This window comes from Aedes albopictus, chromosome 2, assembly GCF_035046485.1.
Source record: "Aedes albopictus strain Foshan chromosome 2, AalbF5, whole genome shotgun sequence".
Lineage (NCBI taxonomy): Eukaryota > Metazoa > Arthropoda > Insecta > Diptera > Culicidae > Aedes > Aedes albopictus.
Window position 1 is genome coordinate 4,120,777 of NC_085137.1, and position 122,557 is coordinate 4,243,333.

Consider the following 122,557-nt stretch of genomic DNA (forward strand, 5'->3'; position numbering starts at 1 on the left):
CGCGCCAAACTACAGAAAGCAGCGCGCGGTAAATGTAACAATTAAATTAATTTGAATTGTCTTTCCGTACTGATGCGCCTATAAAAGGCGCATGCAAAACCATGTAGATTAGAATAGTAAGTGAAGATCACTCCCGAGCAGGCGTGTGCCTCTCGGGGGCAAATAAAATCCAAAGTTTTAAAATCCAAAAAAAAAAAAAGAAGGAGAGGTCAGGGTTGCATCCTAGGGTGGTCGATTTTAGTCTCGAACAGCCAACAATTAGCGGAAGGCCTTTTGCGATGACTTGTTTGAAAGCATCCGTAGGGGATGGTTCATCATGCGGTAAATACACAGAACAATAGACGTATTTCCTGTTGAGGTTTCCAACAGATACATCAATTGTGATAGCACATACATCTCTGGTGGTTAGTTCAGAGATGAGTGTAGCTACTATTGCGTTGTTGACAAGCACACAGGCTCGAGGCATGACACGCGAGTTTGCCATTTCATGTTTACTGAAAGTGGCAAACACCGGGTTCACAAGGTTTCCTAGATAGAAATTTCCCTTACGAAAGTAAGGTTCTTGTACCAAGGCCACTTGGGCTGTACCATTTTGCATAATTCTGCAAAGATTGATCGTTGCTGTTCTTTTATGCTGAAGATTGATCTGAGCTATCCTAACCGTAGCCACTACCCAAACTAGGTAAGATTAAACTCTTCGCAACAACAGCACAACAAAGAACAGCAACAATAAAACCAAATCGGTAACGATTGGAAAACGCCAAAGGCGAGGATACACAGAATACACTGTGTAAATCGCATAATGCGAAACCATATAGGTGAAAATTTAAACTAATTAACAACATCTTCATAATCCCGCCCTTATTTAGCCTCAAGTGAGACTAAAGAAGGGCAGCTGATTGTCTCGGAGAAACACAAGGTCCACTGCACCATTGCTCCGGTTAGCGCAGTAAGGGCTACATACTGTAGAGGGCGCCCTGGTACTCCACAGGCTCCGTTAGCGATTAGGTTTTTATTAGACCCCCCTAGCCGTTCATTCCTAGGCACGGTAAGCATAAAGCCGCATCACACCATGAATTAGGGGTCACCTGTTGGTGGATTTTTACCACCGGAACAGGCGGTCCGTAGTGTTATTATTAGCCAATTGAGACAATCGCTGCCGACACTACACAGCTATCTAGGCTGATCGAGAAAAGAAGTTAATATTGATGATCAACTTCATACGGACTGGAACAGCCGATAAGAAAAAAGGATCAAGTCTCCCCAGTCTCCCCTATTGACCAACCCCCTCACGACATTGTATACTGTCGTCAACGTAGTCACCAGATAGCCAGTTCTCCAGCGGCAAGCGCTCGCTGAACTCCAGAGAATCGTCGGATGCAGTAAGAAGGAGAAGTCGTACCGGTACGTGAATAGTGTTTTCTATAATAACCCACACCCACCCACAACCAATAGCTTGCAATACACAAAATACAACCCCTAATATTCGCCATAGATTAGTTTGACTCAATAGTCCAGTTTTCAAATAAATTCATAGTGTTAGTCAGGTGACCGTACGCAGCACACCTTGTTCGTGTAGCCCCTCAGCTTACCCGGTAGCAAGCCGTCCATGAGACCCAGCTCGAGGGGTCTCTTGTTACTGAGAGATTGCCTGGTTTTAGAATAGTTACAGATTTCATCATTAGCATTAGCATTAGCATTGACATTCAGCAAGTCGCACAAATTCGTAGGTGGTACAGCCCTGGATCGCTGTTATGAGGGTTGCATCTTTCCTGTCCGTTATCAAAGCACAAAGATTTGGGACTAATCTCTGACTCTTAGACAAGATTGACGCAATCCTACAACGGTCGAGTGCTGTCCTGGCCACGTCCTTGCGACAGCTGAGGGATGGGAAAGGAAGATTAGTTGGACACCTATGAAAGTACATAGAGACCTCTACATTCTTTCAGGCCTAGGCATCACGGGAATTCGGATGTTAGTGGAAGAGTAAAGTTCAAAGGAAACGTTTGGTCAACGTTCAGGTGCACGCAATATTTTTGGTTGATGCCTGGTTCCTTTCCTAATTCCTTGTTGGGTGTTCGATTCCAAATCTGAAATAAAAAGTAAAATTATAGATTTTTAAATGGTGATAGGCTCACAACAGTTACATAATTACAAATTACCTGAATCCTCCTGAAAGAAATGGTTTATCAACAATGAAAAACATAACATGTAAAAGAAAAAAAAAGTAGAGCAAATCGTGATCTTGGAATTTTTCTGCATTTAAATTAACAAAGCTAAAAAAATACAAGATCAAAATTTGTTATGGTAGATCTTATAATAATATATCTTATTATCTTATTATAATCGTTTCGGTGTCTTCTGCGCACTTATTCAGCACATTGTAATGCATAAGTGCGCAGAAGACACCGACACGATTCGATGCAAAATCGCAGTTTTATTCACGATCCCGCACTTATACCAACTGCGAAAGGGGTCTAGTGGGGTGGGAAATGCGCAATATAAGAACTTGATGATGTTATGTCAATGCTTACTTACTGAGTCACACACTATTACTAAGATTATGGCTGGCCAAAGGCATATGCTTTCAAATTTAAATATTCAAACATAGAACCAATTACTAGCCTTTACGGTAGTTCCCAAAGGTGCAACAAAGCTAAGGTTTATCCGGTTTATCAAGCATTTATAAACTGAAGCTTTGTTAGGAAACCTCCATTTGTCAAATCAAATAAGGGAACGTCCATAAATTACGTCACGCTTTGAGGGGGGAGGGGGGCTTCAGCAAAGTGTGACGGCTCATACAAAAATTTCAGAGGTCCCATACGAAAAGTGTGACATAGGGGGGAGGGGGGGTTGAAAATGGTCGATTTTAGCGTGACGTAATTTATGGACGTTCCCTAAGATCCACATAATTTCACAAGGTTCCGGCCAACCTTTAGCGCAGGAGTAAGTTTTGCTGGAGCACGGGAATCATCCAACACGGCGGTGCGTGTGACTCAGTTGATTTAAAGTAAAAGAAATAATAAAGTCAGTTCTGATTTAGGGGCTGTCCATAAACCACGTGGTCATTTTTTTGGGACTTCTCAACCCCCCCCCCCCGCGTGGTCATTTGTCCATACAAATTTTTTTATTCGTCCATACAAAATGCTCATAGATGAAACCCCCCCCCCCCCCCCTCATGACCACGTGGTTTATGGACAGACCCTTACCTATGAACGTACATAGAATAGTTACAGATTTCATCATGATCAAATAAAACTCAATTATTGTACCAACTTTTCGAACCCTCCAAGCAAAATACCCTTTTCGAATGAGTGTAATTAGTTTTGATTTTTTTAGTTCCATCCTATTTGCTTATCCTTTGACAGATACGCGTATTTCGACTACGACTTGTAATCTTCCTTAGTGTCAGTTATCAACTGTGGATAACTGACACTGAGGAAGATTACAAGTGGTAGTCAAAATACGCGTACACTGTGGTGCATAATTGATCGGACAAACGCCGATTTTCATACAAAATGGCCAAGTTTAAGATGCTGTAACTATGGTTTGCGTTGATGGATTGAGCTCAATTTTTGACACGGAACTACAAATATGCTGAATTTTGTGTATACAAAGTATAAAATGTTTTCGTTCACAGGTCTGGGCGTGGCAAGGCGTTGAAAATATTGCAAAAGTGATCGGACAGCGGTACCCCTTTGATTTACACGCGTGCCACTGTCCGATCACTTTTGCAATTTTTCAACGCCTTGCCACGCCCAGACCTGTGAACGAAAACATTTTATACTTTGTATACACAAAATTCAGCATATTTGTAGTTCCGTGTCAAAAATTGAGCTCAATCCATCAACGCAAACCATAGTTACAGCATCTCAAACTTGGCCATTTTGTATGAAAATCGGCGTTTGTCCGATCAATTATGCACCACAGTGTATCTGTCAAAGGATAAGCAAAATAGGACGGAATAAACGATAGAAAACTTATTACACTCATTCGAAAAAAAAAAACTCAATTGTTGTTTTGGTGAATAAAAGAGATCTTGCCGTAAGGCTTTTGCAAGCGCTTCCTTGAAGATACAGTATTGAATAGCATTCAATACCCCGTCAGCATCCAATTTAAAATAGGGTGTGGATTGTGGAAGTTGTGAAGCTTATGGAATATTATAACGCATATGTTCACAACTCTGCGTTATTTTTAGCAAAACAAACAAAAATAATGCGATAGCGTTCTGTCCGGTTCTTCTTTTTTTTTTGGTTGATAGGAAATCCCTAAGCAATACGTAGCGCAACCTTCTTTCAAAATTGTTTATAAACAAATCGGAAAAGCCCGCCATAGGAAAACATGTGTTGCTCTTTTTCCCCTCCAAAACTCAGCGCATGCTTGCGAGATAACGTTCCAGCTGATTTCGTGCCTCTCTAGTGGATGCTGCGTGAGAGAAGAGAGCCTGTTGTCCACGTGTGAGCACTGACTGTTGGCGGGAAATGCACTCCATTCGTAATTAATAAAACAAATAGAAATGTGATGGTACAAGGCCGGTTTGAGGATGGGATTGTTTGGATTTCCCGCTTGTTTTTTCCGATTTGTCCCACGTTCGTTGATGGGAGAGCGTTGAGAGTGGGAAAATCCTCGATGGGAGAGGTTTTTGGGATGGAATTTCTTGTCCGTTCGTCTTGGAGATTCTCCAACTTAGTTGCATTAGGGACTCGGAGTTATTCGGTTGACACAAAACCGCGCTCGTGGTGATTTACTAGGGCCAGGGGAAGTGGAAGGGTTGCAATAGAAGGCCTTTCACCCAGTGAAGTGGACAAGTTGTTCTACTTTAAAGCTTCAATTTAATGGCTATTTGAGTTGGAGAAGTGAATCTCAAGCACACTCGTGGGGGTTGGAGCCAATTTGAACGGTGGTGGTCTACGTTGTGCCCGAAGATAAAGCAGACTGATGCAAAGGATGAAAATTTAAGTGTCTTTACCAGCACTTTTCGGATATTTCGAAATATTCTGTCCCACCGGAGGGAATTGTTTGTACAGATGTACTGCTGTGTTTGTGGATTTGCGAGCGGAATATCTACGGGGAAGCCGAATGTGTTGTGCATGGGGAGTGACAGATCAAGATAGAAGCATTAAAGGCTATAAATAAATCAAATCGTCCTTTGGTCGTGGTACGAGCTTTCATGGAAAATCAGGAATATGCAGTGGGAAAGTGGAGCAGTGCAATTGCCGGAGGCTGTTCGAGAGAATATCTGTTCCATCTAACGACCGATGATATGTTATTGCATTGGATTGGCTGTATATAGGGATAGCAGCAGGAAAAGCGGAAAAGTAGGACAGATTCTAATTCAAGTGCTTTGGCTTGTGCCACGATGGATGCGATGGGTGCAAGTGGATAGAGTTTAACGAGCTGCATTGGAGAGCCCTTGTGGGGGTAAATGCAATAAATTAAAATTCAATTGCAATGACACTGACTGACTGGAGGGCGCCCAGCGTTGTCTAGCATCATCTGTGTTCCGTCGTTTCGGATGGGAGGTGAATTGATGAACGTTTGAGAAATGAAGTTTGATCAAAATTTCGCTTATTTACGGTAGATCATGTGACTACAGTAATCTGTTAACGGACAAGGCTAACCATGGAGATGGAGACAACCCAAGTAACACACATGTTATATAAAAGTTACGACAGCGCAAGTTTTGGTTGTATAGAAGTTTATTTTACGTTATTTCAACACAATGTTAGAATTACGTAAAATAAACTTCTTTACAACCAAAACTTGCGCTGTCGTAACTCTATTATAACATGTGTGTTGCTTGGGAAGTGATATCAATTGTAGCGACAAATGTGATATGGATTGTGGCAGCCAACAGGAAACCTCTTCGTGAAATTACTGATGACCATGCGACTCCACCTAGGATTATGCCCCGACTAAGCAATAGTGGTCGCACATTTCAAGTTAAGATGATTTCATGAGTGTTTGTTCTGCCTGCTATGGGATGATGTATCAGAAGGCCGGCTCCAAAAGCACGTTACCCTCCATGTTGGACATTTGTACCGTAAAAATAAGCCTCTACCATCATCTACTTTCAGGAGAAGGAAGGAAATCAGGATTAGTGGACACCATACCAAATATACCCATATTGAATGGTTTTAGACCCTGAAACTCCATTAACCCTCTACAGGAAACCTTAAATTAAATAATGGTCCATTTCGGAAAGCTGGGGTCCATTTGGACCCCAAATTTGATCTTCTGTATCTTATGATCCTGACTTATTAGAAGATCGGTGTCTTCAGCAAAGTTATTAGGTTGGTCAATGACTTACAGATGCTGGGCTGTTTAATTCGGAATTTCATAAATCGGCACCAACATTTCAAAAGGGCGTAACTGCTTTTGCAACCAATGCCTTCTCATAGAGCTGTGAGTCGTATTTCATTCATCTCACGCAATTCACATCCATTAATCGAAAGAGGAGGATTTTATCTTTCTATTTGTGCTAGTGGATTGCTCGAGAGGGATGGGATACGCTCCACAGCTTTGTGAGAAGGCATTGGTTGTAAATGCAGTTACGCCCTTTTGAAATGTTGGTGCCGATATAGGTGGCGCTAGTGAGCATGTAAGTTTTAAGTATTTGAGCACATATATATCAAGATTCTGATCACATAGAAATTTGGTGTCTTGAAGTAAAGTATGTGGTAAAGTGTTAACTAATGATGAATCATTTGTTTGAAAATTTCACACATAGATGGCGCTACTGAGCGTTCAATTTTTATATCAATATATCTCAAGATCCCGATCACCTAGAATGATGGTATCTTCGGCAAAGTTGTTGAGTTACTCAAGGAGTGACAGATGCTGACCCGTTTGATCCGGAACTTGACACATAGGTGGCGCTAGTGAGCATGTAAGTATTAAGTATATGATCACATTTATATCAAGATCCTGATCACATAGAAATTTGGTATCTTTGGCAAAGTTGTTTATTGGGCCAAGTGTTTACTAATGATGAACCGTTTGTTTGGAAATTCCACATAGATGGCGCAACTAATCGTGCAAATTTAATATTTCATGTATGTCTGGATCCTAGAGAGCACCTAGAAAGATGATTACTCCGACAAAGTTGTTGAGTAGGTCAAGACTTACACAAGATGTGCCGTATGATTTGGAACTCCACGTATAGGTGGCGTTACTGAGCACGCATATTTCATATATCTTATATATCGCAGGAGTATGTAACCTGATCATAATCCTGCGATATATTGCACAGTTCGCACCAAATTGGACTGCACAGTATGAAAGTGTGATGGTTGAAAAGTGTGACGATAAGTGCAATCGGGCTGTCTGACAGCAGTTTGACGTCGAGCAATGTCAAAGATTAGCACGTGGTGTGTGATTCGCCTGATTCTTCCCCGCTTTTGTTTTGATTCTCATCCATCTGACAACTCTCCGATTAGACTTTCTCTCTTTTTTCTCACCCAGAGTCGGAGCCGAGCAGCCAGTTTTGCAGATTTGTGCGTTTCTTCTCATGGAAGAAGTTTGTGAAATGTGAAATTCAAGATGTTGATGTCGGCAACCGTGACCGAGCACAAAAATAGTGTGATAGCTGAAGTGCATCAAAAATCCATCTTTGAAAGCAACCAGCAATATAAGATATATGGAATATGCGTGCTCAGTAACGCCACCTATACGTGGAGCTCCAAATCATACTGCGCTTGAGTGAAAACAAATTTTAAATTTTACATATCTCAGGATCCTGATTATTTATAAATATGGTGTCTTCGGCAAAGTTGTAAACAAGCTGTAACTTCTTATTAAGTGCCCAAAAAATGTCAAACTTTGCCTGCAAGTTTCCCAGCTAGTTAGCTATAACTGGTACAAATTTGGGCTTGATTGATTAACTCTACATGAAGTTGAAGTGTTTCTAGTAAAATACTCCTTATTTCACTGCAGTTCATTAAACTACTACATCTTACGGTTAAGTTAACCAAATTTAATGAAATTTTGAAAATGTATGACTTATACATTGATCTTTGATTATCATTAGACTTGACTCAAATATATCTGAAGGAAAAAAAGTTACAGTTTGTTGAATACATTTTAAGATATTATAATCATTTGCAACCTATTGCAAGTTTGTAACTAGCGCCGCCTAGAGATGACTGTTAGTCCTTGACCAGTGTAACAGTATTGCCGAACACACCAATACTCAGAGTATTCAAAACCCTGAGATATATGGGTGAGAAATTGTGTCAGTGTTATGTCTGTTTGTCTCTGACATTTTAAGATGTGATGTCTTCAAGCTTTTTTTCGGGATCCACTGGTATGCGTTTGGTTCGTCAAAATATTTGAACAGTCCCCTGTGAACACTCTGCGTGTTCACTGAGTGGTGTTTTTTTTTTGAGTGCGTGCAGAAATTGTGCACTGGGATTATGACTTGCTGGCTCTCACTGCTCTCACGCAGGAGTCTAGTCACCCGCACACAAACTCTGCATTAGAGCAATTTTATGTTTTTAATTGTGCGTTCTCCTCTCCTTCTAAGAATCTTATGCGATATGAGATATACAAATTGCATGCTCACTGACGCCACCTATGAGCAAAATTCAGAGTAAAACGACTCAACATTTATAAGTTCTTGCAACTTATTGGCAGAATATTTTTTTTTCTAAATAATCTGAATCCTCATGTATAAATGATTCAAAATGTGTATGCTCACTAGCGTCATCTAGTAACAGAGGTTTGATTCAAGCGATCCAGTATCTGCAAATTCTTGACCTACCAAACATCTTTGCTAAAGATAGTAGAGACGATAAGAGAGTTAGTAGGATCCTGGGATATTTGAAGTATATAATTGGCATACTCAGTGGCGCCACCTATGTGTGGATTTCCGAAACAAATTTTGCATAATCTGTAAGTTCTTGATCTATTAAACAACTTTGCCGAACACGCCATACGCCATCTTTTTATGTGATCAGGATCCTGAGATATAAGAGATGTACATTTAGAATGCTCACTAGCGCCACCTGTGTGTGGAGTTTCAAATCAAACGGCCCATCATCTGGAAGTACTTGACCAACATAACAACTTTCTCGAAGACGTCATCTTTCTAAGTGATAAGGATCCAGTGATATATATGACATATTATGAGATACAAAATTTAGATGCACACTAGCACCACCTAGTGGTGAAATTTCAAATCAATCGATCCATTATCTGTAAGCGCTTCATTTGTCACAACAGATCTATCAACTGGTCGCAGTGACGTAGAAACCCAACAAGGAATAAAAAAAAAGCGCTTCACTTACTGAGCAACTTTCCCGAAGACGTGACGCTTCTACAAGCTATAGATCTTCCGATAATTTTGTTTTAAAACATTATATTACTAAGTTGTTAATTCCAAATAGAGCCATCTAGTGGGGAAATTTCGAATTAACCAATTCACCACCAGATGGTGCTTGGCCTACCGAATAAATTTGACGAAGACATGAATATTATAAAACAACAGAATTAAAAGATATAGATAATTCAATTTGGGGCCCAAATGGACCCAGCTATACAAAATCGCCCGGTTTGACATGGAATAAAAATCAAAGTATGCCATGAAATCAACTTTCTTCTTGCTTAAATAATAGAACTAGGTCTAGTTTGAAGGTATTGCAAAAATAAAGTCAATATGTTTCACCAAACTTGTTTGCCATTACTCCAAAGTTGCCAGGTATCCATTAGAAGGTTAAACAGCCGCCACCTTGGATTTTCGATCGCCATCCTGGATATTCTGGTCGCCATTTTCGAACTCCGGACATCTTCCTCATACCAAATATACCCATATTGCTTGGTTTGAGCACCTAAAACTCCATTAAACAGCCACCATCTTGAATATGGAGCCGTCATCTTGGATTCTAGACCGCCATTTATAAGAATTCTGGTCGCCATTTCAGGAGTCCAGACATCTTTCCCATACCAAATATACCCATAGTGCATTATAGAGTCTAAAAACCATTGAATAGCCGCCATATTGAATCTGGAGGTTTAACACTGCCATCATGCATTTTCTGATCACCATGTTTGGACTCCGGACATCTGAATCTTATACCCATACAATATATATTTATATAGCATGGAGAGCCTAAAACTTCATTAAACAGTCACCATCTTGAATTTTGAGCCATCACATTGGATTTAAGACCGCCATCTTGGATATTCTGGTCACCATTTTTGGAGTCTAGACTTCTTCCCTTGCTTCTTCCCTATACCAAAGACGAACCAACCAGCCAAGAGCTGAAAGTCTCTCTAATATAGCTAAATCAATCAATCAATATGCCCATATTGCATCTTGAATTTCGAGACGCCATCTTGGATATTTTAATCGTCATTTTTGGACTCCAGACATCTCCCCATAACAAGTATACCCATATGGCATGGTTGAAGAGCATAAAAGTCCATTAAACAACCGCGATCTTGAATTTGGAGCCGCCATCTTGGATTTTAGACCGTCATCGTGGATATTGTGGTCGCCATTTTTGGACTCCGGGAATCTTCCTCATACCAAATATACCCATATTGCACGGTTTTATAGCCTAAAGCTCTACTAAACAGCCGCCATCTTGAATTTGGAACCGCCATCTTGAATATTCGGCTGCCATCTTGAACTTTGGTCCAACATTGTGGAATTTCAGGTCAGCAGTGTTGATTCCTACACAAAATTCGTCAACCATTCGAGCTATATAATCCGAAAAATTGGCCAATGGAAAGTGCCTTAAAAGTGAGTGAACTTTTTTTGCGCACAGACATACATACATACACACATACAGACATCGTCTCAATTCGTCGAACTGAGTTGCTTGGTATATGTGACTTGACCCTCCGAGTCTTCTATCGAAAATTCGTTTTTTGAGTGAACATATAGCCTTCCAGTACACTTCGGTGTACGAGAAAGGCAAAAACGTATAAGGTGTACAGAAAACAAAGGCTTTTGCTCCTTAGTACAGCAGGTTAAGAACTTCAGAAGTCAGTTTCACAAAACTGCGCTGCGTGACTCTTCTGTGACATGTGGTCTTGAAATGCCCCTGAGATCTCTTGATACCGCGTTCGGACCCTCTGAAACATCTCTGGCACTTCTCTTTGGGGTACCACGATGGCGTCAAAGTTCTTTAAGGTGAAACTGGGACGAAGTCACAGCTCGCATTTTTCAAAGTACAAGTCTGAAGAACCAAATACTGGTTTACGCTGAAAAGTTGATCGAGTGGTTATCCGTACTATCGACCAACTTTTGTATTTGTATTTGTTCGAGGTGTGGCTTCATCAAACTTCCTTGTTAACCTTCCGGCAGTCGCGCGGTTTGCCACTACCGCGTCAATGCGGAGTACAAAAAGCGAGATTTTTTCAACGTGTTGTACAAAATACAACACCGCGATCGCTCGAGTGTTAAGGGGATTCAGGTTCCTCTCAGGAGGCTTCAACGGATTCCAAAAGGCCACAGGGGCGTTTCAGGGAGTCTCCGGAAGGTGCTTCAAAGTATAGATAGTAGAGTAAACATAGATCCGCGGGCATCACTGAGTGGTATGTTTCAAGCGTGTGACTAATAATTTTTAAAAGTGCGATGAGGGAATATGACGTCATGGGCTCCATTGATGTTGTCGGAGTCGTGACGTCATGCTCGTTTGGATACAGATTTTGACAGTTCGTTTGAATACAATGGATTCATCTTAGCACATCTATGTTTACTCTTCCATCTATACTTCAAAGGATCTCAGGGAGTTCCAGGGGTGTTCCTGTAGATTTTGGGATCATTTCAGAGAATTTCATGGGGTTCTGGAGGGCTCCAGGGGGTTCTGGTGCATTTAAGTATGTTTCAAGGGCATTATGGGGGTTTCGGAGGGTCTCAAGTGCGTTACATGGGTCTGATGAGAGTCTTAGGGGGATAACAGAGGCATTTCAGAGGCAGTAACAGGGGGTCACGTTGCATGGGATTCGAGGGAGTTTTAACCCTCTAATACCCAATCCCGCCTTTAGACGGGGTACAGTTTGAGCATTTTTGTAATTTTTGTTTCGTGGAAAATCTTTTTTTATATTTTTGGCTGATATTTAGGACTGTTCTGTATATCTCAAAATGGTTTTTGGTGTATTTTAAAGCGAATTTACATTTTTTTTAAATCATTGAAAAATTGATATTTTAGTTACCTTTTAGAAGTCATTGTTTATTTTGTATTGAATCGCTACAATTAACATATTTTAAATTTTTCCTTAATCACTCTATCCTTGTTTAATAGTTTAAGGGAATCGAATACACTCTTAAATTATTTTCCTTAAAATAATTCGTTCCCCAAATTGGCTTCCAGGAAAAATATAAAAGTGTGAGGATGTTCAAAAATAAAAATTAGAAAAATCAAAAACTGAAATTCACGAAATCGAGAATTAAAAAGAATCATCTTCCAAAACATGTTTAAATCGATTTTAGATGACGAAAAATGATATTTAGATCAAAATAAAAAAATTGGGTATTAGAGGGTTAAGGTGACTTGGTGCATCACAGAATTTCCATAGGAATCATTGACTTTTTAATTTTCAATGATTGTTTGCCTCGCGTTTTTGAAGTGATAAAAAACGGGAAATTTTGCAGTCACGCAGTAGAAAAAGTATCATCACACTCACCACGAGTGAGCATATGGGATGATACATTTTCATCCTAATTTGCGCTTTGGTAACTGAGTTTTATCACTTTGAAATTTCGAGCGAGATTTCAATGATGCTGATGACGCACTACGCGTCGTTAAGGGGATTTCGGAGGCATTTTAAGAAGCATCAGAAGATTTTTTGCGAGTTTTAGAGGAAATGTGATTTTGGTGGTCTTGGAGGGTCTCAGGTACGTTACATGGGGTCCATCGAGGATTTAGGGGGATTTCGGAAGTATTTCAAGATATTTCTGAGGATTTTTAGAGACAAAATGGCTTGAAACATATTGAAACGCCCCTGAAACGTCTTGAAACACCCCTAAAACCTCCATAATTCCATTGAAGTGCCTTTGAAATCTAAGTATTCCATTTGAAATGCCCCTGAAACCCCTTGTAAGGTTCCAGAAACCCTCTAAAATGCATCTTGAAACCCAAACGCCCCTGAAATGCTATCAAACGCTACTGAAATCTCTAGGAACGTCTTTGAAACGTTCCTGAAACAACCAGAAACTCTCTGAAATTCATTTGACATGCCTTGAAACGTCCTCAAAACCAGTGTTGAAAATTTTATTTCGTCATATCTAAATTCAATCGCCTACAGCTAATTTTAGAAGCTGAACCTGAGAATATGGTATATGAAAAACTTGTGCGGCTAGACCAGTTCTGCTAGAAAGTCACGGAAAAAACAATATTTTTCGAATATTTAAGGTAAATGTCACGGACCACCTTTGAAAAATGCTAAATGATATTCACCGTGAATATCATTTGGCATTTTTCAAAGGTAGTCCGTGACATTTACCTTAAATATTCGAAAAATAGTGGTTTTTCCGTGACTTTCTAGCAGAACTGGTATAGCTGCACAAGTCTTCCATATACCATATTCTCAGGTTCAGCCTCCAAAATGAGCTGTAGGTGATTGAATTTAGATATGACGAAATGAAATTTTCAACACTGCTCAAAACCCCTGAAAACGTCCCTGAAACCCCCTTAATACTATTGAAACACCTCAAAAATCTCCGTATTTTCATTGAAATGCCCACGACACCTGACGGAAAGCATTTGAAATCCCCTGAAACACCCCTGAATGCCTATGGAAACCTCTCTTTTGGGCTTTCTGGAAACTTCCCGGAAAGCCCCTTGGATCCATTTTAAATGCCAAGGAGCAAGATCTGATTTCGAGAACTAGATTCTCTCATTGAAGCCCTAGCTTTGCTTGAAATCGCCTCTTTTTAAGCCCGTTTTAATTTAAGCTCATTTTTAACTTATGCACCCCCAGCAATGGCATAAAAAAAGATTTTAGTGTACCTTGTACGGTAGTGAAGTCTGTGATATATTGTTCGCCTAAATTATTCTTTTCAGAATACGCGCTTTGTTAACGGACGAGTCAGCCTAGTGGAAGACCCAAGAGTAAAGAATGAACACTGTCCCCCCTGTGATTCAGGGGAGATTTAGGGGGTCCCAGGGGCATTTCAGGAGGTCTCACAGGATTCAAGAAGAGTTTCAGGGGATTTCAGGGAATCTCAGGGGATTTGAGAGGTTCTCTGAGGAGCCTCAGGGGTTGCCAAGGGAGTTCCAAGGGGTCTCAGGGGCGTTTCAGCTGGTCTTAGAAAGATTCAAGAGGGTTTCAAGGAGTTCCAGGTCAGGTCTTCAAGGGGTTCCAGAAAGCTTCAGGGGGTTTCAGGGGATTTTATGGAGGTTTCGGAGGGCTCCTGAGGGGTTTGAGAAGAGTTTCAGAGGGTCCCCGGGGCGTTTCAGGAAGTCTCAGGGGCGTTTCTAGAAACCTCAGAAGATTTCAGGGAGTACCAAAAGGTCTCAGGGCCATTTTAGGGGTTCTCACGGGCACTTCAGGAAGCCTCAGGGGGCACCACGGGAATTGCAGGGCTGTTTAAAGAGGTGTTCAAAACTATGGTTAAAATTATTAAAATTAGTTCAATTACATATAGATTTATGCAATACTAATTGATGAGTCTCTCGTTCTGCCGTCAAAAACATTAACAAAACTCACAAGTTCTTGCTTCAATATCGAAGGTGATTTTCTCTTGCAAAGTCAAGTTCCTTAGAAAGAGGAGGTGGGTTCTACCAGCAAGTTGTAAATTTTATGAGGAAACAAGTATTTGTTTGAAATCTGACGTTCAATTTGTTTCAAACAGCTTTATATTTATGGCCTGAACAAATTGACATTTTTAAATTTTACTTCAAAAGTTTTTGGATTTACCATTTTTTTCTACGTAGGGTAACCAGAAGGTGTCAGGGACGTTTAGATGGTTCTCAGGGAAGCCTAGGGAGAGTTTAGGAAGTTTAGTAGGTTTGATTTAGGAGGTCTTAGGGACGGTCGCTTCAGGAGTTCTCAGAGGCGTTTCAGAGTATCTCAAGGGACTCTAAGGAGATTATAGGGGATCTCAGGGGTGTTCCACGGAGTCTCAGGGGAGTTTTATGGCATCTGAGGGACATTTTAGAGGGCCTCCTGGGAGTTCTAGCTACGGGATGTTAGGAGCGTTTCAGGGGAATCCAGGGGGTTTTGGGAAGCGAGGTAACTGGAGGTCTCAAGGGCGTTTGAGGTGGTCTCAAGGGTCTTTGAGGTGGTCTCAAGGGTCTTTGAGGTGGTCCCGGGAGCATTTCAGTGGGTCTCACAGAATTCCAAAAGAGTTTCTGGGGGGTTTAAGGGAGGTTTCATTAGGTCTTAGAGGTTTACAGGGGAGTTCCAGGGGTTTTCAAGGGAGTTTCAAGGTATCTCAGGGGCGTTTCAGGTGATCTTAGAAGGTTCCAGAAGGGCTTCAAGTGGGCTCCAGGGTATCACATGGGCTTTTAAGGGGTGTGTCAGTGGGTTTAAGAGGGCTTCCAAGTAATCTCCAGTTGGCCTTGTGGAAAAGGCTTTTGATTGTCGATCCGGAGGCACAACATACACACTCATACAATGGCAGACGAATTGCCTTCTAATTACAAGTTTTCCTGTACGTTTTAGGGGGCCTCAAGCCGCAGCGTTCCAGGAGGACCCAGTGATTTTAGGGAAGGGAGGTAACTGGAGGTCTCAAGGGCGTTTGAGGTGGTCCTATGGGCATTTCAGGGTGTCTCACAGGATTCCAAAAGAATTTCTGGGGGGTTCAGGGAGTCTCAGGGGGTCCGAGAGGATTTCAGAAAAAAATCAGAGGTTTTTAAAGGAGTTCTAGGTGGTCTTAGGGGCGTTTCAGGGGATCTCAGAAGGTCCTTTGAGATTTTCAGGTGGGCTCCAGGGGATCACATGGGCGTTTTAGTGTGTTTAAGAGGGCTCCCAAGTAATCTCCAGTGTGGATAAGGATTTTGATCGCCAATCCGGAGACGGTGGGTTCGATTTCCGTTCCTGTCGGGAACTTGTCCCGACTTCCCTGGGCTTAGTGTATCATTGTGCTTGCCCCACAATATGCAGATTAATGTAATGACAGACAGACTTTCAATAGATAACTGCGGAAATGCTCAAAAACTGAACTAAGTTGAAGAAAGGCAGGCCAAGTTTCAGTGAGAACGTAAAGCCGCAAAGAATAATGAGAAGAATGGAAAAAAGCCTGAAATGCCCCTGAGGCCACCTAAAACCATTTGGGTGCCTTTTTTCTCAGGGGCTGTGGAACATTCCAGGGGGGAACAAGGAGGTCTCAGGGGCGGTTCAGGAGGTCTGATGGGTGTTTGAGGGGGTTTATGAGGATTCCAAGGAGGTTTCAGGAGGTTTTGTGAGGCTTCAGGAGGTTCCACGAGGTTTCAGAGCTGTTCCAGAAGGTCTCAGGGGTGTTACAGGATATCCCATGCAGTTTCAGGGATGTGTCAGAAGGTCTTAGAAGTGTTTTGGATGTCTCCGGTTCGTTTCAGAGGGTCTCAAATGGTCCCAGGGGGATTTCAGGTGGTTTCAGTAGGTTTCAGAGGATCTCTAAAGCGTTTTAGGGATCCTAATAGCCCAACTAACAATCAGTCACTCAAGCCCCTTTATGACAAATTAATTCACCATGATTCTGAATAACATTTGGATAACTTACAAGATTCGAACTCGAGACCCATCGATTGTCAGCCGTATGCTTTCCTATTTGCGCCATCCTAGAGATGATGAATTAAAGCACTCAAATCAAAACATAAGCTTCTCGTGGTTTAATAATGACCACACTTCGACTCGTATTCACTACTGCATAGAAGATTATGGTTAACAACTGAACAATACATTAATTCAGCTACTCTGCCGCGAATTGCATATCTGTCCCATTTGCATAGGAAATCCAGAAAAGATGGGACTGATATGCGATTTACGGCAGTACTGTTTAGTAAAAAACGTGCTTTTTTCATCCTGTACTCTGAGTCGAAGTATGATGAAATGAAAGCGCTTATTCGACTTGTGAAAAACACATTATTCAGATATATGTGCTAATTTGTACACAAACTTAAAAAGAAGCAGGTAAAGGTCATGTTAAACTATTTTGTAAAGGAATTGAAAGTCGAATAGAAATCTTATTAAACTCTTAAGAAGTTTTTTAAATAATCTTTGTTATTATCAATTCGAAAGGTTGCCATAGGCTACTTTTTCAAATTGAAAAGCATGTGTACAGCATAATTTTAGTTCAGCTATCATTACTATTATAAAGCAAACATTCAGCATGCATGCTTGTTTGTGGCTTGCAGGGCGGTCTCAGGGAGTCTCAGGGAGTCTCAGGAGCGATTCAGCCTCCCTAAACACCTCTGATACCACCAGGAACTTTCTTCTTTAAGGCTTCTCTGAATCAAAGTTGTAGCTGATAGAGTAGTCTAGGTCTAGGAGTACCATGGGTTAACAAATTGGTTAAAATTGTAAAAAAACGTTGTTTTCTCATAGTATTTCCCATACAAACTTTGAAGGGATTCTGCAGTCTCAAGTTTCAACCAAATCAGTTCAAATTTTTGGAGTAGCCATAGAATCTGGTTGCGAATAGAATATGCGGTTTGGAAAGTGGATAATGAAGTCCATGTGGATTAAGTCCGATCAGATTCCACATATTTTCGTGAATTATTTGCTTGTACTAAAGAACAGCGGCTGCCGGCTCAGCTACTAAAAGATTGCAAACAAGCATCATATGTGCCACCCGTCCGTATGTTCCGCTGTTCCGTAAACTCCATCCACTTGTGCAAACTCTTACGGAACCACGGAAAATTATCTGCTCGTTATGCTTTCATGCCTGATTTCTGATGGTTGGTTGCGCTTTGGGTTTTTGAGCAGAGCTGTTCGTTTTCATTTTGCCACATCCTTTCTCTCGCAGTACCAAGTGCAGTTCAGCGTAGGAACGTATACCTACACATACTTGCCCACTATTACACATGGTTCGCTTTTCGCGTTTGACTTGAAACAAAGGCTTTTCCGCTGAATTTGCTACCATTCTCATGCGGCCGTCACCTCGGAAGCTTTCGTCGAGGGTAGGGCGGGTTCAGTGGTGGTGTGAAGTGCTGTTGCCGGTGGCGGTTTAGTGAACCGTGGAAAATGCCGTGACCAAATCCGTGCCTATGTGGTAAGGATATGATCGGAAAGCAGCAATATTTTACCAAATAGTTTTCAAATATTTTAAAGATGAAAGTTTTCATTTGTTAAATAATCAACGGTCAGGCCTGTTGACATTGACATGATTGCCAACACAATTTTCAGACCATATTTTTTGCCATGCTATTTTCTTTGTTCTATCTTCAATTTTCTATCTTGTATGTTCATTATCTTCTCAACCATTTCTTTCTTCATCTATTTTCTCGTTTTTGTGTATCTTTCTGTTTTCTTCTTTTGAATTTATATATCTTCTCTTTGTATTCCCCATCATCTAATTTCTGTTTTCTATCTTCTATCTGCTCTATCTTGTCTATCTCATATCTTCTATTTTCTATTTTCTATTTATCTATTTTTTTTTATTTTTCTATTTTTTTATTTTTCTATTTTACTATTTTTCTATTTTACTATTTTTCTATTTTTCTATTTTTTTTATTTTTCTATTTTTCTATTTTCTCTTCAACGAGTCTTTATTATAGATTTGCTTTATGAAATATTTTTCCCCGTTACGAATGCATATTTTTAGTAATAGTTGTCATTAAATCTGAATCTTAGTGTCATATCTAGCCCACTGTGTGCCATCGCCGTACCTAGGTACCACACACATCTTCTAACGAGCACGGAAACGGTGCTAAACGGAAGCTGGATCGTATTTACCGTTCTTGGCGATTCGCCGCGCCGTCAGCATCATCACTATGGTAGGCCATGATGCATGACGACTGGGCCCGCCGGCCGTGCGCCTAGCCTACTGCAAACACACCCGCCGTCGAAGCGAAATTGCAAGCTTCATGGAAAACACCATCACGGCTGAAGGTTTTCCCGAGGGAAATTCCACCATCATTTTCCCCGTCGTCATCTAACCCCGAAGCCGATTCCAGTTAATAACGGACAGTTTGCTCTCGGGTTGTTTTAAGTTTCATCCTTTGCCCGACCGTTCTTGCCCATCCTACCCCACGTCGCTTTCACCGTCACCCTACCTAGCGAACTCCTTCCGAACAAACCCCATTAGAGTCGATTTAATATTTACTCTACACGACATATTTCCAATCTATTGTAGTAGTCACGTACCGAGTGGTTGTTGGGTTGCGAGATTAATAGCGAACAAGAGGCTGGAAGCAATGTCTGAAACTCAGAAAGATACAGGTCAGTTCTACTATGGTAAAGCAACCCATGCCAGACTACTAGTAGGCCGACCGGATATAAGGACAAGAGTGCTGCACTGTGGCTCCATTTGTTCGGAGTAGTGGTCACATCTCGCTTTTAACATTATTCAATAGATAATACATATATTCGAAAGTGACAAGGCATCGCATAGCCATAGCATAGCCATAGCATAGCCATAGCATAGCCATAGCATAGCCATAGCATAGCCATAGCATAGCCATAGCATAGCCATAGCATAGCCATAGCATAGCCATAGCATAGCCATAGCATAGCCATAGCATAGCCATAGCATAGCCATAGCATAGCCATAGCATAGCCATAGCATAGCCATAGCATAGCCATAGCATAGCCATAGCATAGCCATAGCATAGCCATAGCATAGCCATAGCATAGCCATAGCATAGCCATAGCATAGCCATAGCATAGCCATAGCATAGCCATAGCATAGCCATAGCATAGCCATAGCATAGCCATAACATAGCCATAGCATAGCCATAGCATAGCCATAGCATAGCCATAGCATAGCCATAGCATAGCCATAGCATAGCCATAGCATAGCCATAGCATAGCCATAGCATAGCCATAGCATAGCCATAGCATAGCCATAGCATAGCCATAGCATAGCCATAGCATAGCCATAGCATAGCCATAGCATAGCCATAGCATAGCCATAGCATAGCCAAGTTACATTTTAAGTTTTGTGCGGCTCTCTAAGAGGTTTTCATGATCAATTCAATAAAACTTGCAATAAAACTGATTAATACATCAAAACCTCTTGATAACCTCTTTAAGAGCATCAACCGGCTAGCAATACAACTGTTTCAAAACCTAGTTGAAAATTTTTCCATACTCGAAAAGAGGTTATGATGATTGTTGTTGTTTTTTTTATTTCAACAAAAATTATGACAGCTCAAAAAAACAGAGAAGCTTCTTCAACGTAAAGCTCAGGAAGAGATATTATTCGCAAGTAGAAAGCGATCATTTCATAGTAATAATTCAAGAGTTATATTGGTGCAAGGCTTATGCGCATTCAATTTTACCATGAATGTTGGGGTTGCAGAAGCATAAAATTAATACGCTTTGAAATTGGTGAATATTATCATCTTGGAATGAAATAAATCAATTTGTTAATTTAGTAAATCAATCTCGAATTACATGAAAACTCAGCTGAGAGAGTTTATTTATGTAAGCATGCCATGAAAATGACGGCAAACTATCAATTCGTTGCTAATTTGAGCAAATTAAACTATTTATGCAATTCAGTATCATCATTTCAATTTTATATAACTCATTTCAGTACCATAATGGCCATTTTTTCCGTACTGGTTCATTATGCAACTGAAATGAGATGCATAATGAAAAATAGTTGTATAATGTTCATAATGCAACTCATTTGAGATGCATTATGAATATTATGCAATACAAATGAGTTGCATTATGAAAAAAATCATTGCAAGCCTCGTTGGATAAATGTACGACTCATGCTGTAAAAATCAACTTTTTGCAACTTATTACATAAATAACTGTTTCCATTCACGTATCTGATTCTTCAATATGGCGACGACCATAATTAGCGAAAATAAAACGAAAGCAAATTCACTTTTATGATGACCGCAATAAACCTAGTAGTATCATAGTTTCTGATTTTCCACCAACAGATGTCGTTACTAATCGAACGGATCGCCATCTGTTGAGAGTTTGAACAGTTTTATTGTGGTAATAATGAATGCCAGAAGGTTTACATATCGGAGAGTTTTGTTTACTCTTAAAATCTGGCTTTATGGATATTTTCAAGTATACTATAAAACATTTCATCAATGGTTTTCATAAAAGTACTCATAAAACTGTGAATTCTTTATTATTGCTGTAATAAAATCCTAATAAAAACAAGCAAAACGAATCAGCAATGGAATTGTTACTTGGGTAGCCATATAACAATAGCATAGCCAAGTAACAATTTCATTGCTGATTAGTTTAGTTTGATTTTTATTAGGGTTTTATTACAGCAATAATTAAAACTCGCAGTTTTATGATTGCTTTTATGAAAACCATTGATAAAATGTTTTATAGTATACTTGAAAATATCCATAAAGACAGATTTTAAGAGTAAACAAAACTTTCCGATTTGTAAACCTTCTGGTAATCAATATTACCACAATAAAACTGTTAAAACTCTCAACAGATGGCGATCCGTTCGATTAGTAACGGCACCTGTGTGTGGAAAAGCAGAACTACGACATTTCTAGGTTTATTGCGGTAATCATAAAAGTAAACTTGTTTTCGTTTTTTTTTCGCTGATTATGGTTGTCGCCATATTGAAAAATTAGCTAACGTGAATGGAAAATAGTTAATTTTGGACAAATTAGCAATGAATTGATAGTTTGCCACCATTTCCATAACATGCTCACATAAATAAACTCTCTCTGCTGAGTTTTCTTGTGATTCGAGATAGTTTTACTGAATAAACAAATTGATTTATTTCATTCCAAGATGATAATATTCACTATTTTTGAAGCGCATTAATTTTATGATTCTGCCACCCCAATATTCACGGTAAAATTGAATGCGCATAAGCCTACCAACATAATAACAACTAAAATATTACTTTGAAATGACCGCTTCTACTTACGAATGATGTATCGTCCAGAACTTTACGTGCCATCGAATAAGCTTATCTGCATCTTGAGCTATCATAGTTTTTGTTGAAAAAAAAAAAAAACAACAACAATCGAGATTGGGAAACTTTTCTACTAGGTTTTAAACGGTTTTATTGCTACTCTTAATACGGTTTGCAAAACCTCTCCGAGAGTGGTCCACTTAGCCGGAAAATGCTCTTAAAGAGGTTATCAAGAGGTTTTGATGTATAATTCAGTTTTATTGCGAGTTTTATAAAATTGGTCATGAAGATCTCTTCTAGAGCCGAACAAAACTTAAAATGTTACTTGGGAGCATAGCCATAGAGGACGGACATTGTGTATAGGGAAATCAAACAATGACGGAAGCTATAGAAACGGTAACCAGGGACGATTATAGGGAGAGCAAATGGAGGTTGCAGGGGCGTCTCAAAAGGCCTTAGGGGGTTCCAGTGAGATCAAGGTGGTGCCCAGGAATCTAGAGTCATTTTAGGAGGTCTCACGAGAAGTATGGGGCATTTCAGAAGGTTCTAAGGAATTGCAGAAGTTTCAGAATGTTCCAAGAGGTTTCAGCCGAATCTTTCATTTTTAAGCACAGAATTTTGATTAAAAATAGTGATTAATCGAACTTTTTTTTTTCATTATAGATTTGCCTAAACTCATAAAATGGCCATCTTGCTTTAACATTTTACTCGTGCATTGCATACTTTTAGGTATCAATGGCTTACTGTTAGCTGATCGTCCAAACCTTCGAATAATCGATTAATCATTAACTCTCTGTGTAGTGGATATAAGGGTTATGAAAAATTATAATACTTCCAACAAGAGTGCATTGATAAGGTGAAATGAGAATATTGATTTGGATCTTCGGCTGGAATGTCATAGTTTCACTTCGTGATTATTTAGCCTGAACTGCCCACGCGAGCGTACTTTACGAACATCTCTCTTCTCGTGCATTCCTGTAAGCACATTCATATAGACCTTTCAACAAGATGGTCAAATCAGTTGATACCGAAGCTTTGACAACACCAAAATGACAATTCAACGTATGCGCTTTGGTTGTAAACAAAGACACTCGCAAAGACATACACAGATCTGTCACATGAGTAACCCTTTAGCAGAGAGCAAGAATCAGAGAGTGAGAGTGGTTGATATTCGGAGAAATTGTCGGGTTTGAAACAACATCCGAAAGAACTCGAGAGATTCTGTAAACGATTGTTGTGGCACACGGACGCACGCTTGGTTTTTTCGCTAAGGTTTTCGCGAAGAAAAAAATGGCCGACAACCGCTCCGACGACCGCTTTTACGACCGCTCCGACCACCGTTCCGACACTCTGGTTTCAGGGAGTGTCAAGAGATACCATGAGGTCTCAAAGGCGTTCGAGGGATCTCAGAGGATTCATTAAGTACGTTTAGAGGGTCTTAGGGGAAGGAGGGGTCTACGGGGATATTATGGGTGTTAAAGTGAGTCTCACGGATATTTAAGGAGATCTCAGTGGTATTTCAAGGGGTCCCAGAGGGTTCCAGGGTGGTTTCAGGGGAGTTTCAAGGGAATCCAGAAGGTCTCGGGAGCGTTTCAGGAAGTCTCAGGAGGGAAGTCCCATGGGTGTTTCAGATGGTTGCCGGAGATTTCAGGCGGTACCAGGAGGTCTCAGAATCGTTTCTGGGAGCGTGAGGGAGTCATATTGGGTTTCTTGGGAGCATTTCAAGAGATCTCAGGGGCATTTCAGGTGGTCCCACAGGCTTCCAGGGAGGTTTTAGGGGAATCCAGGGGGTACCCAGGGGTCTAGAGGCGTTTCGGGGGGTTGGGCATTTTTACAGGATTCTAAGGGATTCCAGGAGTTTCTGATGGTTCTAGAGGGTCTGAAGAGCTTTTCAGAGGCGTTTTAGGGGCGTATATGGGAGTGCCAGGGGGTTTTAGGAAGTCTCAAGGGTGTTTCAGGGTGCCCCGTTAGCGATTCACTCTCAAAATTGAATCAGCCCATCTCTAGTCCTCAGGAAGTCTTAAGCTGGATCTATGAGGTGTTAGGGGCGTTTCAGGGGGTCCCAGGGGCGTTTCAGTGAGAGACCATGAGAAATCAGAAACGTTTCAAGAGATCTCTGGGACGTTTCAGGGAGTCGCAGAGCGCTCCAAGTTGGTTTTAGGAGGTCTGAGAAGCCTTTCACGATTTTTTTTTTTGAAAATCTGATTTTTAACTAGTAAGCTTGTTTTTCACAAGTTTCAGAGGGTTTTAGTAGCGTTTCAGGGGTCTCTGAAGGTTTGAGGAGGTTCGAAAGTGGAAGTCGCAGTGAGTTTCAGAGGGATTCAGAGGGCTCAAGGAGGTTTCAGGGGGTCTTAGAGATACTTCATGGGTCTTCAGGGTAGTCCCAAGAGGTCTTAGGGGCGTTTCGGGTGGTTTCAAGTGCACCTCAGGAGGTCTCAAGACAGTTTCAGGTTTTTTTTTCAGGGGTTTTTAGGATGTTTCAGCTACGGCCTTGAAGTTTCCTGAATCTCTCTGAAACGTCCCTCAACCCTTTGAAACGCCTCTGGAAGGGTTAATCCTCTGAAAGAAACCTCTGAAGCCTCAAACCTCCAGGAGCTAAACCTTTTCTCTAAACTGAATTCCCTTGTATGAAATCGCCCCCTTAAGACCCAAGTCAGTCGAGCACCCGAAAATTGTCTGTGGTGCGTGCGGCTTACTAGAATTACATTTTTATCAAATTTGGTAACAATAAGGAAAATTTGAAGAAAACTTGTCTCTTCGAAATTGAAAGTAGATTATTTCTTGTGAAGAAACTATATCGATAATTTGTTCAGATTTTACGGGAATGGCTTTTTAGTGAAAAGAAGTTGTAGAAATTATAAGACGTTTCTTCCTTTTTTACATGCCAGAGAACGTTTCGAGACATATTTTCGAAATTGAAAGACATCCATCGATGGAGAATTTCGTAAAGAAGATTCTATGGAAATAATATTTGTGAAAAAAGTTGTCTGAAATTTGCGAATAGCTTTAGAATTTGCAACAAAAGTTCGCAAAAAGATCATAAAATTTGCCATTGCAAATAGGTAATCGCGATGGTTCATTATACTTATATAAACATCCTAACTGTGATAAGAATAGAAGCAGCCAAGGGCTGAAAGTCTCTATAATCAAGATAAATCAATCAATCAAGAATATAATGCCACATCGAAAGTCCGCCACAAGAACATTTTTCAGGGCAAACAAACGGCACTCATTTTTAACCTTTTTATTGAATTGGTTTGAATTACATAGAGCAACTAATGAAATAATCTTATTGAATTTGAAATTTGTTAGCAAGATTATGTACAGTTACATTCGACTTTTTTGGTGTCTGACCATCTGATCACAGGCGCACCCTAGTCGTAGAAGAAATGAACTCCAACGTTATGAACGCAGCATAATATGCTACTGGCTTGTGTGTATTGTTGCGCATGGAATCATTGCACCTAGGATTTCTCAACATTTTTATATGAAAGTATGATATTTTGTATACACCAAAAGATTGCTGAGAAAATTTGCAATCCAATGGTGTAATTTATTCGTCTCAAATGTAAACTTCATAGCATACTTTTTCTATTTCCATTCCATGCGTAAATATTCCTCGCTATAGCAGCAGCGCACGGTGTGAGGTAGAAATATGAAAACAGCCAGCAGCAGCGAAAGCAGTTATTGTTCATCTAGGCTCAGTGTACCAGTTATGGCTATAGTACCTTAAATTCGCCATAGTTGATTTTGACTCTTTAAAGATACAAATCAACAAGAAAAAAATCGTGAACAACAGATCACGATCACAAATGATGATTGCAATCATTCAAATTTCACTATTTGCTCAAATTATGGTAGAAATAAATCATTTTCCTTAACTTTTCGGCCTCCTTGCACCCTATTTCGCCATAGTGTACCAGTTATGGCATCTCCCATAAGGAATGCATGTAAATAGTGCGAAGTGGAACCCAAATTAACAAATGTGTCCATAACTGGTACAGGGTTCCTATCATTGGCACACGCCGTAATAAATACTAAAAGTAGTTTTGGCTCCATTTTTATATTTTTCCTGTAAAGTATGAAAACTAATCAATCATTTGACTAATTGTTTACATTCGTTGGTCTTCTTCTTATTTTTGTAGAAATAGTTGTCCTTAGGTGGTGCGATAACTGGTACAGGCACCCTAACTGTATTCATTCCACCAACAATGCGGGACATGACAGGGGATTTGATGCTTTCAATTTTGCCAACACGTTGCGGTTATTTGGAGCCGTTGGGATCAAGTAGGAAATAATGATGATATAGTTGTTTCGAAAAATTCCTAGGAAATTTCTTCAGCATTCCCTCTGGAATTCTTTCTGGAGATTATACTACGCACTGCATTTGAGGACTCCACCAGGAATTATATTCCACCGGAAATGCCCGCTGGGGATTTCATCAGGGATTGATTCTGCGGTTTTCGCCAGGGTTTTCCTTTGAAGATTTAGCCAGGAATGTCTTCTGGGCATTCCACCAAAAATTACTTTTGGAAATTCCGCCACGAATTCTCTATGGAGATTATATGGGTTTCCCCTGGAGATTCTGCCTGATTTTCTCTGGAGATACCGGCAAGGATTTCCAAAGGAAATTCCATCAGAGGTTTCCTCTGGAGGTCTCGCAAATGATTTCCGTATCGGTATTGCGCCAGGAATTTCTGCAGAGGATTCCACCAGAGGCTCCCTCGGGGGATTCCATCGGGGATTTCCTCTTTACCAGGGATTCTCACTGGAAATTTCGCCAGGAGTTATATATGGAGATTCCACCAGGGGTTTCCTGGAGATTCTGCCAGATTTTTTTCTGGAGATTTGCCTGGGATTCTCTCAGGAGATAACGGCAAGGATTTTCAGAGGAAATTACGTCAGGAATTCCCAGAGGAAATTCCTGGTAAAATCCCGGAAGGAATTCCTAGTGGAATATTCGGAGGATATATTTGGTGGAATTCCCTGAGGAAACACCTGGTGGAATTCTCTGAAGAATTATCTGGTGGAATCCCCGGAGAAAATTCCTAGTTGAATCCCCGGAGGAAATACTGGGTGAAATTCCCTGAGCAAATTCGTGGTGGAATTCCCTGAGGAAATTCCTGGTGGGATCCCCGGAAGGAATTTCTAGTGGAATATTCGGAGAAAATTCCTGGTGGAATCCCCGGAGAGAAATCCTGGTAAAATATCCGGAGGGAATTCCTGGTGGAATCCCCGAGGAAATACCGGCTGAAATTCCCTGAGCAAATTCCTGGTGGAATTCCCTGAGGGAATTCCTGGTGAAATCCCCGAAAAGAATCCCTAGTAGAATCCCCGGTAGGAAAAGCTAGTGGAATATCCGGAGGAAATTCCTGGTGGCATCTCCTGAGGAAACTCCTGGTGGAATTCTTTGAAGAAATTCCTGGACAAAATTCATTCTGGAATATCCGGAGGAAATTCCAGATGGAATCCTCGGAGAAAATTCCTGGTAAAATCCCCGGAGAGAATTCCTGGTGGAATTTCCTGAGGAAACTCCTGGTGGAGTTCCCTTAGCAAATTCCTGGATGACTACACTGAGGAAATTCCTGGTGATATCCCCAGAGGAAGCTCATGATGGGATCCCCGGAAAAAAATCCTGGTGGAATCCCCGGAGTATATTCCTAGTTGAATTCCCTGAGGAAATTCCTGGTGGTATCCGTGGTGGGAATGCTTGGAGGAATTTCCTGGTGAAATACCTGGTGGAAAACCCTGAGGATATGCCTGGTGGAAGTGAAATTCCTGGAAGGAAATTCCTGGAGGGATCCCCGTAGAAGATCCCTGATAGAAAGCCCGGAGAAAGTTCCTGGTGGAATATCCGGAGGAAATTTCTGGTGGAATATCCGGAGGAAATTTTTGGTGGAGTCCCCGAAAAAAATCCTGGTGGAATCCCTGGAAGGAATCCTTGGAGGAATTACCTGAGGAAAAACCTGGTGGAATTACCTGAGGAAATTCCTAGTGGAATATCCGGAGAAAATTCCAGGTGGAATATCCAGAGGAAAATCCTGATAGAATCAGAGAAAAAAATCCTGGAGGAATCCCCGTAGAAAATCCCTGGTAGAAAGCCCAGAGAAAATTCCTGGTGGAATATTCGGAGGAAATTTCTGATGGAATCCCCGAAAAAAAAACAAGCTGGAATCCCTGGAGGGAATCCTCGGATGAATTTCTTGAGGAAATACCTGGTGGAATTATCTGAGGAAATACCTGGTGGAAATCTCTGAGGAAACTCCTGGTGGAATTCTTTGAGGAAATTCCTGGAGAAAATTCATGGTGGAATATCCGGAGGAAACTCCTGCTGGAATATCCGGAGGTAATTCCCTGTGGAATCCCCGGAGAAAGTTCCTGTTGGAATTTCCTGGGGAAATTCCTGGTGAAATCCCCAGAAGGAATTCCTAGATAATCCCTAATGAAAACTGCGGAGAAAATTCCTGGTGCAATATCCGGTGATAATTCCTAACGATATTTCCTGAGGAAAATCCTGGCGGAAATCCCTGAGGAAATTCCCTTGGCAAATTCCTGGAGGACTACACTGAGGAAATTCCTGGTGATATCCCCAGATGAAGCTCCTGATGGAATCCCCGAAGAAAATTCCTGGTGGAATCCCCGGAGTATATTCCTAGTTGAATTCCCTGAGGAAATTCCTGGTGGAATCCGCGGTGGGAATGCCTGGAGGAATTTCCTGGTGAAATACCTGGTGGAAAACCCTGAGGCTATGCCTGGTGGAAGTCCCTAAGGAAATTCCTGGAGGAATCCCCGTAGAAAATCCCTGGTAGAAAGCCCGGAGAAAGTTCCTGGTGGAATATCCGAGGAAATTTCTGGTGGAATATCCGGAGGAAATTTCTGATGGAATCCCCGGAAAAAAATCCTGGTGGAATCCCTAGAGGGAATCCTTGGATATTCCTGGAATCCGGTGGATATTCCTGGTGGAATCCCCGGTGGATATTCCTGGTGGAATCCCCGGTGGATATTCCTGGTGGAATCCCCGGTGGATATTCCTGGTGGAATCCCCGGTGGATATTCCTGGTGGAATCCCCGGTGGATATTCCTGGTGGAATCCCCGGTGGATATTCCTGGTGGAATCCCCGGTGGATATTCCTGGTGGAATCCCCGGAGGATATTCCTGGTGGAATCCCCGGAGGATATTCCTGGTGGAATCCCCGGAGGATATTCCTGGTGGAATCCCCGGAGGATATTCCTGGTGGAATCCCCGGAGGATATTCCTGGTGGAATCCCCGGAGGATATTCCTGGTGGAATCCCCGGAGGATATTCCTGGTGGAATCCCCGGAGGATATTCCTGGTGGAATCCCCGGAGGATATTCCTGGTGGAATCCCCGGAGGATATTCAGGGGTGTTTCAGGAGGTTCTAGATGGATTCACGGGGTCTAGAGGCATTAAAGGGGGACATTACAGAGGTTTCTTAGGGATTCCAGATGTTGCAAAGGATTCCATAGGGTCTCAGGGGCGTTTCAAAGGTGTTTCGGGAACGTTTAAGGGAGTGTCAGAGGGTTTCAGGAAGTCTCAGGGTTGTTTAAGATAGCCTCCGGAGATTTAGGAGGAAGCCAATAGGTCTATCGGGCGTCTCAGAAGATTTCAGGGCCGTTTCAAGGGGGTCTCAGAGGGTTCATTGAGGGAACTCAGATGCGTTTCAGAGGATCATGGGGGCTTTACAGGGGGCTCAGAAGGTCTCAAGGGTGTTTTAGGTGATGTTTCAGGTGATCTCAGGGGTGTTTTAGGGGGTCTCAGAGGGTGCCTGGGAAATTCAAGGGATTTCAGGGGATTCTCAGGAAGTCTCAGAGGCGTTTCAGGGGGCCTAAGGGCATTTACAGGGATTCCAAGGGCGTTTCAATGCGCTTCAATGAGTCTCAAGGGGGTTCCAGGGGGTCTTGCAGGAGGATATACCAGGAGATCTTATAGGCGTTTCTCATTGAGCCGCATGGTGGTTTTAGAGGGTCTTTGTGGCGTTTCAGGGCGTCTCAGAGGGTTTCATGGGGTTCCATGAGCCTCACGAAGTTTCGGAAGAGTTCCAGGAGGCCCTTGGGGTGTGTCAAAGAGTCCTAGATGGTTCCAGGCGTACTTTAGGGGTCTTCAGGGTGGTTCCTGGTTGTTTTAGGTACGGCCCTGGAGCTTCCCCTTTAATCTTTTGAAAGGCAATTGGAAGAGTTTTACACCTCTGGAACAGAGAAGAGCATTTTCAGATCATAGAGTCACAAAACAAATAACAAAGAATACGCAAAGTTTATCCTTTAACTCAACTTGTAAGTATAATGACATGATTTTGGGTTATTTAAAAATCATAGTTGATCACACGGATTGGTATTACCGAAAATTTGCACTTTGAGTGAGTTATTCTGTTCACGTTGAGATAATTATAAATCGCATTGAATGGATTTTCGCAACAAATGCAGGTCTTAATTTTTGAGCGATGACTTACTGAAATGTCAAATCAATCTCAATTCACCCTAAAATGCCTGAAATGCCTCTAAAACCTTTTCTCTAGAAATAAGGTTCCTCATTTAAAGGGCTGGCATAAAATTAAGTTCTTGTGTATGTATATCCATCCCATTGGCGGATTCTCGACTATTTATAATAACACAGACCTACTCATCTACTGCACATTCCTGCCCAAGTCCTTGGTAGCATTTTTATTGCATTAGTTCTATCAACAACTTCATAAACGTCCAGACCTAGGGTGGTAAAAGTAGAGAATATTCAAAAGATGTAATGGTGGGCGGCTCAAAAAACAATCGATGCTCGAAAAGTCAAGGTGCTCAACCCTTAAATGAAAAATATGCATATTTGAATCATTTTTGTAGAACATTTCGATTTTCTAAAAAAATCATTTAGAGGTTCCGCTAGGGCGATTTTTGAAAAATGGCCTTTTTTCATGAGAAGTCTCAAAAAAAAAACATTTTTTCGTAATATTTTTTCAACTTCTGATTTTTTTTTCAATATTTTTGTATTTTTATATAAACCTCTAGGCATTCTTGAAGGGGATAAGTTTTTGAAATACTTATTGTGTCAATATATTGACGGCAGAAGCGTTTTTGTACTGATGAAAGGACTATTTTTTTGAGAATTTTTCATCTATATTTGAGTAAAAAATACATGCACGATTTTTTATTTTCAACCAAGAAAAAATTATCTGATAGTACTATTTGTAAGCGTTATTTCTCAAAAAAAAAAAAAGATTTGGAATATCTTGTCTAGAAGCTGAGATATTACGCTTTAAGTGAAAGTACAATGTTTCAAATTTTTTCAAATCTTTGTATATTAGGAACATTGTAAGGTCTTTGTGACACTCCAATGTTCGTATATTAAAAGAAGTTGAAAAAACAGCTTTCCTTGTTGGATGGTCAATCTATCAGAAGAAACTTTCAAAATTGAATATAGAAAATCGTTCAAGTTTTTTTTTCTCAAATTTAGATGAAAAATTCTCAAAAAAAGTCCTTTTATCAACATAAAATCGGTTCTGCCGTCAATATGAATACAATATTTCAAAGCAAACCCTTCAAGAGTGCCTAGAGGTCCATAGAAAAATACAAAAATATTTATTTATTAAATATTAATATTTATTAAAAAAAAATCAGAAGTTTAAAAAATATTAGGAAAAAATGATTTTTTGAGACTTTTCATGAAAAAAGGTCATTTTTGAAAAACCGCCCTAGCGGAACTTTTCGAATATCGTTTTTTTGGGACAGTCTAATGTAATGGCCATGCCCATATAACAATATATTGGACAAATAATTAATCGGAAAGATCTCACCAGTTCCATCTCGTCGATGAACTATATCCACGCCTCGATTTTTTTCCATTTCTGCGCAAAACAATACACTCGTGGTAAAAGATCCTTTGCTGCGCGACACTTTTCCTTCTCTTTTCACTTTTTTCACTATTCGTGCGGAAAAGTTTTTTTTTCATACTTGGAATTAAAATAGATTAATATTAATATTAAAAAAAAAACATTTTTTGACCTATGGAATTGGTACCACTGTGGGGTGGTTTCCTTCTCCGTTTCGCTCTATCGTTCTACCCTTGGTTATACCCATCGAGCCTTCTGCGAAGGAAAAAAGGGTTGCTTGGATTCGAGATAGATTTGCACAGTAGAGGCCCGTTATCAACGTGGATGGCGTCTTACGAGTGCATACCCCCAACAAGCACGTGTTTTCCCGCGCGAGAAAAGCACATGAGAGTCACGATCAGATTTTCTCTTCATTCTCTCGCCGAGTTTTCATTCCGGGAAAAATGAAGATTATTCAAGCTGCCTCCAACCGAACCGACCGACAGTTCCACTCAAGCTTTTGACTCGGAAGGACGATTTCATGTGAAGAAGAGATGGTGTTTCCCATTTATCTTCCAGCTGAAGTGATACGACGACGAGCCAAACAAACATACGAATGTCGAGTGTGTGATTAACAAGGCAAATAGTGAGAGTGGAGGAAGGGACCGCAAGTACCCTTTTAAAGTGAACAATGTTGGTGCGGTTGGCGTTTATCCTCTTGTGGTTTCTGGAGCTTTTGGGTGCCGGGATGCCATCGTCGTGGGTGTCCTCGTCCCCGTCGAACTTTGAAAATTTCACCCGTGGTCCGGAGTTTGCCGCGAAGAGGAGGATACTGCGAAGCATAGATAAATCGGTCCTGTTGGTGAATGAAACGACAAAAGTGTTGAATAGGAATACCATTAACACGGCCTTTGAACGAACCCGACCGGCGACGGGGAAGAAGCGGCTGAGGGAGGTCTCCATTCTGGGGCTGTTTGAATTGAGCACCCGGCATGGTGTGCGGAAAGAAGGATTCAGTGAATTGGCTGCTGCTCAATTGGCAGTTCAACACATCAATCGGAGGGGTCTTCTGCTCGGATATACGCTGAAGCTGTTGACGAATGATACAAAGGTTTGTATTGAAGTAACTTTTATGTGTATAATCATATAATGTATATTCTGAACTGCACTGACCTGAAGGCCAATACACCCCGCCTTGGTTTTTATTAAAGGTGCACGTTAGTCTAACCGACAATCCAGGATTTCTTTTCTAAACTGCGTGACATTGCTCAACACAGGCGACGGCTATTCTCTTTAGGGAGGAAAAGCTATGTACTTTGCCCTACGATTAATGCTGATGAGATCAATACCGTCCGCAAAGATAAGGAGCAGTTTTTCATTAACTCATGTATTCCAAAGAATCTGGTGGATTGTCTGATGTTACTGCTATCAAGTTCTATCAGAATTCGATCCTTCCCAGAAGTTTTTTTTTATGTTAGTTTAGGACTTGGTTTAGCGCCTTTTAAACTTTATTCAGTGTTGATGGATTCACTGCTTGACTGTCCTCAAGAATGTTATTGCTGTTCCTAATTACACCTTCAATGCTCCTGTACAAAACATAATCAAAATGTTACCGGTCAGTGTACTCGCGCTATCATGTGCCGTGCATAATTGATAGTTTTATAGAAAACTCCGCATATCGTTCCGTTCCATGCTCTCTTGCGCTTCACACTATGTTTATGCAGCCGATTCTTGGTGCAGTGGATTATGCTCCTATCATCCTGTATACTACCCGTTGAGCTGAGTACTAGTGATATTACTCGTTCGTTGCTCGTTGGCACTCTTTGCTGTCATGGTAAAATCAAAGCTGGTTACTCATGGGTTCCAAATTTCATGGCCCCTCTAGGGGAGACTAAGGAGACTTTATCCCTGGGGAGACTTATTTCCCCGAAAATAAGTTTTCTTCTTGCATTTTTTTTTTTCGCAAAACTTCGTCAGAACAATAGACTATGTTTAAGCTACAAGTAATTTAAATTGTCCAATGCAGTATTTTTTTTATTGATTGGTTTTCAGCCATTCAGAAATGTTTTGGGCAGTTTAAAAAATTCCAATTGCTCCAATTACTCCAAATTGTGTAAAATTTTATTGAGAATATACTATCAAATTTAATTGTTCGGGTAGGGTTATTATAAAAATGTTTCATTTTTTGTAGCTTAGCATATATTTAAGTGTCACTTGTGACCGTGATGAAATCGTGCTGTTGAAATCAAATACTAATCGATTTTCAGGGTAACTATTTGCTTTATCTAACGGAAAAAACGTCTGATTAATTCTAACCCGGAGATCAATTTGACCCCGGTTTAAAGTATAAACCCTGTTTTGAATATAAGATATATGTATTCTTAAAATTTCAATTTTATTTATATTTTATTTTTTTATGATTAAAATTCAAAAAAAAAAATATAAGAAAATATAAACGAAAATGAAATGAAAGCTGGAGCTCCTAAGGGGATCGCCCATTTTTGAAAAATGCACCATAAAACATGTCTCCATAAAACATAGTTTTAAAAACTTTAACATTTTTGAAAATGAGGATAGGTTCACTGTCCATGTGTTGCTGTATAAATTTGTCGAAGAATTTCCCCAGGGATTCTTGAAGACATTCCTCCAGCAATTTTCCTTGGTTTTTTTTCCAGGAATTTCTCATTAGATTTTTGTTGGAACTAGTCCACGGGTTTCTTTAGGATTTTTACCAGGTTTTCCTCCAAGAATCTTCGGGAATTTTAAAGAATCTGTTTCAAAGATTGCGATTGCTCCAAATTTATACATATTAATCATCAGAACTTTCTGAGGGAATTCTTTCGGGGATTGTACTTAAATTTCCTCCAGCAATTTTCTTAAAGATTTCTCCAGGAATTCCTCCAGAAATGTCCTTGAAAATCGTCCCAGCAGATTTTTTTTACAATTGGAGATAGTTTGCAGATTCCTCCAGAACTTATATGGGTTGTTGAAAAGTCTAAAAAAAAAATGACCACGTGGTTTATGGACAGCCCCTTTCAGGTATTCACGCAGAACTCGATGTACACAGCGCAACGAGTAACTTCCACGCAGCGTCCGAAAAGAAAGAATTTTCACGCAGATTTGTGTAACACCGGATCCGCACATTTTTTGTGTTGATCCAGTCGTACACAAGTATGCGTGAAAAGTCCTTTGTCTTTTTGCTCGCTGCGTGAAAGTTACTCGTGCGCTGTGTTGTTTCATTTAAGGGTGTTCCAATAGAATTTCTACTGGGATACCATCAATAATTTCTCCAGAGATTTCCTCATGCATTTCTTTTAGAACTCTTCCACAAATTATTGCTTGGAATTTCAGACGTATTACTTGGTGATCCTTTTGGAGTTTTTCCTGAGTTTTATTTCTTAGCACTTCTCAAGGTTGATTTCAAGAAATATTCTAGGAGTACCTGGAGGAAGTTTTTAAGTTCTTCCAGGTATTCCTTTCAAAATCCCATCAAACATTGTTTTGTTTTTTTTTTCTAAATATCCTCAGTGGTTTTCAAAAAAAAAATAATAATAACGGAACTTCCTCTCATAATTTGAGAAATTGTACAACAAATCCTTCGATTAATTTCTCCTGATGTATCTCAATGAGGGACTGCTTAAGAAATTCCACCTTAAAAAACTCCGTTAGAAATCTACTCAGTAATTTTCTCGGAAACTACAGCAGAAATTCCTTACGAAATTTCTCCAAATAACTCTTCAGAAATTCCTTCAGTAGTTTTTACATGAAATTATTTCCACAAATTCTCTAGAAGTTTCTTATGAAATTCTTTTGAGATTCCTTCAGAGATATCTCAGGGAATGCTTTCAGGTATCCTAAAAATGTTATTGTAAGAATTTCTCCAGTCAGACATTACGTATCCAGGAATCCTATCTGACGTTTTTCAAAAATTTCTTCTAGAAATCTCCACAGGTATCTTCTAGAGTTCTTTCAAGGATTCCTTCCGAGAATCTTTGAGGGATTCCTTTAAAAATTAGGGCATTTCTGCAGTTTAGTAATTTCTGGAAGAGTCATCTACAGAAAATCTCTGGAAGAGTCTTTGAAGAAATCGCAGGGCATATTTCTGACAGAATCTCAGGAGCAACATAAAAAAGTACCTGTGTAAGATGTTCGACAGGAACTTTTTAAGAAATTTCTCAAGGAATTCCAGGAGAAACTGTTAGAGGGATTTCCGTCAGATTTTCAAAGGGAATTTTATGAAAAAAAAAATCTATGGAAAAACTTATGGAGACATTTCTTTGTGTAATTGCTAAATAATTCCTTCAAATACTGAATGAGTCCCTGGAAATATTTCTATAGAAATCCCTGAAAAAATTTTAAATGAAATTCATGAAGAATCCCTGAAGATTAAAAAAAATCCCCAGTCTAATTTCCTGGGAAATTCCTAAAGAAATCTCAGGAGGAATTTCTGAAAAAAAAAATCCTGCAGGACCAGAAAATGATTGGTGGAACTCCAAGAGACCTTATATTCCTTATAATTTTAGCACAGTTTCTGGAGAAGTTGTTCAATAAAGTGCTTTCTAAAAATAAAATTCCCATAGGAACTAGAAAAATCTGATGGGAAATTTACAATGGAATTGCTGCAGAAATTTCTAGAGAATTCCTAGAAAAAAATCTGAATCATTGGAAAAATCTTTGGAGGAAATGCTGGAGGATTTTTTAGGGAATTTACGGAGGAATGCTACTGGAACTCCTAAAAGTATCACTGTTGGAATTTTAGGGGAATTCCTGCAAGAAACACTGAAAGTAGTAGTGTAAGCGTCCCTGGATGAATTCTTGCTAGAAATCTCCGAAGCATTTTCAGGAAACTCCCCTGTGAATATTTCCAATGGAATCGCCGGAGAAATTTCCAAGGAAATCTCTGGAGAAGTTAATAAAGAAATGCTTGTACGAATTTCTGAAGGAACCAACGCAATATATTCTAAAAAAAAAAACAGCGCCGACATTGAAAGATCTTCTGAGATCATCCCAGTATCCAACGAAACGCTAAAAATCTCAATCATAAAGGAATATAAAACTTCTTGTTCCTGGAGTGGGAAAGTCATGAAGGAATCCCAAGAAAAAAACATCTGATTCTCTCACAAATATTTTCTAAGGGATACCCTGGATGATTTTTTAAAGTTATCACAGGAGACGTTACGAAAGAAATACATGGATAACCTCCTGAACGAATGATTGGTGAAATGTCCCAAGAAATTCCTTAGGGCATATCTTCAGGAAGCCCTCGAGAAATTTCTTAAGATTTCCTGTAAGAATTTTGTAAAGGAATCTCTAGATAAATTTCTGAAAAAAAATCTAGAGAAAACTTTGGCGAAACTTTTTATAAATCCCTACAAGATTATCTTAAGGAATCCCTGAAAGAATTTTTGAAGGAAACTTTGGAAGAAGCTCTTAAAAAATCTTTTTCTTTTTTCTCGAAGTTTCTGAAAGATTTTTTTTTAAATTTCCTAAGGAATTCAAAACTTTCCATTAAAAAAATCTCAGGATGAATGTTCTAAAAGAATCCCAGTATAGATTTCTGAAAAATCTTTGGATCAATTTCTGAGGCACCTCATGGAACTCCGGAGGAGTTTCCTAGAAAAAAAAAATCCCTGGAATGTTATTTCAAAGAAATCGCTGGCGGATTTTAGAAGCAATCCAAGGAACAATTCCGGAAGGATTTATGAAAGAGCTCTTTTTTTGAGATATTGATTTGAGAATGAATCTCTTGGAAACTTCATGAATAATGTTCTTAAGAAATCTTTGGTATAATATCAGAAAAAATCCCATGCATAATTTCTTAAAGATTTCATTAAAGACTTTCCATAGTTATCACTTGAGAAATTTTTGAAGAAATGTATGGAGAATTATCTATAGAAATCAATGGAGGAATTTTTGAAGAGAGCCATTATTGGTTTTCTAAATAAACCCTTCAGGTTATTTCACGATGAATTTCTGAGAGAATTCCTAAATGATTTCTGATGTAATTAAATCCTACAAGATTTCCAAAAATGATACATTTTTGGTGGTATCTCTTATAGAATTTCCGTAGAAAGGGTTTTATTTTTACACGAATGGGAACACAAATGAAATATAAGAAAGGAAATTTCTCTCAAATAGGTGGTTTTCCTACAACCACAAAATGAATTCTTAAAAAAACGAAGAAAGATTTCTGTTAATTAAAACTGGGAATACCCAAAAGGGTAGTTTTTCTGAAATTTGTGAGTCTGTTTACATTTGAAAATCGAGGTAATTTCTGTAGAAAGTTGATTTTCAACTTCACAATTTTCCAAATATCCCAGGATGGTCAAATGCTTCCAAATATATTTTCTTGATTTTTTATTTTCCATCGATTTTTAAAACAATGACAACACTATCTAAGATTTTCGATTTAAAAATCAGATTCCACGTATAAGTTTCAATGAATATGCTATACTTATAATTTTCTACATCCAATAATACTTAAGCAAATACAAAAAAAAAAAAAGAAAAAGTGGGCCTTGTCAAATGATGTTCGAGACGGTCTGAAAATTTGCATATCTGAGAAATAATTAATCCATCTGTGATAAAAACTGTGAAACAGTAAAAAAAAGCTCAAATAACATTTTCTACATTTTCTCTATTTTTTTATTTCTCAAATTCGCGGTGGATGCAGGAAAAAAATATGAGTAGTTTTGTCTTTAGTACTTGAAAGTAAAATTTATTTTTGATCTACAAATCTAAAAAAAACTGTTACATTTTACTTAAAAAAAAACTTGTCAATGAAAACTAAAAAAATCGAGAAAAAATAGTCAGAAGCTTTTGACGATCCTTGGCAACTTGTTTGATTTTGATGCTGAAAGTTTGCTTTTGACAGAAAAAAAATTAAAAAACCCTTATCATTTGTTTTTGAAAATTTGAAATTATATTACATCTAACATAGATCCACGATGAATATTACTCTCAGTGTAATTTTTTTCTGAAATTTCTTCAAATACATATTGTCAAACATCTTCGAGGACACCATTTTAATCCAAACAGGTTTTTTTTTCGTACACTCTTTTAAATAAATAGTTAGGTGAGGAAAAATGCAAAAGTAAATGATTCACGAAATCCAGTGCATAAACAAAATTGAATTCAAGTTGAATAATATCGAGTAAAAATGGATTTTTTTGTGTGTTTTGGGTTGGAAATGCTCTTTTGTGAGAAGTGAATAAATAAGTTAGAAACTGTTAGATAGTAAATGAGTGCGTAAGTAAGGGATACGATGGGTGATGTTGTGAGTTGGTAAGTGATTTGTAGGATCTATGAAGATTTAAAATGATCTTTTAAATCGTGGCCGATGGAAATTTCGTTTGCCTGTGGTTCCCTTATGCAATTGGCACATTCTTGCCTGTGCTCTTTTTTTTTTGTAAATTGCGTATATGAGACCACTCAATCAACTGTTTGGAGCAGAGTAAACTCGACTGATCGGTTAGAGTAGCGAACAAAGAATGATTTATTGCTATACATAGGGTGTGGGACCATTTGGGCAGGAGCACCTATTTTGGGCACTTGCTGCTATAACTCAGTTAATTTCAAACTAATTGATATGAAATTTTGTGCATGGCTGTGCGTATCTTATCGTATTTCAAAAATCAAGTCAATTGGCTGAAAATTCACGGAGCAACAGCAGCAAGTGCCCAAAATAGGTTTTCCTGCCCAAATAGTCCCAGACCCTACATAAAATTCAACGCTTACTATGCTAACACATTCCATATCTTAATAAGAATCTGTTGGATTGATTGATGTAGCTGTTGCTTCATCTCTTAAGAAGCTCGATCAGACTCCGATCATCCACATAAGTCCCGTCTTCTCCAGGCGCCTTATTTTGTTCAGCTTCTTTATCTAATTCAGTGTTGGTAATTGCACTGTTTCACCGTCTTCAGTTTTATCAATCCTCTTCATACCTACACCATTGACTACATTGACTACATTGACAGATGTGTAAAATCTCCGCATATCGTTCCGTTCCATGATTCCTTGCGCTTCAACAATTACACTCTCTTCATGCGGCCGCTTCTTGTTGATCAGAGTACCAGCTAGACAGCATTTTTTCTCGTTCGTTACTCGTTGGCACACTCAGATGGTTGGGAGTCGATATTTTGTCTTTCCACTTTTCTTTTTATAAATGTATTTTATTTTAAGTTGTTTTTCTATTCAGATTAATTGCAAACAAACCGAATCCTTGAAGCTTTCGGAATCCTCGAAATTATTGTCAACATTTTACGATCAAAATACAGTATACTTCAATAAAACTAATTAACTAATAATCACACTCTTTTCATTACAGTGTGATCCCGGTGTCGGAATCGATCGGTTTTTCCACGCCTTGTACACCCATCAAGACAAGCGTATCATGATGGTGCTTGGGTCTGCTTGCTCGGAAGTTACCGAAAGTTTAGCCAAAGTCGTTCCATATTGGAACATTGTGCAGGTCAGATTGTCAGATTTTCCAAATAAGTAGAATAACTAGTATTTCTATTGCTAAATGAGATCAACAGAAGTGATCCTTCCCCATTTTGCAGGTCTCTTTCGGCTCAACATCGCCAGCGTTGAGCGATCGCCGTGAATTCCCACTGTTCTACCGAACAGTGGCACCCGATTCGTCGCACAATCCTGCCCGAATCGCATTCATCAAACACTTTGCCTGGGATACGGTGGCCACCTTTTCCGAGAACGAGGAAGGCCATTCGTTGGCCGTGAACGACCTGGTGACCGATCTGGAGCTAGCAAACATCACCTGTGCGGCTACGATATCCTTTGCGGAAACTGATTTCAAGGAGCAGCTCAAACTGCTAAGGGTATTTTGTTGCCCCCGCCTGAAACCCCCACCTCCCTTTGTCGACTATCTTTACTATAGTGTTCCCCTTCATTGTGCTCACAGTTGAGCTCACAGTAGGAATGCGGTTGATGAACACCCACGTAGCGTTGATTGTTGTACTGTCGAACCACCTCACCGTAGAGACCCTTCCTCAGTATATTGTAGTGCGTAGTATTGTCATGTTTTTCTTCCCGGAATGATGCCGACGTTAGGTAAGAGTTCTTGTTGTTGTGTTATAGGTATTACTTAGTTAAGGAAACATGTTGATATTCATGTTTTTTACTTACTTTCAGGAAAAGGACATTCGGGTGATTATCGGAAGTTTCTCACACGAAATCGCTCCTAAAGTTTTCTGCGAGGTATGTCGTATCGGAACCATAAATGTTTCATTACTTCTGAAGCTCATTGATTCATTTCGTAGGCTTATCATCTGGGAATGTATGGATCGGAATACGCATGGATTCTACAGGATACCCATATTTCCTTCTGGTGGCTTGAGCAGAATAGCGCCTGTCCGTTGACAATTCTGTTGAAGGCCGTGGAAAATGTGCTGCTAGTGTCCAGCTATAATAGCATCGTTGGAATGGGAACAGCACTGAGTGGTTTGGTAAGCCAACACTGCTGCGCTAGCTTTCACTTCGTGAAATAGAGGCACCAACCTTGAATTTTGATAACAAAGAACACCAAAAATGAGTTCTAAATTTACTATTCTTCTTCTTCTTCTTTATGGCTCTACGTCCGCACTGGGACTTGGACTTGGCCAGCCTCGCTTAAACTTAGTGTTCTTTGTGCACTTCCACAGTTATTAATTGAAGGGCTTTCTTTGCCTGCCATTGCATGAATTTGTATATTGTGAGGCAAGTACAATGATACTCTATGCCCAGGGAGTCGAGAAAACTTTTCCGACCGGAACGGGAATCGAACCCGCCGTCTCCGGATTGGCGATCCATAGCCTTAACCACTAGGCTATCTGGAGACCCCCAAATTTACCCAAAAATTTACTGTTATTTGTTCCTAATAACTTCCAACTCGTTTCCTCTCTAACAACAAAAATCAATGAGGCCATGGTTGGAAATTTTGGTGTTCTTGGTGGCAGTGATTATTACAATTTAGAGTTCTTGGTAGATAAACACTTGATGATGTTTTAAGCCGGCGTATTTACTGCTTCGTTATATTTATAATGAATTTGTAGGAAAATATCAGGACTCACCAAGATTCAAAAATACAATAAGGAGACAGAATTCCCTACACAAATTCTGGTAGAGTTCCGAATCCTGCGATACCTGAAGAAATTTCCAGTGAGTCTTTCAAGGTCTAATGAGGCATTGATTCTTGACATTTTTGTAGGGAAATTTTGAATTACATTTTTAGTTGATCTTTGTAATGAAATCCCTGTGGAATGCATTAAGCTTTTTTTTTCTGCTCTTCTAAATAAGTTACTACAAAAATCCACAGGAATATATCTCAGAGAGTTCGGGAAGGACAAAAGTTTTTATTCTTGATGAAGTATTTCAGACTGAACTAAGCTAAGTCAATAAGATTTTTGGAAAGTAATCTCAGGAGTATTTTCCGGAATAATTGATATAGAAAATTTCAGCAAGATTCTAGAGAATTCCCTGGAGAAATTCCTAGAAGAATTCCCATAGGAATTTCTGGAGTATATTCATTGAGAATCTATGGAGAAATCACTAGAACACTTCTGGATAAATACCAGGAGTAATCTCCAACAAAATTACTGTGAAAACTCCTAGAGAAATTTCAGATGAAATCCCCAACGAAAATCATGGAGAAGAAATAGAGGAATACCTGAATAATCCTAGATATCCCTAATGGAGTTCCTTGAGGAATTCCTGGAATATCCTGGGTAAACCCTGGTGCAATTTCTAGATGAATTCCTGATGAAATTCCTGAAGAAGTCTCTAAAAGAATCAAATGAAGAATTTCTGGATAAATCCCTGGTGGGATTCATTGGAGAATCTCTGTAGAAATCTGTACAGGAGTTCTTTGGAGAAAACCCTGAAGGGATTCCTGTATAAATCCCAGGTTTCCAGGGGTAGTTCTGGATGAACTCCTAGTGAAACTCTTGGAGGAGTCCCCGGAGAAATCCTTGGAGATGCTAAACACCTAGATAAACTTGTGAGTCAATTCCTGGTAGAACTCCTGGAAAAATTCCTGATGAAATCCATAATGAAATCCTTGAAGAAGTTCCTGAAGTAACTTCTGGAAAATCCCTAGAGGAACTCTTGAATAGATTCGTGATGGAAATTCTAAAGCAATCGCTGTTGAAATTCTTAGAACATCTGATCGCAAGTACACGTCCGTCAAAAATATGAATTAAGGACTCTAGATGCAAAGGGGTGTAAGTGACCCTTTTGTAGAATTTGAGTTGATCGTATCACAAAATGTTTCAGACTTCAATCTTTTCAGAATTTCCTTAAGATCATTTTTACTCTATTGGTTAACGGCTAGGCAGTGAACTTACAGCCGATTTCCAAAAGCATTATTTATACGTTGATTTCACAAATTCCAATACATCGGTTGACATTGGTTAGATTTTGAATCTCCATATTTTTTTACATTTTAGTTCCACTGCCTTTCCTCTTTAACTATCAAAGTACTCTTAACCGAAAACACCTCATACCGTGAAGTTGAATAGACTAGAAAAGGTTTTATCACGGGTTTCAAAACTTCTACAAGACTAATTAGGCATGAAAATGTTACTTAAGATGATACTGAGAGTAGTGAAGCATGAAGGAATCCCTCTGGGAATTCCCAGAGGGAGAGGATTATTTTTCGGAAGAACCCATGGTGAAAACTCCAGCAATAATCCTAGAGAAACTCCTAGAGCAATCCCTGGACGAATTACCTAAAAGAATTTCTGGAGGAATGTTTGGAGTATTTTCAAGAAAAATGCATGGAGAAATCCCTAGAATGGCTCCTTTATATATTGCAAGGGTAATCTTCATAGGAACTCCTATAAGAACCCCTATGAAAATTATATGCGGAGTTCCTAGCGAAAATCATAGAGCAATCTCTTGAGGTATCCCTATATGTAGAAAAATCGCTCTATGAATACCTGGATAACCCCTGGATAAATCTCAGGAGTTCGTGCAACCTCTCAATTAATTTATGGGAATGTCCTTAGTGGAACCCCTGGAGAAATCTTTAAAGAATCCTGGAGGAATTCCAGGATAAATCCCTAGATGTACTGTTGGGCAATTTTTTGGAGAAAACCCTTGAGGGATCCATTGATGAATTACCACAGGATAAAATACTGGGTAAATTCCCGGTGAACTCCTGAATCTCAGGCGGAATCTCTGATGGAACCTCTGAAGAAGTTCCTAAATTAACAGCAGGAAAAAAATCTTGCGGTAATTGTGGTTTGATCCCTGTGGAATTGCTAGAGGAATTCCTGGGGATATACTTGGAGAAGTCTTTGAAGAAATCCCTTGAGGAATTTCTGGATAAATCGCTGTAGAAATCTGTAGAAGCATTTTTAGGAGAAACCCCCAGAGGAATTGGATGAATCCCTGGTTGAATTTATGGAGGATATTCAGGTGAAACTCTTGGATAAATCCACGAAGAAATCCCTAGAGGAATTCCTTAGAAAATCGCCACAGAAATTTTTGGATATTGGATTCTTGGAGAATTTTTCAATGGAATGCAATAGATTTTCTGGATAAAATCCTAAAGGGCTTCCTGGTTGAATATTTAGAAAAAAATCTTGGCTGAATATCTTGTGAAAATCTTCGATAAATTTCTGATAGAATGTCTAGAGGAATTATATTAATCATAACATAATTTTCTAGAGACATCCCTAGAGTCAATATTGATGAAACTTTGGAATAATTCCTTGAAAAATTTTTTGAGAAATACTAGGGGAAATTCTCTTGAGAAATTCCGGGATAAATTCCTGCTGTTATTCCAGAGCCAATCCTTAGAAAACCGCAAACAATATTTCTTAATCAACATGTGAAAAAGCTGGAACAACAAACTGCAGTGGCTCCTCGTCTTTCTAAGGTGTATTTCCATTCATTATGATAACTTGTGCCAGTAACAGGTAGAGGGAAGTCATGAAAATCTTTCAGGAATTTCACAAGACATTTTTCCAAGAGTTCCCGTATAGATTCCATCAAGAATTTTTTTTCGAAGTTTTTAACAAAATGTTATCAGAAGTTTATTCGGGACTCTAACCAGAAATCTGTTTCATTAGAAGTTTGTTCAAAAACCTTGATGAAATTTCCCTGAATTCCCTAAAATTCCTCTAGGAAACAAACATTCACAGTTTGACTATCAATTGCGCTAAAATTCGCTAGAAATTATCGTTCACGGATTTCACTAACAATATATCCAGGAATTTCATTAGACAGCCGTCCAATAATTTCACTAGAAGATCGACCGGAAATTGTACCAGAAACTGCATTACAAGTTTTACAAGAGATTTCTGAAAATCCTCTAGAAATTTTACTGAAGATTCGTACAGGCATTTCACTTGAAGTTTTTCTAGGAATTTCACTTGAAACTTATGTAGGAATATCACAAGAAATTTCTCCAAGTATTTCAGCATTTCTTTAGCCAAGAATGTTTCAAGAAAATATTCAAATAATTTCACAATAAATTAATCCAGAAATCTAATCAGAAATTTTGCCAGAGGTCTCTTCAGAAATTTCATGAACAACCTCTCTTCTGCATCTCTTTGGGAACAGCCCGCTGATGTAGGGCACGGGTTGGGTCGAAATTGATTCTAATTCACAAGAAGGTTAATGATTTTCAAAATTGGCAATTCATCCAGAATTTGCTCAACAAATTCTTTTAGTTTGTAAATTGCGCTATAGGTTGCACTAGAAATCCCTCCAAAAATTAAAAAAAAACACCATCAGTAATATTACTAGTAGTTTTTTCATGAGGAATTCACCAGACAATTTTCAAGGCATTCCATATGAAGATCTTCCAAGGGTTTTACTAACAACACTAGTTTACAAAATAAAATGAAAGTCGTGAACTTCTGTCAACGACCAAAGTTTTTGAAGTATAATTTAGCACTGATTTTGGAACCGTGCTTCAAAAAATTTTAAGTAGAGCAGTTTTTGAGTTTTATCTCAATATTGAGTTTTACAACTTTTAGAAATATGAAATTTATCAAAATTCAAATATCTTGCGTTTTGTTCAATTAATTTCAAATCTTTTTCCATAAATTAAAAGCTGAGTACAATACCATTCGATCATCTGAATGCAGGTTTTGCGTCAGATTGATAAAATTCGAGATATTGGCGAGTTTTAGGGACGATCTCCTTAAATTTTAGCCAAATTTCCAAAAATATATGAAGCAATGTATTTTTTTCAATAAGAAAAAAACAATCTAAAAATTCTTTCTCAACGTTTATTTGACATTTCATATGTAGGCGAGTTACAGTAAAAAATTCAGCTCAATCGGAGCATTGATTACGGAGAATGAGATGTGTGAAGTGAGCGACGTTGCTTAAAAATAGAACAAAAATGGATTTCAAATCATCAACCTTGTATGGAAAGTCGAAAAAAATTCCGCTCTACTGTATTTTTTTTCCTTCGCCTTTTCGAATTCAGGGCATGATTCTACACCAAAAATGATCATCAGCTTACCGAGTTCAAAAATGCTGTAAACTAGTGCAATCAATCCAGGAATTTCATTAGATAGCCTTACAGGAACATCACCTGAAGTTCGATCAGAAATTGCACCAGAAACTGCATTATGAATTTTGTAAGAAATTTCAGAAAATCCTACAGAAATGTTACTAAAAAAATGTCGGAAATTTTATTAAGGATTCCTCCAGCAATTTCACTGCAAATTTCTCCAGAAATATTTCACTGGAGATTTGTACTGGCATTTCACTAGGAGTTTCATATTTTTCCAGGATTTTTATTAAATTTACTTCAGTTATTTCACCAGGAATTCTCCTAGAAACTGTTTTAGTAATTTCATCGCAAAATTTATTAGAACATTCTTCATGAATTTTGTTAGATTTTTTCCTGGAATTTTATGAACAAAGAATCTTTCAAGAATTTCATCTGAATTTTCTCAAAAATTCACCAGCAAATTTTGAATGAAATTCACCAGAAACTCCTTTAGAAATTTCACCAAAAGTTTTATTGCAAAGGTGTTCAAGGAGGGTGAGTAAATAGAAGATTTTAAGGTGAAATTTTACTTGAAATTAGCCAGAAATTCCCAAAAAAAAAAAATCAAAAAAAGATCTCTTAGGAATTTTGTTTGATTCTTCCAGGGATTTCACAGAAATAGAATACTTCAAAGATTTCATCTTCAAAGATTTCATCTTCAAAGATTTCATCTGAACATTTCATAAGAACTCTACCAAAAATTCTTTTACAAATTTTACAAGATTTTTTTCTAGAAATTTCACCATGAATCCCTAATGGACTTTCATAACAAGATTCTTTAGGAGTTTCACAGAAATTTCCTAAAAAGGTTCTTCATCTTTTATTTTTTTAGAATTGCACCAGAAATTTTTCAATCCTTCCGGAATTCGCAAGAAGTTCGTCTAGGAGTTTAATAAAAAAATCTTGGATTGCACCAGAAATTCCTCCAGAGGTTTTACCAGAAATTTATCCTGAAATTAAACAAAGATTTTTTCCTGGTATTTCACTAAAATGTCCTCGAAGATTTTGCGTTTTGTGTTTGACCACTTTACTACGTGCGTTTTTAGAGTATTGAAGTGCCCTTCTAAGCATATATGTGCCATGTTGTTTTGCATTCTTGTCGTGCTTTTCTCAGTAACAGATTTATTTGAAATTAATTTGATATTTTTTTCCCATTTTGCGTCACAAATAAATATTGCACGATAACGTAAAACTTCATTCTGGCATTGATATTTAAATGAAATATAAGTTAGAGCAGTGGGACAAGATGCGTAGAAAAACAACATGGTACAGATATGTTTAGAACGGCAGTGAACAGCTATTTTCTTCAGCTACTCTTGTTATAAGGCCCTAAATCTCAATATTTTTATGTCATTTGAATCCAAAAGAGCTTATGAATTCGGTTCCGGGTTATTTGGCCGAACGCCATTTGGCCGAATGCCGTTTGGCCAAATGCCATTTGGCGAAAGGGTCATTTGGTCGAATGCCATTTGGCCGAAAGCCGCTTGGCCGAAAAATGAATGATGAACTTAAGTGAACAGCCTCAGTATAGCTTGAAAGAACAGCCTATGAGTCAAAGAAGAAAAAAATCTTTGATAAAATATAGGCAGTTTCAACGCCAACTTAGCCCTGAATATCAAAACTAAAAAGAACAGCCTATTATTAAAAGAAGGAAATATTTCTGATGCAATTAGAATGTCGAAAACTTCTTCTGAATTCTCTTGATCACGATTCGGCCTAGCGGCATTCGGCCAAATGACCCATTCGGTCAGATTTCAATGCAACATCCTCCAGTAATTTCTCTAGAAGATCTACCAGAAATCGCATCAGAAACTCCATGTCAATTTCAGAAAAGAACTTTTTTTTTTTTAATTTTCATTGAGGTCTCCTCTAGAAATTTCACTATAGATTCGGATAGGCATTTCACTAGAAGTTTTTTCAAGAATTTTACTAGATATTTCTCTAGGAATTTGACTCAAAATTTCCCTAGGAATTTTGCCAGAAATTTCTGCGCGATTTAAAAGAAAAAATATTTAGGATTTTACCATAAATTCCTTAAGGAATCCCACCAGAAACTGTTTTACGAATTTTATCAGAAAATCCATCATAAATTACTCAAAAAAGAAGATCCTGCAAGAATTTCACTTGATTTTTTCAAAAATTTCACAAAAATAATAATATTTGGAATTTTATCTGAATTTTCACAAAAAAAAAATCACCAGAACTTCCTATTGAAATTTCACCTGAAATTTCTTTGTAATTTTTATGGATATAATCCTTCAGTAGTCAGGAGAAATTTCCCGAAAAGATTCCCAATTTTCTCTGATAATTTCACCAGAAAACTCTCAAGGAAATACACCAAAAACTACTTTAGATATTTCACTAAGAAGTTTTTCAAGATTGCAAAGAAGTTTAAGGTGGTGTTATGCTATTCTCCAAATCCAGTGGAAAGTTCTCCCAGAATCTTGATCTCACAGTATCCTTAGGATGATTCATTCAGAACTCAGAGGAGTATGGTCGCAGAATAGATCAAGAAAAGGTCGCATTGGTATCATGTCCCCAACACAGGAAAAACAAAATGCTCGCAGAACCTTGAAGAGGATGTTTACTGCCAGAATCTTGAAGAGGATTCTCACAAAAACCTCAGGAAGATTCTCATGGAATCCTGACGATGATTCTCAAAAGAATAAAAACCTCAAGAGAATAAGTTTTTTTTAATTTCTATATTCGTGTCTTTTAACTTAGGCTAATTCTGCACTAGGATCTTGAAGGGATACTCACACAATCCAGAGGAAGATTCCCGACTAGAAAAGCATATCAAGGCTTATAAACACATTGTGTTTTGATGTTTTAAAATTTTCCTATAACTTATTATGTTATAAACTAGATGCAGCATGATGTAAAAATAACTTAAATTGTAACAAAATATACACCGGTCTAATCACAATTATAACCTATTTTATTATAATAAGATCAAAATTATATCGCAATATGTTATATACTTTAGCTTCAAGAAAACTAGTTTCTATCATATTTTGATGAAATTGTGTAAAATTTTTATCCGAATGTCGAATAATGAAAACTAAATTATTTCACAATTACTTGTTAAACATCATTTATAACTCAATATGCTACAATTCAGTTATAACATTTTTGAACACCAAAGATGTTAAACATGATTACATCACAATGAAGTGATATCATGGTTAGCTATAATTATGTTATATTTTTGTTAGAATCTTCTAGTCGGGTTATCACAGAATCCTTAGTAGGATTCTTTCAGAATCCAGAAGATGCTCCCAGGTAGGAGGATGGTTACAGAATCTTGAAGAGGATTCTCACAAAAATTTGATGAGGATTCTCATGGAATCCAGAGGTGAATGCTTCAAGAATCCAGTGGAGATCCCCGACTAGAAGATTCTAACAAAAATATAACATAATTATATCAAACCATGTTATGAATAACTTATTGTGATATAATCATGTTTAACATCATTAATGTTATAACTCTATTCTATCATATTATGTTACAAATGTTCTTCAATAACTCATTGTGAAACAATTTAGTTCTGATTGTTTGACATTCAGAATAACATTCAACACAATTGTATCAAAATATGATAGAAACTAGTTTTCATGAAGCTAAAATTAATATTATATTGTGTTATAATTTTGTTCTGATTATAACAAAATACGTAATTATTTTGATTAGACTGGTGTACATTTTGTTACAGTTTTAGTTATTTTAACATTATCCTGCATCTAGTTTATAACAAAATAAGTTATAGAAAAAATTCATATCATCATAACACAATGTGTTATAAATTTGATATATTTTTATAGTTGGGGAATTCTCCAAGAATCTTAAAGAGGATTTTCACAGCAACCTAAGAAGGATTCTCATAGCAACCTGAGGAGGACTCTCACAATAGCCTGAAGAAGATTCTCATAGAATTCTAAGGGGTATGCTTCCGTATTACTGAGTAGGATGATGATACCCGAACCTTGAAAAAAAAATCTCTTCTCGCAGAGAGGGATTCTCACAGCAAAAAGAAGGATTCTCGATTATTCCAGAGGAGGATTCTCCCAGAATCTTGAGGAGGATGCCTTCAGAATCCTGAGTAGAAATCTCACGGAACCCTGGAAGGGATTCTCGCCGCATTATGAGGCAGAATCTCCCAGTATGCTGAAGTTTTCAGAGGCGTCTCAAGGCGTTTCAAGGGGTGTTATCGAGCTTCACAGGTGTACAAGCTAGCCTCAGGAGGTTTCAGAGGGGCTTAAGCGGGCTTCACAGATTTCTAAAGGGTTCTAGACAGTACGTCTCTACTAGGTTATTTACAGAAGAACTTCCAAGCTACGCCAATGATGATCCAGTATTTAAATATGTATACAAATCCCAATACTTATCAAAACTTTTTGAACCTAATACGCACTTATCCGTATTTAAACGATTATTTTAAATTTTCTCTCCTCCAGACAAACGACATCTTCCTCCGCAAGCTGGCCGAAATGAACGTGACCGAACCGGTGTCGCAATTCGCTCCCCAAACATACGATGCGGTATGGGCGATCGCGTTGGCCCTCCGCGGCGCAGAACGAACGTGGACACAGGTAGCCCACCGGAACCGTACCCGGTTGGCCCATTACGACTACACGCGGTTCGACATTGCCCAGGAACTGCTCAGCCAGTTCGACAGTCTGAAGTTCAACGGGATCTCCGGACCGGTTTCGTTCGATGGAGCCGATCGCGTGGGAACCACTTCGTTCCATCAGATCCAAAGCGGACGGCTGCAGCTCATTGCGTTCTACTATCCGAAGAACAATTCGTTGGATTTCGGTTGCCCCAAGTGCGGTATGGTGGAGTGGGAATCCGGACAGGTACCGATCGCGAAACGCAGCTTGAGACTTCGAGTTGACACCATTTCACCGTTGGCGTTCTACATGGTGGTCGTGTTATCTGTGGTAGGAATTGGAATCTCGCTGTTGTTTCTTGGACTGAATCTACACTTCAGGAAACTCAAGTAAGAGGTATTTATTTACTGGAAACATGGTTCTAATGTTTGTCTTAATTCCAGAGCGATCAAACTGTCCAGCCCAAAGCTGAGCACGATCACCGTTACCGGGTGTATACTAGTCTACATGGCCACGATCCTACTGGGGCTCGATCACTCAACACTACCCTGGTCATCGGTGACCTTCTCGTCGATCTGCATGGCCAGAATCTACTTTCTATCGGCTGGTTTCTCGCTCGCATTCGGATCGATGTTTGCCAAGACATTTCGAGTCTATCGGCTGTTCACGCACAGCGCCGGGGGACTCTGTAAGGATAAGATCTTGAGGGATACTCAGTTGATCTCGGTGATCGGCGCATTGCTGCTGCTGGATGCCTGCGTTGTGTCGTTCTGGATGGCTGCGGATCCAATGGAGCGACACTTACATAATTTGTCACTGGAGATCAGTGCTACTGACAGGACCGTGGTTTTCTTGCCGCAAGTCGAGCTGTGTCGATCGAGGCATTACGAAAGTTGGCTGGGTACGTTGTACGCGTACAAAGGTCTCCTGTTGCTGGTGGGTGTCTACATGGCATGGCAGACTCGGAATGTGAAAATTCCAGCCTTAAACGATTCTCAGTACATCGGAATTTCGGTGTACAGTGTGGTGATCACCAGCGCTAGCGTTGTAGTCCTAGCCAATTTGTTGTACGAGAAAGTAACCTTGGCGTTCGTGATCACGGCAGGTTTCATTCTAGTCTCAACGACGGCAACGCTCTGCCTACTGTTTCTTCCGAAGCTGAAAGATATCTTCGATAAGGGCGAAGTGTACGATCCAGTTATCCACAGTATGGGACTCAAAGTGGAATGCAACACTCGGAGATTTGTACTAGATGATCGCAGAGAGCTGCAGTTCCGTGTGGAGGTTCAAAATCGAGTGTACAAGAAAGAGATCGAGATGCTAGACGCGGAAATCGTTCGGTTGGAAAAACTCCTCAACGAAAAGTCTTCCAGATCTTCGTCGCGATCATCTGACCCGAACGTAAAACCCCTGGAAATGTCGGACCCCAGTACGACCAGTGGATTGCCAATGCTGCTACTATCCGTGCTTCCCCCGATCATACCTCGTGCGAGTTGGCCTTCCGTCGACCCTATGCTATCACCAATGAAGCGAAACGTGACCTTCAGCTCTCAGCCGCGGATCGAACTGAGTCGCGATCGAATGGGCCTATCTGGATATCGATCTTCGAGTATAGAGGAAGGTGGAGGAGGTGTGCTAAACCGAATCTGGAACCTGTTTGGACCGCGAATGCGCAATACTACGTCCGTGTCAACGCTTGGAGGTTTGAACCTGGCCACTGTCATGCCTTCGAAACTCACGATCTTTGCGGAAGTGGACGCCGAAGATGAAGTGTCATCTATGAGTGATCGTCGACGATCGGATGTTTTTACGATTAATCAAACATCCGTCGAAGATCTACGCTTGACAGGGTCCGAACCGAAGGTGAACTTCATGCTGCCACCTGTAGTAGCGAATCGACGATCCTCGATCGTACCAACCCTTCGGGAGAGGATCAAAGGATCTCCCAGATTTCCCCACAGGGTTTGCCCGACCAGCAGCATGTCGGAATTGGTAGGGGACCGGGCGAAGATCGGGTTTCTAACGGTGAAGAGCTGCGAGGTTTTGCAACGTAACAATAACGATCCCAAATCGAAGTGGAAATCGATGGATTCTTTTTCGAAGAATGTCGAGCAGTGTTGAGTTTTGAGTGGTGACAATGTAGGACCAATAACCCGTATAAATATCGGTTAACATTAGTTGATAGATGGTTGCAACTGAGTGCTGTGTTTCATAGAAAGCAATAAAATAAAATCGAATCAATGGTAGTTTGTGTGAATGGAATTTATTAATCATAATAATCAAAGAAGAGTGGTTATTTCTTGTGCACATATCCGAACAAATTTTATTCCACTTTTTATTTAATTTAAAAGATTAGGTTTCTTAATACAAAACTGGGCCAGTCTTGTTTTCAGTAGGTCAGTTCCATTTTCACTAATTTGTTTCACTTTCTGAAATTACACGTTGTTACGCCAGGCAGATGAACGGGCCAATTTATGCCTGTCTTGTTCGGATGTCCGTTTTGACAGCTTAATAGATAATTCAGGTGCATGATCCAGTTCAGCACCAGTTGGGATTTTAAAAAGCAAAGCGATAAGAGTTAGTGTTCACAAATCACATTTCTTGAGCCATGACGGGTATTTATAAATACACAAGCTTCTGTTCAGGGTTAGTTGAGGAATCAGTTGAAAAACGTGAATTAGTTTATGTTTTTGCTTTGAGATAACGCTAAATTTCCAAAAGGATTTTTTGTTTTTCGACTTCTATGACACATGCTGTTGACCTTTGGTCATTTAAGGATTGTTCAATTTATAAAACGGACAAGTTTATAAGGCTAGTTCAAATTCTACCGTTAGGCCGAATGGTCATCAGGACGAATTTCATCTCAGCAGTTATGGTATTGGCAACGAAACGGTTTCTAAATTTGTTTGACATTCCAATAATAGGAAGCGATCGGTAAAGTACAAGCTTGAAAGTAGTGACCTGGATTTTAGTATGGTGAGATGATCCATTCTCAGTAGATTCATGTTGGCATATTGAACCGTGGACAACGACTCACGGCACATCAACTGATCCTAGTAGGCATGGCCAACCTCAGCCACCCGCGTCGTCGTCACTCGTATAGAAACGTCACAGTGTGAAGTCAGATTGCATTCCGGCAGCTCCCGCTTGCTCGCAACAAATCTAAAGTGCACATTTGGCGATCCTGCCGGGTTTAATTTCAAGAGAACCTATTGGTAGTAGATGTGGGCAAGCGGGGGCATTCAAAAATAGTACTGATTGTGTGTGTTTTTTGACGTAGGACTACGTCTCTCTTTTCTATACCGGGTGTCATTCTAAATTTTCAGAAATCAGCCGCGTTACGTTTAAAGTGGAGATTTTGAGCGTTAATAGCTCAGCCATTTCTTGTTGAATTTTCAAAATTTTGGCACCAATCGATTGCAAATCTTTACACCAATTATGTCCAATAATAATATTTGCTGTTTTTCAATAACAAACTATTGAAAAATTGGGAAAAGTGAACCCATGTTTATTCCAGCCAATCACGATCGAGCACATTTTGGAGCACATTTTGGATGCTCCCGTCGAATATAAAAGCTACTGCTTCTTCGCATCTTCCCTCATTTGCCTTTGTCGTCTCGAGGTGAACGCATCGAACGAGAGCTGCCCACTTTCTTCGTTTGCGTTTTCGCTCATTGTTCTTTGACGGCCGTGTTGGCTCGGCGTCGGTGGTTGTCGGCAAGGGTGCTGTTGCACATTCGCCTTCTAACCGTCTAACGCGGCAGACGAAGGAAAGAATACGTTTCATCGATTGCTCGGCGGTGGTGGCAGAGGCAGCAAAATCCACAGAAAGATCAGCGACATACGAATTTGCGAGTTGCGTCGCTGTCCTCGGGGCTCGGTCCTTTCGCCGATTGATTGGCGGTGGCGCATTGATGATAGCATCAGGAACATCCAGGGCAACAAGCGGCGGGCCAATTTTCGACGGCGTTCAGCATTCAGCACGGAGGAATCCAACACGCATTGCGTGGCATGATAAATTCATGTCATTTTTTGTCTAAAATCTTTCAATATTCAATCGGTTCTTTTCAGGACCATAGAAAATTATTCATCAAGAGTTGTGAATCAGATAATTATTTCATTCCATCATGGATCGGTAAAAGTGTGGTGCAACCGAAAAGTGAAAGATTGAATGCTTGGTGGCCCCGCAAGAATGATGATGCCGGCCACTAATGGTTCCATCCGGAATTTATCAACCCTATCCGAACCATTTTTCGTGAAACATCGATAAATTATAACGTTGTTCGAGTTAAAATGATCTTAACCTTACAATATTTTGATTACTTTATTCGTTAAATGAAAATTTTCTCATTTCTCGGTTGATTAACCGTTTCAAGCGTCTGGTGCATGCGGGGCGGGTCATGCAAATAAAATATACTGAAAAGCCAGCCGAATGGGAGGAGCTTCATCTGCTAATCTAGGGCATAAAAGCTGCTCCCTCTGATTTCTTTCGTCATTTTCGTTGGATCAGTCAAGCAGGGTGGATGTCACCTCCACACCTGAGCACTACCCATCGGCGACTCTCGGCTATCGTGCTGATAGCGTCATGAATCTTATCCACGGCAGAAAGCGGCCTACCAATTTTCGGTGGCATCCTGCAGGATTAGCACGGAGAAAACCAACACGCATTGCGCAGGCAAGGCGGTTTCATGCCATTTTCTTCCTGAAATCGTTACTTTATCAAACGGTCCTTATCAGGATCACCAAAAAATGATTCTTCAATAGTTGTAAATCAGATAATTTTACTCCATCAATCGAGAAAAGTGTGGTTCACCCGAAAAATGAATGATTGAATTCCGGCCACTAATGGTTCCACCCAGAATTCAGCAACGTATTACCCTATCAGGACTATTTTCCGTAAAACATTGTTTAACTCTAACAATTTTCGAATTAAAATGATCTGAATCATCCAATATTTTGTTTACTTTAACGCTTAATGAATTTTTTTTCCATTTCTGGGTTGATTAATCGTTTGAAGCGTCTGAAGCAGGCGGGGCGGGCCATGCAAATGAAATATTCTGGAAAGCCAGCCGAATGGGAGGAGCTGCATCTGCTAATCTAGGGGTATAAAAGCTGTTCCCTCTGATTTCTTTCTGGATTCCGCCAGACTGAAAAAATGTCGAATGTCGGGTTAAAGTCGGGTCAATTTTTATCGAATGTTGGGCCACTGTTGGACCAACATCGATCAACTATTGGGTCTATGTTAGGTTTGGTGGCTAAAATCAAAATAGGTGAATGATAGGTTGATGTCGGGTTTGACGTCATCAACTATGGTAAAAGCTTTAAACCTACAACACCACAAATTTATGCTTCCTAGCTGGGGCTCAATTGAATGATGTGCCTTGACTGAGGCTGGAGCTGAAAATTAGTAAAAGCTCGAGATCAGTCTTACCCAACCAATCACAATCAAGCATAGTTCTGTGAGGCGACACGACGAAACTTATATAAGTGGTGCACACACTCATTTCGATCATTTCATCGGCACACACAGCAGCGGACGGACAGCACCGAGCGGCAGCAAGATCCCAAAAAAGATCCGCTTCAACGGATGAGCAAGCGGGTGGCACCGCCCTCTGTCCAATGAAGCCTCGATTCTTTTCGGATCCATCGGCAGTGGAGGCAGTAGCGGAAGCAACATCCAAAGAAAAATCCGCCTCGGCAAACGAAAATTCGATTGGCGTCACTTTTCGTTTGCCGGGGCCCCGATTCTTTCATGGATTGCCGGCGGCAGCAGCAGCGAGATCCCAAAAAAGATCCGCTTCAACGGATGAGCAAGCGGGTGGCACCGCCCTCTGTCCAATGAAGCCTCGATTCTTTTCGGATCCATCGGCAGTGGAGGCAGTAGCGGAAGCAACATCCAAAGAAAAATCCGCCTCGGCAAACGAAAATTCGATTGGCGTCACTTTTCGTTTGCCGGGGCCCCGATTCTTTCATGGATTGTCGGTGGCAGCAGCAGCAAGATCCCAAAAAAGATCCGCTTCAACGGATGAGCAAGCGGGTGGCACCGCCCTCTGTCCAATGAAGCCTCGATTCTTTTCGGATCAATCGGTGGTGGCGGCATGGGTGGCAATGAATTATACCAAAATGGTTCTTTTAAGGGCCCCAAAGCTTCCGAAAGAGTTATTTGGAGCATTATTCAATTATTTCTAAAAATTCAACTAATTCTAATTTTTATAGTTTAGTTTATCGATAAAGTTTAATTTTTATACTAAATATACACCGCTGTATATTTGGTATTTGAAATTCCAAATTTACTGTCAATGTCATTCCAATCGAGTAGGATACCTGTCAAATGCGCTTTAAAGGCATTGCTCGGCAGCATCATCGTCATGATACGGGAATCATCATTACCAGCAACAATCGCCAGATTTCGAGTCTTTAGCATATAGTGATTTTACTCTGCCGTTATTTTTGCTGAATAGATACACGTTTACTTCATCTGTGAGCCCCAAATTCTTTATTATGCGTTAAAAATTAGTCCTACGTCAACATTGCGGTTATGTCTCAGACATTACACACCCCTAGTTTTTTATTTTCATAAGTGAAGTAACATGTATCGTCTGACGATAATTTGGATGGAGTTTTTGCGTTGTTCGCAAGTTTTGGTTGTTATGACAAAAAGTTCAATAAAACTGCTTTTATACAGTTCGCAAGCGTTGTGGCTAGAGGGTAGTCTATGTGCAAATGCGCAAATGACGCAAAGATTCATGTTGGCATATTGAACCGTGGACAACGACTCACGGCACATCAGCTGATCCTAGTAGGCATGGCCAACCTCAGCCACACGCGTCGTCGTCACTCGTATAGTAACGTCACAGTGAGAAGTCAGATTGCATTCCAGCAGCTCCCGCTTGCTCGCAACAAATCTAAAGTGCACAAAATGGAGAATTGATAGCAGCTTTTAATCTAGTACTTCACTGATTGCGTCCTATTGACTACAATACTAAAATTGTACAATGGTTTTTACCGTTATCAACAATTACTGCCCAAAATTATTTCTACAGTTTTACCATAGACTGTGTTGGTTTAACTTGAAAGAATAGCTCATATTTAAAAGAAGGAAAAGTTTTACATTCGATTATTGGCAGATTCAGCACCGAAAACTAGTGTAAGCCTTCGTTACCAAAAAATTTTAACTAGGGAGATTCTTCCATTAATTCCTACCAGAGTTGCACTCTGTCACTATCAATATCAATGGTAAGCAAATCGCTGATTTTGATAAGCCGACTGCGATCCAAGTCAGCGTGCGCTTTATTGAGTCACCGTCACTTAACTTGTTCCATCAGAACTGGATCAGAAATTCGTTTAAAAACCCAAATGAAGATTTACCAAGATGATAATTTAATATGTGGTACAAAATAACAAGTTTTGCATGTTGGTCACAAAAAAGTTTGTGTTTTGGCGAAAACCACTAAAATATCACATCAGTTGCAATCTAGGATAGGATGTGACAACTGAAATTCGCCTGTCTTTTTATTTTTTCGTTACACTGAAAGCAGCTTTGTAGTGAAATTTACTACAATGGGGGTTACAATTAACAGACTCGCACCAACGTTTTTCAACCGAAGTGACTTCATGTTTATTATAAGAAGAAATGTAGTATTTTTTACTGTTCTTCTGAGTTTCTGTTAAGGTTGTTGTCTCTACTATTGAATATACCATTCATCAGTTAAATATACAACAATGTGGAGCGGACCTGTTGTGATGGTTAGAAGTCTTGACTATCATGCCGAGGACCTGGGATCGAATCCCACTCCCGACAAACTTGCAAAATGTGAGTTCTTCCTTCGGAAGGGAAGTAAAGTGTGGGTCCCGAGATGAACTAGCCTAGGGCTAAAAATCTCGTTAATACAGATAAAAAAAATATATATATATACAACAGAAGTTGTTTATTTTGACTACTGAAGATTTACTGCAGCGTGGCAGTATGTTTGTAGTAATTTTACATTGTAATTTTGAACCAACAAGTTTTATTTGAAATAATTTTATTTTATATTTAAAATACAGAAAAGATACAAATATCTCTAACATAAATAAAAAAAAGCATAAAGCGCTGGCACGATTGTCCGATGCTAGTAAAGGAACACTTGAAAAACATAATTAGCTAAGGTACGAGTTAGTTTGCAGAGGTTTGCAGCCGTTTTTGGGGTTCTTTCAAGGTTGTGCCGGGAATTTTTAGGAGCTGTTTTGTAGCAACAATCCTGAAAAGAACGCTACCTCTAGTAAACTTATTTATTTCAAAGACTAATGTAAACTTACCGTGAGAGACTAGAAATCCTCTTGGTCAGCTCGGGAAATCATTAACATTATCAGCATCTGAAAGCGGCAGCAAAGCGGCAAAATCTGAATAGCATAAAGTTATATTTTTGTGAATTTTGGTTTTTCAGGTGGGCGGCGATTAATTACATTAAGTAACACTGTTTTGCACAATCGTTTTTGATTAAAAAAGTCGCAAAAAGTTATTTTTTTTCGTAGCCAAAACAAACAAGTATTTTTCTGTCAACAAACACCTGACTACATTAACAGTAAAATTAACCACAAATAACTTCGGTTATATTTCGTTGGTATAATATATTCAATACTACTACAAACATGGTAAAATCGAGAGTGTAACATCATTGAACCATGCATCACTATTATCTTTACCACGAGCATAGTAGTTTTTGCTATCAAATATGCTCATGCTATTAGGTATTTTGAAAACACTGCGTGGTTAATTTTCCCAGAGAATCACGATGAAAAATAGGTTCAAAACAACCATTTGTCAGTCAATTTCCCTAATTTTATGGTGCTTTTAACCAAATTTTATGCTTGTGAATTCAACAACACGTTTCTCGTTTAAAGTACAATGAAATTGATTTCAGTGTAGATTTCGTCGATGATGAAAATTCAGTGCTACCACTTTACTTTATTCCAAATCTTTCAGACAATTTAAATTTAACGATTGCAATTATAATGAATAACTTGAGAAGCATTTCTGCAGAATCCCGAAGAAAATTCTCACAAAAAATCTGTAGAGGATTCTCATCCCAAGTATTATTTGATAGTCAAATAGCCTTAAGGAGGTTTTTAGAACCACCATAAAAACAAAATATTAGGTATAAGGTTTTATGATGGTTCTCAAAACCTCTACAAGATCAAATTGTTACTTGGGATAGAATCCTGAGGGGCAGACTCCCAGAATCCAGAAGCGGATGCTCCCAGGAACTATCATAGAATCCTTTCAGAATCCAGAGGATGCTCCTAGAATCCTGAGCGGGATGATACCAGAGTCTTGAAGAGGATTCTCACAAAAATCTGATGAGGATTCTCCTAAAGAGGATCTTGGCAAAAACCTGAGGGAGGAGGATTCTTCCAAAATCCAGAGGAGAACTCTCCCAGAATCTTAAAGAGCATTCTCACAGAATCCTGAGGAAGATTTATACAGGATCCATAGCAGGATTCTTTAAGTAGAATGACACTAGAATCACAGAAACCTGGGAAGGATTCTTACAGAAGATTTTTTCCAAAAACTTGAGGAAGAACCTAGAGGCAAACTTTCCCAGGATCTTGAAGATGATTCTCAGAGAAACTTGAGAACCATTCCCGCAGAGTCCCGAAGAGAATTATTAGTAAAAATTTGAAGAGAATTCTCATAGAATCCTCCGAGTAGAATGACACTAAAATCTTGAAGATGGTTTTCACAGAAACTTGAGAAGGATTCTCACAGAAGGATTTTCCCAAAAACTTGAGTAAGATTCTGATGCCCTCAGAATCTAGAGGCAAACTTTCCCAGGATCTTGAAGATGATTCTCATAGAAACTTGAGAACCATTCCCGCAGAGTCCCGAAGAAAAATCTGAAGAGGATTCTCATAGAATCTTCAGGAGCACTCTTTCAAAATCCAGAGGATGCTCCTAGAATTCTGAAGGGGATGTTACCAGAATCTTGAAGAGGATTCTCAAAAAAAAATCTGATGAGGATTCTCCTGATGTGATTGCTCCCATAATCCAGTGGTAGATTCTCCCAGATTCTTGAAGAGGATTCTCACAGAATCATGACTGAGACACTCACCGAAATCTTAGAAAGATTCTTACAGACTCCAGAGGAGTATGCTCCCAGAATCCTGAAGAGGATGATACTGAATTTGGAGAAGATTTTCACAGTAACCTGGGGAGGATTCTTACTTAATCCAGAAAAGGATTCTCCCAGAACCCTGAGGAGAATATTCACAGAATCCTGAAGAGGATTCTCTCAGTATCCCGACCCATCCGAGAGCAAATAACAAGATTATAACAAAATTATTCGAACTATTGTAAGAAATAGCAAAAGGTGATATCATTTTGTTGCATGGGTATATCTATGTGAATATTCATAACTAAGTTATACTCATATTTGTTTTTATTTTAAGTATCAAAATTATAACAAAACTTGTTATTTTGTTCAGACAGATATATAAGAAAATTTGTTACATAATGCATAATAATACAATTTCCTACAACACAATTTCGTACATTTTTATTGCAATATTTGTAATGTTTATTGTAACAAAGTTATTTTTTTTAAATATTTTGTATTGTTGCGAAAAAGTTCGATATTTTTTTGTTATTTTGATCACTCGAACCAAGAAAATTATTACAAAACTTATAATAAATTGTTTCTGAAATAAATAATAGAATTTGTTATAATCTTGTTATGATTAAATCTCAGTTTGTTATATTTTAGTATCATTTGGAGGGAGTTTTGTTAGAATTTTTGCTTGGTATTCATTCAAAGTAGGGTCTTGTACCATTTGGGCAGGTGTACCTATTTTGGGCACTTGCTGCTATAACTAAATCAATTTTCAATCGATTGACTTGATTTTTTGTACAGAGTTAGGCACGTACAGTTTCTAACTCTATGCAAAAATTCAAAACAATCGGTTTGAAATTGACTTAGTTATAGCGGCAAGTGCCCAAAATAGGTACACCTGCCCAAATGGTACAAGACCCTGCATGTTTTATAGCGACCGTTGTTACAAGAAACAATGTAACAAAATATCAAACTGAAACTCAAAGCGTTTCAGGTAATTTCAGGGTTTTTTTTCATCTTTATTAACGCAATTTCAGGGTGTTTAGGGGGCTTCACTGGCTTTCAGGTGATTAAAGGAATTTCTAGGCGTTTTGAGAGGTGTTTCAAGAAGTTTTAACCTTTGAAACCGGATTTTTTCCAAGCGTTATTATGGAGTATTTTCTACGTATTTCTGTAGTTTTGGTGCTCAATAGCATGAAAAAGGTAGAATATTCTGCAGAATTTTTTTTCCGTATACCATAAGATCAGCTGGGGCGATTCAAACTTTTCTTGTGTTTAATATCTAAGTATGTACCAGAAGCTATGGTCTCCGGAGTAGTGCTGTTGATCTGGAATATCTCATAACTATTTTGGATTGACTTATGATATGACAGGGGGATAACAGATTACTGTTTAATGTTCATTGTGAGAATAACTACTATTACTGTCAAGAGTTTATGTTCAGGCTAGTTTGAATGATTCTCAATGTCCCAAAGGTACATAATAATGTATAGTATACCTCAGGTTGGTCCAGTCACCGCGATTGATTATGAAACTTTACTCAGTATGTCAGATATAGCTGATGTTACGAGTGTAGACCTAAAGATCTGAACTTCAATATAGTTTGGCTAACCTGGAATATTCCCATAGTATCTCTTAATAACTTTTGATATTTCAAGAGCTTTACGGATCTCAGCAGAATATGTCATGCTATTATTTATGGCGAAAACAAAAAGTTTTTCTTGTAGATTTGTAAGATTTTATTTTAGAACAGTTTGCACGACCCTGAATGTCCCAAAGGTTAATAATAATCAAGTAGGCTTCTGATTGGTCCAGTAACCACAGATAAATATGCAACGTTACTTAGTATTGCAGATATGACAGTTTACACGAATGTAGACTTGATGTTCTGAACTCCAAGCTAGTTTGGCTGATCTGAAATATTCCTATATTGTCTCTAAATGACATTTGAGATTTTCAGAGCTTCAAGGATCCCAGCAGATTATGCAATACTATGATTTGTGGTAAAACACATAAAGTTGCTTTTGTGGATTTGAAGGACATCATTATAGAACAGTTTGGACGACCCTGAATATCCAAAAGGTTATAATTAGCCAGTAGACTTCAGATTGCTCCAATAACTACGGTTAATTATGCAGCGTTACTCAGTATAACAGATATGGCTACTATTACGATTGTAGACCTGAAGTTCTGAACTCCAAGGTAGTTTGGCTGACCTGGAACATCCCTATAGTGTCTTCAAATGACATTGTAAATGTCAAGAGCTTCACGGATCCCAGAAGGTTATGCAATGCTATTTTTTGTGGCGAAAATACATAACATTATTCTTGTAGATTTGAAGGACTTCACTATAGGACAGTTTGGAACACCTAGAACATCCCAAAATATAAAACACAGTTTGATATTCTTGACAAAGGCTAAATGAATACATATAAACGTAACCACCATCCAGTTCAGCTTCTAGAACAACTGTTATGTCAATTATTTCGTTTTTCCACATTTCATGGTGTTCAGGATGTTCTAGGTTATCAATGAAGGCCTAAATACAAATATTCCGATTTTCCCTAACAGAGGACTCAATTTGCAACAACTTTGCCCAAGACAGTATTCTGTTTTATTGAATGGGTGAATTTATACAGCCATTTCTATGTTGGGGTCATCATATATGACTCCTCGGGCTCCAAAGGGTTAAGGCATTGAAGCGCATTTCAGGAGGTTTCAGAAGACTTGAGGGCGTTTCAAAAGACTTCAGAGAGATTCCTTGAAGTTTAGGGGGCTTCAAAAATTTTTAGGTTAACTTTCCGAGGAATTTCAGAGGCGTTTCAAGGGTTATCAGAAGATCTCTAGAGGACTTTACTGCCCTTCAGATGAGCTGTGGGGGATTTCGGGAGCATTTCAGGGGTTGTTCAAGGCGTTTCAGGGTGTTTGAAGGCATTTCAGGTGGTTTCACAGGGGTTCTCAGGGTTTTAGGCAGCTTCACAGAATTCCAGGTGAGCTTCAGGGTCTTAAAGGTGTTTAAGGCGTTTCAAGGGATTCTGATGGGTTCCCAGGGGTTTCAGGGGCATCTCAAGGGGGTTTCAAACAGAACTACTCTCCTATGTTATCTACAATAGAACTTGCTAGCTACGCCAATGATGACCCTGTGTATACAACTCTCAATACTCTTCAATTCATTTTGAGTATTCTCTTCCCCAGACAAACGACATCTTCCTCCACAAGCTGGCCGAAATGAACGTGACCGAACCGGTGTCGCAATTCGCTCCCCAAACCTACGACGCGGTATGGGCGATCGCGTTGGCCTTACGTGGCGCAGAACGAACGTGGACACAGGTGGCCCACCGGAACCGTACCCGGTTGGCCCATTACGACTACACGCGGTTCGACATTGCCCAGGAACTGCTCAGCCAGTTCGACAGCCTGAAGTTCAACGGGATCTCCGGGCCGGTTTCGTTCGATGGAGCCGATCGCGTGGGAACCACTTCGTTCCATCAGATCCAAAGCGGACGGCTGCAGCTCATTGCGTTCTACTATCCGAAGAACAATTCGTTGGATTTCGGTTGCCCCAAGTGCGGTATGGTGGAGTGGGAATCTGGGCAGGTGCCGATCGCGAAGCGCAGTTTGAGGCTTCGAGTTGACACCATTTCTCCGCTGGCGTTCTACATGGTGGTTGTGTTGTCGGTGGTGGGAATTGGAATCTCGCTGTTGTTTCTTGGACTGAATCTACACTTCAGGAAACTCAAGTAAGAAGTATTTAATTACTGGCAGCGTGGTTTTAATACTTTTTCTACTTCCAGAGCGATCAAACTGTCCAGCCCAAAGCTGAGCACGATCACCGTTACCGGGTGTATACTAGTCTACATGGCCACGATACTACTGGGACTCGATCATTCAACGCTACCGTGGTCATCGGTGACCTTCTCGTCGATCTGCATGGCCAGAATCTACTTTCTGTCGGCTGGTTTCTCGCTCGCATTCGGATCGATGTTTGCGAAGACATTTCGAGTCTATCGACTGTTCACGCACAGCGCCGGGGGACTCTGTAAGGATAAGATCTTGAGGGATACTCAGTTGATCTCGGTGATCGGTGCATTGCTGCTGCTGGATGCCTGCGTTGTGTCGTTCTGGATGGCTGCGGATCCAATGGAGCGACATTTGCATAATCTGTCACTGGAGATCAGTGCTACCGACAGGACCGTGGTTTTCTTGCCGCAAGTCGAGCTGTGTCGATCGAGGCATTACGAGAGCTGGTTGGGAACGTTGTACGCATACAAAGGTCTCCTGTTGCTGGTGGGTGTCTACATGGCATGGCAGACTCGGAATGTGAAAATTCCGGCTTTAAACGATTCGCAGTACATTGGAATTTCAGTGTACAGCGTGGTGATCACCAGTGCAAGCGTTGTAGTCCTAGCCAATTTGTTGTACGAGAAAGTAACATTGGCGTTCGTGATCACGGCAGGTTTCATTCTGATCTCAACGACGGCAACGCTCTGCCTACTGTTTCTTCCGAAGCTGAAAGATATCTTCGATAAGGGCGAAGTGTACGATCCAGTTATCCACAGTATGGGACTCAAAGTGGAATGCAATACCCGGAGATTTGTGCTGGATGATCGTAGGGAGCTGCAGTTCCGAGTGGAGGTTCAAAACCGAGTGTACAAGAAAGAGATCGAGATGCTAGACGCGGAAATCGTTCGGTTAGAAAAACTCCTCAACGAAAAGTCTTCCAGATCTTCGTCGCGATCATCTGACCCGAACGTAAAACCCCTGGAAATGTCGGACCCCAGTACGACCAGTGGATTGCCAATGCTGCTACTGTCCGTGCTGCCCCCGATCATACCACGTGCGAGTTGGCCTTCCGTCGACCCTATGCTATCACCAAAGAAGCGAAACGTGACCTTCAGCTCTCAGCCGCGGATTGAACTGGGTCGCGATCGAATAGGCTTATCTGGATATCGATCTTCGAGTATAGAGGAAGGTGGAGGAGGTGTGCTAAACCGAATCTGGAACCTGTTTGGACCACGAATGCGCAATACTACGTCCGTTTCAACGCTTGGAGGTTTGAACTTAGCCACAGTCTTGCCTTCGAAACTCACGATCTTTGCGGAAGTGGACGCCGAAGATGAAGTGTCGTCTATGAGTGATCGTAGACGATCGGATGTTTTTACGATTAACCAGACATCCGTCGAAGACCTACGCTTGACAGGGTCCGAACCGAAAGTGAACTTCATGTTGCCTCCTGTTGTAGTGAATCGACGATCCTCGATCGTACCAACCCTTCGGGAGAGGATCAAAGGATCTCCCAGATTTCCGCACAGGGTTTGCCCGACCAGCAGCATGTCGGAATTGGCAGGCGAACGGGCGAAGATCGGGTTTCTAACGGTGAAGAGCTGCGAGGTTTTGCAACGTAACAATAACGATCCCAAATCGAAGTGGAAATCGATGGATTCTTTCTCGAAGAATGTCGAGCAGTGTTGAGTTTTGAGTGGTGACAATGTAGGACCAATAACTCGTATATAACTCGGTTAACATTAGCTGATAGATGGTTGCAACTGAGTGCTGTGTTTCATAGAAAGCAATAAAATAAAATCGAATCAATGGTAGTTTGTGTGAATGGAATTTATTAATCATAATAATCAAAGAAGAGTGGTTATTTCTTGTGCACATATCCGAACAAATTGTATTCCACTTTTTATTTATTTTTTAAGATTAAGTTTCTTAATACAAAACTGGGCCAGTCTTGTTTTCAGCAGGTCAGTTTCATTATCATTAATTTGTTTCACTTACTGAAATTACATGTTGTTACGCTAGGCAGATAAACGGGCCAATTTATGCCTGTCTTATTCGGATGTCCGTTTTGACAGCTTAATAGATAATTCTGTTGCATGATCCAGTTCAGCACCGGTTGTCATTTTGAGAAGCAAAGCGATAAGAGATAGTGTTCACAAATCATATTTCTTGAGCCATGACGAGTATTTATAAATACACAAGCTTCTGCTTAGGGTTAGTTGAGGAATCAGTTGAGAAAAAGTGAATCGGTTTTTGTTATTTCTTTGAGATAACGCTAAATTTCCAAAAGGATTTTTTGTTTTTCTACTTCTATGACACATGTTGTTGGCCTTTGGTAATTTGAGGACTGTTAAATTTAAAAACGGAGAAATTTATATATAAAGGCTAGAAAAAAGCATTGTTCAAATTCAACCATCAGGATGAATTTCAACACAGCAGTTATGGTATTGGCACCGAAACAGTTTTTGAATTTGTTAGACATTCCAATAATAAAAAGCAATCAGCGAAGCACTAGCTTGAACGTAGTGAGCTTGATTTTTGTATGATGAGAAGATCAATTCTCCATTTCTGGAATGAAATGGTGCAAACAGAGTGGGTATTATGATTTCTTATCTAATTTGATGCTGTTGCTCAAAAAGCATCAAATTAGTCAAGAAATCATAATAACCACGCTGTTTGCACCATTTCAACGGCGTAGCCAGCTTTTTCTTTTTTTTCTTGTTCACTCTCTTAAACAAACACGAGAAAGAGCGGGATCAAACCAGGGGCGAATGGCTCCTCACTCCATCCCTCTCTTTCTCGTGTTTGTTTAGGAGAGTGAGCAAGAAAACCCCTAATGAATCCACCTGTGGTGGTGTTGGTGGCGCCTTTCTCGTACCTTCGAAAACACATTTTAACAAAACTCAAGTGACATGGTGATGAATACTGCACTTTCTTATGTTTAACAAAAATCCATGGCACCATAAATTATATTTGGCTTTTGATATTTGAGCCTCAAGGAGAAACATCAGAGAAAACCAATATGGCTGCCACAATGGCCGACTTGGACCCCTACTCATGTTTTCAAGAGCACCAATCTTGAAAATTCGTAAAAAAATGCGCTCGATTTGGAATAGCTGCCTCTTTTTGCAAGTGAGCAAAGCCAGGATAAACAAGTGCGGCTTGATTCGAGGCTTCCTTCGTTAGATTTGTGCCTCTGAAGTTTGTTTGCAAAATTGCAATGGGATTTGTTGATGTTTCACCTAAAACTACTAAAAAAAGCTGCCACTTTGAATTTTGAGCCGCCATTTAGGATTAAGTCAGCAATTCTGGAAATTCTGGTCGCCATGTTTGGACTCCAGACTTCTTCGTACCACATATACCCTAAAACTCCATGAAAACGCCGTCATATTGACTTTTAGGCCGCCATTTTGGGTACCAAATATACACACATCGTATGGCTTTGAAACCTAAAAATCCATTAAATAGCTGACATCTTGAGTTTTGAGTCACCATCTTGGAATTTAGACCGCCATCTTGAATATTCTGGTTGCCATTTTTGGTCTCCAGACATCTTCCCGATACCCAATACACCCAAAGGTTTTGGAGCCCAAAACTCCATTAAACAACCATTATCTTGAATTTTCAGACGCCATCTTGGAAATTTTGGTCGCCATTTTTCGACTCCTGACGTCTTCCTCATACCAAATATATCAATAAAACAGTTTTGGAACCTAAAACACCAATAAACAGTGGCCATCTTGAATTTTGAGCTGCCATCTTGGATTTTCGACCGCTATGTTGAATTCTCTGGTCGCCATTTTTGGACTCCAGACAAATGTACCCATATTACATGGTTATGCGGCCCAAAATTCTATTAAACAGCAGCCATCTTGAATTTTGAGCCTCCATCTTGAATATTAGACTATCATCTGAAATTTTTAGCCGACATCGTGGAATTTTGGTCTTCAGTGTTGATTTCCGCACAACATTCCTCATTTATGCTAAAGGATATAAAAATCGGTGCAGTTTGATGTGTCGCATGATATGGCTCGATTCCGTTTTATATACTGGCCGTATAGTTCATCGGTGCTGGTCCGGATCATAAAAATGGCCATAGCTCCGGAACGCCTTGACCGAAGTGCAAGTGCATTTTTTTTTGCGCACAGACATACATACATACATACACACATACAGACATCATCTCTATTCATCGAACTGAGTTGATTGGTATATGTGACTCGACTCTCCGAGCCATCTATAGAAAATTAGTTTTTTCAGTGAACATATAGCCTTTCAGTACACTTTGGTGTTCGAGAAAGGCAAAAAGAAAAAGCTGACTACGCCGTTGCACCATTTCATTGCAGAAATGGAGAATTGATCTTCTCACCATACAAAAATCCAGCTCACTACTTTCAATCTAGTACTTCACTTATTGTTTCCTATTGACTACAATACTAAAATTTTACCGTTATCAACCTTTGCCGCCCAAAACTATTTCAATAGTGGAACTTAAAAGAATAGCCTATATTGAAAAAAAAAATGAATAAATATTGGCAGATTCAGCACCAACATCTAATTTAACTCTTCTATTAGGAGGGGTTGCTTAACGAGAATGTTTATCAACCAAATTTCGACACGAGAAGCAGATATTCTTCTAATTTAGAGATTTTTTTTTGAGGATTGTTGGAATGGCCACCTGGTTCCGGAGTTATTCCGGAATCAAAATGAGTCAATGGAATTGGGCCATTTTGGAAAAAGTGAATTTTTGATATGGGAACAGTTTATTTTTCAGACCTAACCCAAGTAACAATTCTATTGCTGATTGGTTTTGTTTGATTTTTATTAGGGTTTTATTACTTACCTTACCGATCTGGCTAAAGCCGGGGTGGCCTCTGCTGTACATACAGGGGGTGGCCAAAATGTTTGGGATAGGCAACTTTTTTTCTCCCACAAAAAAAAATCAACATGCTGTAACTTTTCATAGAGTGCATCAAAAAATCTCAAATTTTGACTATTTATCAACCTATTATATGTGCATCATTGGTACAAAATCTGACTCGATTGAATAATTTTTCGCGAAGTTAGAACCGTTCGGGTAAAACACTATTTTTTAGCCAACTCATTTTTGAGCTGTCATATCTCAGAAACTAGTGAACCGAATTGAATGAATTTTTTAACGTTTATCAACAATATATTGATACCTAATACAACGTTATAAAATGTAATATTTTCTCACGGAGAATTAAGTTATACCGGGTTGAAATTTTTACCCATATAGAGGAAAATAAGTAATTTTACAATAGCACACAAAAATTACTAAATGTGTTCTTTGGACATCAACACTAAAATTTATTGACACCTTCGTAAAAAAATTACATTTTTTCGAGAAAAATCCAAAAAGTGTCAACCCATGATAACTTTTTTCAACGTTCAAAAAGTATCTATGTTTTAATGGTTTGAAAAGCATTTATATATTGTTAGTGTACGTACAAAATTTCATTCAATTCGGTTCAGTGGTTTCCGAGATATGACAGCTCAAAAATGAGTTGTTCAAAAATAGTGTTTTACCCGAACGGTTCTAACTTTGCGAAAGATTAATCAATCGAGCCCGAATTTGTACCAATGATGCACATATGATAGGTTGCCAAACAGTCAAAATTTGAGATTTTTTGATGCACTCTATGAAAAGTTATAGCATGTTGAGCTTTTTTGTGGGAGAAAAAAAGTTGCATATCCCAAACATTTTGGCCATCCCCTGTAGTAGCCGCCTCCATTCCACTCGGTCCATGGCTGTTGGTCTCCAGTTCCGCACTCTGCGTAGGGTCCGCAGATCGTCCTCCACTTGGTCGACCCACCTAGCTCGCTGCGCTCCACGTCTTCTTGTACCGGTCGGATGACTCTCGAGAACCCGACTAAAATGGGGTTGCTATCCGACATCCTGATGATTTATTACAGCATTAATTAAAACACTGTTTTATGACTACTTTGATGACAACCATTGATAAAATGTTTTATTAGTACACTTGAAGAAATCCATAAATCCTGGTTTTAAGAGTAAACAAAACTCTCCGATATGTGAACCTTCTGGCATTCATTATTACCACAATAAAACTGTTCAAACTCTCAACAGATAGCGATCCGTTCAATTAGTAACGACATCTGTTGGTGGAAAAGCAGAAACTACGACACGGCTAGGTATATTGCGTATAAGTGTAGAATTAGCATTTAACCCTTCAGCGCGCGCGCTGTTGTAAAAAGTACAATACTACCAAAAAACCTCGCTTTTCGTATACAGCGCAAGCGCGGCGGTGCAGTTCCGTTTGCTTGATGGTGCGCGTCCTGGAAGTTTAAGTTAAAATACACGTTAATACAAAAAGGTATATTGCGGTCATCATAAAAGTATACTTGCTTTCGTTCTATTTTCGCTAGTTTTGGTCTTCGCCATATTGAAGAATTGGCTGACGTGAATGGAAAATAGTTAATTTTGCTGAAATAAGCAGTGAATTGATAGTTTGCCGCCATTTTCATATCATGCCGGAAGATTCTCTTAAAGAGGTTATCAAGAGGTTTTGATGTTTAAATCAGTTTTATTGCAAGTTTTATAAAATTAGTTAAGATCTCTTAAAGAGCCTAACAAAACTTAAAATGTTACGTGGGAAAGAAAAATATGTCTTAAAGTTCGTCCCGGTCACTAAGTGCCTTGGCCAGTGGAACAAGTTTTAAGGATGTTCTTGAATGAATATGATTCAACACCATCATGCGACATATCAAAATTCATGATTTTGAAAGTTGTAGCAAATTATTACGATGATTGGTCGCTTAGAATACATTTGGACATTTTGGAATCAATTAATCGAATTCCGAATTCCAGTTCCGGAGCCAAGTTTTGAAAATAGTTCAATACTGTCATGCGGAATTTCAAATATCGCAGATTTTGAAATATGTTAGTTGTTAGTTGTTGTTGTTGTATGTTAGTCGTTTAAAATACTTCTTCCAGAAATTCTTTCGGTGGTTTTTCCAATGATTTCCTCAATGATTTATCCAGGACTTCCTTCTGAAGTTTCATCCAAGAGTTCTTCCAGAAATGCCTCATTAGGTCCTCTCTTCTATCTAGGGTTTTTCCAGAAATACTTCGTGGGATTCCTCTAGAGATTTCTCCTGGTATATTTGCAGCATTTTTTTCAGGGAATCTTTCTGAGATTTATCTGGAAATGTCACCTGCGATTCCATCATGGACTCTTCCATAGATTCCTCCAGAATACCTCTACCGATTCATCCAAGGAGAACTTTAGGTATTCCTCCAGGTATTCTTTGAAGGTGCTTGTCTCAGGATTCCCTCGGCATTCCTTTGCCCATCTGCTAGGATTTCTCTAGAAATGGTACCTATGGTACCACCAAGAATTCTACGAAGTCCTCCAGAAATTCCTTCAAGAGTTCTTGGGATCATTCAAGACAATCTTCTTGGGATTATTCCAGAAGTTCCTCCGGTGATTCCTCCAGGAACATCTTCAGAGATTTAATCCAGAAACTCCAGCTAGGATCCCTCAAGCAATTGCAACTGTGGTTCTACCATTCTTCCTTGGACACCTTCAGAAATTGTTAATGAAATACCTTCAAGAGGTTTACCCAGGGATTTCTTCAGAGATTTCTTGAGTGATTTCTTCAAGAATTCTTGCTGGGGATTAATTATGATATTCTTCCAGAAGTTACTCCGGTGATTCCTCCAGAAATATCTTCAGATATTTCAGAGTAGTTGAAGGACTAAACGTGAGGTAAAAAAGGGTTCACGGGAATGGTACTGAGGCGGGAGTAACATATTCTGCTTCGGGCATCCATGGACCTTGAACAAGTAGCCAGTCACCGACTACCGGTCTTTGGCATCTGTTGTCCAGTCAGCATTTACATAGCGCACAAGTGGTGTACTGAATGCAGTGCTCTTGAAGGTCTGTCCCATTGCGGTTGTTCCTTTGAGGTATCGAGTTACCCGCTTCTAGTGGCTTCCAGTCGGGTTTTGCTGGAAACGTCCCATAAAGCTGATAGGGAAGCAGGTCCGGTGTTACGCAAAACAATTGATACATGATACTGCGTAGAAGTTCGTGATCCGGATGAAATGTTCTATTTCCATCTCTTTTCAGTTAGAGTTCTTTTGTCTATTGGGGTATATGTTGGATGGCAGGTACTCAAACCGAATTTACCCAGAAGCTTTACAGCTGCGGCTTCTTGTGATAACTCCATTGTTCTTACATTTCTGCGTCATAATCGATTTGAATACCAAGAATTCGCATGAAAGGATCTTCATAAGCTTCTGGATACTGCATAAGTGACCTCGTCACCTTCCTGCGACAGCGTGTACAAACAGTAATTCCTTTTGGAACATACGAACTTCACCTTCAGAAACACTTCATTGAATTCTGAAGCGATTTTTGCAGCTTGTACACCAGATTTGGTTTGGCCTTTACTCTTTTTGGAACTTCCATGTACACTGTTCAGGTCCTCTTTAAGGTAACTATAGAAAAACATTGTTTTAGTGTCGATCTGATATACGTCATATCCATGATTAACACTAACAACCAACACAGTCCGCACTGTAGCCAGCCGAACCACAGGTGCACAGGTTTCATAGAAATCAAGCTTTGTTTCGAACGCGATGGCCGATCTTATCTTCCTTCAGCCGAATTACCCATTTGTTTTTCAGGAGCTTCACACCAGAAGGGCATGGTACATCTTCCCATACACCATTCGTTGCCATGGAGTCGAGTTCATCAGCGCGCAGACTGGTAAAGACCATTTGTCATGATCGTTATGGTAAGCAATTTCGTCATACACTTCGGAAACATCTGAGAGGGAATGCAGAACTCCTGCAAGAATCTTCATGAAACTCTTCGTGAAATTCCCAGGAAACTCCCGGAGAAATTCCTGAACTATTGAAGGAATTCCTGGGGAAATCCTGGAGGATTTCCCGGGGAACTCATGGAGTAATGCCCGAAATATTTCTGAAGGAAATTTCCAGGAAACTCCTGGCCCAAGTAAAAATTCGAAGTCTTAAATAAGCATGCATGCTGTATTATTCCTTGTTTATAACAATCTTAGTTGAATAAAAATGTATGTGGAATTTGATGTTATTTACATTGTAAATAAGCCACAATAAAATATTCGGCACATACGCGAACAACGATTTAAGTATAAGCTTAACAAACGTCAGCAATTTTTGTTTGTTCAATTTGTCTATATAAGCTTTAATGTTAGCTGAATAAGAACTTTTTTCTACATGTTAAATAACTCATTTTCCTCAGTTTCCAATAGCTGATTATTGTTCTTTATATAGAAGAGCAAATGCCTTTGATTTATATTACTTCAGCTATTATGGCTAAGTTCAATAATGATTTAATAGGATGCTACATAAACGAATTAGCTTAGAGCTTAGCTTAGCTTAGACTGACTGCACATATCTATGGTTGCTACTCCGTGATTGACTCGAACCAATGACAGTTGCACAATGAATCAACTGAATAATTGACTGGGAGTGGTCAACATTCTCACTGTGCACGCTTCAGAGGCTCTCTTTAACAGTACAATAACGGCGCCGGCCACGTCCTTGCAGTCAGGTTGGAAGAGTGAAGGAATGTTAATAGCAACCTTTGTTATGTGAAAGTTGGCGTTTACCGCACGTCTCCACCAAAGGCTGCAGGAAGGAGTGATTGTTAGTAGGGCAGGTATCGTTGGGTCAGGATTCACTTCGATAAGTAATATGACCTTTTGGAGTTGCAGTATGCCGTGCAAACTGCAGTGATGTTGTTCGCTTCACGCGGAAAGCAAACAACCAACCACCCTCGTCAGGTGATTGCTCAATATTTACTACAAATGAAGCAACAAAGTGCTATTGTTCGCATCACGCGGAAAGCAAATAATCGACCACCCACGTCAGGTGATCGTTTAATATTTACTATTAAAGACGCGACAACACATACAAACTTAAGCGCTATTGCTCACTCCGCGCGGAAAGTAAACAATCAGCCACCCGCGTCAGGTGGACACTCAAGATTTACAACAAAAGACGTGTCAAAACATGCAATTTGATGCGCTATTGCTCGCTTCACGCGGAAAGCAAACACTTGACCACCCACGTAAGGTGATCGCTCAATATTTATTCATAAAAATACTTGCAACAAATATACATGGACAGATACATAGAAAAATAGTATGTCGTTAAGAGATTGCACAAAAGAAATGAAATGCAATAAAAAGAAGAGATAGTTTGTAAAATGCCATCCCGAACAGTGACAAAGTGGAACAAAAATCCAAGTCGACACTCATGGTGACGAACTATAAAAAGTCAATGAAAAAATATTTGAAAAGAGGATATTATAAATATATGGTATAAAATTGTATTAATATAATAATTGATGTAGAATCCATAGAAAGAGAATAACAAGGAACAAACTCACCGGATAATCGCCTGCCATCAATCGAACCAAAAATGCGAAACGAAAAAAAAAAAATCGGAGCACCGAAGGCAACGCGCGCGCGAATCCGGCCTCCAGTTGCCGAGCCGTCACTACACACACTGACTGAAGCCGGGTCTTCTTCCTCTGCCATCAATCGGATCAAAAAGCGCAAAAAGCAAATGGAAAAAAACTAAATCGGGGTACCGAAGGCAACGCGCGCGCAAATCTGGCCTCCAGCTGCTGAGCCGTCACTACACACACTCTAATAGGATGCTACATAAACGAATTTCTGATTTATTTGTTCCATTATCATCCTTCAATTGAAAAACAATCTCAAATGCTGGTAATGAAGCAGTTTTTCAGTATTAAATTTATGTTGACATTTGTTGCACACTGACACAAAAAAAAATTATCATTTGCTATTTTTCGTAGCAATTCCAAAGTTTGTAGCGTTAACCATTATTTTTTTTATCGCAAACTTTTCCAACCTTCCACAAATCCTAATGTGTAATAATCTTTCACTGCTTTGAGAAGATGTTTCGCTCTTAGCGACCTTTTTCTCAATTCCAGGATGGCGTAGATGGTAAGGCGTTCGACGGACGATTGGAAAATCACGAGTTCAAATTCCAAATTGAGGAAATATTTAGAAAAGTTATGTTTAGATGAAAAAAAAGTGAAACTGGATCAGCAAAATTGTATCTGCATATACATTTATTTTTGTTTTCAACAGGTCATTATAGCTGAATACAAGTTTTATAAGGTGCTGATATAACTAAGGTTTCTACATATAGTCAAACTAGTGTCGCGCTAGCCGAGAATATTGCTTAACCCTCTAATACCCAAATTTTTGATTTTGATCTAAATATCATTTTTCGTCATCTAAAATCGATTTAAACATGTTTTGGAAGATGATTCTTTTTGAAAGAATTGGTGTTTTGGAAGATGATTCTTTTTAATTCTCGATTTCGTGAATTTCAGTTTTTGATTTTTTTAATTTTTATTTTTACGCATCCCCACATTTTTATATTTTTCCTGGAAGTTAATTTGGAGAACGGATTTTTTGAGATGAAAACATTTTGAGATTTTATGGTTATTGTTGAAATATTATTATATTAAATTTTTTTCACAGAAAATTTTATTTTCCGTTTAATTTTAAGGTGAATTATTTTAGAGTGTATTCGATTCCCTTAAACTATTAAACAAGGATAGAATGATTTGGGCAAAATTTAAAATATGTTAGTTGCTGCGATTCAATACAAAATAAACAATGACTTCTTAAAGGTGACTAAAACATCAATTTTTAAATGATTTTTAAAAAATGTAAATACGCTTTCAAATACACCAAAAACCATTTTGAGATATACAGAACAGTCCTAAATATCAGCCGAAAATATAAAAAAAAAAGATTTTCCTTGAAACAAATATTACAAAAATGCTCTAACTGTACCCCGTCTAAAGGCGGGATTGGGTATTGGAGGGTTAATAAATTCTCCAGTTTTGCTTTAATAACGCCTGATTACAAGCTGTGATTGCATATTATTAAATTGTTGTTCAATATAATGACGAATGAAATATTGTCGTTGCGACGTTAGTTTAATGAGTAATTGTTCCTTGGGTTTATGAATTACCAAGAAATTTGTGGAAGAATACCTGAAGAACTTCTGGTAAAATTTCCGGGGAATTCTAGGAAGAATGCATGAGAAAATTCTGATAGAATTACCGGGAAACTCTTGGAAGAATTTCCGGGAAACTCCTGGAAGAACTCCCGAATTTCCTTCCTGAACTTCTGCAAGAATTTTTGGGAACTCTTTAAGGAACTAATGGAGAAATTCCCGAACTGCTGGAGGAATACCCAGCAAACTCCTGCAGGAGTTCCCGGGATACTATTAAAGAAATTCCCGAAGAACGTCTGGAGGAATTCTCGGGGAAGTTCTATTGAAATTTCCAGCGAACTCCTGGAGGAGTTTCTGGGGAACTCATGGAAGAATTCCCGGGAACTCTTGCAGGATTTCTCGGAGATCTTTTGCAGGAATTCCCGTGGAACTCCTGAAAAAAAAAACTCTTGGAGGAGTACCTGGAAAATTTCTGGAGAAACTCCAGGGGAACTTCTAGAGGAATTCCCGAGGAACTCATGGAGGAATTTCCTTGGAACTCCTGGAAAAATTCCTTAAGAACTCCTGGAGGAATTCCGGGGAAGTGCTTGAAATTTTTTTGAAAAAGCCAAAGAACTCTGAAGGAATTCCCAGGGAACTCCCGAGGAACTCCAGGAAGGAATTTCCGAAAAACTCATGGAAGAACTACAATTTCCCGGGAAACTCCTCTTGGAATTTCCGAGGAACTCCTGCAGGAAATCCCGATGAACTATTGGAGAAATTCTTGGGTAACTTTTGAAGGAATTTCCGAGGATCTCCTAAAGCGACTCTCAAGTAACAAGAAACATGCATTCCAGACAAACTTCTGGAGGAACTCCGGAGAAATTTTTGGAAGAATTCCCGTGGAACTCCTGAAGAAATTTCTGAAGAACTCGTCGAGGAGCTCTCGGACAATTTCTAGAGAAATTCCTGGGGAAACCCTGGAGGAATTTCGGGAAACTCCTGCAGGAATTTCCGAGGAACGTCTGGAAAACATCCCGGTAAACTTTTGGGCAGGAATTCCTGGGGAATTTCTGAAGGAATTCTCAGGGAATTCCTCAGGAACTCAAGAAATGAATTTCCGGGAAACCCCTGGAGGATTTCCCAGAGAACTCTTGCAGAAATTCCCGAAGAATTACTGGAGAAATTCCCGTGGAGCTGCTGAAGGAATTCCCGGAGAACACCTGGAAGAATTCTCGGGTAACTCGTGGAGAAATTATTCAAGAACTCATGGCGAAATTCCCAGGGAACTGCTGGAGGAATTCCCTTGCAAGCACTACAGTATGCGGCAGGAAAAAATGCGAAAGTGTTTTTCAACTTCAAACCTCATTTTCGTCCATTTGACATTAACCAATCTATGTTTCAACGTTCCATGATCTATAATAGGCTAGTTTTCTGAAAAGTTAATTAAAAAATTTCCCATTTCGGTCACTAACCTTTACAGGGCGGCGCCTGAAGATGAAGACAACCAGAATTTTCAAACCGCAGAAAATCGCACAGGTCGCTAAATTTCGCATCTGATAAAACCAAATTTTTGATTTTCTCTACAATATCATCAAATATATGTACTTATTTCATCTGCTATGTGAAACTACATGGCTCTGGATCAGTGTGGTCTGGTTGTTCATAGAATTTGAGCTAGTTTTGTTACTGTTATAGTCATTTTGTTTAATGACCATTGGGCGCGCAGTTTATTGATATCCGCTAATTAGGCCTACATTATCACATGTTAAACATCAAATGTGTTCATTTTTATTTTTCAGTGCTAGAATATAGACATTGACTGACACACTGTCATGAAAAAATAGTAATATATATCCCATATTTAGCGTGTAATAGTGCCTTGAACTTTTCGCATTTTTTCCTGCCGCACCCTGTAGAGGAATTTCCTATAAACTTCTGGAGGAATCCGGGCGAATTTCAAGAGGGAACTGCGGAGGAATTCCCAGAGGGAACTGCAAGAATCCCGGAGCAACTCTTGTAGGCTTTTCAGAAGGATGACCTAGAAGAATTCTTGAGAGTAATTTCTGGTAATAGAGCACCAGAAAAAGCTCTTGGAGGAATTCCAGGAGCGGTTAGAGGAATTCCCGGAAGAAACTCACAAACACATCCTTAGAAGGAACTTTTGGAAGAATAAAGTGTAGGGATCATGAGGAATAATAATATAAATAAAGAACGAATGTAGAATCATTTGATCGTAATTAAGAAACTAGCAGGTTTATGAAATCATAGTTGTGAATTATGAATTCTTGTTGCTCTAATATCAAGATATACCGATGAATTCATTGTTTTTATTCATGAATAAAATTTATCGCGACTTGTAACATTATCCGTGTGCTCCCATGATAAAGCGTGCATCAGATGCTTTGATTGCCTGTGATCCCATGCTACAAGCATGGGACGAGGGTGTCGGCTAGAGCAAAGGCAATCTTGGATTGTTCGTATCCTGTATCAATTGTCACTAGAAGTGATTTTTTCCATCCTTGCTCATGATTTAGAAGAATTAATGGAATTCCGGTGTAATATCACAAAATCCAAATCATACACAGGCACGGAATGGAATTCCGCTGGTGTTACGACGACTTGCGGTTCTAGGTCGCACACCGGGCTCGCCTGCTTTGGCTGCTGCTATTGCTGCTGCTGCTGCTGAGGAAGAACAGACTGTTGCCTTTGCTCAAATTCTTGTAGGAATTACTTCGGGGAGGGGCTACACTCGGAATTGACTCGGAATGAAAATCCGGCAAAAAACCAGATTTATAAAACGAATTCACAGCTTGTATTCAACACGTGTTTTCTCTACTACTTCGCGTTACAGAATGACGTTTTTTCTTCTTCTAGCAACCGACTAGCCTCCCTAACATGTGATTGCTTGGATCGAATTCAAATTTGAATCGGTGTTTCCAACAGCTGGCGTCTGTGAAAATGGTGAAAATGCGGTATCAACCGAACAGGAAGTCCAAACATTTGACAAAGTTCCCCGGACGTTAATTTGGTTGCTGCGATGTAAATCCAACCGGTTGGTTGATATTCCAACCGAGGTTCCGAATTCTAGTTGAAATATTCGATTCCAGCTAACGAAGAACAGTATATTTTGAACAGATCACTAAAACACAGGAAGGAACATTTCGCAAACATGTTTACATTTGAATATTACTTTCCAAGCAATATCACTTAACTGCCAGTATAAACGTTTATGTTATTCACGAATTTCACATGTTATTCAAGCGTAGTCTGAGCATAGTATAAGGCGAGTTTAAGTTGGAGTAGGAGAGTACTCAACCTTTGTAGGATTTTGGGGTCAATATGGCACAGAGAGGCTCGCTGAACGTGCACTACGCCATCGTGGTGCGCCTAGCATAACATTTCAGGAGAGTTAAAGTAACTCCCTTGAGTATAAGCGCATAAGCCAACCAATGCATCTTTCTACAAGTATAATTAGTGATGATTTGATACACTGTGAAGTAATTTCATTCTCACACAGCCTCAAGCAAATGTTTTCGATCTTTGTGATTTTAAAATTTGTGATTTTAAAAGTGATTTTAATGAGTGTTAAGGGTTTAACAAAAACTCGAGGAGGATCGTAGCAGGTGTTGACGATGATGATCGGGTTGCTCGTAGCATATTTTTGAGCTCCCGTTCCGGCTGATTGTTTAGCTAGGGCTTTGCCACCCAGACTGTATCCACTAGTGAATATATGACATCGATGCAACAAGATGTTTGTGAATGGTTTCTTGGGAGAGTAGTGAAAGAAACTCAAAACCACAAGTAAATATACGAGCTGGTTGACCATTCATTTGAGACATTAAATCGGTAGAATGGATAGGCCAACATGCTATTGACGACTACCTTCTTTTGGATTCATTCTGTTAATCGAGTGCTGGAATTTACTGTTGTTAATGATAGTCGAAATACTTTTGATTTTGACGTTTGGCTTTTTGGAACAGGTGGCTATGATTTCGGGATTACTACAAAGAAAAAAGTTAATCGCATTCACCAAAACACAATTTTTATTAGTTTACTGAAATTAGGATTTTCTTAGATTCAACTGAATAAACGTGTTCTCTATTCCTAACTTATCAATTTTCTTTAAAAGCTATATAGAAATACTATATATTGCTGAAGAAACTTCAATAGTTCAATGTGCAGCTGATTCGGATCTACCATAGTTTGAGACTGACTGTAAACAGATATTTATGATAAAAACTACTAAAAGATATATCAATAGTCGTAAGTACAAAGAATAATAGAAAAATCAAGTTCATAGTTAAACGAGTCCCGTTTAGAAATATAAAATAGTGAGTATGATACATAAAACAAACCAATTCTGTGCGTATCTATTTACTGACTAAGGCGTTTGTTCAATCAGGTTTGGATTGAATCCCAGTTGCAACACATTACAACTGAGCTAATATCGGTTCTACATCCGAAAAATCTTCAATCTGTTCCTCTTCGCTGGTTGAAGTTTCATCTCTTGGTGATAGAACATTGCCCAACGATACGTTACTGCCTGTTTCTGCAGATTCTAGTGGGTTCGTCAATATTGGAAAGTAGTCCAGATTATCACGCTCGGTCTTGTCACAATCACTACTGTGTTCTGCGTTGACACTGTCGCCACCGTTTGAAGTGTCGTCACTGCTGCTGCCTTGTTCATGTTCCGAACGACTATTCGATCGTGATTGGATGCGAAAGTTTTGCATCGGAATTGTGAACTTGTAGGGGTCCGAATCTGTAACGTTCCGTTGTTGGTTTCCATTAGGGTTTCTGTCTTGAGTTACGCTTAGTGGTTTCATTGCGTCGCTGTAACGATTTTCTGACTGTGAGAAGTGTAGTTGCTGTTGTAGAGATTGAAAGGACGGCAGCCGTTTTGACGACTGCGGTGAAAGATTGTCGGAAAGTGTCATATAACTAGCTGTACGTGAACTTTCTCCTGTTTCGGGTGTAGCATTATCAACTGGATGAAACGAAAATTCGAACGGTTCACTAATCATTCCGTTCGAACGTTGTTGAAGTTGTACCTGAACCTGAAAAGCAAGCATTAGTCTGGTTCTACCTTGCATCAAATCAACGGCCTACTTGCCTGTACCGGTGCCGTTATGAACAAATCATAGTACGCGGGTGTTAGAAATACTATGGCAACCTGTTTGTGCACATCTTGTATCGAAAATGTTCCAAACGCCTGCCACAATGTATAGGGCGGTATGTCCTTGAAAAACCGTATAGCGATGTCGTTTTTGTCGACTTTTTCGCAAAGAAGGATAATCTTCTTGCCACCGTTAGCTGGTGCCACAGAGTCACTCAAGTGGCATATTTTTAGTTCTGGGTTTGATTTTTTGTCATATATCACGTTGGATATTGCCGGCGGTAGAAGGTAGTTGAATTGATCCGGCTTAGTTTCCAGGAATGCTTGAAAACATAAGCTCAGTGAATTTAGGTTGATGGCAGCAGGATCTTCGGGAAACGCTGAAAGCAGATTGAATGAGAAGTTTGTAGCTCCATGAAGGATTTTCAGTTTGCTATATTCAAAAACATCCTTGGACCAAACCGTGGACCAAACACACAGCTGCACATACCTATGTAAGGATTCGAATAGTTTAGGAACCTTTTCTGCAGTTCTTCGCGAGTTTGTAGCTTCCGAACGCATTGGATGCCGGTGTTGCTCAGGCAGAACCGCATGCCAGTCTCCGGCCCAATGTAGGCCACGCATACTCCATCCTTGTAGTCCCCTCCATGTCCAACCAGTTTGTGTGGGTGGTGCGTGGGAGGTGTGTCAACTGTGACGCAGTGCACCACAATCTTGGCACGCCCCTGAAAACCGACGATTTCAACGGTGGGATAGCTTCGATGGTTTTCGGAAGATGACACTCCCAAGATCGGGCTGAAACTGCCTTTCCGATTTTCACAAGCATAGCGAAAACGAATGGACCGCGCTTGGGGTTGCTCGATGATGACAATTTGTGGTACGTCTGTGGAAATACATTTTGTTGAATTAATAATTATTATGTTTCATTCAAGATTTGTTCGAAATCGGCTGAGAAAACCAATTCAATGAGTAGTAGAAGGAATCGTACAGGAGTCGTCAATAAACTTTCGAGTAACCCTATTTCTTCACCACCGCAGAAAAAGCGTAGAAGGCGTTGCTCCGTGCAGACGTGTTTTGAACTGCTTGTCACATTAGTTTCGCGTTCGCCAACTTTTTTGCCTTTCTCGTACACCAAAGTTCACTCAAAAAACGATTTTTCGATAGAACGCTCAGAAAATCGAGTCACACATACCAAGCGATTCAGTTCGACGAATCCACTTATCCGCGAGCGGTAATGCTAGCGGCGGGCATATCCAATCGGTTCGGATTTTGACGTTTCTTGGGGGAAAGTCAAAACAGTGTCATTCCCCTCCTCACCCCTTCACCCACCGTTCGGTGGCGCCAACCGATTGCGATCCCCAAGAAACGTCAAAATTCGAATCGGTTATTTGTGCCCGCCGCCGCCATTACCGTTCGCGGATAAGTGGATAGAGATGATGTCTGTATGTGTATGTATGTATATGTCTATGCGCAAAAAAGTTCACTCACTTTTGAGGCACTTCCCATTGGCTGATTTTTCGGATTATAGCTCGAATCGAACCGGAATTTTACCGCAATGCTATTGAAAATGGTACGGATTGGTCAAGGCGTTCCGGAGTTCTGGCCATTTTAGTGATTCAGAGCAGCACCGGTAAACTGGTCACAGGGGGTGGCGAAAATGTTTGGGATAGGCAACTCTTTTTTTTCTCTCACAAAAAAGTTCAACATGCTGTAACTTCTCATAGAGTGTGTCAAAAATTCTCAAATTTTGACTGTTTGACAATTTTTTTGTCAAAAAGAGACAATTTTAAGACATTCAAATTCGAACCTTTTATCAAATGAAGTAAGCAAGTTTGCGAGATTTTATAGAGATTTAATCAACTTACAAACATAAATGTTTTCTGTCCAGGGCTCACAAGCAGTCTTGTAAACATTCGACACTTTTCACTACCTTCGTTTTGTTGCCGCGGTCAACTGTCAGCCTGCTTCGCTACACTCGTGTGCTACCGTTACCTCTTACACACGAAACGAGCGGAACAACAAAGATCAATAAACATAAAAACGAATCGAATCAATGTCGTTTGACATGATGACATTTGCCTAATTCTAGCTTTCCACATAGATATCAGTTGAATGTCAATGTTAGTTTATACTTGCTTGTTAAATCGAATACGATACACACATATGGCCAGAACATACCAAACACTTTAACTCTGTATCATTTAAAATTTTCGATGACTACCCCAACTAACATTTTCAGCGCTATAAGGTTCAGTCATTTGCTTTTTGCTGTATAACAGGTGAATTGAAGTAGTGAACGCTGAAAAAAAGCAAGCTAGTCAGAATAAGCCTTAAGCTAATACACGGCTGCAAAGCAAGCATCATACAACTACCCAGCTCGGTTTTCTGAAGCCAATCACTTGTTGCTAGAGCTGCCTTTACTGCAATCTTTTCCAACTACGGGAGATTTTTTTCAACTAATCGAATAGGAGTAATGCTGAAAAATGTACAAACCAGCAGCGCTCTGAAGTTTGTTAAGCGATATTATTACAGCTACAAGCTGTAATAAAGAAACGGTTGGTATAGCAACACGGCTTGTCGGATGGAAACAGTATTGTCAAAACCAACTTTTAGCGGAATATGTATCTGCCACACAAATACTTTACAGCTATCTATATCAATGTTGTGAACTCATTTAGGTTGCTTTTATTGCACTCTAAACCAACTCCGAAAGAGTTGTTGGAAGATGTGCAAATCGAATAAGAGTCCCAACCGTTGTCCCAAGCAATAAAACAGATGCTTTTATACAGCAGTGTTGTAATGTTGCTGAATGTACAAAGCAGCAACACTTCGTAGCTTTTTAAGGAACGTTATTTCAGCTGGAAGCTGTGATAAAGAATCTGTTGGCACAACTACACAGTTTGCTCAATGTAAACATTATTGCGTTTGACATTTACATTCACAATAAAGTTTAGTTGGGGTTTTTTTTACAGTAGCGCTTATATTATTCATTTGAAATCAAATTAATAAAGGGGAAATTGATTGCGCCACGCGTTAAGTAAATGCTCTTTCATGTAATCGTTAAAAAATCTTTAAAGCTTTAAATTTTGTCTTGCACCGGAAAACCCATTTTTTGTATTAACAGCTGGTTGGTGTTTATAATCGTGCAAGGTAGACCAAAATAGAATCCGCCACTTCATCTTGATCATCATCATCTTCCGTTTTTTTAGTTGACTAAATGACTTTGGAGAAAAAATCATTGAATAATCGAGTTACTACACTGTATTGGAAATCAACATCTAGTGTGCTATGTCTTTGCGTTGCATCGGATTTGAATAATGATAGCTGTTGATGAGTTCAAAACAACTGCCATAATGCGATAATGGACGTATCGCGTCAAAATATTTGTTTTTTTTTTAACCAATTTCACAACCAATCATGCGGACCAACACAAATAAAACCTTTTTTTTTTATTCAAATAGCCTCCATGGCATCCACCGGAAAACCAACCAAATACATGCACTAAAACAATCAGCACTGTAAGCAGCATTAGGTCATGCACGTTACTTCACCTAAGAAAGCATGACCGTACCGATTGATCCACAATAAAATTTCCGACTTACCATATCTGGACCTGCAGCTAAATGTAATTCCCAGACCCATCATGTTATCCTACCTCACAGACACTCATAAGTGTAGTAATTTGATGAAACTACAACGAAATTATCGTTCAAGGAAACGTTATTTTTCATCTGAAGACGCCTTTCGATAAGCGTCTGTGCTAACCAAACTTAGACCAATAACTGACGCCAATTCTTGAACGACTCGTTTTTACCCGCCTGCTTATTTATTGGCATTCTGAATTTCTTAGTCCTTCATCATCTCCTTACAATAAGTATATATTCTCACAATTTCTCACATAAGCACTTCGATTAAAACACTCACAATGACACAAATAGGGTCAAGTGGGGTAAAATGCCATTTTTCAAACTTTCATCGTTTTCAATGATAACACAGCGCAACATTTTTTTGTCTCAAGAGCAAACTTATGTGTCTCCGAAGGATTTTGGGCCGCTGAATCCGAATCCGGGCTCAGATTTGCTCTAACACGTCACAATTTTGAGCTATACCTCAATTTATAGGGCAAAATATGCGATTTTGGGCTTTTTTGACAGCAAGCCATTAAGCAAGGAAATATTTTTTTTAAGCAATCAAAAGGTTAATTGGTCAATTAACATCTAAATTAACGACTCATGCAAAATATTTCGTTTTACCTTATCAAATTTGATAGATTTAGGCATTTAATGTTAGTATGAAAACTTGCATGCAACTTTTGGAGGGTGACTTGTATGGGAAATATCGTACCTAACATAAATCGCTTAAAACTATCAAATTTAATTAGGTAAAACGAAATATTTTGCATGAGTCGTTAATTTAGATGTTAATTGACCAATTAACCTTTTGATTGCTTAAAAAAATATTTCCTTGCTTTATAGCTTGCTGTCAAAAAAGCCCAAAATCGCATATTTTGCCCTATAAATTGAGGTATAGCTCAAAATTGTGACGTGTTAGAGCCAATCTGAGCCCGGATTCGGATTCAGCAGCTCAAAATCCTTCGGAGACACATAAGTTTGCTCTTGAGACAGACAAAAAGTAAATTTTTGTTACGCTGTGTAATTAGCCTCACTTGTTAGGCTTTCAAGATGGTAGCAGTAACTAGACAATATTTGCTCGATACTTCAGCAAAAATATTCACTAAACTCACGCATTTTCATCGATTTATAGCGATTTCAAAGCCTGATTCGTAAAACGGAAGTGGTGCAAAAAGGCCATCTGCCATGGGGTAAGATGCCACTTCATGAAAGCGTTCAAAAATTACGTCCATCATTTTTCGGACATGTCTGACTCCTTTTGCTCCTCTGGTCCGCTATTTTCGTATGCTCAATACATGGAGTGTCATCCCTCTCCCCGCTAAACGATGGTCGTCATATTTGAATGACCCCTAACATGAAAATTGTAGACATCAACAACCAGGCGCCTCCATGTGTGTCTCAATCGGCTTGAAAACACTTAGCTGGTAATAAAATCACCAGAAAACCTTAATTGCAAGTACGAAAAACCGGAAGTTGACAGTTTTCATTGGGAAATCGAAAGAATTTCCATGGGTATGGCGGCCTAGCTTCTAGAAGAATGTTTTATGTAAACATATCTTGACACCATTCACCGATAGTTATGGTCAATCTACATCGAGGAATGATTTTATGAGTTGGGCCATTTTACCCCATCTTGGCATTTTGGGCTCTGTTCCCCTACTTTTTTTCTGCACGCCTCCGCTTGCCCACATCCATTTCTAATAGGTTCTTCTGTAATTAATCCGGCAGGATCGCCAAATGTGTGCTTTAGGTTTATTGTGAGCAAGTGGGAGCTGTGGGAATGCACTACTTATTTACACTTTGACATTGCTGCACGAGGAACGACAACACGGGTGACTATAATTCGTGACGCCTACTAGGATTGCTTGATGTGCTATGCGTCGTTGTCCACTGTTCAATACGACAACATAAATCTACTGTCACACAGAATGCTAATCCATCCTTCCATCCTAATCTTTCATTGAAACGTGTTTGCTTAAGCCGTTAGTAGTTTTTACTTAGTACACACGGAGGAATATTTATCCAATGTTCCAATGCTCGAACATCTTGTTTGACCCGATCGAGTTTTCATTAGTGTCAAACTGATGTTGTTTCTTGAGTTCTTTCCTTGTCAAATATTTGACCCTGTGTACTACAGGCCTTAGTTAATCTAAACGCACCACACGTACGGGATTCACAGCAATCCGTTTCTGATGCAAAAAGTGAAGCATGTTGAACGTGAAGGACTACTGTCAATGTTAACTGTCTGAACAAAACTTTCAGTAACTGTTTTGTTAAAAAGACAAGAAATGCATAGTACAATAACAAAGTTACCCAATGTAATGTTTTGCTTAAACAGCATCAAATTAGGCAAGGAAACATAATAACCACATTGTTTGCACCATTTCATTGCAGAATCAGAGAATTCATTATCTCACCATTTCAAAAATTCAGCTCACTTTTAGAAATCTAGTACTACACTGAACGTACTCCATCGAAACGATAATGGCTTGCTTCGATGAACGTTACGGGCTGTGCTGTGTGGCTCATCGAAAATGTCAAAATACCCTCAAAACAAAATCCCGGGTGGCACGGTTTGAGCACGGTATAGTACAATGTTGCATGATAGTGCGAGGTAGCAGGCTATGTTTTTTTTTTGCGCTCGCTAGTATAAGCGATATGAATCATCGTCATCGTCAAGTGTTATTTCCCAGAAATGAATACCTTGTGTCCTTATACTGATTCGCTTTCTCGAGTAAGAGAAGGGGGAATTTTCAAACTGAATCTGGTGAGATCGCTTCATCTACTGATTTTCCTTTTTGGCATAGCGTCTCAACTTGAACAAAGTCATGCACGCTAGACAGATACGCCCAAGGTATCTAAATAAGACAATTTTCCTCACGAAAAGTGCCTAGAGATCACCTGAAGCTGCATTAAAATGTTTAAGAACGCTTATTCAGATGCTTCTTTTAAAATGCATTAGAACAGAGAATAGCAAACATTTCCTAATCTCATTTCAGAAAGCGAGGCTTATCTGCACTGAACGCATGATAAAAAAGCAGAACTTTTATGCGCTCAGTGTGGAGAAGCCTGACCTGTGTCCCATCCCATCATGGAGGAATAAGATCAGCAAGTATGTAGCAACAGAGTGTTTATTATTTAGCCCTCCACCACTCCACACTCTTTTCTTCTTCTACCAAATGCAAAACATTACGTCAATCATGTTATAAGAGAGTATATCTTTTAATAAATCCAAGTAGACTGCATAGTTAGCTTGGCAATTTCAATGTTGATGTCATCCCGACCAGATGGAAGAAACGAAATTACTGTAGGTTGTGTTGTTTTGTTGCAATGATTTTTGTTACATCGATTGTTTTAAAATATGTACCGTTACCCGAGCAGGAGAAAATAGCTGAAGAATAACTAACTCAGGCATGGAAAACCAAATACTTACAACCTGAATGAGGTATTGAGTAGCCCTGCATAAGAGGTAAAATACCTAAAATAATAACTGGTGTGTATTCTGTGCATAACGCGTGAATAATGACATCAGGTATGGCAATACCTTAATAATAATTGGCGGTTTTTCCATACAAATAGCGATTTTTCCATAATTCAATAATACCTCAAGCAGTCCTCAATACCAAACCAATAACTCGTTGAGGTATTGTATCAATACCTACAAAATACCAAAATTAGTTATTTTCAATACCTGGATAACCGACCAATACCTTGTCTTGGTATGATATCTGACTTTGGTATGCTCCAGTTATGTGGCAGTTATTCATTCCTGTTCGGGTAGTAGTTACAATGAAAAAATCTAACAAAACTCCCTCCAATCAAAACAAAATTGTAACAATCAATAAGATTAAACTTGTTTTTTTTGTTTTTATTTATGTGTATTTTAACTTAGATGCTAATTCTACACTAAATTAAACTTGTTAAATTGTTTTGTTATTATTTTGTTATCAAAAGAAAATATTTTGCTATATTTAAATTTGTTACGGATTTTTGCGTAGAAAAATCCTTACAACAAAATAATATCATCTTCTGTTGTTTGTAGCAATAGTTGTCATAACTTTGTAACACCAAAATCCCAATTTACTCTCAAAACGAGGGGAGCGTAAATTGGGGGAGTGTTATTTTCTTCAGTTTCAGAATTAGTTTGTGGAAATTGAAATGACAAAGTTTCTTATCTGTGATAAGTTAGTAAGTTATTTGGTAACAGGCAATAATTTAGCAGTTTTGATAAGTTCAGTGGTTGCCAACCTACGGTCATGGGCCAAGCGAATTCCTCAAGAGCCGAAGGTGTGATGGTAAAGTAAGAAGGTTTTTCGGATTCTGCACTTTAGGGAGTACTTATTGCAATATAGTTGTATTGCAAAAATCAGTAGCTCCCAATCTGGGTTAATCTGGGTGCTAGGAAGATTGTCTCAAGGATCAGATATCTCTAATATAGATATGTTGAAAAAGCAGTCGTTTCCAATCTATGGTGGTCACGTGAATATATATAACCGTAAGTGTGACGACGATATAAAACTGGTTTTGGGATTCTACGCCTTTAAACCAACTTAGGGAGCATTCATAAATCACGTAACCTTTTGTGGGGAGGTCGGGGCTCTGGCCAAAGCCTACGATCCATTCAAATTTTATTTTCTTTGTATGGAAAAATGTCTACGAGGGAGAGGGAGGCGGTGAAATGACCATATACGTGGTTTATGAACAGCCCCTTACTTAAGACGACCCCAGTGGTTCCCAATATGACGTCACGGGCCAAGCACCGAAAGTACAGAAAGTAGTGCCAATGTTTTTCGGATTGTTCATCTCAAGGAGCAGTATCTTTAAGCTAAGTTTCCAGACCCCAAGTAGAGCACTCAAGTAAAATTCCTCCTTTTTCCGCAAGTAATTTCGACAACTGATCTATATAAGGCTATCTGACGTTTCTCTTTTTGAGGGAAATGTTTACTTTTTGTATGAGAATTTGCGAGGTTATGTTTTTGGTGCAAGCCTCTATAACACGGAATTTTTTCCGCGCGGAAAAGTGACAGCTTCATTTGATTTGTACGGGAAGCGTTACTGGCGTTACACTTTTTTCCTTACTTGCCATCTGCGAACCGCTCAAGTAATTTTGAAGCAGAATCATTACTTGATCATTACTTGTCCTATCTTTCTGCACATTACGTACGAAGTGGAAACTAGCCATTTATACAGTTGCATTTAAAAGATCAGTGTTCTCCAATCCATGGTCACGGCCACGCTATTATCAAAATCATAATTTTGATGATGATGATGATACGGAGTACTGTTACAATATAGTTGCAAAACTCAGTGGTTTCCAATCTGGGTTCACGGGCCACAAGAATTTCGTAAGAACCAAAAGTACTAAGAAGAAGAACACATGTTTTTCGGATTGATCATCTCAAGGAGGAGTATATTCAAGAACCGAAAGTGCGAGAGCGAAATGAAATTATGTTTTCGGAGGTTCTCAGGGATTTCAAAAGGATCATAGGAGGGGTCTAGGGGGAGTATCAGGAGGTCCCAGAGAGATCTCAGGAGGGCTCAGGGGCGCTGCTGAGATTCTTCAGAGGTTCCAGGGGGTCCCAGAGGCATTTCAGGAAGTTTCAGGGTACCTCATGGGCGTTTCAGGGGGACGAGGGGCATCTGAATGACCAAAAGTTGATCTACGTGGTTTAAGAACGGACCCATACAAGATAACTATATACCAAATAAACCGTCACCTCAGCTTGGGAACTTCTAAGCTTTGTAACATCCCCTTGTGATCCTTGAGAACTCCTAGGACGGCTTTTGAGAAATTAGTATGGCCCGTGACTTCAGATTGGGAACCACAGATCTGAAAAACCATTTCCACTTTCTCATCGCGGCCTAAAGGTTCATGAGAAGTTTGCGTGGCCCGTGATCCTGGATTGGATATCCCTGGGATGAATGACCATTAGGTTAAAGTCCCTCTTCAAAACCAAATACACACATTGGATATCCCTGAGGTTTACAATACCAGTATATTGTAATAAGTACTACTTGAGATATAGAATCCCAAATAGGAGAGTGTGAATCCTTGGAATTTCGGTTCTTGCAAAATCAGGGCCGGTGACCCCAGCTTGAGAACCACTGAGTTTCGCAATGCCACTCTATTGTAATAATTGCTTCTTGAGAAGGAGAATCTGAAAGCCATTTTCACTTTTTCATGGCGCTTCTTGGGAAATTGTCATGGCCCGTGACCCCAGATTGGAAACCTCTGAGCTTCACAACACCACTTTATTACAAGTAGTGCTCCTTAACAAACAGAATCTAAAAAGCATTCGGTTCTTGCGAAATCAGCATGGCCCGGGATTCAAGCTTGGAAACCACTGCACAAGGGATCTAGAGCCGTATTTACGAATACATACTTTTTTGTGCCTAAACCTTTTATTTTTGATACATGATGTCTTAGGGAAAGTGTCTTTTGCCTCATCTTTGTGAAGTTAGGGTGATCCCTCTGGTTAAGTTGATCCAAACATCTGCTTCTTGGAATTACATACACTGTAACCTCCATTTAAGTCGAATCCAAAGAGGTCTTTTGGCTGAAAAGGTATATAGGCCGAAAAGGTCATTAAGCCGAGATGGTCTGTAGGCCGAAAAGGGGTTTTGAGCGAAAAGGTCTTTAGACTAAAAGGTAGGCCGAGAAGGTATTTAGGCCGAAAAGGTCTTTAGTCAAGAATCTCCTACTCAATCCAATGCTTTATTCGACCTAAGGACCTTTGTGGAATGACCAGTTGTATCTATTCGGCCTAATAATCTATTCATCCTAATGACATATTGGAAAAAGGTAAAAAGGCAAAATGCAAAAAGAATAAAGAATCTTGCCCAAAGACAGCATATAGCCAATACTAGTAGTTCGGTATTTTTTTCCCATATAAATACGGCCCACGGACCATAGCGCATTGTGCAAACACAAATTTATTGTATTAAGTGCTCCTTTGGACGTAGAATCTTACAAGCATTTATACTTTCTCCTCGGTCTTTCGGTTGTATAATTTTGTTACTAAAATAATAACAAATTTTGTTACAAATTTGTTACGAATGCTCACGTAGCAAAATCTTTACAACAATAATATCAACTTCTGTTATTTCTAACAACAGTTGTCATAAATTTGTTATAATCTTGTTATGTGCTTCTGGTCGGGATATTATGCAAACATTAATGCTGATAGGAAACTTTTGTAAGAAATTTTGGTATTTCCGGGATGCTTTTCAAACACTTGCTACGCACGCGCTAGATTAGAATACAATAAATTAACCAAAAATTAACACTGTTTGTATAACACAACTGAATTTTTGTATGAGTCGTCATACTTTGCTGAACCATCTCTCCTCCCTCAAAGCGTGACGTTATTCATGGACGTACCCTTCATAGATAACAAAATCCTAAAAAAATAATAAAATCGACCACATTCTGAAGTTTTTTTTTTTGTCATTTTTTTTATGTTTACAGAACCTCATAGAAAAGTATTAATGCGGCGAAGCACTATTATGCATCATGATTAAAATTGAATCTCCATCGAATGAGGGCATCTTATACCAACCGCTTCATTTTCGCACGATAAGAGCAAAACGATTACGCATCTACTTTATGTCACTGTTGCATTTCTTTGCAATGGATTTACGTCACGAGTTATTCTGTTTTTTTTTCAGAGCACAGTTAAGCGTTTATCAGTTGGAAGTTGTCCAGATTTTTGTCAGAAAGCAGCTGAAATGTGATGATCCATTCAGCCTTTTGCTACGTGGAAGCCAAACATTTCGTCGAAATCCTTCCTTAGATGGTTCATTTATTCACAATTCCGCTACTCAGAGGAATCTAACTGAATGGATATGATGTTCTGGAGCCCGTTTTGGCAAAAAAAAAAAAGAAAAAATCAAATGTTACGCAATCAAACGATCTTAGCAGGCTGTGCCCGTGACTGACTGAGTTTCGATATCATCTGTCACAGATTTTCTCGGTTCCCTGTTGTTTTGATGTTTCAGACTACCTAATTTTTATTTCCATTCTCTCGGGAGTGCTATGACTACCGCATCGAGGAATTAGTATTTTGTTTTATTGTAAATAGCGAGTCACGGTGTACAGAAGGTGATATATTCCCGAAATCTGACAGTTTTCTGATGACGTAATTCAAATCGTTCATAGGCGATCTAGTACTCCACACAAATTTGATCAACATGAAAGACGATAAGAACGACGTCACATGTTTACATCCCAAAATAGATGTTTACATAGGTTACTAGCCTGTCTTGTGATCTTTACGCCGTGATAGCGAGTAATATTGCACCAGGTAGCCAAAAGCACAAATCTGAGAAAGTGAACTTCTTGCAAAGGTCGGCTACTACGATGGGCATTTTAGGATTCCAAAAATTTCGTCTTTAAGGATAAACGTTGAGCTCAATATTGCACCAGAATCTCAGGCGCACAAATCTCAATAAATATGCTTTTAATGCAAGCGAAATTTTTATTTTGTTCTTGCTCCCTTGTAATAAGCTTAAAATAAGAATAACAAAAGTGCTGGTGTATGTTTAATGAGATTTTTGCGCCTAAAATCGTGAGCCATTGTTGCGGCCATTTTGGAATTCCAAGTAGTCTGTCCTTAAGCCTAGGCACATGGTCAAAGACTTCTTCTTCTCTTCATTTTCTTACTCTTCTTTCTGACGTTACGGCCCAACTGGGACCGAGTGTGCCTTTCAGCTTTCGTGTTCATGAGCACCACCACAGTTATTATCGAGTTTCACTTATTTTGCGGTTGATATGAGATGTCCGCTCTCAATACCTTTATTGCGGAATCAATAACACTGCACAGTTGGTCTAAGGCGACCAGGCCATCTTCGATGTCCTAGAGCCTTAATAATGACAAAAAAGTTGTGGAGGTTAAGTTGAAATTCGACTGTTACATAATCTATGCATGTTTTTTGCAACATCATATTCATGATAATACATAACCAACAGTATCACGGTATAATTCTGTCACGATATCGTTCAAAGTACATAAACAAAACTTATAGACAATCCAGATTGAGTTAGTCGATTTTGTATTTGTTGAAACACAGAAAAACTATTTCACCTTGCGTTCTATGCTCCATAGTATCTGCGTTACGCCTTCACATTAAACCACTAGATTCACTCGATTTCACCTATCTGTAAACACGCTTAACTTATACACCGAAAGGAGTCGTCACTGAATCAAGAACTAAATAATACTGGGTTCATTCACAAGATTTGCACACCATTTATATAATGTTTTTTATTTTTTTCAAATTTCCCATGCGGATTTTCCTGTTGATAGCCTTATTATTTCAGTAGTTGGCTGTGCTTCGCTCCTAAAGAAGAAACCTTCGGTAGCTTATCATGCGCCGCTAAACGCGCTCGGAAAGGGGAGACTGAGGAGATTTCGTCCGTTTTGTTCTCTCAGCCATACTGACGTGAATCACAAGTCTCTGTGACTTTTATCGAGAAATATTTTATGCTCGATAGCAATCTTTCTTCGGAAGATATGTAACAACTGCATTGAAATCCATCAAGTTATGTAATTCTGAGATTTAAACTCTTCCAAAACCGCCTGAAACAATAAATACAATAATATTTCCATTGATTCAATTGATAAACTACTCAAACTGATACACTTGCAGCTAAAAACTCGTACTTTGTTAAGAAGAAACAATTTCAAGAAAAACACTTTAGATTCAGATTAAACAAGCGGCCCCAATATACCCTAAAACTTTCTTTTGCTGCAACGCTCGTGATAACGCCAATAGGCTGAATTTCCCCTTCTATTGGGACCCAAGGTTTTGTGATGGGGGGTCATTTTGAAATCGAATGAATTGTTACTTTGTTGCTTTTATCAATGCAGTCGTTCCATTCAGCAAGAATTGTACTACGGGCTTAAGATAGAATCTTTCTGTGCACTTTGCGCATCTCGGGCATTAGCTCAGAAATTGAGCCTGTGGTTCTCAACCGGGTGAATTTCAAGGATTTTTTTTAATTCCTCCGTTTCTGGTAAAATTCATAGACAGGGCTTCTATTCAGACGATATTTGTCATTTCCACTCTTTTTGTTTCTTCTAAATTGTTTAAGCTTCTGCTGCATTTAAGTTTATATTAATTTTCCTATTGTAATTTTCTCCATCAATGATCACATGAAAAAATATGTGCAACATTACGAATAAATTATTAAAATTTGATTAGGCCGTTACAAATATTTATTTCACTTTTTGTCCAACTACTCTTTGACTGGTCGAGGGGGGGGGATAAAAATAATAAGCATTTAATTTGAAAAATATTAAAAACTCATCGAATTTGTTAAAGAATTTTGAGCAAGACCCGAAATTTTGATAAATATTTTTCATCTGCCCCCTCAAAATGCAAAATCCAGCCGAAAATTTTTGAAGGAGGGGGAGACAAAAAGTAAAAATAAAATTTGTATCAGCCTTATTGTATATATTTTATAGACAATATGCCACCGGCACATTTATTTTCATTATAAATGTTGAATTGTGCACAAAGAAACAACACTGCATTGCTTTACATCATGAAAAAAATAAAACCAAAATTATTAATAAAATATGACTTGAAGTATTTAAAAAAACACTAACACCATCTTCAACCAAAGGTTGCACAGACTTAAATACAGTGGGGACCCGATTTTGTCAGCCCCCGATTTTGTCAGGTTTTTGACCCGATTTTGTCAGCCTTTTTTGAAGTAAAATATATATATATATGTGTTTTTTATTCAGAATAATCAATATTAATGCAGTTAATGTCTTTGGGCGTCATAGAAAAATTACGCAATGAACAAAACTCGTGTAACTTTTGAAAACGGCCAAACTTTTTTGCAAACTAACACATTTATGCCGTTCTAGCACCCAACCGTAGCCAATGTTTTAAACCAATATTGTTTTAAATGGCTAAAAGATTCCAGCTCTTTTTCTTGTTGGCGTAACGTTCCAACTGGGACACAGCCTGCTTCTCAGCTTAGTATTTTATGAGAACTTTTAAAAATTTTAACTGAGATCCCCCACAGCCAATGTTTATTTTACATGTGTATATCGTGTGTGAAGATATTTTATACACAAGGGAGTTAAGTAAATGTTGATTATGAAACGGATTCTGGGCTTACCGGGAATCAAACTCGTCACCCTCAGAATGGTTATGCTGATTGTACGTGTGCTTGATGTGGCTATATGGGCTTAACTGTTTTGCTAGTTTGGCCGCAACCTCGCTGGCATCGAACAAGTTTTTTATGATCGATTTCAACGCTAGGGTCATATACATGATGTCTAACCGGCTCCAAAGGGTTAAAGACTATTCTTCTTAATTTGCTCTGGAACAGAACAAACAATAAACGTTGCCTGTTGTTGTGATTACAAGTCAACCAATTTATTTCTTCTTTCTGGCATCTCTGGAATTCCTCCATGTTTACGTGCTAGGATTGCTCCAGATATTTTTTATGAGATTTGTGTTGTAGATTTCCTGCTTGGATTGCTTCAAAAATTGCTGTCTGATTTCTTCCAGCGATTTATGCATTAGAAACCCTTAAGCAAACAGAAACAGACGAAACACTTTGAACAAATTTCATTAAAAAAAAGCATCGCCACAACTAGTTGGTGGTATTGAGCAAACGTCCAACAGAAGTAAAAACGATGCCCCTGCTCCGCGAGTGGCCAATTGACCACTTATTGAATTTTTGAATCAATCGATCAGCTTGATGGGAAGCGTGCAGAGTGTGACGTCTGTTTCTCTGTGCCTTAAGGAATTTTAGGTGGGGTTCCCCCAGAAATTATTGCGACGATTCCTTCAAGAATTTTTGCTTGATTTCTTGTAAGTATTTTGCTGGTGTATCTACAAGAATCGCAAGAAGTTTTTTAATGAATTCGTTCGGGGATTTTATAACGATTCATTCAGATGTGTCTCTTCAAGATTTTTCCAGGCATGCCTCCTGTGATTTCTCTAGAAGCTTTTCTTAAGATTCCTTCAGGAACTCCTGCTAGGATTCCCCCAAAAAAAAATTGCTGATATTCCTGCAGGACTTTTTCCAAAAAAATCTGCATGAACTCCTACAGCGATGTATCCAGGGGTTTCTCTAAGGATTTCTCCAATTTGATATGTGGATTTATCCAGGGGGTTTCTAAGCGATTCTTGTAAGTCATCCCGCTGAGATTTCTCCACACATATCTGCTTTGATCTGCTGGAGTTCCCCCAATAATTTTTCCGGAAATTTCTATTAGAACCCTTTCAGATATTTCCCTAAGAATCCCTATGATATCCTCATGGATTCCTTCAGGAACTCCTGTTGAGGTTCCTCCAGAAACTCTTGCAGGTGTTCCTGTAGGACTTTATCTAGTAATTTCTACAGGAATTCCTCTAGTGATGTATACAAAGAATTCTGTTGAAATTTCTACAATAATACCTATATGAATTGCTCCGTGCATCAGTCCATGAATAAATCCACGGAAGGCACGAATTTCCCAAATGGTATAGAACGTATCCCAACCTACTGATGAATAAATCTATCGATTTTCTTAGGGATTTTTTAAAGAATTTCTCTTAGGATTCTTTCAGGGATTCTTCCAGGAATTCTTTAAAATGATCCTCTATTAATGCCTTCAGTTATTACACATGTAGGAATTCCTCTAGAGATTTCACTATGATTCCTCTGTTAGATTTTCAAATTGGGCATCCTCTATGGATTTCCCGGTGGTCCCTCTTGAGATTTTTCCAGGGTTACCTCTAGGTATTCCTACACGAAACTCTCTTAGTATTGCTTCTGAAATTCAATAAGAAAATCTCGTTGGAAATTCTTGCTAGAACTAAACATTCCATTTCAGCTGTTATTTCTCCTTAAACTGCTTCTGATATTTCCTCAGTACTTTTTTCAGCAATTCCTCCATGGATTTCTCAAGAAAATTTCTTCAAAGATTGCAATATGGATTTTTCATTAATTTTTCAGAAAATACTCCGGGAATGCCTCTAGGGATTTCTACGGAGATTGCAGTAAGGATCCCTTTTAGAAGGGATCAGACTTTTTTTTTTTGCAGAAACTACTTTCGGGATTCCTTCGGAAATGTATTAAGTGTTTCGTTCCGTAATTTCTCGGGTGGTTTCTCCAGAAATTCCCCCAAATATTCATTCAAAGATTTCTCCAGAGATTGTTTAGAGATTAGGCTCTGGAAATTAAAGTGGAAAGGCATATAATTGTCAATCAGATGTATATTAATTTTCATTTGTTGACAGGTAAAGTTAGATGTTATGATTTAAGCTGTGCTAACCAGTGACAACTGTCTTCTGTAGACCAAAATTGCTATAAGCTAGGAGAAGACTGTGTTCCAGTAGGGATGTTATGGCAAGAAGAAAAAGAAATAAAAGATTTAATAGTTCTGCTGTAAAAAGCACTGAATGTTAACTTTACCAAATACCTATTTCCTTTTTTTACCACAAAAGGCTCGTTCAAATATTACGTAACGCAAAATTTGGCAAAATTTAGACTATCCGCTATCCCTCTCCCGCGTAACTATTTTTTCAAAGAGAAATTTTGAAATTTTGTATGAAGCGTAACACAGCGCTGGATCCCCCTGCCCTCATTGGCGTTACGTAATATTTGAACGAACCCAAAGCAGACCCTCCACACCTACCTCCGTCTCTGACGTACTCAGAACAATTTTTCATAAATAAAAAAAGTCATTTTAAGGACAAACGTCTTCACATCCCGCTTTAACAGTGCATCAAAACTTCAAACGCACAAATCTCAAGAAGCAAGCTTCACACAACAAAGCATTTTATTATTCTGTTCTTGCTCACTTGTAATAAGCTCAAAGTAAGAAGATCAGGTGCGCTGGTTTTGTTTACAAAGAGATTTGTGCCTTCGAAATCGTGAGTAGGTGCAAAAGTCGGCCATTGTGGCGGCCATTTTGGGATTTTAACAAGTCTGTCCTTAAAAAATGTCCCGATTTTGTCAGGTACCCGATTTTGTCAGCCCAAAATGCTACCAGGGGCTGACAAAATCGGGTCCTTACTGTATCACTAACATGAGACAACAGACAACACACGAACCACCCAGTGAGGGCGTAGCCAGATTTTCAGTCAGACTATAGACTGTTCCAGAAATTATAAGCACAACTTTGCAGTCCCGTCATTTAGGCATGAATGCATGGACAACCCTAATTTCACACTTGTTGACGCGCCAGTGAATACTGGTCACCCTAAATAGTTAAATGCAATCGTTGACTGAATAGATTGAAAAAGAGTGAAATTACAAAGGAATAAGTAGCGGCAAAGGTGATAAAGTTAAAGTTGTTTTCTGTTATTGAACGGTTTGAAACCAAGATTAAAGTGTAAAACGGCACTGATAAATGTGAGTAGGATTGAATTTGTCAAATGAGATATGTTTTAAAATAAAGAATTTTGCAGTTCAAGCTGATCATCAAAAAAACGTCTTTCGATCTGCTTTGAAACCCAGTGACCGGTTTGAGTTGGTTGAACCATCTCAACAACACTTATGGATGTGAATTGCGTGAGATGATTAAAATATGATCCACAGCTCTGTGAGAAGGCATTGGTTGCAAAAGTAGTTACGCCCTTTTGAAATGTTGGTGCTGACATATCCTGCTCTAATATATTAACATCAAATAACGGCTAACAAAAGTTACATTTAACTCTTGGATTGTAAGTGGCAGAAGATTCCTTAGAGGTACCTTAAGAACGTTTTGCACAGATTGCACTCGTTTTGAAAAACCTTGCTTAAATTTTCATGTTATTTGTTAAAAAATACATTCATGAATGTTAATATTCGTATCTATCAGACAATCAATAATTTTAGTTTCAAATATGGAGTTTTGGGCCTGAAAACTACATTCAAATTCAGATTTTTTTTTCTCCAAATAACATTTTTCACAACAGTCGAAACAATTCGCGAAAATTATACTAGAACATGTTTTAACCCTCTAATACCGTCGTGCGGGGTTACTTTTGAAATGCGGGGCTACTTTGGACACATTCGAATATGGATTTTTTGAATTCGAAATATGGTTCAAATCTGTTTGATGTCTTTGGGACTATTATTAAGCAATAGTTTTCCCTCCATTTGGTTGAAATTATTTTTCAAACAGACCGTTTATTGCTTGGTAGGACGCGAAAAAAACATCGAATAAATCAATAAAATATACATAACGTATCAGAACATTTGGTCTGTAAGCATTGTTTCTACAGTTCATAAATTTCAAAGGGTTGATCAATTCATTCAAAATATATCAACGTAGCATATACAATCGAATATTTGTATAGTTATACATTATAAATGACCATTTCACCCAAATAAAGGATTGATGGTCCTTTTTTTCAGGCTATTTATACAGCAATATCACGCTGCTCATAATACCAAACATAGCACGGAACCATCTTCAAACGCATAAATTTATTGAAATCATGTCTGATATAGTATACTACAGTATTGGTACAAAGTAGTTTTCTAAATAAACCTGGAATTTGAAATGCAATTTTGTTATAGATAAAAATGTCCAAAGTAGCCCCCATCTGGTTCTATATGAGATGTGTCCGATTGGTGTATGAACAACTTTTTTGTTTATTGATGGATTTAGTTCAAATTTTGCATACATCCTACATACATACTCACGATTATTATTTGTAAAAATTGTGGAAATCCATTCACTACTCTGGGAGTTATTATGTCATAAAGTTGAAAAATCACGAAAAAGTGTATAAAGAAGCCCCGCACGACGGTACCCAATCCCGCCTTTAGACAGGGTATAGTTTGAGCATTTTTGTAATTTTTGTTTCGTGGAAAATCAATTTTTTATATTTTTGGCTGATATTTAGGACTGTTCTGTATCTGTATATCTCAAAATAGTTTTTGGTGTATTTTAAAACGTATTTACATTTTTTAAAAATCATTGAAAAATTGATGTTTTAGTCACCTTTTAGAAGTCATTGTTTATTTTGTATTGAATCGCTACAATTAACGTATTTTAAATTTTTCCCGAATCATTCTATCCTTGTTTAGTAGTTTAAGGGAATCGAATACACTCTAAAATTATTTCCTATAAAATAACACGGAAAATAAAATTTTCAGTAATAAAAATTTAAAATAATAATATTTCAACAATAATCATAAAATCTCAAAATGTTTTCATCTCAAAAAATCCGTTCACCAAATTGGCTTCCAGGAAAAATATAAAAGTGTGGGGATGTTCAAAAACAAAAATTAGAAAAATCAAAAACTGAAATTCACGAAATCGAGAATTAAAAAGAATCATCTTCCATAACACGTTTAAATCGATTTTAGATGACGAAAAATGATATTTAGATCAAAATCAAAAATTTGGGTATTAGAGGGTTAAACTACAATTTAATTTAAGTACAAGTTTAAGCAATGCCTAAGTTTCATTGTGCGTATAATGAGATATTTTTATTCTTGGAGGAACATGTTTGAAAATTCCAAAATCTGTGGACTTATTCCCTAAAAAATAGAAAAAGCTGATTTTTCAAGTTTTCTTAAAATTTTGAAGTGCTCGTATGCACGGGCAAAATGTAATTTGCAAAAAAACGTCAATCAAGTATCTCCAGAAACATGTTTCTGAAATTATCCTGTGAAAAATTGAAAAAAAAAAGTTTTGAGTACATGAGTTCAGCAAATATAAAAAAGGGGTTTATGCAAAGCAAAGCAAAAGCAAAGATAACCGTACACATCGTAGTTGCTACTCCGTGATTGACCAGAACAATCGAAGTTGCACAGAGAGCCAATGAATGTGAAAGCTTGGGACTAGCTAACCATTCTCAATGTGCACAATTCGAGAGTTCAGCTATTTAAAGTCAATAACGGCGCTGGCCACGTCCTTACGGTCATCAGGAAAGGGAAGGAATGTTAGTTCGACAACCGTTGCTACTAGAAACCGTGGAATCCACAGCATCCCCACAGTTGTCACGGGAAGGAATGGTGGTTAGTAGGGTAGGGTAAGGTGTGGATCTAGGAGCCACCTCTGTTAGGTGATATGATCCACTAGTTATATGGAAATACACGTCGCGGTCTTCATCACGATTATGATTTATTTGATCACGATGACCACTAATCCCGGATTTCGTGCTCGCGTTTCCATCGCCCTACCGTGGAAACCGACTGACCAACGAATATTGTAGCGCGATCATAAAAAAGGGGTTTATGCAAAGAGTTAAAAAGTTAACTTCTTGTAATGAGTATTATGGATACAAAAACTCGTGTTAATATATAAACTCGTTACATATATATAAAAAAAAACTTAATATAAAAATACAAAATATAAAAATAGATGTTTGTTAAGAAAATCATTATTTTCTCGCTATGCGTAGCTGTGCTTATAATTTCTGGAACAGTCTATACTAGCTCCAGAATAACTATAACTAATGCAACACGAAACATTAGAATATAATAGCATTATATTCTAAAAGCATTATTTAATCCTTCAGCAGTCACGCTTTTTTATTTCGTATAATACGTTGAAAAGTTCGCTTGTTCAACATAAATCAGCGTGGTACTGGTAGGGGTGACCAACTTCTGGAAGATTAAGGATTTTTCTTTGCTCGTGCATTTTTTGTTTTAAGCTCAATTTTTTTTGCTAAAATCTACGAAATTTTCGTAAGAAATCATAGCTGAACTCTTTTTTGAAATAACCCAGAATTTTCAACGCGATTTTCTTCAAAAGTTTCTCCAGCAGAACATGATGAAAACCAGTCCGAAGATTTTTTTTGAAAATGTTTACTAAAGTCTTCCATGACTAACTGGAGTTCTTTCAGTAACACTTCACACTATCTTTAATCCGCAGAAAACCAGCAAAATTTTGCTGGTTTTCGACATGCTGTAAAACCAGCAATCCAACCAGCAAAATATTTCTTGCTGAATTTTCGGCAATGCGTTTTGACAGTTTTTTTGCTGGTTGCTCAGCAATTTCGTCCGAGCTAGAGTCTGGCCGGATTTCTTTCTTTTTTTTTCTTTTCAAACGAAGCAAAAGTTGCTACTAATTCTTAGTTTCAACTTGATTTTCGTTCCAATCGTTAGTAAATGCAATAAATACGCATTGAAGACGTCGCATATTTCATTTTAACAATCGATGAAAATTATAACTTTTTTCGGCGGAATTTTCCCGTCTTCCTGCTTCCTGAGTATTTCGGACAAAGGCACACAAAAAGTGTCCAGAAAAATGTTAAGTGTTTGACAATTCTTTTCCTGGTGTTTCAGCAATTTCTTATTTTGCTGGCTCTTCAGCTATCATTGCTGAATTTTCGGCAATTTTTGGTTTACTGATATCCTTCCAGCAATTCATTTTGCTGGACGGGAAAATCGAAATTTGGTGTGTAGTTTACAAAATAAAACGAAAGTCGTGAGCTTCTATCAACGACCAAAATTTTTGAAGCATGATTTGGCGCTGATTTCGAAACCGTGCTTCAATTTTTTTTTAAGATATTATTTTTCATCATCTAAAATCGATTTAAACATGTTTTGGAAGATGATTCTTTTTAATTCTCAATTTCGTGAATCTCAGTTTTTGATTTTTCTAATTTTTATTTTTGAACATCCCCACGGTTTTATATTTTTCTTGGAAGCCTATTTGGGGGACAGATTTTTTGAGATGAAAACATTTTGAGATTTTATTATTATTGTTGAAATATTTTTATTTAATAATTTTTTCATAGAGAATATTTAATTCCGTGTAATTTTAAGGAAAATAATTTTAGAGTGTATTCGATTCCCATAAACTATAAAACTAGGATAGAATGATTTGGGAAAAATTTAAAATATGTTAATTGTAGCGATTCAATACAAAATAAACATTGATTTCTAGAAGGTGACTAAACATAAATTTTTCAATAATTCAAAAAAAATGTAAATACGCTTTAAAATACACCAAAAACCATTTTGAGATATGCAAAACAGTCCTAAATATCAGCCAAAAATATAAAAAAATGATTTTTCACGAAACAAAAATTACAAAAACGCTCAAACTATACCCCGTCTAAAGGCGGGGTTGGGTATTAGAGGGTTAAATCATCAACCTTGTATGGAAAGTCGAAAAAAAAAAATCCACTCAACTGTATTTTTTTCCATCGGGCATGATAAACTAGTGTAATTTGGCGAATCGGTTCTCGGCCTTTGCCGATTTACGAGCCTTGCAAACGTACTAGGGCACTTCACTGGGTTTCAAACCAGAAACGGCGGGGCTCTGTGATGGGGAGAGGCCATTACAATCAGGCTTATACTGTCTCCTGATGTCCACTTCACCAAGCTTCTTTTCCACTTTTACTTATTCAGACTTCTTCCACTGACTGCTGCAGATTCTTTCTCCAACTAGTCTCTAAATTTTATAAACTGTCTTGCTCGAACTTTTTCAAAGTGATCCTCAATCATAGAGTCGTCGAGCGCTTGGAGGTCCATGACCTCTTAGTCAGGTCATTGCCCCTACTTCCATTTCTTACTCTTTACTCCGACCCTCATGGCCGCCCAAGACAAGAATGATAACCATCCATCTGGCGATGGATTTTGGTACTTCGGTGGATGGATAATGGATATTTTCTTATACGGTGGTATACAGGCTCCACCGATTCTAACTAACCCTTTGGTTGTCGGGAGTTTAGCTGGGAAAAACCTACACTTAACGCCAATACTACCTGCTATATTTAGACATTCACGGTTCACACAAAATCACCTAAACTTATCGGTAGAACTTACAACCTGATTTATACAACATTTACACAATGAAGGCAATGCATCGTAAGCAAATTAACTCATACCCATGTGGAAGTATAAGTAATTGTCTCTCTTAGAAATTTAAAATGATTGAACTATTAGAGACTGCAAGAATAGCATGTAGAATCAAAACTGAAAAAAGTTATAGAGAAAAAAGTTCTCAAGGTGCTGTCGCACAGAGGTTCAACTTTGAGAAAAGCTGGCAGAAATTCAATTTTTGAACATGTCTTCAATGGGTTACAATACATCGAGCTCTCAGCTATAATGTCATGAGCATTGAATACCCAAGTGACCACGGTGCTGAAGTCTTATTGCATGCAGATATACGGTGTATTTAGAGCAATCATTACTTTGCATGAACACTTAAGGTTGATTTGGCAATAATGCGACTGATTCAAGATTATTCCAGTATAATCGTAATGTGATTCTATATTTGCCCATATCCACTTTAAATCAACCTTAGGTTTGCATGTAAAGTAATGATTACCCTAAATACACCCTATATCAGCATGCAATAAGGCTTCAACACCGTGGTTACTTGGATAGCTTTTAAAGAATTTGAAAGTATTGATTTTGTATCTTGTTAAGGCACTGAATAGCTGCTGATGGGAAAACATGCTGAATATTTGGTAAAGAACATAAACGATGATGATTAACCTGGGCTAGTTAGGGGAATATCTGTAAGTAAAAAAAATCGTATTAAGTACTGTTCCTTTGAATTCCACTAAGAATTTGCATCCTTTGACAGATACGTACTTCGAACTCAACTGTAAGGTCATCTTCAGTCGAGTCAACTACAAGACACTGAAGATGACCTTACAGTTGAGGTCGAAATACGTATCTGTCAAAGGATGCAAATTCTTAGTGGAATTCAAAGGAACAGTACTTAACGCGATTCTCTTTTTACTTAGCTGATTATTATTTGGTTCTTTCCATACCTGATGGCATTATTCACGTGTTATGCACAGAATACACAAAAGTTATTATTTTAGGTATTTTACCTCTTATGCAGGGCTTCTTAATACCTCATTCAGGTTGTAGGTTATCGGTTTTCAATACCTGAGGTTTGTATTCTTAAGCTGTTTCCTCCTGCTCGGGCTGTGCTATAGTTTGAAACCATGTTGCTTACCTGTGAAAAGCGATGTACTTGCCCTTGTAAGGCCCGCGTATTCCTTAAGGTTTGGCCCCACTTAACCCCGTTGGAACCAGCCGTGATCCGGAGTTTGGCCTCCCGTCAAGAACGCCACTCCGTCGACCGGATAGATCGCCGTTGGTCAGTTGTGGCCGCCTTCTAATCAAACAACAGGGGCGCGGCCATTTTGGAAACGTGTCCTGGAGTTTACGCGACACGCCAAAAATTGCGACTCGGACATCGAACAGCCGCCCAACCCAACGGAAGGCGACAGCGAAGAAGGGCACCGTAAAGGAGAGATGGAGGATAAGGTACAGTAGCGGAGCAAGAAGAAGGGGCTCGCCGACTGCGATGCAGAAGGAAAAATGAGGTAGTAGCTAATGGCACAAATTTCCCAAATGGAGGAAAACGTGCCTCTGGAGCTGACCTGAGGTAGTAGCTAGACTATTAACCCGTTAACGCCCAAGGTGTCTCACAATTTAAATCTTTGCATGTTTAAAAAAAAATCTTGTTATGTACTGTTCCTTTTAATTTGAATCCTTTGCCAGATACGTATTTTGATGTCAACTATAAGGTCGTCTTTAGTGTCTAGTACCGCCTTCTCGAAGGTACGTGATCGCCCAGCAGTAAAGGAGGGGAAAGTTGCTGCGGTGATTGAAATTATCTGAGCATGGCTGAAGAGAAACAGTAAGCCGAAACGTCACAACGGTTAATCAGTAGTTTTCATTGGCTCACCGAGAAACATCAATAAAACAGTTAAATATCAGTTAACGGTGATTAACACATCCAATTAATTTAGAATTGCGTATAAAAGTCTGAAAAACATAACGCTGGGGGGAAGAACATTCCTGGTAGAAATCCCCGAAGGAATCCCAGGAAGATTCACTGAAGAAATTCTGAGAGGCAAATCTGGTAGAATTCTGAGGGAATCACTGCTGAAAGCTTGGGAGGAATCCCTGAAATAATCACAGAAGAAACCCCGGGTGGAATTGCTGTATAAAACCCGAGCGAGGATCCCAGCTCATAGAAAGAATTCCATTAGGATTCTCTGAACATGTTTCAACAGAACACTTTTAAAGTATACTTAAATGAATCTGTGAAGTAATTCCATCAGAAATCCATGAAAGAATGGTGGTTGAAATTTCTGAAAGAATCCTTTCAGAATTTTCTAAAGCAATTCTGGCAGAAATCCCTGAAGTTATTCCAGAAGGAATCCCGTAAAGAACACCTGATGGAGTCCTTAGAAAGATCATGACAGGAATGCCGGCCAGAAGCTGAGCAGGTATACCTTCAACACCATAGAATATGTCTCTATGATCTAGGATTGCTTGAAAGAAAAAAAAATCGGAAGAAATCTATATTTTTTCATATTTTTTTGGGAGGAATCCCTTAATGAATCACAGCAAGAAACGTGGAAGGAATCTTTGAAAGGCTGCAAAACGGTGAGTCGATAAGGAGAGCGTCCAATATAGCTCTGGTCCTCACAAGTTCCTACCTCATGCTTCCACGGGTCAAGCGATGACAAAGACCGCCAGCTAAGAGTTGTGTGCTTAGCTGGTAGTGCAGCCTGGGCACTGTTGTCCTTCTGACTTCAGCTAGATTGAGGAGGTACGATCCGAGTGTCTGTTCACCAAGGAGGTGCGGCTCAAACAGCGTCTGTTCTGGCATCCAGCGGCTGAGTAAGAAACGCTGCACTACGCCCAGCTAGATCCAAGGTGGTAGCCCCATCAGCGTGGTCGTCCCAGTGTTGGTTGGGACGTTAAACAGAACTGGCACGATGGCCCTCCGGCGAGACAGGAGTGTTGGCGCGTAGGCCCAATAAGCCACCCGTAAAAATCCCCATTGCGAATAACATAGGAGAAAATACGACTCGGTACAATCGGCAAAGACCCACGCGACGAAATAAGGACTACGATTGGAAACTTGGAACATGGAATTGCAAGTCACTAGGTTTCGCAGGATGTGACAGGATAATCTACGACGAACTACATCCCCGCAACTTCGACATCGTGGCGTTGCAGGAACTTTGTTGGACTGGACAGAAAGTGTGGAAAAGCGGGCATCGAGCGGCTACCTTCTACCAAAGCTGTGGCACCACCAATGAACTGGGAACAGGATTTATAGTGTTGGGCAAGATGCGACAACGTGTGATCGGGTGGCAGCCGATCAACGCAAGGATGTGCATGTTGAGAGTTAAGGGCCGTTTCTTCAACTACAGCATCATCAACGTCCACTGCCCACACGAAGGGAGACCCGATGACGAGAAAGAAGCGTTCTACGCGCAGTTAGAGCAAACATACGATGGTTGCTCGCCGCGTGACGTGAAAATCGTTGTCGGCGACATGAACGCGCAGGTAGGAAGGGAGGAAATGTACAGACCGGTAATCGGGCGAAACAGCCTGCACGCCGTATCGAATGATAACGGCCAGCGATGCGTAAACTTTGCAGCCTCCCGTGGAATGGTAGTCCGAAGCACCTTCTTCCCCCGCAAAGATATCCACAAAGCCACCTGGAGATCACCCGACCATCAAACAGAAAACCAAATCGACCACGTTCTAATCGACGGTAAATTCTTCTCAGATATAACCAACGTCCGCACATACCGCAGTGCGAACATAGATTCGAATCACTACTTAGTCGCTGTATGCATGCGCTCAAAACTTTCGACAGTTATCACCACGCGTCGAAGTCGAACGCCGCGGCTCAACATCGAGCAACTTCGTAACGTAGAAGTGGCTCAAGACTACGCGCAGCAGTTAGCAGTGGCCCTACCAACGGAAGAGCAGCTTGGCGCAGCTACACTTGAAGATGGCTGGAGGGACATCCGATCCGCCATAGGTAGTACCTCGGCTACAGCACTAGGCTTCGCGACTCCGAATCACAGAAACGACTGGTACGACGGCGAATGTGAACAGTTGAAAAACGAGAAGAATGCAGCATGGGCGAGAATGCTGCAACACCGTACGAGAGCGAATGAGGCACGTTACAAACAGGCGCGGAACAGGCAGAACTCAGTCTTCCGGATGAAGAAGCGCCAGCAGGAAGAACGAGATCGCGAAGCGATGGAAGAGCTGTACCGCGCTAAGGAAACACGAAAGTTCTACGAGAAGCTGAACCGCTCGCGCAGAGGCTTTGTGCCGCAAGCCGACATGTGCCGAGATAATCACGGGAATATTCTCACGAGCGAGCGTGAGGTGGTCGAGAGGTGGCGGCAGCATTACGATGAGCACCTCAATGGCGACGTTGCAAGTACCGAAGGTGGCGTGGTAACAGATCTAGGAGTACGTGCACAGGACGAAAGACTTCCGGCCCCTGACCTTCAAGAGATTGAGGAGGAGGTTGGCCGGTTGAAAAACAACAAAGCCGCTGGAGCAGATCAACTACCAAGCGAGCTTCTAAAATACGGTGGAGAAGCACTGGTGAGAGCACTACACTGGGTCATTACCAAGATTTGGGAGGAGGAAGTATTACCGGAGGAATGGATGGAAGGTATCGTGTGTCCCATCTACAAAAAGGGCGACAAGTTGGATTGCGGGAACTACCGCGCGATCACACTACTGAGCGCTGCCTACAAAATACTCTCTCAAATTTTATGCCGCCGTCTATCACCGATTGCAAGAGAGTTCGTGGGGCAATATCAGGCTGGATTTATGGGTGAACGCGCTACAACGGACCAGATGTTCGCCATCCGCCAGGTGTTGCAGAAATGCCGCGAATACAACGTGCCCACACATCACTTGTTCATCGATTTCAAATCGGCGTATGATACAATCGATCGAGAACAGCTATGGCAGATTATGCACGAATACGGATTCCCGGATAAACTGATACGGTTGATCAAGGCGACGATGGATCGAGTGATGTGCGTAGTTCGAGTATCAGGGACACTCTCGAGTCCCTTCGAATCTCGCAGAGGGCTACGGCAAGGTGATGGTCTTTCGTGCTTGCTGTTCAACATTGCTTTGGAGGGTGTAATAAGAAGAGCGGGGATAAACACGAGTGGGACGATTTTCGCGAAGTCCGTTCAGCTGCTTGGTTTCGCCGACGATATTGATATTATTGCTCGTAAATTTGAGACGATGGCGGAAACGTACATTCGACTAAAGAGTGAAGCCAGGCGAATCGGATTAGTCATTAATGTGTCGAAGACAAAGTACATGATGGCGAAGGGCTCCAGGGAGGAATCACCGCGCCCGCCACCCCGAATTCATATCGACGGTGATGAAATCGAGGCGGTTGAAGAATTCGTGTACTTGGGCTCACTGGTGACCACCGACAACGACACCAGCAGAGAAATTCAGAGGCGCATTGTGGCAGGAAATCGTGCCTACTTTGGACTCCGCAGAACTCTACGATCGAATAAAGTTCGCCGTAACACGAAGTTAACCATCTACAAAACGTTGATTAGACCGGTCGTCCTCTATGGGCACGAAACATGGACCCTACGTGCAGAGGACCAACGCGCCCTTGGAGTTTTCGAACGGAAGGTGTTGCGTACCATCTACGGCGGAGTGCAGATGGAAGACGGGACTTGGAGAAGGCGAATGAACCACGAGCTGCATCAGCTGCTGGGAGAACCAACCATCGTCCATACCGCGAAAATCGGGATGCTACGGTGGGCGGGTCACGTCATCAGGATGTCGGATAGCAACCCGACTAAAATGGTTCTCGAGAGTCATCCGACCGGTACAAGAAGACGTGGAGCGCAGCGAGCTAGGTGGGTCGACCAAGTGGAGGACGATCTGCGGACCCTACGCAGAGTGCGGAACTGGAGACAAACATCCATGGACCGAGTGGAATGGAGGCGGCTCCTATGTACAGCAGAGGCCACCCCGGCCTTAGCCTGACCGGTAAGGTAAGTAAGTATCTTTGAAAGAATTCCAGCACAAATCCCCGAAGGAATGCAGGAAAGAATTGTGGGACAACAGAGTGGACCGACCGACAGACACGGACTCCCAACAGGCCAGCGGAATACCGGAATCCTCCGGACAATGCGTATTCGTGAAACAAGAAAAACTTAACACGCGGGACCGACTACTTTTGCACACGTCTTTATTCGTTCGTATCGGTTACAGACTGATTGTTCGTTACGGTTAGCTTTCTCTCACTTGTGTTGCCAGATTGGCGGTGCAGTGACGGCGTTACTATAAACGTCGCCCCCACTTTATAGCTGACACTCCTCCTCGACGTCACGGAACCGGTTCAGCCCGGGCATCGGTGCTGACCAGCCCCATCGCTTCCACGAATCGCTGCTGCTTTACCGCGCCTAACGGTTTTGTTAAAATGTCCGCGGTCATCTCCTCCGACGGGCAGTATTGGAGAACCACCACGCCTTTATCGACCAGGTCCTTGGTGTAGTGCATCCTAGTGTCGATATGCTTCGACCTTCTTGACTTCCGATCGGTCTCCACGAACTCGATGCACCCACGGTTGTCTTCTAGAATGGTAGTAGGCTTCATCTGCCGCTCGCCTACTTCGTCCAGTAATTGTCTCAGCCAGACCAATTCACGGCACGCTTCCGATAGAGCCATATATTCGGCCTCCATGCTGGACAAAGAGACGCTGGTTTGTTTCCGGCTCGCCCAGCAAACTGTAGCCTTCCCCAGTTGAAATAGAAAGCCGGAATTCGACTTCCGGTCCGACGGGTCCCCACTCCAATCCGCGTCGCAATACCCGACGAGATTTAGCTGCTCATCCCTCGTGGCCGACAACTTCAACTTGTAGTTAGCAGTCTTCAACAAATATCGTACGACCCGTTTGAGTTCGACCCAGTCGGTCTCTGTGGGACTGCTGATCTGCCTGCTTAAGATGGACACGCTTGCGGCTACGTCCGGCCGTGTGTTCACCGCTATATAAAGAAGGGCTCCCACCAGGCTGTGGTAGAGCTCGTTCGATTCCAGAGGCTGGCTGTTCTCCCGGCTGCGGTAATATCCAGGATCGAGAGGGATACTCGAACCTTTGGCGTCCTGTAGGCCGAACCGTTGCGCAACAACCTTGATGAACACGTTCTGATCTAGGCTGAAAAATCCTTCTTCGTCTCGTGTCACTCTCACACCCAGAAATTGGTTAACTTCACCAAGTGACGTCAACGAAATCTTCTTCTGCAACTCTTCTTCGACATTCTGGATCTCCTTCAGAGCCGTACTCGCCACAATCATGTCGTCAACGTAAATGAGAAGATAGATGACACCACCGTTGGCCAACTTCTTCACATAAAGGCATGGATCTGCTACCGATTGAGTGAAACCGAGTTCTTGTAGCATTGTACTGATCATCTCGTTCCACACACGTGCGGCCTGCTTGAGGCCGTACAGGCTCCGCTCGAGCCGGCACACGAACCTCTCCCTTCCACGAACGACGAATCCTTTTGGCTGTTGCATATATACCTCCTCCTTAAGCTTTCCGTGGAGGTAAGCGCTCTTTACGTCAAGGTGGTGCACATGCATCTTACTTTGACCGGCGACCGTCAGGAGAATCCTCAAAGTTGTCTGAGTCGCCACCGGAGCGAAAACGGCATCATAATCTACTCCGAACCTCTGAGAAAAGCCCCTTGCGACTAGCCGGGCTTTGAATCTGGAAATGTTACCGGAGCTGTCGTGCTTCTTCTTATACACCCACTTACAGCTGATTGGTGTACGTCCAGCGGGTAGTTCCACAAGCTTCCACGTTCGGTTTTTCATCAGCGACTGATATTCCTCCGTCATCGCCTCTTTCCACAAATCCTGTTCGGCTCCGGACACTGCTTCCTCGTAGGTCGCTGGCTCCTCCTGTGCCAGCATTGCCGCGTTGACGACGTAGTCCTCCAATCGCTTTGGCAACACGCCTCGGGTGCTCCGCTTCTGATCTGGTCCTGTCGCTTTCGTTTGGTCGGGCTGGTCCTGTTCATCATCCCAGTCGAAATAAGCTTCTTCCTCAGAATCTTCCTGGTCCTGGGGCTGCCCTGGATTACCTGCTTCTGCATGCTCCTTCGATTTCCTGGATGAGCCATCTACTTCAACGAAATGCTGATCTTCAGTCGCTTGCTGACCAACCGGCGCAGGTATCTCCTCCTGAAGCTCAACAAACCGAGCATCGCGACTTATGGTGATCTCATTTGTGTCCGTGTTCAAGAACCTGTACGCTTTCTTATCGCTGCAATAACCCACGAAAAGCAACTTCTTCGCTTTGCTATCCAGCTTCGACCGTTTAACATCGGGGATGTGAACAAATGCAGGGCAACCAAAAATCTTTAGGTGTGACAGCGACGGTTTCCTGCCGAACCACCTTTCGTAAGGCGTACTATCCACTGCACGGGATGGCAATCTATTTTGCAAGTACGCTGCCGTGGCCACCGCCTCCCCCCAGTATTTCTTGTCAAGACCTGCATCAAGAAGTATGCAGGTGGCCATTTCTTGGAGCGAGCGATTCTTACGCTCGGCCACTCCGTTCTGCTGGGGGGAGTAGGCCGCGGTGAACTGGGCCTGAATACCCTCCTGCTCATAATACCGCTTCAGTTCATGGCCGGTGTACTCGCCCCCGCCATCAGATCTTATTACACATGGAGCCCGACCAAACATGTTCTTGACGTGCGCGACATATCTCTTAATACAATCAGCTACATCGCTCTTTCGCTTTAACAGACACAAGACAGTGTATCTGCTATAATCATCAATGATTGTCATTAAATAGCGGGCACCCCCTGGCGTTACGTGTGCCATTGGGCCGCATACATCCGTATGTATAACGTCGAGAACACGTTGGGTCCGATTGGCCGCGATTTTAGGAAATGGAATTCTACATGATTTACCTTCAAGGCAAGGTTGACAAACCTGCCGGATCCCGCAATCCTGAATCTTGAAGTCCTTGGACAGCTCCTTCCTCTGGATCTCATCCAAAGCCGCCGGGTCCCGATGGCCAAGCCGGCGATGCCAGGTGTGCTGGCAATTCCGCAGGTGCCGAGCCTCCTTGCCCAGCCGAGCTTCCTCTGCGACCTTCAACGCGAACAGATTGCCGCGGGGTTCCGCAACAGCCACCACTTTACCTTGAGCTGACAAGATGTCACACCGCGAACCACTGAATTCCACTTTTAGTCCTCTCTTCACGAGTTTTCTCACTGATATGAGTCCACTGTCCAGTGAGGGCACGTATAGAACGTCCTTGAACGGAATGTCCACCATACAGTTCTCACCGTTCACACATTTCACTGTGCCTTCTCCAATTCCACCGGACATCGTCTCCGACCCGTCAGCAAGGACGACTTTCACTTTCACACTCGTGTCAAGTTTGTCGAAGAACGACTTATCGTTCGTCATGTGACTGGAACAGCCACTATCGACAATCCAAGGTCCACTACAACTCGTTCCAGCCACAAAACAAATAGCCGAATCACTTTCTTCGGCCTGCTTCGCCTTCGCACCACCGAACTTTGATTTCACATCGCGCTTCACATCACTACCGCTCGGTCCGCTCTGCGGCTGCTGCGGACAATTTCGGCGAAAATGTCCCGGTTTGCCGCACTGAAAACACACGCGCTCACTCTTCTTCTTCTTGTTGTTCATTTTCATCGCGTTTTCACTGGTGTCGCCCGAAAGCTCTTGACGCCGCTGATGCTCATCTATCAACTTCTGCTTTACCAGCTCCATTGTCTGATCGGCATCCGGTCTGCCCTCCAGAGCGGTAACCAGACTGCCGTAAGACTCTGGCAAGCTGCGGTAGATCATGGCGATTTTGAGCGGCATCTCCATTTGCTGACCAGCACAGGCCAGCTTATCGAAAAGCTCCTCCAGTTCGTATAAATGCTTCTCGATATCACCCCCTTCGGACATATTCAAGCTGCATATGCGACGAAGCAAGGCTACCCGTGACGTCATCGATGATTTCTCGTGGAAAACTCGCAGTTTGTTCCACGCTTCTTCTGCCGACGTCGCACCGCGCACTAGATTCAGCTGGCTGTCCTCGACGGCGAGAACAATCATCGCCAGCGCCTTTTCATCGCTCTTCGTCCAGTCATCGGTGACTGGCACTGGTGCTGCGTCTCTTATCACTTTCCACAGTTCTTCGCGCTTTAAGTACATTTCCATGCGCGTTTTCCACACGGCAAAATTGTGGTTGTTTAACCGAGCGAACAGAAATTTCTCACTCATTTTCTTCTCCGATCGACACTCGCGACGAGAACGAAAACACTCAGGCCCTTTCCACCTGCTTCGCTAGAAATTTCTCCCGGCCCCGAACACACCAGCAATCGAAACGCGCCCTCGAGTCACCTCCCAAACACACGCACACTATCGCAGCCGTGCGCTGCTCCGCAGCTCGAGTCAAATGCCACCGCCGAATGAGCTGTGCCGAACGAAACCAACGCCGCCGCCGCGCCGAAAACTTTTCGCGCACTAATGGCTTCCAAAAGCACTTTTCGTCCCGCAAAACACTTTTTCCTGCACACAATCTCTGGGCCCATAACCTGTGGGACAACAGAGTGGACCGACCGACAGACACGGACTCCCAACAGGCCAGCGGAATACCGGAATCCTCCGGACAATGCGTATTCGTGAAACAAGAAAAACTTAACACGCGGGACCGACTACTTTTGCACACGTCTTTATTCGTTCGTATCGGTTACAGACTGATTGTTCGTTACGGTTAGCTTTCTCTCACTTGTGTTGCCAGATTGGCGGTGCAGTGACGGCGTTACTATAAACGTCGCCCCCACTTTATAGCTGACAAGAATAACTAAAAGAACCCTTTCAGGATTTTCCAAAGCAACTCCTGAAAAAATCCCTGTAGAGAACTCCGGAGCAATCCGTACAACAATCTCGGAAGCAATATTTGAAGTAATCCCGGGTATAAACCTGGGAAGATTCTCGAAAGGAATGCCTGAAGAAAATCCTGGAAAGAATTCCTGAAAGTATCTCGAAAAAACCACAGCTCATCTAATCTCATCTCAATTCTTCACCCTATTCTCTAGCCTCAACCTTACTTTCTGCTTTGCCCTCTCTTGCAACCGTCTATCCTACGCTCTATCGTAACCTTCAACCCTATCATCTGCCCTACCCTCTACCCTATCCTTTACCATAACCGCTGCCCTATCCTTTACCGTACCCTCTAGTCTATATTATGGTTATTCGTACCGTCTACCCTTTTCTCTACCCTAACCTTTTTCCTACCCTCAACCCCACTCTCTATTCTACCCTCTTCCCTACCGTCAACCCTATCCGCTACCATAACCTTCTACTTCACTCCCCCTACTTTATCCGTCACCCAAACCCTCTACCCGACCGTCTACCATGACTCTCTACCCTTTTTCTCATAAAGCCCGATCGATATATCCGGGCCGCAATCTTAGATATGGACCGCCATCTTGGATTTCAAAATGGCGTTAAATATCGATTTTTGACTTCTACTCATCAAGTCCGATCGACAGATACCCATATTGCATGATATTATAGATCAAACCACCATTCCATGGTCGCCATCTTGGATATGATCCACCATCTTAGATTTCAAAATGGCGTCGGATATTCGTTTTTGAGTTCTGCTTATAAGACCCGATCGATAGATACCCATATTGCATAGTAACCGAAGCAGCATTGCCGTTAAAAAGCATATATTCTGGAGTTTTGACCGCCGTCTTGGAACCTGAGTCGCCATTTTGAATCCCAATACCCCTACTACCACCTGCACATCCTAAGGAATGTGTATGCCAAATTTGATTCAAATTTCTTGACGCATTCCAGAGTTATGCCTATGTTCCGGCATACATACAGGGTGTTAGGTTCCTGAGTGCAAACTTTTTAAAGGGTGATAGAGGACCATAAATGGATAAAAAAAATTGTTCTACGCACATGGTCAAATCATTACCGTTAGGGGAAAAGCGGGTAACACCGCCAGGGTGGGTAAGCCCGTCACCCTAATGATTTTACCAGAAAACAGTGATTTAGTAGCTTTTTGGCCACACGCCTCATTTGTTTTTACCATTTTTACTCTTTCGAGACAAATGATACCAAAATTGACCTGTCAAACACGAAGAAAATAAACAAAACCAACGCACGCGTCATTGTACCAACGGCGGATGTAATATTTCGTCGGTAGAATTTAGCTTCTGAAATACAAAAGAATTGCAAAAAATAACTTTTATCAATCATGTATTCTCATCTGTACTATTCTTTAGTGCCAAGCAAGGATGGGAAAATATCATTAATTTATTGCATATCCCTCACTCACATCCACGCACAATCTGATGCGAGTGTGCTTCTCCCCCAGCCAAGCAGAATCTTTCCATTTTCATTGCCCATTCTTTCTAATCGCCGAGCACCGGGCGACGCAAGCAACGGCGGCCGAATGAATCGCTACCGAATCTGAGTGCCGAAGGCGAACGAACCAATATTGAACGAATGTTTGCGTTCTGAGTCGGGTGCGAGAGCATTCGTTTTGGAACGTTCATTTAGCGTTCAGTGGAAGCATTCAGTACTGGGAATTGAATCAGTGAGTGCGTTTTGATTCAATCAGCTGAATGTCACTCGGTAGTTGAGAGAGCGAACGTACTTTTCGTATACACCGATGCAAGCTGATTCAATTCGCTCTCTATTTGTTTCTCTCCTGATTCGCTTCGTTGGCGTCGGTGGCGAGCCGTTCGTGCTGCGTTCGTTCTTAGTGCGCCGTGCTCTCACTCAGTATTGGGTTGTTGGCGTTCTTTTTGCTAGTTTGCATCGCCGGCATTCGGGTGAGCGAATGAGTTTTCCCATGCTTGGTGCCAAGATTCATTGAATGGTCAGTTTCCACAATTATTCAGAAATTACGGTGTAATTTAAGAAAAGTGGCCTTTTCGGGTAAGCCCGTCACTCATCGGCGGGGGTAACACCGTCATGCTCTTCGGATGACCGGATGTTTGTTGAACTGGCTAGGCATTTCTATTAGATGCCACGCAACTACAAACTGATGACCAACCAGGGAAATTTCTATAGGGGTCGCCCATAAATGATGTAGCATTTTATGGGAGGGGGGATGAGTTGGAGTCTCAAATTATGCTACTAGCTATGTATTACGTATTGGAAAGTAGACTACGAGGGGTGGAAGGGGGTGTCAAAAATCGTCAAAAAATGCTACGTTATTTATGGACGACCCCATATGGGTTTCTCCTGGAATTCCTGCGGGGTTTTTTTCTAAGGCTTCTTTCAGTATTTCCTACGATTTATCCAAATAAATTAGAGGTTTGAGTGTTCGACTGTTTGGATGCACTAGATGTTGGAATTCTCGGCTATGCAGTCTCCAAACTCCTTGGAACGACAACGGGTTTAATTCGTCCCTACGTTTCGGCAATGTTTATTGCCACTAGGATTTCTCCAGGAGTTCCTGCTTGGACTCTTCCTGTTCCTTTCTGGACCTTCTAAGCGCATAATTTGTGGATTATTTTTTTTTCAGCGATTGCAAATTCACTAGCGTCGCCTAGTGGCAGAATTCTGAACCACGTGTGTCGTTTTATGTAAGTCTATGTTGTAAGTCTATGTCATACTGATCAACTTTGCCAAAGACACCAAATCATTGGATTCTGAGATATGAGGTTTGGGAAATTTACATGCCCACTAGCGCCGCCCAGTGGAGGAATTTCGAACTTTGTAACTCATCATCTGTAAGTTATTAGCGTATCCAATATTTTTTTCCGAAGACGCTATTTCTAATTATCAGGGTATTGAGCTGTCGCACATCGTAACGTTTGCTTGACAACCTATGGTTCATATAGTGCAATTTAGCATCAAACTGTTGGTGGCGCCTCTGGCGGCCAAATTACCAACTAATCATATGAACCTAAGTTCTAAATGGTAGATCTTTTTAAACCCTAAAACTTTGCCGAAGAAAGTATTGCGCTCTCTGTTAACACACCCGGGATAATTGGCCACACCCCCATAAGCCCAAATCCCATAAGCTTAGTCTCCTATTAGACGAATTCCAATTGCGCCCCCTGACCAGTGATTTTACAAGAGTATCGACTGTAGAATGATTGGTAAACCATCACTGCACTTCAAAAATGTATTGAAAATATTTTAAAATTGAAATCTTCAAAAGTATTAATATAAAAATATATATGACGGACTTACCCCATAGGGGTGACGGTCTTACCCGGACTGAATAAAAAACATGAATATTTATTATGGTTGTGTTATGTGCATTGTTCGCCAGAATTAACATAATTTGACAATTCCAATGCACAAGTCTTATAAAAAACTAATGAATCAAATAAATTGCGTACTGAAAATATCAATTTTCGCCCTACATTTATTTTGAAAAATCCAAATGCTTAAGGTGGCGGGGTTACACCTTCCTCCCCTACGTAGTTATTGAACTTCCCATGTTTTTGACTCTTATTGCCTTAATTGGCTATAACTTGAAAATGGTCAAACTTATCGAAGTTTTTTGACCCTTATTCGAAACATTATTGAATTTTCTATCAAATGGCATCTTTGAATCGATTGGTTTAATTAAATAACTAAGTTTTCTAGAGCAAATAGCTCAAAAGTAGTGTGTTTTAATTCTTTTTTGTCAATTATCTTTAAAAAATGCATAATAATTCAAAATTCTTTCTTGGTCAAAGTTGTGGCCCCTGTTCCACTCTACAATTCGTTCTTTGACATCAATCCTCTATCTCTTATCGTTTTGTTGCAATTTCGATTTTAACATCGCATTGCAAATCATAAATTTGCAACTGTCATGGAAAGCACTTTTTTGCGCATTGTGCCGCACATTGAAATCAAAATTGCAAGAAAACGATAAGAGCAAGAAGTTTAGTGTCAAAGAACGAATTGTAGAGTGTAACAGAAGTCACAACTTTGCCTAAGAAATAATTTTAATTTATTACGCATGTTTAAAAGATAATTGACAAAAATCAATAAAAATACACTATTTTAGCTATTTTGCTCTAGAAAACTTAGTTATTTAACTGAACCAATCGATTCAAAGATGCTATTTGATAGAAAATTCAATAATCTTTCGAATAAGCGTAAAAAAATTTCGAAAAGTTTGACCATTTTCAAGTTATTGCCAGTTAAGGCAATAAGAGTCAAAAACATGGGAAGTTCAATAACTACGTAACGGTTGAGATTTGACCATATGCGTAGAACAATTTTTTTCTCCATTTATGGTCCTCTATCAACCTTTAAAAAGTTTGCACTCAGGAACCTAACACCCTGAACTATGTTGTCAAGATTCTAGGGAAATATTTTTTTTTGCATAGGAAATGAAGCTCATAGATCGTGACAATATGTAATCTTTGCAGCATCGTTTACGCCACCTAGTGAACCAGTCACAAACTATATTGCCCACTATAAGCAAGGTATATGTGTGGAGAATATCTTCTCTGAAGAAAGTATTCTAAAATTTTGCGTTATTCTGGAGATATTCACATCAGAAGGACTGTCCTATAAATAGGACGCTGGGCGGATATGGGTTAAGAAAGTGGGATTAGTCAAAAAAGGTACCTGTTTGTGTGGAAGGAGTTATTTAATAAAGTGGGTTTGTTGTCAATCACGTATTTAAGTGTTTTCCTTGGCCGAGATAGTCAAACGCGCACGCTGACCCTGAGGCATTTCATGGAGGGGGTCTCATCTGTGCTGGACAGGGAATGCCCACTAATTACAAAATTCATCAGATTTTGGCTGCTCGTTGATGACGACTTGCTTCGTTTGAAGATGTAAAGCACCGTAGTAGTTGGTAGCAATGAAAGGTGATTTCGAACTAAAAAAAGTGTTAATTAGAGAACAAATTAATTTTTCAAAAAAGTTTACAAAGTTTCATTTTCTGTAAAATTATGAGCACTCACAACCCAACGTGTTTTACGCATAGGTTATGTCCTACCTGTCCTCATTTTTCGCGACTCTTAACTTGTATGAAACATTGTATGCAAGTACTACACTGAAGGTAATCGGTCTTTTAAATGAACAATTTTTTTTTAGTCTGCCAAATAATCGAATGAGCAAATGTATGAGCATATACGAGTTTTGAATAATAGAAATCACAAGAAAATTCCTTGGCATCATTAATAACAACATCTCGTGTACCGTAAACCGGGGTCAAATTGATCTTCGGGTCGAAATTGATCACACGTTTTTCGGGTAGGTTTAGCATATTTTAAGTAATTTCCTTTCAACTATCGTGCAGTTGGGAACCGATATTAAACGATATTTGCTTGGAAACTATTTGAAGTATGTTTTATCTAACGGAAAATCGTCTGATCAATTTCGACCCGGAGATCAATTTGACCGCGGTTTACGGTACTATATAGTATTTTGGGCACTCTTCGCTATAACTCAGTCAATTACAAACTAATTGACTTGAAATTTTGTACACGGCTAGATACTATACGTATCTCATCGCATTCCAAAAATTGTGTCAATTGGTTCAAAATTGGCTGAGTTATAGCAGAAAAGTGCCCAAAATAGGACCCCTGCCGAGATGGTTCCACTTCCCTATATCAACTGGAGTGATCAAATTTGTGAGATCCATTCCGTATCTCGCTTAGAGCTGATTAACCTTTTCTTTCCCACAACTTTGAACGAGTATTTCTATGCCAAAATAAAGCGTTTCCGGAAAAAAATGCTAAAATTATTGCAAATTGGCTATTTTTTTTCGAGATTAATGAAAAAGTTTTTTGGAGCGAAGCAAAAGCTTTTGATTGTTTATCAATAGTTGCACTATTGAAACAAGCTGTTAGTAGTTGGGTTGATCTTATGAGGTTACAATCACAGACAAACAGACGTAACACTCTTCAAATTACATGCATTTAATGAACAATTCAATTTTTTTGATTTCCGCGAACCTTCCACCAGAGGCGCTAGTGGTCGATCGCTTTGACGTTTGCCAGTGTACACTTTGCTGATTGATAGTAGTGTGCGTGTTAGACAAACGTCAAATTGAAATCCATCATGGCCGACAGTGTCTCGCGCGGTTCTACCAACAGATGGCCGTGTGCTCATGAAAAAGACACCGGGCAAAAGTTTTTGATGAATTTCCCATAAGAGTTACGTATGTCTGTCTGTGTTACAATCATATTCCAAAAATTATTGCATCATATTCATCTTATTCAGTTTGTGCCGAGTACGATGGTGCTCTAGAACAGCCATGGAAATCGAAAGATCCACACTTTGGGAAACAGGTTATTCCATAGGCTGGGGATACATTTCAAGGA

General features: G+C 39.9%; 3 protein-coding genes across 4 annotated transcripts; 2 read left to right on the forward strand and 1 right to left on the reverse strand.

Annotated features, from left to right (window-relative positions):
* The first annotated feature begins 4,702 nt into the window (after positions 1 to 4,702).
* On the forward strand, positions 4,703 to 53,147 carry LOC109411764 (gamma-aminobutyric acid type B receptor subunit 2). 2 transcript variants are annotated; one of them, XM_029864374.2, is made up of 8 exons: positions 4,703 to 4,739; positions 32,347 to 32,878; positions 40,097 to 40,240; positions 40,332 to 40,607; positions 40,921 to 40,986; positions 41,049 to 41,234; positions 50,735 to 51,279; positions 51,334 to 53,147. In XM_029864374.2, the coding sequence occupies exons 2-8, from the start codon at positions 32,459 to 32,461 to the stop codon at positions 53,009 to 53,011; spliced, it is 3,315 nt and encodes a 1,104-aa protein (XP_029720234.1). In that variant the 5' UTR covers positions 4,703 to 4,739; positions 32,347 to 32,458; the 3' UTR covers positions 53,012 to 53,147. The 2 variants fall into 2 exon arrangements, with proteins under 2 accessions (XP_029720234.1, XP_019540919.2); XM_019685374.3 differs by lacking the exon at positions 4,703 to 4,739 and having other exon boundaries at positions 31,962 to 32,878.
* Positions 53,148 to 57,695: 4,548 nt separating this feature from the next.
* LOC115262162 (gamma-aminobutyric acid type B receptor subunit 2-like) lies at positions 57,696 to 66,582 on the forward strand. The gene is made up of 3 exons (XM_029864373.2): positions 57,696 to 57,746; positions 64,174 to 64,718; positions 64,773 to 66,582. The coding sequence occupies exons 1-3, from the start codon at positions 57,696 to 57,698 to the stop codon at positions 66,448 to 66,450; spliced, it is 2,274 nt and encodes a 757-aa protein (XP_029720233.2). The 3' UTR covers positions 66,451 to 66,582.
* Positions 66,583 to 80,970: 14,388 nt separating this feature from the next.
* Positions 80,971 to 82,795, reverse strand: LOC109411765 (embryonic polarity protein dorsal-like; the record flags this gene model as incomplete). The annotated part of the gene is made up of 3 exons (XM_029863924.2): positions 80,971 to 81,840; positions 81,897 to 82,279; positions 82,390 to 82,795. Coding segments are annotated over 3 exons (1,416 nt in total), but the record flags the coding sequence as incomplete, so codon positions are not given.
* Positions 82,796 to 122,557: the final 39,762 nt, after the last annotated feature.

Coding starts and splice junctions, on each gene's coding strand:
- LOC115262162 (XM_029864373.2), top strand. CDS start 57,696: ATGGCCAACCTCAGCCACACGCGTCGTCGTCACTCGTATAGTAACGTC. Junction 57,747..64,173: donor ACTCGTATAGTAACGTCACA/GTGAGAAGTCAG, acceptor TCTCTTCCCCAG/ACAAACGACATCTTCCTCCA. Junction 64,719..64,772: donor CTACACTTCAGGAAACTCAA/GTAAGAAGTATT, acceptor TTCTACTTCCAG/AGCGATCAAACTGTCCAGCC.
- LOC109411764 (XM_029864374.2), top strand. CDS start 32,459: ATGTTGGTGCGGTTGGCGTTTATCCTCTTGTGGTTTCTGGAGCTTTTG. Junction 32,879..40,096: donor TGTTGACGAATGATACAAAG/GTTTGTATTGAA, acceptor TTTTCATTACAG/TGTGATCCCGGTGTCGGAAT. Junction 51,280..51,333: donor CTACACTTCAGGAAACTCAA/GTAAGAGGTATT, acceptor TCTTAATTCCAG/AGCGATCAAACTGTCCAGCC.